General features: G+C 47.7%; 8 protein-coding genes, 2 long non-coding RNA genes and 1 other non-coding gene across 26 annotated transcripts in view; 7 read left to right on the forward strand and 4 right to left on the reverse strand.

Annotated features, from left to right (window-relative positions):
* The first annotated feature begins 13,732 nt into the window (after positions 1-13,732).
* THEM5 (thioesterase superfamily member 5) lies at positions 13,733-20,091 on the forward strand. Its single transcript, XM_054485220.2, has 6 exons — positions 13,733-13,855; positions 14,836-15,037; positions 16,123-16,261; positions 19,025-19,135; positions 19,455-19,579; positions 19,903-20,091. The coding sequence occupies exons 1-6, from the start codon at positions 13,733-13,735 to the stop codon at positions 19,944-19,946; spliced, it is 744 nt and encodes a 247-aa protein (XP_054341195.1). The 3' UTR covers positions 19,947-20,091.
* Positions 20,092-27,004: 6,913 nt separating this feature from the next.
* Positions 27,005-29,369, forward strand: C2CD4D (C2 calcium dependent domain containing 4D). Of its 8 annotated transcripts, none has more exons than XM_063650864.1 (2): positions 27,005-27,122; positions 27,967-29,369. In XM_063650864.1, the coding sequence occupies exon 2, from the start codon at positions 28,198-28,200 to the stop codon at positions 29,257-29,259; it is 1,062 nt and encodes a 353-aa protein (XP_063506934.1). In that variant the 5' UTR covers positions 27,005-27,122; positions 27,967-28,197; the 3' UTR covers positions 29,260-29,369. The 8 variants fall into 8 exon arrangements, with proteins under 8 accessions (XP_063506934.1, XP_063506932.1, XP_063506931.1 ...); XM_063650862.1 differs by lacking the exon at positions 27,005-27,122 and adding an exon at positions 27,402-27,483; XM_063650861.1 differs by lacking the exon at positions 27,005-27,122 and adding an exon at positions 27,404-27,495.
* A 5,947-nt stretch (positions 29,370-35,316) lies between these two features.
* On the forward strand, positions 35,317-61,800 carry RORC (RAR related orphan receptor C). Of its 2 annotated transcripts, XM_063650883.1 has the most exons (12): positions 35,342-35,407; positions 36,403-36,607; positions 38,099-38,128; positions 50,292-50,377; positions 50,759-50,900; positions 52,139-52,651; positions 52,869-52,990; positions 53,946-54,078; positions 54,237-54,344; positions 54,517-54,627; positions 56,134-56,243; positions 60,056-61,800. In XM_063650883.1, exons 2-12 carry the CDS (start codon positions 36,406-36,408, stop codon positions 60,215-60,217), a joined length of 1,719 nt encoding a protein of 572 aa, XP_063506953.1. In that variant the 5' UTR covers positions 35,342-35,407; positions 36,403-36,405; the 3' UTR covers positions 60,218-61,800. The 2 variants fall into 2 exon arrangements, with proteins under 2 accessions (XP_054331235.1, XP_063506953.1); XM_054475260.2 differs by lacking the exon at positions 36,403-36,607 and having other exon boundaries at positions 35,317-35,407; positions 60,056-61,798.
* Positions 61,801-62,232: 432 nt separating this feature from the next.
* On the forward strand, positions 62,233-67,474 carry LINGO4 (leucine rich repeat and Ig domain containing 4). The gene is made up of 2 exons (XM_054475274.1): positions 62,233-62,457; positions 64,972-67,474. The coding sequence occupies exon 2, from the start codon at positions 64,985-64,987 to the stop codon at positions 66,764-66,766; it is 1,782 nt and encodes a 593-aa protein (XP_054331249.1). The 5' UTR covers positions 62,233-62,457; positions 64,972-64,984; the 3' UTR covers positions 66,767-67,474.
* Positions 67,475-73,262: 5,788 nt separating this feature from the next.
* LOC129030235 (uncharacterized) lies at positions 73,263-76,921 on the reverse strand. Of its 2 annotated transcripts, none has more exons than XR_010123588.1 (2): positions 76,428-76,921; positions 73,263-73,845 (listed from the first exon to the last, which is right to left on the reverse strand). It is a non-coding gene; the product is annotated as an uncharacterized LOC129030235 (long non-coding RNA). The 2 variants fall into 2 exon arrangements; XR_008500594.1 differs by lacking the exon at positions 73,263-73,845 and adding an exon at positions 76,003-76,238.
* TDRKH (tudor and KH domain containing) lies at positions 76,178-95,992 on the forward strand. Of its 5 annotated transcripts, none has more exons than XM_054475305.2 (14): positions 76,178-76,928; positions 84,653-84,801; positions 86,115-86,221; positions 87,603-87,792; positions 88,500-88,639; positions 88,736-89,057; positions 91,124-91,284; positions 91,457-91,629; positions 91,838-91,902; positions 92,180-92,331; positions 92,557-92,658; positions 92,917-93,013; positions 93,191-93,282; positions 93,468-94,219. In XM_054475305.2, the coding sequence occupies exons 2-13, from the start codon at positions 84,678-84,680 to the stop codon at positions 93,241-93,243; spliced, it is 1,686 nt and encodes a 561-aa protein (XP_054331280.1). In that variant the 5' UTR covers positions 76,178-76,928; positions 84,653-84,677; the 3' UTR covers positions 93,244-93,282; positions 93,468-94,219. The 5 variants fall into 5 exon arrangements, with proteins under 5 accessions (XP_054331280.1, XP_054331260.1, XP_054331308.1 ...); XM_054475333.1 differs by lacking the exon at positions 93,468-94,219 and adding an exon at positions 95,575-95,992 and having other exon boundaries at positions 76,236-77,265; XM_054475295.1 differs by having other exon boundaries at positions 76,236-77,265.
* Positions 95,993-96,210: 218 nt separating this feature from the next.
* OAZ3 (ornithine decarboxylase antizyme 3) lies at positions 96,211-102,897 on the reverse strand. Its single transcript, XM_054475381.1, is given in 6 exon segments — positions 96,211-96,464; positions 97,289-97,374; positions 97,838-98,013; positions 98,742-98,816; positions 98,818-98,878; positions 102,866-102,897. Coding segments are annotated over 6 exon segments (573 nt in total). The 3' UTR covers positions 96,211-96,321.
* Positions 99,274-106,393, forward strand: MRPL9 (mitochondrial ribosomal protein L9). Of its 3 annotated transcripts, none has more exons than XM_054475359.1 (8): positions 99,486-99,724; positions 102,175-102,706; positions 102,887-103,043; positions 103,534-103,658; positions 103,874-103,924; positions 104,481-104,582; positions 105,136-105,219; positions 105,853-106,393. In XM_054475359.1, exons 2-8 carry the CDS (start codon positions 102,554-102,556, stop codon positions 105,982-105,984), a joined length of 804 nt encoding a protein of 267 aa, XP_054331334.1. In that variant the 5' UTR covers positions 99,486-99,724; positions 102,175-102,553; the 3' UTR covers positions 105,985-106,393. The 3 variants fall into 3 exon arrangements, with proteins under 3 accessions (XP_063506977.1, XP_054331334.1, XP_054331342.1); XM_054475367.1 differs by lacking the exon at positions 99,486-99,724 and adding an exon at positions 101,723-101,906; XM_063650907.1 differs by having other exon boundaries at positions 99,274-102,706.
* On the reverse strand, positions 106,392-110,474 carry LOC129027792 (uncharacterized). The gene is made up of 3 exons (XR_008498704.1): positions 110,190-110,474; positions 108,742-108,828; positions 106,392-106,467 (listed from the first exon to the last, which is right to left on the reverse strand). It is a non-coding gene; the product is annotated as an uncharacterized LOC129027792 (long non-coding RNA).
* Positions 110,475-118,340: 7,866 nt separating this feature from the next.
* Positions 118,341-118,444, forward strand: LOC129023245 (U6 spliceosomal RNA). The gene has a single exon (XR_008496732.2). It is a non-coding gene; the product is annotated as a U6 spliceosomal RNA (small nuclear RNA).
* Positions 118,445-137,926: 19,482 nt separating this feature from the next.
* Positions 137,927-139,705, reverse strand: part of RIIAD1 (regulatory subunit of type II PKA R-subunit domain containing 1) — an 8,086-nt gene continuing 6,307 nt past the window's right edge. The window contains exons 4-5 of the mRNA XM_054474054.2: positions 138,639-138,766; positions 137,927-138,042 (exon numbers count right to left, since the gene is read on the reverse strand). Of these exons, the coding sequence (XP_054330029.1) occupies positions 138,696-138,766 (71 nt within the window). The 3' untranslated portion in view covers positions 137,927-138,042; positions 138,639-138,695. The remainder of the gene's footprint in view (positions 138,043-138,638; positions 138,767-139,705) is intronic.

Genomic DNA, 139,705 nt, shown 5'->3' on the forward strand with positions numbered 1-139,705 from the left:
CATACAATAGAATATGATTCAGCCATAAAGAGGAATGAAGTTCTGATACATGCTACAACATGGATTAACCTTGAACACATTATGCTAAGTGAAATAAGATTTTAAAAGGACAAATATTATATGATTCAATTTATATGAAATATTTAGAATAAGCAAAATTGTAGACAGAAAATATATTAGAGGTTACCAGGGGCAAGGGAGAGGCAGGAATGGGGAGTTATTTTTTAATAGGTACAAAGTTGGGATGATTACGTTTTGGAAATAGATAGTGGTGATGGTTGTACAATATTGTGAATGCAATTCCTGCCACTGAATTGTACACTTAAAAGTGGTTAAAATGGCAAATTTTATGTTACATATATTTTACCACAACTTCAGAAGGCTATTGTAATATACTAAAAACCATTGAACTGTACATTTTAAATGCGTGAATTGTGTATTATATGAATTTTATCTAAACAAAGCTGTTTAAAGAAACAAAAAAGATAATACTGAAACTGCAAGTACAGGCCAGGCACAGTGGCTCACACCTGTAATCCTAGCACTCTGGGAGGCCGAGGCAGGTGGATCATTTGAGGCCAGGAGTTTGAGACCAGCCTGGCCAACATGGTGAAACCCTGTCTTTACTAAAACTACAAAAATTAGCTGGGCATGGTGACGGGCGCCTGTTGTCTCAGCTACTCGGGAGGCTGAGGCAGGAGAATCACTTGAACCCAGGAGATGGAGGTTACGGTGATCCGAGATCGCGCCACTGTACCCCAGCCTGGGTGACAGAGTGAGACCTGTCTCAAAAAAAAAAAAAATGCAAGTACAAGCAAACAATAAGAAGATGGCAGAGCTGACACTTGTACTACCAGGAGCCCTTTGCCAGCCACGTTACAAAGATAAAACAGAGACTGATATGCTCAGTTTCACTGATCTCACTTTAAATACTACTGTAAGATTTTTCTATTGAAAGCAAAAATAAGCTGGGCACAGTGGCTCACGCCTGTAATCCCAGCACTTTGGGAGGCTGAGGCAGGCAGATCACAAGGTCAGGAGATCAAGACCATCCTGGCTAACACGGTGAAACCCCATCTCTACTAAAAATACAAAAAATTAGCCGGGCGTGGTGGCGGGCGCCTGTAGTCCCAGCTACTCAGGAGGCTGAGGCAGGAGAATGGATAGAACCCAGGAGGCGGAGCTTGCAGTGAGCTGAGATCGCGCCACTGCGCTCCAGCCTGTGCGACAGAGCAAGAGACTCCTTCTCAAAAAAAAAAAAAAAAAAAAGCAAAAATATTGTTTGTATTGATACTAAATACAACTTTTAATTGTTAAAATTAAGTGGTCCGTGGTCCGGAAACTATCAATCTCGTGTGTGTGATATTTTGTTTTAAAGTGTTTTGTAGATCTTGTTTATTGCTTAGGAGAAATTAAGATTGCCCAGCCAAGGGATCCTGAAAAGATTTCATTTTTTTTTTTCCATTTCTGCCTTCTCAGGTCCTTCCTAAACATTCCCTTCACCAGCAGAACTTTTTCAAATTCATCCCACTTATCTTTAACTCTCTTAAATCTTACAGTACTATGACCTGAATCTTACTTAATTCTCTAATATTTTAACAAGCTAATAAACCAAAAAGCTCTTCTGTATGTATGTATGTACGTATGTATGTATGTATTTGAGACAGGGTCACACTGTGTTGCCCAGGCTGAAGTGCCGTGGCACAATCACAGCTCACTGCAGCCTCAACCTCTCGGGCACAAGTGATCCTCCTGCCTCAGCCTCCTGAGTAGGTGGAACTATAGGCAGATAGCTTGAGCTCAGGGTTTCGAGACTAGCCTGGGCAACATAGTGGCAGCTCCACAGGAGGAGAAAAGATGGCGAAGAGAAGCGATTCAAAGTTTTTGGAACGTGTCTAGAAGCACCTAGGTGGCGTAGGGAGTTGCAGCAGGAGGAAGGAGGGCAGAAAGAGGCAGGAGCAGGGGACAAGAATTGGAAGGGGAAGGGGTTTGTAGAGTCAGGGCCATGAAGTGGCTCACCTCCAACATGGGCCCCATTCAGCCCCTTTGGGTGGTGGAATCTGAACTGGAAGAAGCGGCCGTGTGTGACCACAACTGAAGAACTGTGTCTGTATGTTAAGCATCATAGCAATGGGAACCCAGGCCCACCTGGTGGGAGCACCCAGAGGTGAGCCTCACTCTTGGGAGAGGAACTTCTTCTTCACCCCATCCTGAGAAAGCAGTGGTGGCTGTCATCATGGAAGCAAGGGTGTGCTTGGGTGGCCATCACCGTGGAAGAAAGACAGGCTCACTGGAGGACGTGCCTCAGTCACCACAGGGAACTGTTGAAGACATGTTAGAGGTGACAGCAGCACCAGCATCCACAATTGGCCCCTCAGCAGCCTCCCACCCCGTTTTCCATGTGAGGAGCTGGGGCTGCCCCCTTGGCCCTAGTGGCTCCTGGCTTCTTGGGCTGCCTACAGGAGGCCAGGAGGAGCAACCCTGAAGCAGGGTAAGAAATGACACATTGCCTGCCTGCACAGGTTGGAGGTGGCTTTGCAGCTCATGCACTAAACTTGGGGCACCTTCTGTTAGACCAGTATTCACACCCCAAATAGTGTATGCACAATTATGAATGACTTTAATGAAAATGAAGGTCCCTGCTGGCTGCCCTGGGAACATGTGCCCAACCTTGAACTGTGGCAGTTCACTTGCCGCCTGCCAACCCTCCCCAGTCCTCACACTTGTGCTTCCAGAGCACAGCATTCTGGCCAAGTGCAGACAGGGAGGGACAAAAACTGAGGAATGTCAACTTCCAGGGGCAGCTGACCTTAAAGAACCTTTTCATGAGCATATGTGCAATAGATTTAATGCAAGGCTTTTACCCTGCTTGAGAGAAGCAGTGTTAAAGAAGACATACAGAGGCTGTTTATGAAGAGGCAGTATCCATCTGCAAGTGAAAAAAAAAAGATGAATTGGCCCATAACGCTTCTCTTGAGTTGTTCAAACCTACTGCAATACAAGTAATTAATTGTGAAAAAAAAGTGACAGCTATTACTCAGTTAACAGTTTGCTAGGCATTGTGTAAGCACATTATTTGTGTCATTCTCTTTACTCCTTAGATACTATTGATAGCCTCAATTTACATGTGAGCAAACTTTGTGAGGCTTAAGTAAATTCCCAAAATCACACAGCTACTCCATTAAGTAGGTACTCTTATTATTCCCATTTTACAGATGCAGAAGTTGAAGCAAACCTGGGATTTGTATCTGGGTCCTCCTGCTTCAGATCCCAAACTTCCAGCATCAGGATTCACTACCTCTCTGTGATGACCAACACAGAAGTGCATAAAGGTGTGACAGTGTAAGTGGAGACAGATCCTGGAGAAGGCAGAGGTGGAAGGGACACTTCCCTTATCACTGCACTTAAGGCCAGAGTTTCCAATTTGCAATTTTGAAAACGTTATATTTTATAAAGAATAATACCCGATCAAGAAATTGATAAAGTTTTAGGCCAGAAGGCCAAGGGGGAAGGACCGCTTGAGCCCAGGAGTTCAAGACCAGCCTGGGCAACACAGCAAGATCTCATCTCTACAAATAATTTTTAAAATTAGCTGAGCACAGTGGCATGCACCTGTGGTCCCAGCTACTCAGGAGGCTGAGGTGGGAGAATCAATTAAGTCCAGGAGGTCAAGGCTGCAGTGAGCCGTGATCACACCATTGCACTCTAGCCTTGGTGACAGAGTGAGACCCTGTTTCTAGGAGAAAAAAAAAAGAAATTGATAAAGTTTTAATAATAAGGAAAATTTTGATAGTGGTATATCATTAGTGTCAATTTTAGGATCAGAATAAAACTCCTCTAGAATAATAAGGTAATGAGTAAATACAAGTGTAAAGGACTGGGGTGGATGTTACAGAGTGGCCGCTAATTATACATTAGCCTAATGTACATTAGCAGAGTCAGGAATAGAAATGAAATAAGTGTTCTAATTTAGGAGACAACACTTGGGCTGTTGATTGCCTCTGAAAAACCTTATTGGTCTTCAGAAAACAAAAAAACTCATCACAGCAGGTGTAGATAAAGGTGACAAAAGGAAAACATACTAGAAACAAGATTCAGGAATAATATTACCTCACCCAAATCTAAAATATAGGAAAAGTGTTTTCATAAAGTCACCCAAGTCCTCAGTTCATTTATAAAACACCCTCCCTGCAAACTTTAGCAATTTTCTAAAGAACTCTAGGATTGAAACACTGAACTGTAGCACTTGGAAATGAGCCTCAGCCAGAAACACCACCTTCACCCCTCCTCTCTCTTATTTTGTCTCTGTTTCATCCCTTCTCTCCCAAAACACAATCTTCACAATGGGGACATGCCTCCTCCATCACCCCCTCCCTATCCATCTCTGGGTCAGAAATGTCTAGGCTATTGCTAAGATACAATCATGGACACCAGTTGTTTTCTTGTCTGTCATCTTCTATCCCTTCCTCCCAGTCTTCTGAAAACAGAACCATGCTGACTTGGCAGAAAGCCCTTCAAGTCAAGCCGGGTGAGAGGACTGCCAGTCAAACCTGGCCACTTGACAAGCTTTGATCATCATAGCTCCCCACCCCCTTGACCACAGACATTAGTCCAAGGAGGAGGCACATAACCTAACATTAGAGTCTTCCCTGGGATTTCATATGTGGATGATAGGTGAAGGAGAAAACAGATTGAGATGAATTTTGGAAATGCCATCCATGAGGCTTGATGTGTGGATGGACAAGTCATGTAACCTCAATGAACTTGAGTTTTCTTCTCTTTACAACAAGAGACTCGACCCAAAGGCTCTTGGAGGCACCTCCAGATTCAGTCTGAGGGTTCTGTGGGGCTTCACCTATGATGAGGTCAGTCTGTCTGGTCCAGCCACGCCCTTTCAGGGCCGAGATGCCTGGCAAAATTATGCATCGAGGGAAAATCTCTCTTTCATAAGCTCAGATACAGGGTTGTCCCCTTTGCCATCATTTCGCCCTTCTACTTATCAAAATCTACTTGTAGGTTCCCATTTAAACTAAGAAGTAAAATATAATAACTAATTTTATTATGTAATATAATAAAATAATGTAATATACTCTTACACTATGATCCTTCACAAGAATATTTATATTTTATTTTATTTATTTATTGTAACAGAGATGGGGGTCTCACTATGTTGCCCAGGCTGATCCTTGAACTCCTGGGCTCAAGCAATTCTCCTGCCTCAGCCTCCCAAAGTGCTGGGATTACAGGCATGAGCCACCCAACCCAGCTAGAATATCTACATTTTAAAAGAGAAGCAAAACTTTATAATGAACAATGCATGATGCAATAACTATCAACATCACAATTTATTAAACTCACTCCAAAGTTCCCCCACATAGAAACATACACACAGTCTTCCTTCCCTTCACAGCCTTTGGAAGGTCTGTGTGCGCTTGTGTGTGGTATTATGGAGTCAACGTGTGAGTAAGCATATATATATGTGAATGTGTGTATGTGCATGTATGTGCATTTGTGTTTATGTGTGTGTAAGTTTATGTATGTGTGTGAGTGTGCATGTATTTGTGTGTATGTGAGTGTGTGCACGCACCTGTGTGTATATTGTATAGACGTGTGTGAGTATGCATGCCTGTATGTGTGTGAGCATGTATATCCACATCTGTGGATGTGTGAGTGTATCTATGTGAGTGTAGGTGACTGCATGTGCCTGTGCATGTACTAAAAGAGCCAGTTAACTCTGGAGCTGCAGTTGCTGAAGGTGGGGGCAGAGAGGAAAGCCCACAGTGCCAAGGAGTCAGGCCAGCTCAGGCTAACAGAGGTGCTGGGGAGAGCGCAAGGCTTTCTTTCTCACCCTGGCACCAATAAACTCTACACTGGAGCGGCTATAGCTGATGGAGTCACCAAGGCACAGTGGCCATGCCATGTGCCCAGTGCCCAGCTGTGGAAGTGCCCCTCCAAGGAGGCCACACCTCCAGAATTTCCCTGCACTGCTGAAGGCCAGGAGCCACAGCCATAGGAAGGAAAGGACTTCCCGGTGAATTCTTCGTATGTCTTCACAGACAGAACCGAAGACAGCCTCAGAGCCAGACACTTGCAGACAGCCCAGTTTCCATGAGGGAAAGCCATGGTCAGGTTGGTTTAGTATGACCCAATCTTTTCAGGGCACTCAAAGAATGGAGTGTCATTGTTTTCCCTCATCCTCCAGAAGCCCAAAGATAGCGCCCTACCAGCCCCCAGGGGAAAAAGAACCTGTTTTTCCGTTGCTAATTATTCCTGCCTGGGCTCAAATGGGAAGAATTCTGAGAAGAAAGGGAGTCTCCCCAACGCTGACTGAACAGAGGCCTGAGGACTGACTGGGGAGCGGGGAGGTAGAGAACCGTGGCTATGGGGGATCTGGCAGGGAAAGGTGCCCAAAGAGGGAAAGGGCTCCTTGTCTGGGGAGCACAGAGGTAGGGGTGGCTGGGGGAGAACTGTGGGAGGCTCCCCTGCAGGGACAGTGCTCAAGAGCCCCTCAGGAGCCTCCTGGGGCCTGAGGAGGACTTGCCTGCACCCCACCCTCGTCCCGGCCGCTGCTGTGACTATCAGCAAGGACAATGCCCTATTGGGGCCACGAGACTTGCTCCATAGCCATCTGTTATCCTTTGTGGAACACACTCCACCCCTGGGATGTCCCTAACCTTGAGGGAGGGGGCTGGTTCCTGGGCATCCTCAGCGGCTGGTGAAGTCCACATCACCTGTACTTGGAAGCCTCAGGAGCTTGGCCATTGAGCTGACTCAAGCACCTAAACACCCCTGCTTCAGAGTTCTCAGAGGAGAAAGGGACTCAGGATGTCAGGGGAGTCCGTCATTTAATACGCTTCTTAACAGGAAAGTGGCCTTACTTTGTACCCCAAGCTGGTAAAGCAGATATGCCAGTGGCACTGTGTGGCTGTCCCACTGGTTTGAAAGTATCCCCTCTCAAGCTGTGATCTGGATTTGAGGTGGAGGGGATTGCAGTACAGGGCTGGCCAGGGCCTCTGAGCCCCACCTCAGCATGTGCGTGTGCGCGCACACACACACCCCTTCAGGATGTCACCACAGCTTTCTGAGCTTGGAGGTCCTGCCTCGCTGCCCCTTAGCATTTCACAAATAGGAACTCAGTTCTAGTTGAGCAGTGGTCAGGGCTCCGACATTCATGGAATGGCCTCGGGTTTCCCCTCAGTCCCAACACAGTTCCTGTTTCTGTTCCCTGCTGAGACCCCCTCATCAACCCTGTGATCACACCGGCAGCTGCCCACACAGCCAACACCTGCCTACCAGCTGTGTGGCTCCCCTAGGCAAAAGGTCCCTGTGCCATGGCCCAGGGGGCCCTTCAAGCCCAGCCTCCCAGGGTTTCTCTGGGCAGAGCGCTCAGCAACCATTTATTTTAGCTCCCATCCTGTGCCCCATGTTTTGTCAAGACAGCCTTTTCCCCAGTCGTGGTGGGCCCTCACCAGCCCTGGACTGTCTGAAGGTGGGTTTGTGCCTTTCCCAAAGCTGCCCATTGGCACCTTTCTCCTGTAGCAAAGACCAAAAACCTTAGAAACCAGATGAAGCACAAACCCTGAGGCCCCATAGAGCCAGCTGATTCATTCATTTCAACATGTAACAGTTACTTTCCTTTTCAAAGAGTCCCCTGTGGGTGTCCAGGTGTAAAACAAATCTCGAGGGTCCCTCCCAGAGGGAGCCAGGAAAAAAATGGCTAATCTGGGAAAAGTCAGAGACTAGATCTGGGGCAGACAGGCAGCAGATTCCTGGAGGGCCTGGGAATGAGCTGAGAACCAGGGGCCAGGACCGGCAGCCCACAGGACAGGATCCAGTCAGAAGCATTTGGTTTGGCTCAGGCAGTATTTTTATAAATTACTATTGCAGCATCTAAAATTTAGAAGTTTTCACATAAAAGTCTAGATTTGTGCCAGCTTTTCTTGAAAAAGCAGAGGTGCCAGCAGCTGGGCCTGTATCATGGTAACTCCCACATGGAGGGAGGCCAGGTTTGCCCCCAAGTCCCCTTGGGTCTGCCCACCACCCCTATTATGCACAGCTGCTCCTGCCCAGCTTGCCTCTGACCCTTAGCTCCGCAGGTCAAGGAACCCGCCCAGCTTGCCTCTGACCCTTAGCTCTGCAGATCAAGGAACCCAGCTTTCCTGAGGGCAGGGCAGCCTTGGTGGGAGTTTGACAGGGAGACCTCCAGAAGTTGCCCGTGGTAAGCCTGCGGGGCTGAATCTTCAGGTGGGATCTGACGTCTACCTTCCTCATCCAGAATGGCCAGATGAGAATCAGCCTGGACAGCACCACTCCAACGTGCTGGGAGTCCCACGATCCCATGGGGAGCCAGCCAGTCCACATCAGGGGAGCTCAGCACATGTCCAAGGTGATCTGAGAAGGGCTCCCAGGGCCACCCAAGACAGGGAGGGATTTGGGAGATTTCTGGGAATGTTAATCATCTTCCTGTTTCCTCTTAGTGGTTAACAGTAAATGTCTTTGAACAAAACATGTCCTGTGAATTTGTTTGTGGGGCAACAAAGAGGACAAGGTGGGGAGACTGAGTACTCAGTAGTCAGCCTTACAAGGGAAGGAAACTCCAACTCCAAAAGATAGAGAAGTGCGAGTGAGTTTAGATCTGGAAACGAGCTGATCTGCTAAACCTACCAAGGCCTTGGTCACTCCCGCTCTTTCACTGTGAGCCAGAGTTTGCTCATGCAGTGGTATGCTGGAGCCGGGTCCTACTAGTTTGCAAAAGCTGAATGGGCTCACCTCCTCCCAACTGCACAGTGACTTCATATGGATAGCTAGAAGTCAGCCACCATGGGAATATTTACAATGCAAAAATGGGCAAATGCTACAAATCAGAGCTCCCACCACCTTACCCCCAGCCCCAGGGCAGACTGTTACGTGTTTGCCTGCACACCACTGCTGGCTCTGCTGTGGACCACAAGCAGATCAGGCCCAAAACGTGCTTCTGGGCACAGGTCATAATACCCCAGGAAGAGAAGCTTTCAAACTCAACATGCACCCACATGTCCCAAACTGGAAATGAACCAGGCCGGCAGTAAGCTAAACCAAAACTCGGCAGGAGTTCTCAGTTGTGTTTAACTGGCACTGGCTTCCTCTTTTTTCTGATTGTTTCTCCAGAGACTCCAGGCCTGAGGAGGGCTTTCTTGTCTCTGAGGTGAATTTTCTTTTTTTTCTCTGAGCTAAATTCATACAGAAGGAGAAGGGTTGGGGCTAAAGTTCATGTTGTCACAAAACCCATTCAAAGTATTAGCTGAGCACCTTTCCACCTCCCTGGAGAGTGGACCACTTGACCCACATCCAGGAAGGGCTCTGCATTGCAGAAAGCATCCACAAGATGTGTGGAATGGTGGGAGGAGGAGTTGGAAAGGGAGAAAGGAGCACTTTCTCAATAATCCTAATCTTTCTCTTCCTAGATGGCCTTGGAAACCTCCTTCACTCTCCTCCAGCCAGCCTAATTCGGGGCCACATCCATGGTTGTACCATCAGTTATGGATGTTCTTCTCAGATATCCTAATTCTTTCCATCTCTCATGCCCTTGATCCAACTAGAGCTGCTCTGCAGTATCACAGACAGCGCCAGAGCCTCGTCTCTTTTATTTTCTCCCTCCTGGATGCTCCTCCCTCCTAGCAGAGAAGTGAAAGTTGACCTCGACCAGTTGTCAGCTCCTTCCCTTCCCCTGTTTTCCTCTGGACCACATCATCCAGCTGAACCTTGGTAATTATCCACTCAAGAAAATAAAGTGATACAGGAAACAAATGTAACTGTAGTATGTGGCAAGGCTGAGAGCAAAAGTTAGATAATCATAATTATGTAAATATTTGAAAGTTGATTTAACCAAAAATCATCAAACAACCAACATAGGAGGCAACAAGAGATTCAGACCCCACTGGGATCACCATGGGAAAATCGCTGGGTGACAACCCAGCTCCCAAGTGGCACTCAGCCAATGAAACAGCAATTTCCTTCCCAGGTGCACCTACCAACTTTTTTTTTTTCTTTTAATTGAGACAGGGTCTCACTCTGTCACCTAGGCTACAGTGCAGTGGCACAATCTGGGCTCACTATAGCCTCAAACTCCTGGGCTAAAGTGATCCTCCTGCCTCAGCCTCCTGAGTAGCTGGGACCACAGGCACACACCACCACACCTAGCTAATTTTTTTTCTTTTTTGTAGAGTCGGGGTCTCACTATGTTGTCCAGGCTGGTCTCGAACTCCTGGGCTCAAGCGATCCTCCCATCTCAGCCTCCTAAAGTGCTGGACTTACAGGCATGAGCCACTGCACCCAACCACCTACTGACTCTTTATATTTTTTCAGACAGAGTTTCACTCTTGCTGCCCAGGCTGGAGTGCAATGGTGCAATCTCAGCTCACCACAATATCCGCCTCCTGGCTTCAAACGATTCTCCTGCCTCAGCCTCCCAAGTAGCTAGGATTACAGGCATGTGCCACCATCCCCGGCTAATTCTGTATTTGTAGTAGAGATGAGGTTTCTCCATGTTGGTCAGGCTAGTCTCGATCTCCCAACCTCAGGTGATCCACCCGCCTTGGCCTCCCAAAGTGCTGGGATTATAGGCGTGAGCCACCGCACCTGGCCCTACTGACTCTTCTTAGGAGAACAACTCTTTCCTCTTGGGGCCACCTTGCTGGAACCAGCTTCCAGCTGTCAGGGCCGCCTGAGGATCCCCTCTTGCTCCCCACTCGCCTTTCCTCTGACTTCTCTCCAGTTCACCTACCCTTCCTAGGATTTTTCTTTTCTATCCTGTCTTCTCAAGTCCATCCTTCCAGATCAAGGATGGACCCAGGGAATGAAGGGACACCAAGTGCCAGGGGAGGCCTGGGCAAGCCACAGGCACAGGGTACCAGCTACAGCTAATGCGGTAAACCGAGGACCAGAGAGACAGATATGGAAAAACAGGACGATGTTTATTTTAAGGTAGGCACTGGCTCAGTGGATTCACATCCAAAAAGCTGAGCATTGAACGAAGACTGAGCAGGATTTTTATAAGCGGGCTTACAGAAGCAAAACAGGCAGTTAATCATGTAATGACAGGTCACATAATCTATAGCATAACTGATGACTTGGCATAACTTGTGGCTTTGCATAGCTGGTGGCCTTGTAGCTGCGTGGAAAGAAAAAACAAGAACTGGCTAAATATAGACAGACATTTGTCCTTTTTTTTTTTTTCCTTCACCCTTGCTCCAAACGGGGGATGTCTGGAGCCTATTCCTTTGGTTTCAACTTCTCAAAGAGTGTTATCTTATAATTGTCTTTGAAGTGAGCTTGCTAGGCAGAGAAAAACTTGTTCTTCCTTTCTTTTTAACCTTTGCCTTGCCACATTCTGGGGCTTGGCTTTTACTTCTCAGACTAGGTCACTATGACCTTCTTATAGCCTTGTCTGTTACTTTTCTTGGAGTGAATGAGTGTAGTACTTATTTTTTTTTAATTTCTGCCTCACAGCAACGGCTGCGGCCCAGGGCTGAAAATGAGTGCTGCCAGATAGTCTCACTTATCTGGGGATGGCAACCAACTCAAATATCTTTGCTTAGACCCAGAGCCTGAATCAACCAAAAAAACTGGTTCCAGCTGGGCGTGGTGCCTCATGCCTGTAATCCCAGCACTTTGGGAGGCTGAGGCAGGCAGATCGGCCAAGGCCAGGAGTTTGAGACCAGCCTGGCCAACATGATGAAACCCCATCTCTACTAAAAATATAAAAAGTAGCTGGGCGTAGTAGCAACCGCCTGTAATCCCAGCTACTTGGGAGGCTGAGGCAGGAGAATTGCTTGAACCTGGGAGGCAGAGGTTGCAGTGAGCCAAGATGGTGCCACTGCACTCCTGGGCAACAAGAGTGAGACTCTGACAAAAACAAAAACAAAACAAAACGAAAAACTGGTTCCCCCAGTCCTTGAGGAAGTTTAATTCAAACCTTTGCAGGAGGTGAGGGGAAATATTTATATCCTACTCTTCTTCTAGGGCAACCAAATACAGAGGGTGAACCAAATCTTTTAAATTTCCGCATTAAATCAGTTTCATCTTTTGGAACCTGCCAAAATGTCATAATCATCACAACTATTATTATCATCATCATCACTGTTATGATTCCACCTTTGTACAGTTCTGATTTTTTTTTTTTTTTTGAGACAAGGTCTCACTCGGCCTCCCAAAATGCTGAGATTACAGCCATGAGCCACTGCGCGAGGACTGATCTTTAGAACATGCTTTTATTTTAGTCAATTTAAAACTGAGACTTTTAATTGAAAATTGGCAGTTTAAATTCAATAGAAGACACAACGCCACCAAATCCCACTGCCTTGCGGATGTTGGCTGAGTGTCCCTTCCCACTCACAAAGCCTCACTGCCGCGCCCACCTCACTCCCAGCACTGCCTGCTGACATCAGCCACTCCCTGGGTACGGGGTTCCCAAAACATGAGAGTATCCCTGCCAAGCTGTTTCCTCCCAAATTATTTTCTGCCCTCCCTATCAAGCCCTCCCCCACCTGCAACTCCTATCCCCAGCCGGAGACCAGCAGGTGAAACTCTCCTGTGCTAACCCTTGTCTGGGATATAAGAAGAGGTGTTGGCCGGGTGCGGTGGCTCACGCCTGTAATCCCAGCACTTTGGGAGGTCACCTGAGGTCAGGAGTTCAAGACCAGCCTGGCTAACATGGCAAAACCTCATCTCTACTAAAAAAAAAAAATACAAAAATTAGCTGGGTATGGTGGCGGGTGCCTGTAATCCCAGCTACTCAGGAGGCTGAGGCAGGAGAATCACTTGAACCCAGGAGGCAGAGGTTGCAGTGAGCCAAGATCACGCCATTGCACACCAGCCTGGGTGAAAGATCGAAACTCCGTCTCATCAAAAAAAAAAAAAAAAAAAAGAGGTGTCTAAGGCTGTGAGTTGGTTTTCTTTTTTTTTTATTTTTTATTTTTTTTATTTTTTGAGACGGAGTCTCGCTCAGTCGCCCAGGCTGGAGTGCGGTGGCTAGATCTCAGCTCACTGCAAGCTCCGCCTCCCAGGTTCACGCCATTCTCCTGCCTCAGCCCCCTGCGTAGCTGGGACTACAGGCACCCGCCACCACGCCTGGCTAATTTTTTGTATTTTTTTTTAGTAGAGACAGGGTTTCACCGTGTTAGCCAGGATGGTCTCGATTTCCTAACCTCGTAATCCGCCACCTTGGCCTCCCAAAGTGCTGGGATTACAGGCGTGAGCCACCGCGCCCGGCCTGTGAGTTGGTTTTCTGAGTCACAAAATCATACCAGAGTTTTCAGAGTCTGGTATACACTGCAGAGCACATACCAAGAACACTCCACCAGCACCCTCCAATCAAGGGACAGGCTTCCCTTATCCTTCTGGAAATATTCTTGGATTCTCCCTCAGAACCCCCAGGCAGCTCTCCAAGGCTCTATATAGTCCATACTATTTGTTTATGTACTTGTTTACTCCTTTTGCAACTCAAGCCAGTCCTGCTGCCTTTTCATGCCCAAGCAGCATCTGTTCCTCCCCAAGCACTGGGTGGGGCTCTTAGACCAGCTAAAGGCACCGAGCATCTGTGGGTGTTGCAGCACACCAGCCCAACCTTGCCTAGCTCTCTGAAAGAAAGCCTGCAACAGAAGGGAGGGAAGCGGCCCCAAGTGCAGCTGCAAGCACTCCTTGGGAGTCAGCCAAGACCCTCCATCCAAGCAGGGCCGGATCCTTGCACTTGGCCATGATAAGGAGAGGCTTCCAGGTGGCAGCAAGACTTGGCCACCACAGAGGCCTTCTTGAGGCCCCCCGTATCCTGCCCAGACTCAACCCTGCCTCAGCATTTGGATCCTCCACAGACTCCATGGTGAGTTCCCAGCTCAGCCAGATGGGCAGTGTTTTCCCAGGAGCCTAGGGCTTAAGGAGCACCCCAAATCTCCTCTTCCCAGCTCATGGCCAGGGTAGGTGGGCAGTGTTCGGAGGAGCTATTTGATTTGGCAAAGAGAAGGTGCTCTGGGATACCAAGTCGCCCCCATTCAAAACTAAAACCACCAGGAGACCTGCATCTGGCTCTGAATCTTGTGTGGCCACCAACAAATGACTTTCCTCCTGTGGGACTCAGACTACTGCAGCAAAGCTGGGGTATCCCCAGACAAAGGACCCCATCTGTGGCATTGGCAAGCAGCTCACATGCTGTCTACAGTTGTGACTGGTGTATGAGCAGGTGACGCTACAGAGGACTTCCTTACGTCACACAGATGGGCACGTAGTCTGTGCCCCAGCCGTGGCACCACACCTCTGTGGGGGCCCAAATGTGTTTCAAAGGAGCCCTGCCCAGGCAGGCCCACAGCAGTGGGCAGAGCTGGAGTAGCCCCTGAGGTGGGGGTTGCTAGAATGGTCCTCAACAACTGTGACCCTGCCCTGCAGAAGAGACAGTGTCTAGTGCGACCACCAGCTCTCACAGTCACATGCTTGGCAACCTTGGCCGTATTCCCTCAGTTTCCCCATCTGTACAGTGAGGCTAATATGAGCAGTTGTCAACTTTAAAGAACTGCTCACATGTTTTAAGCAGAACAAGGGTAAGGCACCACATCAAGCAGCATGCCCATCATCTCTGGCCCCACTCCCTGCCCGCCCTTCCCTTGCTCTTTAGCATCCCTATGCCCCATCACCCATAGGGGTCCGCAGCCCCCCTGCAAGGAATATGGGCCCTTTCCCTTGGATCGATACTCTGGCAGAAGGGATTGAGAAGCCCCAGCACCCAGGAACAGCTGTTTAGAGGTCCCGAGCCCAGGCAGCAGCCCCCCTCCAGGATGCTGTCTAGTCATTCTGATTTTTCCTGCCCAGTTCTCAAGATTCTTGCCAGAGAAGACAGACTTGAAGGAGTTTGCTCTTCCCAATGCCAGCTGGTGTTCGGACATGCTGAGCCTGCACCAAGAATTTCTGGAGAAGACCAAGTCTAGCGGCTGGATCAAGCTGCCCTCCTTCAAGTCCAACAGAGACCACATCCAGCGACTCAAGCTCCCATCTGGACTGGCAGTTTCCTCAAGTAAGGACAGGACCATGAGTACACACACCCCAGCCGCCCTTCCCTGTGTTCTAAGACTGAAAAGCAACTTCACAGACCGCCTTCCAGTTCTCAGCCGAGTTCTTCCTGCTGTCCAACTCCACTCCTGATGCTGCAGCCCCAGGCATTAGGCGGCGGGTGTCCTCTCAGGTCTCCAGCTCCCCTCCTCCCATCTGAAGCAGCACACTCTGGTGGGCCCACCTTTGCTCCCAGCCAAGCATGTCCCCACTGGAGGACAGCCAGCCCAGCTCCTGCCCTGACTTCTCACTGACTGCCCCTCCCTAACTATCAAGCCTCATCCCAAGCCTTCCGCCCCAACCCCATGAAAGCCCCTGGACCCCACACCCCTTCCACTGGAGGCCCTGCACATCATCCCTGCTGTGCAGGGTCTGGAGCAGCACTCCTGAAATACCTAATGATCCTAATGGATCCTAATGATAGAGCTTCCACCTTCGTGTGTGTGTGTGTGTGTGTGTGTGTGTGCGCGCGCTCACGTGTGCACGCATGTGTATCTCCCTGTCTCTCTCACTCATATATGTTGTCTTCCTGCCTAGTGATGAAGGAGTGGTACAGGGGACAGACTACCCTTGGGTTTATGGCACAAACAAAGCAGGAATACCAACATGATTTTTTTTCAAAGAATTTGGTACTTCCAGAAAAGGATGTAGTAGTGGTAGCTGTCTTGGAAAAAAAAATCAGAACTTTGATGGACTTTTCTGCTCTTATTTTACTGTTTAGTATTATTCTTTTGACTTATATGTGAGCTACATGAGTAATTAAATTTTCAATTTTCAATGCTTATGGTCTCTTAAAATCTTGCCCTGGCCCTGATCCTATCTCCATTCTCAGCCAGGGCACTTCCTGCATGTTTCTCCCCTAGACAGAAAGGCTCTGTGAGGACAGCAACTGTGCCTCTGCTCCCAGAGGGAAGGCTCCCTGGGGGTGGACCTGGTGTCCTCTGGTTTTCTCTCCTTAATCTTGTACCAGAGGCAAGACTCAACCAAATGGTGCTGCATCCTGACCATACCCTCCTTTCTCCGGCTGCAACACTGCCTATCTCTCCCCAGACAAAGGTGACTGTCGCATCTTCACCAGGTGCATCCAAGTGGAAGGACAAGGCTTTGAGTATGTCATCTTTTTCCAGCCATCCCAGAAGAAGTCAGTCTGTCTTTTCCAACCAGGCCCCTACCTGGAGGGGCCCCCAGGGTAAGGTCACTGGTAGGACCTTGGCTGCCTCCTGGGCTTGGCTCAGCAGGGCAGGGTCAGCACCCACCAGGCTGGCCCGGGAGTCTCTATCTTTCTCTAAGGGGTGAGGATGCGAGTGTGGGGAACTGGTCTTCAGCCTCACAATACCAGGCCTGGAAGGACACACAGGGTTATCTGGCCTAATCCCCAATGTGCAGATATGGGCTTCTCATCAAAGTCTCAAAATTTTCTAGACAAAAGACCTGAGAGGCCACTTTGAGAAGAATGTGGTACCCTTGGAAGAGGGCAAGATCCGGAATCTAGACTCTGACTTGGTGTCCTGCCTGGCTGCTGCTGGCTGTGGGACTCTGAGCAAGCAATTTGACCCCTGGTCTTTAGTCTTCTTACCTGAAAACTGGGGCAATAATATCTACCTGCCAGGGTGACCAGAGATATGATATTATGGGCCTATGTGTGCGTGCTCATGAACCGTAAAGCACAGTACAGCTATCAGACACTTCTACCCAAAACCTGTGTTCTATCCATGGGGAAATGGAGGTGCACACAGCTAAAGTAACTTGCCCGAGGCAGCACCAGCAATCAAAGTCAGATCCAGGACTCTAATCTGGGAGGTGAGATTCCAAGTCCACTGTTCTCTCCACTCTACTCTGCTGCCTCCAGACTTGGAACAGACCTCAGGAGGAATGCACACTGGGCATAAATGTGTCCACAAGGGAAATCAGGCTGACCGTGGGTCACCAAGTTCATGGCTGTCCCCCTTCTCCTCCATCCCGATGCCTGCTTCAGACGGTCACTGAAGGCTGGAGGTGGTGCTGGAGCTCCTGCAAGGGAGAGACAAGAGAGGGCAGGAGTGGCTTTAGGGTCCTGAAGCCTGAGAGGGGCTTAACTGGGGTTAAATAGAATCCAGAGTGCTAAACAGATGTCAGGGCCTCCAGAGGCTGTGGATGCCAACTGCAGCCCTCAGTCACCTTGGCCATCCCAAAGGGTCCTCCACAGGGACACTGCTCCACACACTAGGATGTGCAGATACTAGTGAATTGCTCAGAGCCCTGCCCAGGCCATGGACTCCCTCCCTTCTGAAGCATGGCTGACTTTTATTTAGGGGCTGATGGAGGTGAGGCCAAAGAGGCAGAGGAGGACCATCCAACACTAAGGCCAGTCAGTGGATTGAGGGGTTGGGCGTCTAAAGAAGAGATTAGTATCCACCAGGCCCCTAGACCATGGGGAGTGGGAAGGAGGAGTTACTTGTTGGCCAAGAGCTACTCTGTAGATCCACATACTGGCCAATGGGTCCCCAGGCTGGCCAGTGAGGACAAGGAGGAGAGAGTTGGTCTCGAGTTCTTTGACACCAACTCTTTTCACTCTCTTTCAAGCAATTTGGGAGGCAGAGAGGGAAGTGCCTAAGAAGTGTGTAAATTATGTTTGCAAACATTTGTTTATTTAATCTGCTGAGATCAGAATTGTGAAATTCATGGTGGAAAAACTAAGGCTCAGAAAGGTTTAGCAATTTGCTCAAGATCAAGCAGGTAGTGAGCTGTGGGACAAGGAGTCCAACTGGGTGGATAGAGACTAAAGAAGCAGGGAGGGAAGGGTCTGGAAAAGCCACTGGTCACAGGAGCAGGAGGGTAATGCATGGCAGTACAGTGTGGACAGCTGATCTGGCTCCGTGGAGAATGGGCTGTGCTTTTGAAAATCAGGAACTCAAATCTGTTTCGTGTTATTTGAATTCTAAAATGGGTGCCTATTTTCCCCAAATTAGCCAACCATGAAGTAGCTGACATAAAGCTTGCATAAGCAAGAATGAACATTTTATGCTTTTTTTTTTTTTTTTAATTTTGAGACAGGCTTGATCTGTTGCCCAGGCTGGAATGCAGTGGCACAATCTCGGCTCACTGCAACCTCCACCCACGGGGTTCAAGTGATTCTCATGTCTCAGCCTCTCAAGTAGCTGAGTTACAGGCGCTTGCCACCACACCCGTCTAATTTTTATATTCTTTAGTAGAGACAGAGTTTCACCATATTGGCCAAGCTGGTCTCGAACTCCTGACATCAAGTGATCTACCCACCTCAGCCTCCCAAAGTGCTGGGATTACAGGCATGAGCCACTGTGACTGGCCATTCTATGCATTCTAAATAAAGCAAATGTCTGCAGCATTTGAGCATTTCAGCTCAATTTCAGCATTGAGCCTGCTGAAGCAGGCGCTCTGCTTTCTGTGGCAACGCTGCTCAGAAGTGTGTCATGCCAGCCCTTGATAGGTCATAAGTTATGTTTCACATTTACTTATCTTGAGATGTGGGCCCCGCACTGGCTGTAGTGACTGGTAAGGTGAGAAACAGCCCAGGGTTGTGCCTCAAAGACTGAGTCAAAAAGTTCAGGGACTTTTTCATTTCCTGTATATGCCCATCCTTCCAAATTTTGGCAATTATTGCCAGCAATTAGGTAATGAACCAGAAAAATGTTTTCTATTAACTTTATCAGAAAAAAACAATTTTCCCTGATGAAATAAAATGTCATATCAGTGGCTGCAAACGCATGCTGAAGCAAAACAGAAAAGCTCAGTTGATTTTGACGGGTTTGATCAGATGGGATGCAGCTGTTTCCTTCTTTCCTATTTGGCTGCCCTGAGGCTGAACGTCTGTGTTTGGAAGGGTCTAGGGAAAGGGAGAGGTAGGATCACCACAGGAGGGAGGGAAGGCCCATTGAGGGGGTCTGCCCAGCAGCCCCAGCCCAGGCCTTGCTCCTCACCTTACCCCCACCCCCAGGTTTGCTCACGGCGGGTCCCTGGCAGCCATGATGGATGAGACCTTTTCTAAAACTGCCTTCCTGGCTGGAGAGGGGCTGTTCACACTAAGCCTCAACATCAGGTTCAAAAAGTAAGTATGGGCCCTTGGGGCACTGGCCAAAGTCACAGACCTTTTCATCCCTGGAAGTGGCCATCCTCAGCAGCTGGGGTGTAGGAGCCCTGCCTGCCACTCTCCTTCCCCAGCCCACTCCCAAGCAATTCCTCTAGTCCCTGGCCAGGACACAGCCTCTGCTGTCCAACTTTGGGAGCTGACAAAAAGGCCCTGAGCCCAGGGCCACTTATGAGTCCTCGAGGCAGGGAGGGATGAAGAAAGGGAAGAGGACACAGAGAGTGAAGGGATGGGGAACCGGGTTCACATGAGAGATGGGCTAAGCTGCCTCCTCTCCCAGCTTGATCCCCGTGGGCTCTCTGGTTGTAATGGACGTAGAAGTGGACAAGATTGAGGACCAGAAGCTTTACATGTCCTGCATCGCCCACAGCAGAGACCAGCAGACAGTTTATGCCAAGTCCTCAGGTAAAGGAGCCCCCAGCCCAGCCCCAGGCCCCGTCCTGCCACCACCCACCCCCAGAACAAACAGGAGGAAGAAAAGATGCCAAGGATTCATCCCAAGCTGTGGTCCCGCTTCTTTAGGGGTGGGATAGGGCACCTACTGGGGACACAGATGAAGTGAGGGAGAGCAGAACTAGAATTTTTTTTTCTATGTATGAGTTATCCAACCTGTAACGAAAGGACAGGACCCAGGTAATGGGTAATTTGCAGCCAAATGCTCAGAGTGTCCATCAAGCTCCTGCCATCTCAGTGCAGCTCTTGCAGCTCAGCTCACCCTTCTCTTGCAGGTGTTTTCCTTCAGCTGCAGTTGGAAGAAGAGTCGCCCCAGTAACAGTCACTGTGCCTGCAGGAGAGCCTCCCACTACCTCCCTTGCCTGCCTGGGACCCACCAAAGAGCAGGGAGGGGTCCTCAAGCAGCGATTGGTGAGGCGAGGGAAATGACCCTTTTCTCTGAGTAAATAAAGTCTCACAGTCCCATTCTCGGCCCAGGGCCTTTCTGTGGTTGGAAATCAAAATCCTTCCAGGGCATCTCACATACCCACCTTCCCATTCAGCACTGACTGAAAAGATTTACTGAGTACCCGCCAGGTGTCAGGCACTGTGTGAGGCACCAGGCACCCAGAAGTGAAAGACAGGGCCCCGGTCTCAAGATGCACAATGCGGGAGCCAGGTGCCAAGTGAGAGTGCCCTGTCACGCTCCTCCCACACCCACCCTGGCTTCTATCACGACTGCAGTGTCATCGCAGCGGGAGGAAGGGCTCATTTTACTCTACAAAAGCAATCAGAAAACATCTTCTAGAAGAAGCTCTTCCTGAACTGTCTCAAAAGTTAAGTGGTGTTCATTAGGCAGGCAGGGGAGAGGAGGATATCCCAGGCAGAGGGGAAGTAAGACAAAGGTGCACAGGTGTGAAAGTGTACAGGAACTTTGGAGAAGAGCAAGGTGTTGAGGAGGGCAGGCGTTTAGGGAAAGAGAAGGTGGGCAGGAGCAAACCACAGGAAGGCTTCATAATCCCTGCTGGAGAGCTGGAACTTTGTCTTGCAGGCAACAGGGAGCCTCTAAAGGGCTTGGGCTTGGGAGTGACAGAGCTTTGTTATTTAGAAAGATGACTCAGTGGCAGTAAGGCATCAGCAAGACTGAAGGCAGGAGTACTAGTTAGGAGATCCCTGCAGGCTTTACACTAGAGACGGTAAGGGCCTGCAGGGGTCAGAGCTGCGAAGCTGAGAGATATGAGAAAATGTTACAAATACAGGAAGTGCAGGACTTTGCCACTAGTTATACAATGTGGATCTGTGAAGACAAGCTGTCTAGGATGACTCCAAGTTTCTGGCTTATGAGTTTCCAGGTGGTTATCACTGGAAATACAGAAAGAGGTGGGGGTAAACAATGAGCTCAGTTTTACATGCATCGAGCTTGAAGTGCCCATGGAACTTGTACCATGTGGCAAGTGCCAGCAGGAACGTGGATATTGTGATACGGAGCTTGGAGAGATAAGCTACTAACTCAAATTGTGAGCCAATATAAAATGTGACATGAGGCCGGACGCAGTGGTTCATGCCTGTAATCCCAGCACTTTGGGAGGCCGATGTGGGCAGGTCACCTGAGTGATTCCAGAGTCGAGAGGCTGGTCGGGAGTTCGAGACCAGCCTGACCAACATGGAGAAACCCTATCTCTACTAAAAGCACAAAAAATTAGCCGGGTGTGGTGGCACATGCCTGTAATCCCAGCTACTCAGGAGGCTGAGGCAGGAGAATCACTTGAACCCGGGAGGCGGAGGTTGCGGTGAGCCGAGATCACACCATTGTACTCCAGCCTGGGCAACAAGAGCAAAACTCCGTCCCAAAAGAAAAAAAAAAGTGGCATGAAACCCCTGGGAATGCCTTATGCAGAGTGGAAGTGAGGAGGAGGCAAGATGAAAGACAGAGGTGAGGAGGGAGAGGGAAAGGGGAGGGAGGGAAGGAGAAGGAAAGAGGTCAAAAATAGAACCAGAACCTTATGTCACACTAAGGCTTAAAGTTGGGATAGAAAACCAAGGATCCACTAAAGAGGCTGAGAACAAGACAGGAGTGACCATCCTTAAGAGGAAGAGGTCGGCAGCATCAAATGCCGAAGAGAAGGCAAGGAAGGTGAGAATTAAAAAGAAGCTTTTGAGCCAGGAGTGGTGGCTCATGCCTGTAATCCCAACACTTTGGGAGACCGAGGTGGGAGGATTGCTTGAGGCCAGGAGTTTGAGACCAGCCTGGGCAACAAAGTGAGACACTCATCTCTACAAAAACAAAAAAGGTAAGAAACTAAAATAAATAAGTGCATAATAAAATTAAAAAGAGACCTTTGGATTTGGTCATGAAGAAAATGTGGTTTCCTTTGCCAGAACAATCTTAGGAGGTAGGAGAAAAATCCAGATTACAGTGGATGAAAATATGAACAGGGAATGAGGAAATGAATGTAGATGCTTCTTTCTAGGAATGTTGTTATTCAAGGAAAGATATTTGACTGTATTTTAATTGCTAGTGGAAAGAGGCTGAAACTTTTAGGAGAAAGAGGGACAGAGGTGTCATCCAACAGAACAGCCCTCTTAGAGCTGTCTTGGGAGCCATGGGAGAGCGTCAGCATGACTCTGAGACCGAAAGGAAGGAGGTAGAGTGCAGAGCAGGACAGGAAGTTGAGGGGATTCAACCCAGAGTGCTTCAACTTTCTTAATGAAATGGAAGGCAAGGCCATCAGTGGGGAAAGAGGTCTGGAGGAAGGGGGATGGTTTGGAAAAGCCGCTGTAGGGATCAGGAAAACAGGTACCAGGTACATGTGTGACCAAGACATCCTGAGCGCCCAGCTGCTGGTAGAAAACAGGTATCTGAAGTGGCACCAACCTTAGAAGAAAGGAAGGTGGGAACCAGCTGGCAAAACCCGGGGGCAATGGTGGATGAGTCAGGTGAGAACAGTGGAAGGGGAGGAAAGACAGCAACATGGCTGGTACACATTTCTAAGGAGAAAAGATTTGCTGTGAGGGAGAAGAACAATGGAGGAGGCAATAACTATCCAGAAGTCTGTAGCTCCTCTGAGCCTGGGGAGGAGAAGGGTGGCACCAGCTTCCACAGGGACGGCTGTAAGAAGTGTCCTGTCTTGAGACAGCCAGAATTCCACTGAGGCTAGTAGGTGGAGGGGATGTTCAGGAAGAGGTCAAGATTAGGGAAGGTTTACCAAAGAATTAGAGCTTCCCAGGCCATATCATGAAGGACTTTGTTATTAGGTATGGTAAAACCAAATGTTGAAACAGATAAGCCTTTAAATCTCTGTAGCTTAACCCATATCTTCAAATAGAATGTATTTCTCACTCACATAAAGTTCAGCCCGTGGTGTCTAGCAGTCATTCAGGAACCTGGCTGACAAAGCTTTGTGATCTCCAACACATGACTCCAAAATCACCCTTGGTGTAGGCATCCAGTTGCCAGATGAGAGAATCCACAGGGAGATGTTCTGGGCCAGGCCTCCAAGTGGTTCTATTGGCCAGAATTCAGTCACAAAGCCCCACCAAACTGCAAAGAAAGCTGGTTAGAAAATATGGTCTAACCCCAGCCTGGCCAATATGGTGAAACCCCATCTCTACTAAAAATTTTTAAAAATACAAAAATTAACAGGGCATGGTGGTGCTCGCCTGTAGTCCCAGCTACTTGTGAGGCTGAGGCAGGAGAATCACTTGAACCCAGGAAGCAGAGGTTGCAGTGAGCCGAGATGGCGCCACTGCACTCCACCCTGGGTGACAGAGCGAGACTCCGTCTGAAAAAAAAAAAAAAAAAAGAAAATATGGTCTAACTACATGTTTTTTTTCTGTTGTTTTTTTATAATCTACAAACTTTATTCAGATTTTGCCAGTTGCCCACTAATATCCTTTCTGTGTTTCAGGATCCAATTCAGAATCATATGTCACATTTAGTTGTCATGTTTCTTTAATCCCCTTTAATTTGAAACAGTTCCTCTTTCTTTGTCTTTCATGACCTTGACATTTTTTTTTTTTTAATTTCCTTTTTTAGAGACAGGGTCTTGCTCTGTTGCCCAGGGTGGAGTGCAATCACGTGATCATAGATCACTGCAGCCTCAAACTTCTGGGCTCAAGGGAGCCTCCTGCTTCAGCCTCCCAAGTAAATGGGACTACAGGCGCATGCCACCAAGCTCAGGTAAATTTTATTTAATTTTTTGTATAGATGGGGTCTCCCTATGTTGCCCAGACTGGCCTCAAACTGCTGGCCTTAAGTGATTTGCCTACCTTGGCCTCCCAAAGTGTTAAAATTACAGGCATGAGCCACTGTTTGGAATCCAGTCCACTGATATGTTTCTCAGAGTACGAGTTAGTTGTTTTGTAGCGTGTTCCAAGGTTTGGATTTCTCCAATGTTTCCTCATCATTAGATTCAAGTTATGCATTTTTGTCAGCAATATTTCAGAAGCAATGTTGTGGCCTTCTCAGTGCTTGATGACAAGAGAAACGTGATGCTGATTTGTCCCATTAATGCCAATGTTCCCTTTGATCAGTTGGTTACTATGGTGTCTGCCATATTTCTCCACGGAAAATTACCATTTTTACCTTTTTAATAAGTATTTTATTGGGAGGCACTTTGAGATTGTATAAATATCCTGTTTCTCATCATACTTTTGCCCATTAATTTTAGCTTTTATTGATTATTCTTGCCTAAAGCAATTATTACTGTGATAGTGGCCAGTGGTAATTTTCTAATGCCATCATTCCTTCAACATGTTTTCATTCTAACTATATGTTAAAGAAGAAAGTAAAATGAGGGGCCAGGCATGGTGGCCTATGCCTGTAATCCCAGCACTTTGGGAGGCTGAGGTGGGTGGATCACTTGAGGTCAGGAGTTCGAGACTAGCCTGGCCAACATAGTGAAACCTCCATCTCTACCAAAAAATACAAAAATTAGCTGGGTGCGGTGGCACACACCTGTAATCCCAGCGACTCAGGAGGCTACAGTGGGAGAATCGCTTGAACCTGAGAGGCGGAGGCTGCAGTGAGCCGAGATCATACCACTACCCTCCAGTCTGGGCGACAGAGCAAGACTCTGTCTCAAAAAAAAAAAAAAAGAAAGAAAAAGAAAAAGAAAGTAAAATGGGTTTGGTGAGTAGCTAGCAGCCGCTGCCTCAGTTTAAGAGGAGGGCCAGTAGAAGATGACAGAGTCTGTGTAAAAACTCTTACTCTGGCAAGTAAAATATTCAGCTTCAGGCATATGCTAGGGTTCCAGGATCTGGGGCTGGAGCTGGGGATTCAGGGAATCAGAGAGAATGAAACCCTTTGTGACATGGAACCAGGTCAGAGAGTTGTGCACAAATTCAGCAGCAGCGGTGAGGTAGGTGGGTCAGGCTCCCTCTCTAGTACCTAGACCACATGCTTCCTAAGCCATCAATCTCACGATGGGCCAAGGATAGGTGGACATGGATTTGAACAGCCTCAATTTAGTGCCTTCCAAAAGCTAGAGATGTAACGGAGGCCATAGCCAAAAAGCTATGACAATCAACTATTTCCTCTCCCATATACTCACATAAAAACCTTTTCTCCTTCTGTGCTTTCACATGCCCATGATATCTACACTCTAGACCCAGAGTCTAAATCACTGTATACTAAAAAACTGGTTGCTCTTCATTCAAGGAGAGTCTAATCTTCATTCAAACACTCCCAGAAGGAAGGAAATACATTCCATCCTTCCTAAGCAGTCAGGAAAAGGAAGAGGTTGCTCCAAGTGCAGTAGTGTTTACAACTAATTGATCACAACCAATTGCAGATTTCTTTGTTCCATCTCCACTCCCACTGTTTCACTTGACTAGCCTAAAGAGAAAAAAGAAAAGGAAGAAAAATAAAACAGTTGTGTTCCCTGGGTCCTACCTACTTCTGGACTTCTTATTATGGAAGTCAAATGTCCATATTGTTAAGTCAGACTGAGTTGGGTTTCCTGTTTTCTCACACTTTTAGTGGATGTCAGCCTAAATGATGCCCACGTGTTATCTTGTTTAATCCTCATACCAACTCTGAGAGTTTTATTCTTTCTGTTTTCCAGATGGAAAAGGTAAGCCCCAAAGAGATTAAGTTACATGCTAGAGATCACACAGCTAGTCAGTCGCAGAATCCAGATTCCCAGCCCATCTGACTGATGACAAAGCCATGAACACTGCAGCACTCCAAGAAGATGGACCCTCCCCAGAAACAACACCAGGGCTGAGCTGAGTCAGAAGCCACAGGAATGGAAGGTCTGGAGGCCACCAGGGATCATCACAAAAGAAACACTTGCTTTGTTAAAATCTTCAAGTATCAGATGACACAATAATCATTGCATTCACTGGTTTGTTTCATCTTGTTTCCTGAATTTCAGGATTTGTCTTATTGTTGTTTGCATGTTTATTGTCTGTCTCTCCCCTTAGACAGCTCTCTATTCTATGTATCCCCCTAGCACAGTGCCTGGCACCTTTTAGGCACTTCAATGAATGGATGAACAAATTGATTCAAGTATAATTCTGCTTACTACTTCACTCATCAAATACATCCTGATTGAGTACCTGCTTTGCACCAAGCACTGTTTTTAAGATTCTTAGTCTAGTAAGAGAGGCAGACATTAAACAAATAACCACATAAATAGAGGGGGAAAAACTGTAATCAATGCCACAAAGGAAAAGTATGAGGTACTATGAAAGTGTACAGCAGGTGCCCCTAATTTATATGGGAGGGTGTCAATGAGGGCCTCCAGAGCTGAAGCATGAAGGGCAAGAGTGGTCCTAGGCGAGGAACTAGCCTTGCTTCCTTTCAGAGACTGAAGGATGGTAGGTGTGTCTAGAGTGCAACTGATGGTCTCATCTTGTCTGTGGTGGCCTGTGCTTCCTAAGGTCTGTCAGGGATGGAGGGCATAGGCCAGCTTGATCCTGACTGTTGGATCCAGCTTTATCTTCAGTGTTTCCAAGTCCAGAAATCCTGAGTCTGGCCACTTTTCCTTTAGCCACAACAATTTAGGAAACTATTAGCCAGAATAATGCAGAGAACTGATCACTGCAAGTCACTCTGCCTTGGAGCTACTGGAATGGCTCCAGAACAGGGCACTGGGGGCCAAGGCAGGATTTCAACCAGGAGGGTTTTACAGAAGACGGACTTCACCTGTGAGGGCTTGGGGTTGGAACCGAGCACCAAAGAAGTGGCCACTGTCCACTGATGGCCGTCTCCCTCTTCTCTGTAGCCCTCCCCCACCCCTAAGCAGCCCAGCTTCAGCAGAGGAGGCCTGGGCACAGGAATGGATTGTTGCTAGAAACCTGGCTTCAGCTGGAGGAAGTCAGAAGACCGGGCTGATGGCCGCGCAGACAGAGCTGTGTTTATCCAGGAAAAGAGGTAGGACGTAGGCAGCGGAGGCCCCTGCCAGCTCCTCCCATAAGGACTGCGCTGGGGGAGCAAGCTGCAGAGAAAGCTGCTCCCCTCTGGCTCTGAAAGTGTCAGGGCCTAAGGCCAGAACCCAGAGGCGACCCACAGGTGAGGCCAGCACTCCGGGCGCGTGACGGAGAGGGTCGCTAGCTCGGATTCCAGGGCAGAGGGTCGAAACACGGTGCTCTTGGTGGCTCCGCGCAGGGGTGAGGCGAGCCCGTGGTGGCGGAGCCTTCCGGAGACCACTCTGAGGGTGGCGGAGAATCAATGCTGCCTTTGTGCTCGGTGGTTTCCGAGGGAGAAAAGGAGTGGAGAGTGGGAGGGGCGACCCAACGGCCCGGCCCCGCCCTGCAGACGCGGGATGCGGTAGGGCTGGGAGGCGCGGGAGCCGGACGGTCAGGGCTACCGGGGGTGGGATTCTGTGCCCCCGGGAGGTGCGTCTCCTTGGACCAGCCCAGGGTGTCCTGAGGTCAGCAGCCAGGTGTGTCCCCTGGCTGCCAGGGGCAGAAGTGAGTCCTCTTCTGGCTTGGAGCGACTCGATGAGGGGAGGGAGGAGCCAGAGGAGGCAGGTGGGGCTAGGACTGAGGGATGGCTCAGGCCAGAGAAGCTTGCGCCGGGGCAGCCTGGCAAAGGGAGGAAGTCCCGAGGGGCGCCAGACTGGATCCCAGAGGAAAACCCAAGTCTTCGAAATGGGCGGGGGAGAAGAGCGTGAGCCCCCCTAGGGCGCGGTGTCCCAGGGGGTTTGGGATCTGGGTCCTTTTGGTATAATGCAGTTATTATCCTATTTGTCCTAATAGTACCCTAGGGTTCTAGTGGATACTATATGGGCCCTCTAACTCTAAGGTGAATGGGGCATCTTTAGTACCAGTGGGAGAATCTGCGTACTTGGTGACGGAGGCCCGTATCTGAAAATGTGACTGACTGGCCCTTCGCTCCCTCCATTTCTCCCCAGCCCCCCAGACTTCGCCGCCCTTTCTTTTTCTGCTCAAATAGGCGTCCGCGCTCCCAGTGGGTCCGGAGACCGGGGCGCAGTGGCTGACCGCCCGGTGTACGCCAGCATCACTCACCTCTGACTCCTCTTCGCTCCTCGCCCAGCCCCGCTCCGCCAAGCACTCCCATCTGAGACGGGATTTGGACCCTCTCGGCCCTGCGGAATTCGGAATTCCATTACCCCACCCACCGCATGTGGCTCTTGGAAAAAGCTGGCTATAAGGTGGGGGCCGCGGAGCCCGCGGCCCGTTGGGCGCCTTCCGGCCTGTTCTCCAAGCGTCGCGCCCCAGGCCCGCCCAGGAGCGCCTGCCCTAACGTCCTCACCCCGGATCGCATCCCGCAGTTCTTCATCCCGCCCCGGCTCCCGGACCCGGGCGGCACAGAGCCCGCGGCCCGGCGGGACGTGGCGGGGCGCGGCCTCCCCGCGACCTGCTCGCTGCCTCACCTGGCGGGCCGCGAAGGCTGGGCCTTCCTGCCCGAGAGCCCGCACACGCGCCGGCGGGAATCCCTATTCCACGGGCCGCCACCCGCCCCGGCCGGGGGACTCCCCGCGGCGCAGTCCCGGCTGCACGTCTCCGCCCCGGACCTGCGCCTCTGCCGGGCCCCCGACAGCGACACGGCCTCGTCGCCGGACTCGTCGCCCTTCGGCTCCCCGCGGCCGGGCCTGGGCCGGCGCCGGGTGTCCAGGCCGCACTCTCTGTCCCCAGAAAAGGCGAGCTCGGCCGATACCAGCCCGCATCCGCCGCGCCGCGCCGGGCCGCCCACGCCGCCGCTCTTCCACCTGGACTTCCTGTGCTGCCAGCTGCGGCCCACGCGCGAGAGCGTGCTGCGCCTGGGGCCCCGCGGCGGGCAGCTGCGGCTCTCCACCGAATATCAGGCCGGGCCCGGGCGGCTGCGGCTGCGCCTAGTGAGCGCCGAGGGCCTGCCCCGGCCGCGGTCCCGCCCCGGGAGCGGCGGCGGCGGCTGCTGTGTGGTGCTGAGGCTGCGGCCCCGCGTCCGGCCGCGGGAGCAGCAGAGCCGCGTGGTCAAGTGCAGCGCCAACCCCATCTTCAACGAGGATTTCTTTTTCGACGGGCTCGGCCCGCCGGACCTGGCCGCCCGCAGCCTGAGGGCCAAGGTGCTAGACAGGGGCGCGGGACTTCGCAGAGATGTGCTGCTGGGGGAGTGCGAGACGCCCCTCATTGCGCTGCTGCCCCCGCTGGGTGGGGGACTAGGTCCCGGGTCATCCCTGGCGCCCACCCATCTCAGCCTGTAAACTGAGCCCCTGGCTTCCTCAGGACGTCTCCACTGTGTCTGCAGTCCACATTCTTTCCACCCTGCCCGGCTTGTATTTATTTTTGCTAATAAAATATCCGCTTGTCCTTAGCCATGTTTTTCCCCTTACTGGCACCTTACACGCTCGGGCGTAGAGCCTACCCATCTTCCCTCTATCCCGGCCATACGCGGGGGGAAGATGCTCATTCAGACGGTCTGAGTAGAGCAGACCTTAAGCAGTGGTTCTCAAGCTTGAAGGAGCATCAGAATAACCAGACATCAGAAATCCTGGAAGAGCTTGTTAAATATGCAGGGTCCTGGGCTCCATCCCCATGAGATGCTCCTTCAGTAGATCTGGGCCAAGTAGGTCCTAAGGTCCCCGTCCAACAAGGCCCCCGAACAATCAGGGAGCCCTGCAATCACTGAGTCACTCTGACAGAAACCAATACAAGCCACCTTCCACTTGAGGCTGCACAGAGGAAATCAACACTCCCTTCCTGTGCCCCTCTAAAACCCACATCTGTCCTGAAGACAGATGAAATTTCTGGGTCTTGGGAGTGAGTCAGGGGATGTCAGATGAACACACAGTGCCCTTTAGTCTTCCTTCTTCCCTCTTGCCTCTTCCACACCTGTGCCTCCATTGAGGGGTGGGGCAAGTCTGGAGCCAAGAACCAGAGAGGTGCTTGGGTACCAAATGAATGAGATATAATGTCCCAGGGATTGAAACGGGGGAGGTGGGGTACTACCAAATTGTGAGAACTGTTCTCAGGCATGCCAGAAGAGGCTCCTCCAGCCAGAAGGAGGTGGGGGTGGGGGGAGGTGGATAATTGTAGGTCACATTGTGTTTACCTCTACCTGAATGTCCCTGACGTCAGTAGTGACCTTCTTCTCTCTGCCTCCACCTTCCCAGGAGCCGGTTCCCCTGGACTCAGGCCAGGCTTGGAGGAGGGAGGGAGGAAGTGAGGTAGGCACTAGGCTAACCCAACTTCTTTCTCCCTCTCCCTTGGGCCCTTTCTCATTTTTCATGGTGCCAGCTGTGGCCTGCACCAGGGCTAAGCTTGCTGGATCTGACAAAACCTCAGCACCTGGACACATTAAATTCCAGCACACACACACACACACATTAAATTCCAGCACACACACACACACACACACACTCACACACACTCACACACACACGGCTTCATTCAGACAGCTCTCCAGTTCCTTCTCCCTTCCCTGATTGGGTCCCCACCACCCAGCCCTAGGCCAGAGAACTCTTGCTCCAGGTGTCCACCAGGTGGTGGCATTGACCAAACAATCCTAAGTGCTAACTACTACACGTGGATCATAACCACATGAGGAACTGTTCCAACAATTAGTCAAGCCATTTATTCCTCCCAGCACCTTCTATAAGGGTGTAAATACTATTGTTATCCAATGGGACCTTGGGCCTCACATAGCTAGTAAAGGGAAGAACTAGGACTAACATAGCTAGTAAAGGGAAGAATTCAGGGAGTCTGGCTCCAGAGTCTGGACTCTTAATCACTTCAAGATGATACCCCCCACTGCCAGCTGCTGCCTCCCAATCAAGTCACTCTGAAAGGGGCCTCCTTCCCTAAGATGGTAGCTCTGCAAAGGTTTCATACCCTGCCAGTTTAAAATCCCACGTTTGAATTCTGGGAAGTCTACCTATAGATTTAGGTCTACCCCTAGTACTGGATTTCTATTTCAGCCCCCAAATTCTCCCATAACAACCCTTGGTGAGAAACTGGATTTGATGCCCATTTGAAAGTATTTGGAAAGAAAGTTAGAGGCCGTAGAACCTTCATTCATGCATTCCTTCAACAAATACTTCGGGAAGGTCCATCAGGTGGCAGGCATTGGATACAGCAGTGATTAAACAGACATGGGGATCAGAAAAGTGATAAAATAAGCCATTAAAATGTGAAGAATGCTACTCGGTGATATGTTACAGAGAAAAATAAAGCAAGAAAGGGAATAGAAAAGAGGGGTCAGATAAAGAGAAGGGAAGATTATAGGGACAGAAAGAGGGAGGCAGGAGAGGAAACTTTTTTTTTAACCATAGTACTTTGGACCAGGTCCTGAACTTTATCTGTGTTATCTCAGTTAATCATCACAACCACTCAGTAGAGTAGGTATTATTATTCCTCTTTTTTGGGGTGGGGGGACGGAGTCTCACTCTGTTGCCCAGGCTGGAGTGAGGTGGTGCGATCTTGTCTCACTGCAATCTCCACCTCCCAGGTTCAAGTGGTTCTCCTGCCTCAGCCTCCCGAGTAGCTGCCACTACAGGCGCGTGCCACCACACCCGCTGGTTTTTTGTATTTTTAGTAGAGACGGGGTTTCACCGTGTTAGCCAGGATGGTCTCGATCTCCTGATCCGGTCTCGTGATCTCAGTCTCGGTCTCGTGATCTGCCCGCCTCAGCCTTCCAAAGTGCTGGGATTACAGGTGTAAGCCACCACGTCACAACCACTCAGGAAAGTAGGTATTATTATTCCCACTTTACAAAGAAAGAAATGGATCAGACAGGTTAAGTAAGTTTGCCTGGGGATCAGCCCTGGCTGGAGGGAAAGGTTCTGACCTGACTCCACCCAGACACCCCCACTGCCACCCCAACTGCTTATGAGGAAATCCAAGGCCACTCCTCCCAGGAGCAGTTCACTCAGCATTCACAGCCCTGAGGCTCTGTGATGGGGGCCCTAGCATTGCTGGAGGAACATCCTGGGTAGCTAAAGTACAGAAACATGGGAGTGAGGAGGTCCTAAGAACCCCTCCAGTGTGCAGATTGCTCTGGCCCCAAAGCACTTCTATAAACACTAGTCAGAGGCCAGGTGTGGTGGCTCACGACTGTAATCCTAACACTTTGATAAGTGGATAAATGTGGGAGGCTGAGGCAGGCAGATTACATGAGCTCAGGAGTTTGAGACCAGCCTGGGCAACATGATGAAACCTCATCTCTACAAAAAATGCAAAAATTAGCTGCATGTGGTGCCATGCACCTGTAGTCCCAACTACTTGGGGGGCTGAGGCAGGAGGACCTCTTGAACCCAGGAGGTCAAGCCTGCAGTAAGCTGAGATCACGCCACTGCACTCCAGCCTGGGTAACAAAGTGAGACCTTGTCTCAAAAACAAAACAAAACAAAAAAATCCACTAGTTACGACAGGTATTATTACCCGATTTTTACTGATGTGGTAGCTGAGGGCTGAGATTTCCCTCAGGGCCTACAGCTAGTAAATGGCAGACCACATTCTTATAAGTGATTCTGCTCCAGCATTTAAACCCTTCTTGCCGCCTCCAAGCCTGTGTGACTATAAATGTTAATTGGTAGAGGAGAGGTACAAGCAGGGTCACTGTGGAAAGTTCAAGGCCAGGAGCTAGGGTCAAACTCCCACTGTTCCTCCACCCACAGTGGCCTTTGTGACAAGAAGGGGGAGGGGTGGGGACTGTGAGATCTGGAGGCTACCGAAGGTTACAGAGCCTGGGCTGTCCTTTTTCAACGGTTGAGGCACAACCCATCCCTGAGTCACTCCAGTGGGTTGAGGCATCCCCAGGCAGGGAACCCCCTAGAACCCAAAGAAAGGTGGTCCCTAATCACTGGATCAGGCATCCCAAGGAGAGGGCCCTCCAAGGATGGGGCTGGGGAAGTGTGTGCCACTGCAGACTACCCAGGCTCCACATATTTTCCACCTTGACCCCCAGGCCCTCCCTGAAAGGGCAGACTTGTGCTGAGCTTTAAGTGGTTTCTGTGGTTTAGGGTTGGGGAGGGAGGGAAAGAGATGTTGGGGACTGCTCCCCAGTTCCAAGCCACCACCACCACCTCCCATCCCTTCCAGAGTGTTTGCCCCCAGCATGGAGATTTCCCCGATAAGGGGACTGGGCACGTGGGGATGAAATGATTCTCTGATCCCTATCAGCCCCTTCCTTACATAAGATTGTATTTGAAGAGGAAATAACCACCGCCCTGCTTTGAAAGGATAAGGGGCTGTGATTGCAGCAAGAGGGAGAAAGTTTAGACAAGAGGGGGAACTTCCCAAAAGGATAACCAAGGGATCTTCTTGCCCTGGGGAGAAAAAAAAAACTCAAACTATCCATGCTTAGGGCAGGGGAGAGGTAGAGAATGCCTAGGAAGCATGTGACACTCGTAGGCCTAGAGGCCAGGATACTGTCTTCTAAATCTCCAGTCACTTCCTCCCCACCCTACACAGTAGCACAAAGTGACACAACTGGGGAGTCAGCTGTGCCTGCAATGTCTGGGGATGCTCTGTGTCCATCCACAAGCATTCTACGTGACCGCCGCTCTGTGCCTGCAATTGGTGGGTTGTAGGAGAGGTAGTCATGAAGGGCCCCTGGGAGACCCAGAGTCAAGAGGAAGAGAGGCCTAAAAAGGAGAAAAGATAGAGAGGGGACAGCTGGAGAGGAGCCACAGACAGGCAAGAGCCAGCAAAGAGAGACAGAGAGATGGGGGATAACTGAAGAGTTCTGGGGAGGAGGGGAGCAGAACCGCATCTCCCCTGCACTCCCACCCCTGGCATGTTGCTGGCTCCTCCTGTCAGCTGGAGGGTGCTGGGTGGGGGGGGGGGGGCGGGGTGCTGCAAAGACCTTTACCTCTCACTCCAAACCTGCCCAAGGGGCAGAGCCCCCAAACAGACCAATATCCTGTTCTGTGCAGAGACGCATACATGGATGCGTGGGCCCACATTTACCAAAAGAACACAGGGATAATCAGAGCCTCAGAGGCATAGACACATACCATCAGACTCTCAGTGCAGGAGGTCCCCAAAACTTCCCCTCTTTCTCACTACTCATCCACTGTCAATGACCCTAGGAGTTGAAAAGTCCTTCTCCACTTCTACCTTTATCTCTCAGTCTGCAGCCATGGGGAGACCCTGGGAGCTACCTAAGAACAGAGGTGCTGATGGTAGCAGAGTGTGAAGCTCCAGGGTTGGGCAGGAGTGGAGGATGGCGAGACGAGACGGCAGAAGAGGGAAGGGACAGCTGCTTGCCCTCTCCATGCCAGGTGCCACGTGCACCAGGTGGGGGGGAGTGGGCGAGTCACGAGGCTGTGGCATGGCTGACTCCTGCTCTGCTGTTTACCAGCTGGGAACGAGAGCAGGAGGAGGTGCCAGGGAGCCTCTTGCTGCAGCCTGGCCCCTGGCCAGTTGCCTGTTGGGTAACCAGGAGAGCCAGGCCCAGCTAATCAAACTCTGGGCCCAGGCCATGCAGGAGAAAAGCAGCACCAGGATCCCCAGAAGCCTCGTCCTCTTGGCCCCCCTCAGAGCCTTCATTGCAGGCCTCAGTGTGGGCCACTAGGTCTGGGAGCCTCTCCTTCTCCCAACGAGTCCAGTGCAGCATCTCTCCTCTCCTCTTCCCCACCATGGCTTCTCTGCCTCCAGGCACTCCTCCAGGCCTGCCCCTTGCCCCAACAGATGAGGAGCACATGGAAGCATCAGGGGCTCAGGGAGTCCTGGCAAGAGCAGCAAGGGTTAGGGGCAGGCGCCAAGCAGGCAGAGGCCACAGGGAACTGAACAGTCACTGGGAGGAGTCTCACTGCATCCTAGAGAAGAGACACGGTCCCCCAAACCTGCCCTCTCCATCTCCCCTATGCCTGTCGCCTGTCGTAGGTAGAAATCACAGGATTCTGAAGTCACAAAGACTTGGGTCCAAATCATAGCTCAACCATTTATTGTTCTTGTGTGAGTCCTTGGGCAAAATCAGTAATATCTCTGAGAATCCCTCCACTCACTGATCAATCTGGAATAATAATGTTTCCCTGTGGTGGGTATTGTGAATATTTACACAAAGTAAAAGCATGGATTTACATAAAGTGTCCTGCAAAGGGCTCAGCACACAGTAAGTGATTAATAAATGCTAGTTCCCTTCCTTTCTCCTGTCTTGTTTCTCCTCAAGACTCCATGCGCTGGTTCACTGGTCTCTCCTCATGTCCCCTCCTGGTGCCAGGACACTCTGCCAGCCACTCCTTTTCCCTGCCTGCTGGAGGGCCAGGTGCTCCCGCCTTCCACCCTCCGCCCTCCTCCCTCCCCTGGGCCCTGCTCCCTGCCCTCCTGGGCAGCCAGGGCAGCCAGGACGGCACCAGGGGAGCTGCCCCATGGACAGGGCCCCACAGAGACAGCACCAAGCCTCACGGGGTAAGAGGCCCATGGCCCTGCCTGCAGGTGGAAGAGACTGCCGGAGGTTCAGAGGGCAGAAGTGGCAAAAGACTGGGCAAGAAGTGAGGAGGGGAGGGAGGGACAAGAGTGCAGAGGAGAAAGCCCTGGGTTGGCAGGGAGTGAGGCACCAGGGGAGCTGCCCCATGGACAGGGCCCCACAGAGACAGCACCAAGCCTCACGGGGTAAGAGGCCCATGGCCCTGCCTGCAGGTGGAAGAGACTGCCGGAGGTTCAGAGGGCAGAAGTGGCAAAAGACTGGGCAAGAAGTGAGGAGGGGAGGGAGGGACAAGAGTGCAGAGGAGAAAGCCCTGGGTTGGCAGGGAGTGAGGCACCAGGGGAGCTGCCCCATGGACAGGGCCCCACAGAGACAGCACCAAGCCTCATGGGGTAAGAGGCCCATGGCCCTGCCTGCAGGTGGAAGAGACTGCCGGAGGTTCAGAGGGCAGAAGTGGCAAAAGACTGGGCAAGAAGTGAGGAGGGGAGGGAGGGACAAGAGTGCAGAGGAGAAAGCCCTGGGTTGGCAGGGAGTGAAACTAGAGGAGAAACGGGAGGAGAGGCTGGGGAGATGACAGAGGAGAAGAAATCGCAAAAGGAGAGAAACAGGAAAGAAAGGGAGAAGCGGGAGAAGGAAGGAACAGGTTGGAGGGTAGATGGGGAGGGAAGAGCCAAGTCAGGGGAGCCAGATCTACACCCAGCAAGGGATCAGAATGTGGACAGGCCCTCCCAGGTGTGGGCCTGCCCCAGGAGGCACAGGGACACTGCTTCCTTGATCTGGCCAGGACCCCAGACAGCAGTGGCCGGGAGGCTGGCTGCTCCACCTTCTGTTCATTCACCAGTGGAGAAACCTGTCCTTTAAGGAGTGACGGACTTGGGGAGTGTGGCAGGGGGAACCACACCCTGTCAGCTGCCCGTGACCATGTAGCCTGGTCCTTTCCTCGCCACTCACCCAGGGGTGTGGGATTTCATCTCTGCAGAGAATGTGGGGCACTGGGCCGTCAGCAGGGAAGGACAGAATGTCAGGCCGTCCTTGGCCCCACCCATGGTCCAAGTCAGGAACCCCCTCAGAGCAGGATCGCAGGGCTACAGGCTTGGTCAGCTGTGAGCACGGAGGAGGAAAGTTTGAGGGCCACAGCCACCAAGCTCCAGGGCCAACTGGTGGAGGAAGAATTGGCTGCCTGGGTGAGCAAGGGGAGCACCCCCACCACAGGACTGCTCTGAGGTGCAAGGCTAGAGGCCAGGAGCCGGTGCCACGTCAGGGAGGAAGCTGGGTGGGGCCAGGCAGGAGCAAGGGGAGATGGGCGGGGCTGGGTGGGGCCTTGCCACCTCGGGGCAGTCTTTTCTCCTCCCTCACCCCAGCAGGAACCAGGCCATCAGGCCACTCGCCTTCACACAGCCCAGTGACCACGGCCTGCCAGTGGGGAGCATCTCCCGGGCAGAAGGGCATTGTGTGTGTGTGTGTGTGTGTGTGTGTGTGTCGGGTGTCAAGACTGAACAGCAGAAGGAAAAAAAATAACAGAACAGTGTCAGAGGTTAGGGAAGCTATAGGGGGTGTAGGGCATGGTTGAAGGGCTTTCTGAGACAAAAGGCTGGCCCTGTGCTCTGTGATGAGCTGCCATGTGGATGTAGGAAATGGGCCAAGGTCTGGCAAGGGAATCTTCTTTCCCGGGGCTCCCTGGCTAGGTGTTTCATAGATGCTAACTGCATGAATGGGTGACACCCACTCCCCCCCACCAACCATGCTCCAGCTGAGGCCCTCCCCTCAACGGCTGCTTCTCCTGGAGGTCCGCGTATCCGTGTGACCCCCATCAACCCACTCAGGCTCCCTACTGCCCAGTCTCCACCCAGACCCGGCCATGCAGCAGCAGCAGAGAAGGGATGCCTTCCTCTTCAGGCTGGTAGGCCAGGGAAGCCTGGCCCATGGAAGCCAGAGAGGGGTCTGTGTTTGCAGCTCTCCTCTCTTCTTCCTCCAAACATCCTCTCCCCCTACTCCCAACCCCCACATCTCTGAAGCCCTGGTGTTTTCAGGCATAGATAAGCAACCAAGAGATTTCAGTCCCACAGAGATTTAACTCTGGCTGTAGGATATTTCTTGTGCACCTCCAATGAAATTACAAGGTGAATAAGACCGACACCTCTGGAAATTACAAGGTGAATAAGACCGACACAGTCCCTGCCTTCACAGGGCTTTACGATTTGGCAGGGAAGACCCATTTCATAGACAATGACACAATTACAGCAGTTAGGTGACAGTTGGTGACATGGTGAGTGCCAGGAAATAAAATGCAAGGAGCTAAATGTGTCAGCACAAGGGTAGGGGAAGGGGGTATGTGTGGCTTCTCCAAGGAAGAGACACAATCAGAGACGTGAGGGAGAAAGAGAAGTTGGCTAGATTAAGGGGTACAGGAGGGACAGGCATTCTAGGCAAAGGAGCAGCTTGGGGGAGTCCCAGAGGCAGTGAGGAGCCTGACACTTCTGGGTACCTGGAAGAGGGCCAGTGTGGCCCAAGGGCAGAGGAGGAGAGAGGGGCACTGCAGGGGGTGGCCTGCCTGCCCTTCAGATGCCAGGCTCTGAGGGAAGGAGTGCGGCAGTGGGATCCTAGGAGTGAGGGAAGTGTCTCAGCCCATCATGGTCTTCAACCTTTGACGTCAACCCCCTCTCTTGTCTTTACAGAGCTGCTGGCTGCAAAGAAGACCCACACCTGTGAGTAAGGGGTCCGGGGCAAGAAAATGGCGGGGGCATAATGAGATGGAGAATAATTCAGCAAGTGATCTGTGAGGGGACTGAGGTTGGACAGAGGTGGAGGAGTCAGGAAGAGATGGCAAGCGACAGGAAAGCAAGGGGAGGTGCGAGGAAACCACAGATCAGGGCAATGGGAGGAGATGAGGAAGAAGCCTGAAGCATGAAAGGAAACGCTATAAAGAAACCAGGAAAGAACAAAGGAAAAGGGAATCGCCTTATGAAAAAAGGCGAGGAGAGATGCTGGACAGAGGCAGGGAGATGGGAGGGGGTGGGGGCTGACTGCCAGGCCGGGGAAGGAAGGAGATAGAGGTAGGGGGGGCGTGCGGAGGCAGGGTGGACTCAGGAACTCAGGAACTCAGCATTGCTGCCAAGGGAGACGGGGAACCTGCACCAGGCTTTTTGTTTTTCTTTTTTTTTTTTTTTTGAGACGGAGTCTCGCACTGTCGCCGGGGCTGGAGTACAATGGCACAATCTCGGCTCACTGCAACCTCCACCTCCCAGGTTCAAGGGATTCTCCTGCCTCAGCCTCTCGAGTAGCTGGGACTACAGGCACCCACCACCACGCCTGGCTAATTTTTGTATTTTTAGTAGAGACGGGGTTTCACCATGTTGGTCAGGCTGGTCTCAAACTCTTGACCTTGTGATCCACCCCCCTCAGCCTCCCAAAGTGCTGAGATTACAGGCATGGGCCACCGTGCCCAGCCTGCACCAAGCTTTGTGGTGCTGAGCCAGGTTTGGTGTTCATCTCTGTGGTTAACACATCCTGAGGTGTGAACAAGCCTGGAGCCAGCCTGTGCAGGACTAGAGAGCAGGAGAGCTTTATCTCTGTAGGAAACAGAATGGACAGGGGCACTCTGTGTCCTGGGGCCCTGAAAGCCAGACTACAGCAGGTAAGAAGGGCACTAGAACTCAGAGAGGACTTCCCAGTGGACGCTAGTGAATAAGAATCCTCTCTAGGCACCACTCAGCACATCAGCTCTCCTCTCCTAGGTTGTGGCAAAGGCTAGTCCCCCAGAGAATGCACACAGTCCCAAAGCTATGTCCATCAGGGCCATGCGTGCCCTTCTGTGAGCATGGGTCCCTGAATCGACAGGATCCCTCCAGGGTAGGAGTGGCCACACCATTTCTCCATAGCCATCCCTTGACTGCCTTGCCATTTCCTCCTGAGAGCTCACTGCCATCTCGCCCACTGCCAAAATTGTCTAGAGCCTCCCTGTTCCAAGTAGAGACATCTCGGAGAGCAAAGCATTGCCCTTCTCCCTGAGCTGGGCAGCCCAAGGCTGAGGGCCATCCAGGATGCTACCTCCTCCTGAGTGGGGGTTGCTTTGCTCAGCATAATCCTGATCAGTGTCTCGCCTGCCCCTAGCCACAGGGCCCCACGGAAATGCTGAGCAGGGCCCTGGGAGGAAAGCGGGTCAGGGAGTGACGCGGGTGAGCTGGGGGAGGGGGTCACGGACCTCATGTGGGTGGGGGGAGTAGGGGGACTTTCGGAGCAGCAGAAACTGGGAGAGGTCAAACCCTATCCCTACCCTTAAGCCCTGACCTCAGAAACCTCAGCCAGGACTATACCTCCTTATCCCTTTCCCATCCCACCGGTCCTCGTGTCCCCACCCCAAGAGTGTCGTCCTGAGGATCCAGGCTGACAGCCTCTCCCTGACTCCACGGGCCAGCTCCTGAAGCCCCAGGAAAGCCCAGGAAGGCAAGGAAAGGCCTGTGCCTGGATGAGAGGGTCTAGAGTCCTAGCAAGATCAGATACCTCTCAGGAGTTTGCCCCACAGAATCCAGGAGACATTAAGGCCTCCCCCAGGCCTAGAGACTCTGAAAATTGGCTCCTGAATTGAACCCCAAGATGGGGGTCCAAGATGGGGAACCCGGGGGAACTCCCCAGACCAACAGGGAGCCTGAATACTGAGGGGCCCTGAAGAGGGACTCTCAAAGCCAACGTACCCCACAGAGCACCTAAGAGGCTGAGAAGGTCTCTGGAATTGTTTGGCCCCTGAGAACGACCCCCCTCCCCCAGGCCAAAAAACACTCCAGGGAGACTCACACACCGAGGGACCTCCCAGGCTGAGACATCCTCAAAAGCAGACTTGAACCAGAAAAACCCTCCCATCCTTCAAGTGGGATCCGAAGCCAATCTGCCTGGGCTTGAATCCTGACTCTGCCACTTACTAGCTGTGTAACTTTGGGCAAGTTACTTAACCTCTCTGTGTCTCACTTTCCTCCTCGAAATGAGGATAATGGTAGCTACTTCATAAAGTTTTTTTATTTTTTCTTTTTGAGACAGAGTCTTACTCAGTTGCCCAGGCTGTAGTGCAGTGGCATTATCTCAGCTCACTGCAAACTCCACCTCCCGGGTTCAAGAGATTTTCCTGCCTCAGCCTCCCGAGTAGCTGGCACTACAGGCGCTCGCCACCATGCCTGGCTAATTTTTGTATTTTTAGTAGAGATGGGGTTTCACCATGTTGGCCAGGCTGGTCTCAAACTCCTAACCTCAGGTGATCCACCTGCCTCGGCCTCCCAAAGTGCTGGGATTACAGGCGTGAGCCACCGCCTCCGGCCCACATATTTTGTGAGGATTAGATAATCCACATAAAACATCGAGAACCATTTCTGACACATAATAGTAAGCACTATTATTATGATTATGAGTATGATGATGGTGATGATGATCATTATCTACACTCCAATTTCAGCAGTTTGGCTCCTAAGGAAATTTCTGATTTCCTTCTGCGGATTGTGGGTATTTGCCTGGTGATTATTACTGCTTCTATCATTTCTATGTATTCCCTACCGCAAGTTATATGTGGTGTCTGCAGGGAGGAGCGTGGGCATGGGGGTGGTGGGACAGCCCCCCAGGCTGCACCCCACTGGGTATGGCTGTTGGCAGTCCACAGGGTGTCAGGCGGCACATGCCACCACCCCAGGCAGACATCCTGTGACTTACCTTTGAAAACATCCCTGTCCCTGAAGTCACCTGGCAAAGAGGGTCAGGCTTGGAAGGTCCTCAGGGGAAGGAGGAGTAGAAACTTGGCCTCAGGCTCATGTGAGCTCCATTCCGGCTCCCCAGCCAGAACTACCCTGGCGGGTGGAAACAGCTTTTACCGCGTGTGGCTGTCGCATGTGGTTTTGGAATTTTCCAACGCCCCCTACGATTGGCTGCCCCTCCCCTCACACCCTGCCCCAGGCCCAGATTGGCCACGTGGGGCGCCTGTCATCCTACTCACTGCACCCCTTGGGGGTGGGGTGGGGGGTTGTCACTTGGCCACCTGTGTGGTGCAGAGCTTAAACCCCCCAGCCCAGAAGCACTGGGGGAGAGAGCTAGGTGCAGAGCTTCAGGCGGAGGTGCTGCTGAGAGGGCCTCGCCCCGCCTCTGCCACCAGCTGCACCCCACTCCTGGACCACCCCCTGCTGAGAAGGACAGGGAGCCAAGGCCGGCAGAGCTAAGGCTCAGTCATGAGAAGTAAGTGAATGGGGCCACCTGGGGGCGGGGGAGCCTGGACCCTGTCGTCACCCCTCTGGAAAGGAGGATGTCTTGGGAACAGTGTGAGCAAAGCTGAGTGCTCCTCCCTGGCAGGGTGCGTACTGGTCAAGGTCAAGATCTGTTGGGAGATGGGTGGAGCAGCTGGGGAGTCCTGCTGGCCAGGCGGCTCCCTGACAGCAGCAATGGTAAGAGGACTGTTGAGGAATTCCTGAGTTCCAAAAAGAACCTCCAAGAGTATCTGAGGTATCCAGGCCCCTCATTTTACAAAAAGACTGAGAGCCAAGGAGGCTGCGTACTTCACCCAACGTTACACAGCTGGTATCTGATGGGGGCTGGTAATTACTAGGGGCCCTGAACGCACTCTCCTGTTACAGTGTTACAGTGTTTCCCTTGTTACAGTGTTTCTCTCTGTGCCTCCAGCCTGCTTGTGAGTAAAAGGAGGCCAGAGCAGTTGCTGTGCTCTGAAGCAACAGGACGGCGAGAGTCAACTGAGGTTGGCAGGCAGCAGGGCACAGAATCCCCGCGTCCAGGCCTCAAAGCCACCAGGCTTTCTGCCCAACCCAGGGACATGAGGGCTATGTGGAATCCAGTCAGCGTGCACCCGGGCACATGCCTGCGCGTGTGTGTGTGTGTGTGTGTGCATGTGTGCGGGGTGTGTGTGTGGGGGGCGGGTGTGTGTGTGTGTGTGGTTCTCCAGGGTCAGTTACCCATTTGACGGGGGAAGCAAGGCAATGGAGATGGGATTGGAAAGACCTCGGCCTCACCCTTTTCCTGGCTTGGAGCCCTGGGCCAACAGTTGGTGGGCAGATGTCTGGGGTTCCTGTGCCTTCCAGCAGAGCAAGGGTGGGCAACCTCAGGAAGTCCCCTGTACTTGTTGTAAAGGGAAGCCAGGGAAGCCAGAGAAGCTCTCAGAGCACAAGGTGAAGGAGGAAAAGGGAAGCCCCGTGCCCCTATGGCTGAGGCCTGAGGCAGCCGCAGCTTCAACCTGGGGTCTTCCCACAAGCCACAGAAGGGAGGCCGTATTGAGTCCTGGAAAGACCCCTGGACTGACAGTGTAAGACCAGGCTCTTGTGCCGCCTGTCACTGGCTAGCCATATAGACTTAGACAAGCCAAGTCACTGGGCCCTGGTCTACCATCTGCAAAACAAGGGAGGTGAATTTTAAGATAGAACAACAAAACCAACTATGGAGAGTCTCCCAGTTCCAAAGGCCCAGGGCCAAGAGAGAGCACAGTGCCCTGAGGCGGGCATCCCCAATGGTGGTGAAGGAGACTCAGCTCTCCCAGAGGTTAGAAGGAAGGGAAACCAAGGAAAGAAAAGAATTCCACTTCTGTGATGGGGACTGAGGCCACAGTGCAGGCATATGAGCTGGGGTGGATAAGGAGGGCTGGAGAGAAGAGCCAACAGCTTCTACACAGAGGAAAGGGCCCCCTGGAGCTTCAGTTTCCCTTCTAGCTTCTCTCTATTAGCAGCAAATGCTGGCAGACTGGTCTTCCCAGAGATGGCCCCTAATGAGCAAATCAACCCTGGGATGAAATGACTAGGTGTGCTTCTAGCCCAGCAGCGGGGCGGGAGTCCCCAGCAGGGGCCGAGGGAGACACTTGGCCAGCTCTCCATTATTCCCACCCCCACCACACACACAGCCCCACCCAGGCTGGGAAGTAGGAGAGAGGGCCTCCTCCAATGAGGCGGTCAGTGCCACTGGTCCTTCTCACTTGGACATTTACAGGTATCTCATAGCCCCAAGTTATCTGACCCCAATGAGTGCCAACCACCACCAGCCCCTCCAACCGCCGATGGTGAGAGTCAAAGCACATGGGGCTTGGGACTGTGACACACCCAGAGACCAAGGGCCCGACAAAAGGAGCAGAAACAGATCAAGAAATAAGGAGAGATGCAGAGGCCTAACTCAAAGGGCAGGTTTCTGGAACACCTGGGGAGAAAGTAATGTCCAGCTGGAGGTGTGGATGGAGAAACACCAATAGAGCCAAACGCATGGAGGTGTGGCCGGGCACGGTGGCTCATGCCTATAATCCCACTTCGGGAGGCTGAGGCTTGAGGCCAGGAGTTTGAGACCAGCCTGGGCAACAAAGTGAGCCGCCGTCCCTACAAAAAAAATTTTTTTAATTAGCTAGGCATGGTGGCATGTACCTGTAGTCCCAGCTACTCAGGAGACTGAGGCAGGAGGATCGTTTGAGCCCAGGAGTTCAAGGCTGCAGTGAGCTATGATCAATGTCACGGCACCCTAGCTTAGGTGACAGAGCGAGACTCTGTCTCTTAAACAAACAAACATGAAGGTGTGAAGCCCAGAAACAGAGCTGGAGTGCAGAAGATCACAAGGCACATAGACACAGGGAGAGGCGGAGAGAAAAGATAACTGGCGGTAAAGGGAAGACAGGGAGACACAGGGTCTAGGCAAGCGGTAAGGGGGAAGTAGGGCGGCTCTGACAAGGATGGCACCAGCACCCTGCCATCCGACCTGCTGCTGTCAAGTGGAGATAATGTGTCTGTACTCCAAAGAGACTCACAGCCAGCCAGACTGAGGGTAGCCCAGACATCTTCCCCTAAGGGCATGGCCAGCATGGCGCCAATAGGCACTCAGGCCCTGTCATTTGGCCTGGATGGGGAGGTGGGAGGCCGAGGGGTGCGAGGTCACTGTCTATGAGCTGATCTTTCTTAGGTTTGGTCATGATCATGAGGAACAGTGGGCCAGAAAGGACTCCAAGTCCCCAGGGTACACAGATATCACCCTGAGAGCCCAGGGCCGTCTTAGGACTCCGTGAAGGGCTTCTTCCTTCCTTGCATCACTCCAGCACCCTTCTCTTTCCCCGTCTTCCCATTCCTAACAGAAATACCAAACCACCGAGCCCAAGGTGCTAGACTCTGAAAAGACTCAGCTTGTCCCAGCACGATAAAAATATTCGGTCCCTACCAAGGGCTCCTCCCCGTCCCCTGCCTCTGTGCTGCTGACAAACAGGGAACAGGACTTTCTAAGGGCTAAGGTCTCTCCCAGGCAGGCAGCCCAAGGCCCGTGCTCCCGTTCCCATATAGCTAGTCCTTTCTGAGGTCTCACCTCCACGCCTGGTGCTGCAGTGCAGCCCCTTGCCTGGGGCTCTGAGGCTCAGAAAGGATGGAGATATCTATTTTGCGAGAGGGACAGTAACAAGGCAGGGCCTCAGGGCCAGAGCCAAGGTCTTTCTGGGTCCACTACCCTCCTGGAGCAGCAAAGGTACTCTGGGATGGGGGACAGATGGCCCTGAAGGCAGGGAAGGTGCTGATGGTGACGTCTGGGCTCCCACTCGCCAGAGCTTCCTCCTAGTGATTCATCCCCTCCCCCATTCACTGGTTGTTTTCACTCGCCTTTCTCCAGTCCCAGACTGCGGGGGTGGCGGAGGCACCAGGAGGGGGTTTCGGGTGGCTGGTTGGCTGTCATTCATGGCTTTTCAAAACCCCAGACTCTCCCTCGCCCACCTGAGTTTTAGCTTCACTATTTTCTCAGCCCCAGGATCTGGGTGTTTCAGCAGAAAATTCTCACCAGGAGCTGTGGTGAGGGCCCTGGCCTGGGCCGGGGGGAGTGTTCACCAGGTAGAACCGCTTCTCCCCCAGCCCCCACCCAGCCCTCCCGCTCCCGCTCCCCTGTGGTGCCACCACCTTGGTTTCCAGCTTTGCAGAAGCTGGGGGAACTGAGAGCTGAGAAAGGAGGGAGGCTGGTGACAGGTTGGGGTGTTCAAGTGACCCCTGACCGGAGCTGTGGTCTCGGTGGGGATCGAGACAGAGAGTTCTGGCTGTGGGGAGAGGAGAAGCTCAAGCTAAGGAAAGAGATGCATTCCTCTTTCTCACTCATTCACTCATTCTGCAAAGAGAGGCATACCAAGATGTATGGAAACCTAGTCTATACCCTAAAGGGGCTGTGGTGTTCCCGAGGAGTCCCCGGGAACCCTGTTGGGATATATAAGTCGTCCCACTTGGCCTTAGAGAAAGGGGTAAGGGCAGGAGGAGGCTGGGACCTCAGAGGAAGAGTTGGGACAGAGGGAATAATATCTCTTGGGATCTTTATACACACAGGAGTCCTGGCTTTAGTTCTGTGGGGTTCCTCTGTGAATTCTGCTCCTAGACCACCACACTCACCTCACACTTTTTCCCCTACAGCCAAATAACCATGTCCTCTACCCAGGTCTCCAGTGTGCATTTGGGCGTCTTATCCTCATAAAGTATATAGCTTAAGGCTTGAGGGCACTGGCTGCAGAATTACAGAGATCTAGGTTCAAATGCCAGATCTGCCACTTCTGGCTGTGTGACCTTAGTCAAGCTGCTTATTCTCTCTAGGCCTCAGTTTTCTCATCTGTAAGATGAGGATGATACTAGCAGGGCCTACTTCACAGGGTTGTTGTGATCATTAAATGAAAATGCATGTAAAGCCTGGCACAGAGTAAGAATTCAGCCAATGCTTATGTCTATCATTATCCTTTCTCCCTAACCAGTATCCACTGGAGAAAAGGGAGAGAGAAAGAGGAGAGGAAAAGGCCCAGCTCTAGATTGACGAGGCACCAGGAGGAGATGAGGACCCCGGGGTTTCTCTGTGTGAACCCATTCTCTACCATGACGGTGGCGGGGTGGTGATTCTGGGGTTTGAGGGGAGAGATCCCCCTGGGTTGCAGCCCCTCCCCTGCTCCTACCACTTCCTCTCTGTGGCATAGGGCACCTGGACAGGGCCCAGGGTTGGCTTCCTAAGCTGGCACAGGGCCAGGCTCTGGAAGTACTCAAAGCACTATCACTGAATCTCACAGCTGTGAGAGGCTCGATTAGAGGAGGATGGAGGACTTTGCCTCTACCGTATTTCCCCTCATAGGAGGAGCTACTACGATGCTCCTGGGGGTACTTCAGTCTCTAAAGCAATCCAGAGGAGATTCAGTTTCTTTTTCTAGTATTGTCTCAGAATGAAGTTTTAGAGATCACACTGGATGGCAGAAAATATACAAGAATGAGCTCAGGAAAAGATCGCCAACCCCAGCCCCACTCCCTGGAAGGAGCAGCCTGGCAAAAAGGCAGGAATAGGGACTAAGTTCTTGCTATCAAAGTATAGGCTGAAGACCAGTAAGCTTAGGCACCAACTAAGAGCTGACCAAAGTGCAGAATCTTGAGTCCCACCTCAAATCCCCAGGTAATCTTGTTTGAGATGCAAAAAGCCATAGTCATTCAGTCATTAGATGACTTAAGGAGCTGGCGGGTGCATTTGGGCATTTGTCTCTCCTTTTGGAAGCATGTGGAATTGGAGTTTTCTTTTGGAGAAAGCTCTCTCTCAGGAGAGAGCTACAGTGAGAGAGCTGCAGGTGAGATGCAAAGATCTTTCCAAGACAGCAGGCAAGGGTAGAGTTAGGGCTGCCATGGGAGCAGTGGTGCAGGGGCTGGTTCGAGGTTCCTGACCTTTGCTTGGCTCTAGTTCCTGGCACTGGCAGGCCCTTAGATGGTAAGTTCCTGGCAGGCCTGGCTCCTGGGCAACAGTTTGAGTAATCCTGTGATTACTCAGCTCTTTCTCCCCAATCTGAGTTCCCACCACCTGCTGCTTCAGGGACGTGTCTCCCAGGGGTAGCTTTTGAAGGTGAGTTATCATCAGAGGTGTTTTCAGCTCCTCTCACCAACCCCCAAGTCTACCAGCCCCCTTCCCGTTCTCCCCCACCCCTTCTCTACAAGTAACACACACCCTCATGTACACAGCACTGGTACTTTCTTTCTGAGGTTTGGGTGGATGGCATTGAAGGGAGTGCAGGTGGCAGGGGAAGGAGAGGGGAGCAGGACTAGAGGGCCTGAAGTGCTGAGGGGGCCATGGGTTGGGCAAAGGCCAGGATACAAGCGTGGATTTTCTGTGTTTCAGTGTTTCCGCAGCCGTCTCTCCATCCCTAGATCTATGTCTCTGTTTTTCCTGGACCCAAACCTCTTGGTTTCTCCAGCTCAGTGAGGCTAGGGGGTCTGACATTCTAGCTCAGAGTCTTTGGCCTTGTGTGCCTGTCTCACTGGGTAATTCTGTCTTGGACTGGGAGGATGGAGGATGGGCTGACCAGGTGGCTGGAGTCCAAGGCTTTGGTGTCCCCCAAACATGGGTATTTGCGAAGGGGGTCCTTGACTGGCCGCATCTTCCTATGAGAAGGTCAAGGTCTTGGTGACACTGTTGTGAGGTTCCTAGGGCCAGGAGCAGCAGTGGGTCAAGCATGGGGCAGGGAGATGTGTCTGGGGTCACCCATGTGGTCAGCACACACACGCACGCGGATGTGGCTCTTGGAGAAGGGAAGAGGCAGGGAGGCCTGTGGTTGACTGCTGGGCCAGAGCCCGAGTTCCCACTGTGGCTTGGCCTAATCTCCCTCCTGCTTACTGTTTTGGGTGGCCCACGTTGGTTTCTCCCATCTCTGGTCTTAGGCCACTGAAAAGAGAGATGCCGCAGTGTTGGAGGGGGAGGTATTGGGCAAGAACAGAGTCCACAGGGCCTGAGTGCTCCTCTCAGCCTTGCCAGGCCCACTGGGCTTCTCAGCCTGACCTCTGCTCAGGAGTAACTTGAATACACAGTGCTTTCCATGGGTGATATCATTTCATTACTCTCTGTTACCTACAATCGCCCCATGGACAGGCAATAATACTTTTAGCCTGATCTTGCAGACAAGAAAACGCAGGTCTAGAGGGAGAATCTAAGTGACTAGAAGTATGGGGGCCCCCATATTTTCTGCCCCTGTTCCAGACACCCAGTGCCCTCTTATTCTCTCTTCCCCTCCGTGCATTAAAATCTGCTCTTAATTTACGGGAAAGAACCTGGAAAACTCACTTACCGCCTGGTCCTGGGGGGACCACAGCTTACAGTGTGAGCACTGGAAGCTTGCTGCTGGGCAGGCACATGTGGCTGGGGGTTGGGTGAGGAACTGAGTGCTAACGAACGGATTTCAGACACCCATGTGCCCTGTCCCCGTCGGGGGCAGCTACTGCCTCTGACTCACCTCAAGTCTGGCCTGAGGGATGATGGTTTAAGAATGATGGAAATAATATTTTTGGGAATGGCGGGCAAGCCCTGGTCTCCCTGCCTACTTCACATCAACAGGCCCTACATGTGACCAGTGTCCAGGCCAGGGACTGGAGGTGAGCTCACAGCAATGTACATTCGCCCTCCAGAGAGGCTGCCACTTCTTTTGCCCCTTTGGTGGGAGACATGTAATAGATTAAAAGGGGCTTTGGCCCTTCTCTTCACTTTTCTGGCCTGTCCTGCCCCAAGGCTCCCCACTCAGAGGGGAGGCAGCAGGTCAGTGATGGTGGAAAAGAGACCCATGTGCTCTGGGAAATGCTAAAAACACCTACAGTAACCAGGGATCCCAAGCTTTGCCCAGCTACCTTTCAAGGAAGAGCTGGGAGAAGGCCTCCTGTGGTCCCATGAAGCTCAGCAGAGAGTCGTGGGCATTGACAGGAACAGGGCAAAGCAGAGCTGAGCCTAGGGCCAGCAGCAAACCACAGGGGTGGGGAAGCAGGTACAGGTTACAGTGAGTTCAGTGGGAGAGAGAACCTGGGGTCCTAGTGCCCCATGAGCAGACGCTAATATACAAATATGCACGTGTGGACGCAGGAGCAACCAGATATGTCGTAGGCTCACAAATGACACGTACTTTTCTTGCATATGCACACGCACAAGCACACCTTCAAACATGCCCACTGAAATGTGTACCCCAAAAGACAGGTACACAGGAACAGAATAATGGAAAGCTCAGGGGAACTGGGGTGTAGACCCAGCTCTCAGGCAAACTAGCCTATGACCCTGGCCCAACCGCTTTGCCTTATCTGGCTTCGTTCTTCATCAGTAAATGAAGAGGTTGAATGAGATGGTCTCTAGTCTCAGCCATTTTTAACATTGATGATTCATGTTCACACAAGTGGATACAGATACCTTTGTACAAACATAAGTGTTCACACTCAGACACACGGATGTACACAAAGCCACCCTCTCTCTGCTCTGGGGCCAAGAGCCTAAGAGCCCTGGCTAATTCTTTCCCTGGGCTCTCAGGCATCCAGCAGAGCTGGGGTGTTGAGCCCCAGTTTCCTGGGCTCCTCCCTGCCACCCCTTCACCCTGTCTCTGTATAGCACCTCCCTGAGCCTTCACTGTCTGGCTGGGAAGGACTGGCATCTCTGCCTATCCTCCACCCCTTGTGTACCACATCTTCCTGTTATACCCTACACTCTGCCCATGGGAGCTGAGCCCCAGTGGGGGAGGGAGGCACAGAGGAAGCCCCTTGGGCGGGAAGCAGGTGTTGTGAGGCAGTGAGGAGTCCTATGTCCCAAGGCGGGAGGGAGGCAACTGGAGCTTTTCAACTCGAAGGGCTGAGCAGGTGGCCCCTCTGCAGCTGCTTTCTCTGCCTCCATAGCACTGATACAACTCCCGGCTACCCCTCAACACTCCCCTCCTCTGTGAAACAAACCCAGCTTCCTCACACCCTGTGCTGAGAAGCATTTGGCATTTCACTTCCCCTTCCATTTTGCAAGCGGGAAACAGCAAGCTGGAGCTGGTTGGAGAAGTAGGGGAAGCACCAGGTACCTGTATCTGCAGCCCAGGTACATGGTGGTTGAATGCAGAAAAGGCTCCTGGGCTGACCTACTTCTCTTTCTCTCTTCCAGCACAAATTGAAGTGATCCCTTGCAAAATCTGTGGGGACAAGTCGTCTGGGATCCACTACGGGGTTATCACCTGTGAGGGGTGCAAGGTGAGTCGTAGGCATGTGTATGCATGCATGTGTGCGTGTGCATACACAAGCGCACACACACACACACACGCACAGCGTCTCCTTAGAGATAAACAAGGGGCTTAATGGCCTTTGTTCTGACTCCAGGGATGATCTCCTGGGCAGCCAGGAAAATGCTTGAGTAGCGCCTCCCTGCAGGGCCCTCAACACTGGCAGGGCCCTGTCTTAAGCTGGGGAAACGACTACAGGATAAATTGCAATTACACAAATAGATGGAGGAGAGAGAAAACTGACAGGTCGTGGGATGTAGAAAAGCTGCCAGAGCTTGTGGGCTGGAGGCCTTTGTGAGTGAGCTGGGCCTGACCAGGATAAGCAGTCTTGCCCTCCACCTGCTTTCCCCAGGGCTTCTTCCGCCGGAGCCAGCGCTGTAACGCGGCCTACTCCTGCACCCGTCAGCAGAACTGCCCCATCGACCGCACCAGCCGAAACCGATGCCAGCACTGCCGTCTGCAGAAATGCCTGGCGCTGGGCATGTCCCGAGATGGTGAGGCCAAGTCGACAGCCCCCTGGGGTTTTCCTGGTGTCTCCAGAGGGGCAGCCTGACCTGCTGAGCTAGACAAGGCTTAACCTGCAAGACTGCCTGTCCTCTGGTCTCCTCTCCATTCCTCCCCCTTACAACCCTTCGTCTCCTCCCCTGCAGGGATGGATGGGTCACCCCCATCAAAGTTCTTTGGAGTCCCCAGCTTTAGACTTTGCTAGAACAAACCTCCTCTTTCCACGGTCCCATACCTCTTCACCTCTTCTTACTTGGAATGAATTCTCCTCACTCTGCTTCCCTCTGGCCCGGCTCCCATGCAGCTCTGGCACCTTCCCCTGCTACCCCGTTGTTGTAGTTCTAGCTCTATCTCCTTTCCTAGTCCCCCATTCCCATACTTGGACACAGGACTATAGCCACGAATGGAAACAGAATTGGCCTGAGAACAACCAGAGGGTGGTCGTGGGGGAGGGCTGGTGTTCCTGGTGCCTTATCCACCCTCCTCACCCACCACCTCCTCACCGGTCCCCCTGCACACCTCCACCACCACAGAAGGAGCCTAGGGTGGAGCTGGGGGGGCATGAGGTGATGAGGAGCCAGAAGGAGCCCGTCAGCACTTTTCAGTGCCCAAAATAACAAAGCAAAAGGAAGCACGCAGGGGTGCAAAGGGGCAGGCGGGGCGAGGGGCTGTGCCCCCACACCTGGGAGGGGTGGCGGGGGGAGTAAAAAGGCAGGAAAGAGAGAGCAGAAGAGGATGTTCAGAAACAAGCCGCGGAGCCCGGGTTGGGCTGTGGTGAGTATCTAGGTCACCAGGGAGCCTGCAGGCCTGACCACAGGGAGACCTGTGTTCTCAGCTCTCTTCTTCCTCCGACCCTCCCAAAAAGGCGAGGTGACCCCAATACAGCTGGAGGCCCTCTGCTCGACCACCCCCAGCCCCAATATCTGGAGGCCAGAATCCCCAGCCTAGACTCATTGCTTGAATTCTGCCATGATTCAAATCTGATTTAGAACTTAGAAGATTTTGCTTAGCAGATTGAAATGGCAGGCTGGACAGACCCCAGAAGCAAACAAGAGTGAGAGGTGGACGGGGTCTTGAGCATAAGTTCCCTAAAGGCTAGAGAAGCTGTGCTTGGAGTCAGCCATTCAGAGAGCAGCAAGTTAATCCTTTAATGACCAAATGCCTGCTGACCCTGCCCTGTGCCATGTTCTCCTGCCTCATAAACCCCTGGTCCCTGGACCTCTTTCAGCTGTCAAGTTCGGCCGCATGTCCAAGAAGCAGAGGGACAGCCTGCATGCAGAAGTGCAGAAACAGCTGCAGCAGCGGCAACAGCAGCAACAGGAACCAGTGGTCAAGACCCCTCCAGCAGGGGCCCAAGGAGCAGATACCCTCACCTACACCTTGGGGCTCCCAGACGGGCAGCTGCCCCTGGGCTCCTCGCCTGACCTGCCTGAGGCTTCTGCCTGTCCCCCTGGCCTCCTGAAAGCCTCAGGCTCTGGGCCCTCATATTCCAACAACTTGGCCAAGGCAGGGCTCAATGGGGCCTCATGCCACCTTGAATACAGCCCTGAGCGGGGCAAGGCTGAGGGCAGAGAGAGCTTCTATAGCACAGGCAGCCAGCTGACCCCTGACCGATGTGGACTTCGTTTTGAGGAACACAGGCATCCTGGGCTTGGGGAACTGGGACAGGGCCCAGACAGCTACGGCAGCCCCAGTTTCCGCAGCACACCGGAGGCACCCTATGCCTCCCTGACAGAGATAGGTGAGCAGCTGGGGAGGTGGAGAGTGTGGTAGAGATGAGGGAGGGGTTTCCACCAGCACCCCATATCAATCAAACATGCGCCTGAGGGAATTGAGGGGTCCAGACGAGGGGCGGAGGGAGGAGGCGGAGCAGGCCAGGCCAGGCTGAGAAGTGCCCTTGCGTGGGTAGGCATAGGAGCTGGCTGAGATCAAGCCATGCCTTCCTTCTCCGGCCCCAGAGCACCTGGTGCAGAGTGTCTGCAAGTCCTACAGGGAGACATGCCAGCTGCGGCTGGAGGACCTGCTGCGGCAGCGCTCCAACATCTTCTCCCGGGAGGAAGTGACTGGCTACCAGAGGAAGGTGAGGCCAGGAGACCTGCAGGAAGGCAACTTATCCCACCCCCACGGGGAGAGTTCAGAGATGGCTACCTGCACACGCCTGGGTCCTGGGGCAGGGTGGGACATCACAGACACAGGCTGGCCAACAAACATGTGCACACCTTCTATGTACAGTCGTGAATGTGTGTATCTGTCTACACCCCAGCAGATGGATGAGCGCTTTTCCTTAGTTCTTGCCTATTAAAATTGTACCTGGCCTTCATCCTACCTCCTCTACCATGCAGACCTTGGTGCACCCTCCTTCCTCCTCTTCCATCAACAATAACAATAATCAGAACCCTGATTACCATTTGTTAACACCCCTTCTCTGCCAGGCATTGTGCTAAATGCTTTATGTAAATTATCCTCAGCCCCTACCACAACCAACCTATGAGGGTGACATTTATTCCTACTTTTAACAGACAGAAACTGAGCCTAGAGGGATTAATAGATTTCCTCAAAGTCACAAAGTGGTGGAACCAAAGTCAAATTCAGATTCATCAGGCTCCAAAACTTATGCTGCCTTTTCGATCACACTCTCATGATACCACCTGCTCTAAACACACTCGTTTGGCACTTCACATTTGCTTCTCTAGGTTATTGAGACCTTGGGCATAACCTTTGTGGGGGAAGGGGCAGCAGTATGTCCTGTTCACCTCAGCAAGATGTACCTTGTTGGAGGGCAAAGCTGTATCTCATAGTTTTTTGATTCCCTCACAACAGCTAACTCGGTGTCAGCAGCCGGTGGGTGCTCAGTGTGTGGGACTCACTGGCAGGAATCTGTGCATTTGTGCTAAGACCAGGCTTTTGAAAATGCTAGTTGAGAACATAGGCGTTCAGAGCCTACCCCTTGCAGTTTATTAGGTGGGGCTCCAGGGCTCAGGAGGATCACAGGGCCACACAGAGCGCTACAGCGGGACCCTCCTCCTTCCCTGCAGTCCATGTGGGAGATGTGGGAACGCTGTGCCCACCACCTCACCGAGGCCATTCAGTACGTGGTGGAGTTCGCCAAGAGGCTCTCAGGCTTTATGGAGCTCTGCCAGAATGACCAGATTGTGCTTCTCAAAGCAGGTGCCCAGGGATGGGTGGGCAGGCCCGGGGGCAAGGGGACAGAGCACGGCAGGGGGCAGAGCCAAGTGGAGGGAGGTGGCTTAAGGAAATCAGGGGGACAGAGTCAGACTCTGGCTTTGCTTGACACTGTCCCTGCATCTTCTCTCCCCACTGCCCAGGAGCAATGGAAGTGGTGCTGGTTAGGATGTGCCGGGCCTACAATGCTGACAACCGCACGGTCTTTTTTGAAGGCAAATACGGTGGCATGGAGCTGTTCCGAGCCTTGGGTGAGGGGCAGGGAGAAATGAGAGAGAAGATTCTGATGCCAACCCCAGGCAAAGCTTTGTGACCCTCTTTTCAGGGCGAATTGCCCCCTCTGCTCTAAACATCATAAGGGCGGTGTCCTCGGGCACCATCGCTCCAGCCACTCTCTCACTTTTCTCATTTCCACTCCATCAGGCTGCAGCGAGCTCATCAGCTCCATCTTTGACTTCTCCCACTCCCTAAGTGCCTTGCACTTTTCCGAGGACGAGATTGCCCTCTACACAGCCCTTGTTCTCATCAATGCCTGTGAGTGTCGCTGGGCTTGGGTGAAGGACATTCAGGTGGCAGGGGCATGGCAGATATCGAAGAAGAGTCTAGACCTTCAGATGTGGTTAAATCTGGGAAATTGCTTTAAACAGCAGAATGAGCCCTACTCAGTATTGCTATAAAATAGAATGAGTTAAAATAAAGATTCAGAGGACTCTCAGAGAGGGACAAGAGCAGCATAAGGTGGGGTTGTGGGAAGTGAGGAGAAATGAGGTTGAGAGGAAATGAGCCACTTTCCTGACAAAAATGTATCTGATTGTTAGTCTATGGCAGTGATTTCATTATAGCACACATCAGAATCACCTGGGGAGCTTTAAAAACTATTGCTGCCTGGGTCCCACTTCCAGAGATTCCAGTGTACATGTGCTCCGTGACTTATGATGGGGTTATGTCCCAATAAACCTATCATAAGTTGAAAATATGGTAAGTTGAAATTGCACGCCTAACCCACTGAATGTCATAGCTTAGCCTAGCCTATCTTAAACATGCTCAGAATGCTTACATTAGCCTACAGTCTGGCAAAAGCATATAGCACAAAGCCTATTTTATAATAAGGTGTTGAATAGCTCATGTAATTTATTGAATATGGTTCTAAAAGTGAACAGCAGAATGGTTGCATGGGTATTAAAAGTATGGTTTCTACTGAATGCAAGTGGCTTTCTCACCAACATAAAATCAAAAAATAGTATGTCAAATCATCATAAGACTGGGATCATATGTAATTGATCAGGGGTGCACTGAATTTTAACAGCCACCCCCAGGCCACCAAGATTAAGAATCACTGCTCTCTGTGAACTAATTTTAAGGCTGTATGCCTATAATAGGAAGACTCTGGATATCCTATCCACTCCCCTGGCATGGAGTAGCTTGGCTGAGCCAGCTGAATGCTAAATATTCAGAGAACCTAGGGAAGTGGGTCAAGCTGCTAACCTGGGTTTGCAGATCGAGACTATCAGTCTTCTGGCTCTGCCAGTGAGTGGACACCTAAATATGCCCCTAAAACTAGAAGATAAAAACTTTAAAGATGACTTCTGGGTATTTTATAGAATCAGGGCAAAAGTTAGTCACAGATTGCTGCAAGCCCCCTGGTGCAGGCCTAGGCACCTTCAGGAAGGCCACCTCCTACCAGGAGCATTTTTCGTACATGGGGGAGCTCTTTTCCAACTCTTGTTCCCCCTATGACAGAATCCTAGTGCCTAGCATTGAATGAGCTATGTGGAATATCAGGTTACCAGGGAAAAGGTAGCTTGGAGTCAGGAGATCAGAAATTCTCATACTTTTCATCTCTTCCCAGTTTTCCTTGTAGACAGCTAGCCAAGCCCAGCGTCCCAGAGCTTACCATTATCAAACCAAGGCACACACATGTACGCGCTCAGCTTAGAAGACCTCTATCCAGCACAGATGTCCAAAAAGATACACCCTTTTGTTGGGAGTTAATGTCCATATTCTTTCTTGTTCTCATTACGGTCCCACCCCCTCCTCCAGACCGGCCAGGGCTCCAAGAGAAAAGGAAAGTAGAACAGCTGCAGTACAATCTGGAGCTGGCCTTTCATCATCATCTCTGCAAGACTCATCGCCAAAGCATCCTGGCAAAGGTAGGAGCAGTCCCTGGGGTAGAAGAGGCCAGGCCCATCGCCAGCTCTGTGACATCAGAGTTTGTGAGGGCCGGGGTCTGTGGGTACAGAGGAGGGAGTGCGGGAGTACCACGCTCTGTTACAGAGCTTGCATCAGCAGTGGAAACTAAGGGAATGAACAGCTACTTCCATGTGCATAAAGACTGGAAAGTTAGAGGGCCTGGAATTGGGAGGGACCTCCAGGGAACAATTCAGTTTAATATAGCCAGCACTTACCCAGCACCTGCTTGTACAAGGCATTGTGGAAAGATACAGAGATTTGGTTGCTGCCCCCACCAAGAGATTTTAATCTGGTATGAAGAAGAGATCTGTGTATCACTAACTCTAACATAGAGTAGAATGTGGTATGTGATATAATAATAATGCAATTAACAGAGTGCTTTTGCTGACATGCTTTCTCATCCTCATGGCAACCCAGTCAATAGGACGGGTGTTCAAATCTCCCTGTGTAGCAGCCAGGCGCAGTGGCTCACACCTGTAATCCCAACACTTTGGGAGGCCAAGGCGGGCGGATCACCTGAGGTCAGGAGTTCAAGACCAGCTGACTAACATGGTGAAACCCCATCTCTACTAAAACTAAAAAAAATTAGCCAGGCATGGTGGCAGGCGCCTGTAGACCCAGCTACTTGGGAGGCTGAGGCAGGATAATCGCTTGAAACCAGGAGGCAGATGTTGCAGTGAGCCAAGATTGTGCCATTGCACTCCAGCCTGGGCAACAAGAGCAAACTCTGTCTCAAAAAAAAAAAAAAAAAAATCTCCTTGTAGCTTATCAGGGGACTTCAGTGACTTAAATGCAAGATTGAATCCCAGTGCTCTAAAAAAAACAAAAAAATCTCCTTGTAGCTTATCAGGGGACTTCATTGACTTAAATGCAAGATTGAATCCCAGTGCTCTTTGTGCTCTTTCTATCTGTGTGTCCTTTATGTATAACTGTAATAAGAGACACCAGGAAAATGTTATGAGAGTATAAAACAGGGATTAAAAATAATTTGGGGGTAAAAGGAGTGGGTCATAAATACTTCCCAGGGAAGATGACATTTATACTAGGCCATGAATGATTTAAGATTTTAACAGGCATTCATGGGGGTGGGGCAGGCATTCCAGGCTTAGGGAACAATAGGAGCAAAAAAAAAAAAGAAAAAAAAAAAGAAAAAAAATCCTTTTCCTGGGGTTTAACCAAAAAAATGGATGAGACAAGTATGAGAGGCTGGGGATAATTGTTTTATGAGATTTGAGTGTGGGACTAGGGTACAATGAAGACCAAGAACAGCAGGAGCAAAAATAAGGAGGTAAAATAGTGTGTATGTGGAGAATCGCTCATGGTACATCCTCACTAAAGTGTAAAATCAGGAGCTGGGATAGACTGATGGGGCAGAAGAGCACCAGATGATCAGCTTGAAAATTAGGTCAGGGGCAAATCAGAGAGGACTTTCAATGCCATATAAGAGTTAAAGCTTTATTTCTAGGCCACAGGGAGCTCCAAAGGCTAGAAAAATGACACAATCAGAGCTGTCATTTAGGCAATTTACTTTGGAACCAGTATAAAGGAACCATTTATGTAATTATTCAAGCAGGCCTTTGCTATGTGCCAGGCACAGGGCTGGGTGTTAAGGATACAGCAATGACTTACACAGTCTGTGCTCTGAAGAACTTGAACTTTAATCTGCTACAGGATGGATTTGAAGGAGGAGAGACAGGAATCTGGGAGAGCAATTGGAAAGCAAATCTGGTTGGATCTGCTTTCAAAATACATCACCTTCCCTACTGTTACCACCACCCCGGCCCCTGCCAGCTCTCAGCTCTCACTTGGACTTTAAGAGAGGCCTCCTAACTGAGACCCTGTTCCACCCTCATCTGCCCTGTAGCAACCACACCATACCTACTCAGCACCCACGGTAGCCCTTTTAAAAATGCAATCTCATCATGCCCCACTCCTGTGGTTTTTTTCTTGTTTTTGTTGTTGTTGTTTGTTTGTTTTGTTTGTTTGTTTGTTTTGAGGCAGTCTTGCTCTGTCGCCCAGGCTGGAGTGCAGTGGTGTGATCTCGGCTCACTGCAACCTCCACCTCCCAGGTTCAAGCGATTCTCCTGCCTCAGCCTCCTGAGTAGCTGGGATTACAGGGGTGTGCCACCATGCCCGGCTAATTTTTGTATTTTTAGTAGAGACGGGGTTTCATCATGTTGGCCAGGGGTTTCATCATGTTGGTCAGGAGATCACTCCTGACCTCAGGTGATCCGCCCACCTTGGCTTCCCAAAGTGTTGGGATTACAGGTGTGAACCACCACACCCGGCCTTGACTCCTGTTCTCAGCCCTCCTGTAGCTGCCTGTGATGCCGAGAATCAAATCTAGAGTCTGTGTCATGGTCAACTGGCTCATAACATGATCCCTGCCTTCTTTTCTCACCTGATCTTCCACTGCCCCTTCAAACACCCATTGCAGCCACACTTGCTTCCTTGCTATTCCTTGAACACATCAAACCCAGTCGCAGGGCTTTTGTACCTGCTATTGTAGTCCCTGGAGGGTTCTTCCCCCAGTTTTCCAAATGGCTTACTCCATCTCTTCATTCGGGAGAGGTTTTTCCTAACCAGTAACCCCATACAAAAATCTTTAGTTTTCTTTGAAGAACTTATTATCTGACACATTACATATTTATTTTCTGGGCCCCTCACCAGAATGTAAATTTAATCAAGGTACAGATTATATTTTATTGACTGATATATCTGATATATCACTAGAGGCCATCACAGTGCCTAGCTCAGATTCAGATGGGTTCTCAACAAATATTTGTTGAATGAATGAAGGAAGCTATTGCCATAGCCCAAAAAAGCTCAGAATAAAGCAGTGGCGAGGAAGAGAAAGAATCCAGGAGATATGAAGGGATCACACCCTGCTGCCTGCTTTTCCCTGACTGCCTCTTTCCAAGGAAACTAAGCTGGGGGAGGGAGGCAATGGCAGGCAAGAGACATTTTTAAGCCCCTTGGTTATAGAGGAGACTGCAAGAGATGAACTGTTCTTTCAGCCTTGCTCCAGTGAGGTCTCCCTGTCTCCGTCTGCTCACTGATTTCTGTGCCTTTTTCATCTCCCCTTTGGCTGAGTGCTGGCAGCATTGGTTTGCTACTTGCTGTGTTAGGTGCCTGCTTAGAAAGTCTGTTTAGTTCAAAGAGTTATTAAGCATATGCCATGTTCTAAGCATTATGATAGGTACAAAGGAGACAGGGAAAGAGAGACCTCAGCCAAGGAGCTGAAATCTAGGGTGGGAAGGCAGACAAATTGGACCATTTTCCTGCACTGTAGTAAGTGCTACACAGAGGAAAGCCCAAACGAAGGGCCATTAATCCAGATGGGGGGCAGTTAGGGAAATAGTCTTAGGAGAGGTGACACTAGAGGGTAAGGATTAGTCATGGGAAGAGGGGAGCAACATGCACAAAGGCAGAGGCATGTGACAGCATGCAATAAGAGTCACAGACAGTCACTCTTATAAAAGCACGAAGTGCACATTAGAGTCTTTGACAAGGTTCATTCTAGAAGTATTGGGAACATAAATTGAGGGCTTCACCCAGAAAACATTCACCTGTCCCCTACCCACTCTTGCTTCCCTCCAGTGTCCTGAACACACACATACTTCTACCAGTGGGATTTGGCTGGTGCCAAAGTGCCAAGTACATAAGGGGAAGTTAAGGAGGGTTGGTCCTAGCCCAGGAAGAACGAGCGGACTTCTTTGCTCTGAGGAGAGCTGAAGTATTGACCCTCCCTTCCCCATTAACCCATATCCAGCTGCCACCCAAGGGGAAGCTTCGGAGCCTGTGTAGCCAGCATGTGGAAAGGCTGCAGATCTTCCAGCACCTCCACCCCATCGTGGTCCAAGCCACTTTCCCTCCACTCTACAAGGAGCTCTTCAGCACTGAAACCGAGTCACCTGTGGGGCTGTCCAAGTGACCTGGAAGAGGGACTCCTTGCCTCTCCCTATGGCCTGCTGGCCCACCTCCCTGGACCCCATTCCACCCTCTGCCTTTTCCTTTCCCATGAACCCTGGAGGGTGGTCCCCACCAGCTCTTTGGAAGTGAGCAGATGCTGCGGCTGGCTTTCTGTCAGCAGGCTGGCCTGGCAGTGGGACAATCGCCAGAGGGTGGGGCTGGCAGAATACCATCTCCAGCCTCAGCTTTGACCTGTCTCATTTCCCATATTCCTTCACACCCAGCTTCTGGAAGGTGTGGGGTGGCTGGGATATAAGGACTTCTGGGAGACCAAGACATCCTCAAGAAAACAGGGGCATCCAGGGCTCCCTGGATGAATAGAACACAATTCATTCAGAAGCTCAGAAGCTAAGAATAAGCCTTTGAAATACCTCATTGCATTTCCCTTTGGGCTTCGGCTTGGGGAGATGGATCAAGCTCAGAGACTGGCAGTGAGAGCCCAGAAGGACCTGTATAAAATGAATCTGGAGCTTTACATTTTCTGCCTCTGCCTTCCTCCCAGCTCAGCAAGGAAGTATTTGGGCACTCTACCCTTTACCTGGGGTCTAACCAAAAATGGATGGGATGAGGATGAGAGGCTGGAGATAATTGTTTTATGGGATTTGGGTGTGGGACTAGGGTACAATGAAGGCCAACAGCATCTCAGACATAGAGTTAAAACTCAAACTTCTTATGTGCACTTTAAAAATAGACTTTAGGAGCTGGCACAAATCTGATCAGAGACACATATCCATACACAGGTGAAACACATACAGACTCAACAGCAATCATGCAGTTCCAGAGACACATGAACCTGACACAATCTCTCTTATCCTTGAGGCCACAGCTTGGAGGAGCCTAGAGGCCTCAGGGGAAAGTCCCAATCCTGAGGGACCCTCCCAAACATTTCATGGTGCTCCGGTCCACTGATCTTGGGCCTGGGGTGATCCAAACACCACCGCAGCTCCAGCTGTCTTCTACCACTAGAAGCCCCAAGAGAAGCAGAGGTCGCTGGCACTGGTCAGTCAGAAGGCAAGATCAGACCCTGGAGGACTTTCCTGGCCTGCCTGCCAGCCCTGCTCTTATTGTGGAGAAGGAAGCAGATGTGATCACATCACCCCGTCATTGGGCACCGCTGACTCCAGCGTGGAGGACACCAGGGAGCAGGGCCTGGGCCTGTTTCCCCAGCTGTGATCTTGCCCAGAACCTCTCTTGGCTTCATAAACAGCTGTGAACCCTCCCCTGAGGGATTAACAGCAATGATGGGCAGTCGTGGGGTTGGGGGGTTGGGGGTGGGATTGTGTCCTCTAAGGGGACGGGTTCATCTGAGTAAACATAAACCCCAACTTGTGCCATTCTTTATAAAATGATTTTAAAGGCAAGAGGTGTGTGTGTCAGAGGGTAGGGGAGATCCTTAAATTAGATTACCTGCATGCCTGCTCTCCAGTCTCATTCCTGGGTCAAGACTCAGGTTTCCAGCTCAGCAATCCATCAGCATTATACAGATCTAACCCACCCTCACCCTGCCCCTGCAGTTTCTCCCCAGGTGGAGCAGTCCCTCAGTGAGGACTGTGAACGAATCCTCAGGAACCCCCACTGTAGGAGCCTCAAACTGAGCCCCACGGGAGATGCTCTAGACTGAGAACATCCCATAAATGATACCCATGGGGAACGTTTAGATTTAGAGGTTGCACAGAACTGCTCGACATCTGGGAGACCAAAAGACAATCCTCTGGAAGGTGGCTGGCCCGAGCTTCCCAGTGGGGGAATCAGGATGTCAGAGAGATCCTCTAGAACCTGCTGTTCTTGCTATTGCATGACCCCTCCCTGGCACTAGAGCCTCCCTCCTGGCTCCCTCCCCTGTCACTTGCCAGCCTGTAGTGGTGCTTGCTGCAGCCCTCCCTGGTTGCTTTATTTATTTATTTTGCACCAACAGGGTTGCTGCAGACTCATTCTTGCCTGGTTTAAAAAGAGAGAGAGAGAGAGAAAAAAAAAAAAAAGGAGAAATGCTTTCTGGCTCTTTTCTCCACCTCAGTCTTGGCAGCAGCGGCCGCAGCAGCAACAGCAGCAGCAGCAGTGGCAGGCGGCAGCTGGGCAGCTAGGCAGCGGGGGTTGAGGCACACTGGGAAGGTGCAGGGGCCTGAGGTGCAGCTCGAATGGGACAGGGCCCCCAGCGCTGGACAGATGCAGTGCCAATCTTGATGCCACCTTCCAGCTTCTCCGGTAAGTGCCCCCACTCTCTGTCCCAAAGATGCAGCTGCCCTTTTCCATAACATTCTCAGAGACAGGCCAGACTAGTGTGCCCCTCAAGGCAAGAGGGGTTGGGCCCCCACACTGCTAACAATTAATCCTGGCCCCATGGGACTTTGAGGGGGAAACTCAAATATCCCAAGTACCCCTGGGTGGAAGGGCTCCAAGGAGACCTCTCTTCCATCTCCCCAGTGCTCGCCCTTCCTCTGGAAGGGTTTTTCTCCACAACCAGTGTGGATCTTCCAGAAATCTTTCCCCCAGGAACCCTCTCCCCACACAGTTCCCATTTGTCAGTCAGGTGTGCTTTAAAGAGGATACAGGATACCCAGCTTCAAAAGTGTCTCTGGACTGCCACATAAAGACAAGAAAAAGGCTCCTTACCCATGAGGGGTGATGCCTTCAAGGATCATGTCTTGGTGATGTCCCCACCCCACTGAAGGGACAAAAAAGTGCTTCTGACATCTCTCTTCCTGCAAAGTGGCCGGAAGCCGGTCCTGCAGCCATGGAGGTTGGCAAGGGAAGTTTGTGATTAAATTAGCCACCTTAGAAATAAAATAGGTTGCTCCAGCTCCCTCAGCCCCTGGCCCAGCAGGCTTTGGGACTCAGGGGAAACTCACCGGAGCAGGAAGGAAGAAAGCTGGGTTACATGCTTCACTGCACTTTTGCTGAATGCAGAGCAGAGGGTGGGCAGGAACTGCAGCAGTAGTGATGAAGAGCTAGCTGTCAGGTGGACTTCCCAGAACAAGCCTAGGGAGAACAAGGGAGGCTGGGCCATCTTTCCCGGGAGAGCTCCGGGCATGCCACAGAGACCTGTTAGGTCAGGATGGGGCGAGAGGAGTCTGCTCTGCAGTCTTTGCCCCACATTATTCTTTCTCATCCCCAAGCCTCACACCAGTTTTCTGCATCCCTCTGCTCTTTTGGCCTCTTTCTTTAGTTTCCCAACTAGGACAATCCTCTCAAGTGGCTGTAGGATAGCCACTAGAATGATCCTTCTAGGAGGTGGAGAGTGGGAAGGAAAGGGGAAGAAATGACTGTCTCTTAAACTGCCTCTCCTAAGTTCCACATGAGAAAAAATAGGGCATGTAGTAGAAAGCTGACCCTGTAGAGCCCAGAGAGCCTGAAGCCCACAAGCCCAAAGGTGATCAGGATTACCACTCAGGAGAGACTCAGACGCGCTGTATCCCAGAGAGCATCCATGGGCTTTTGCTCCTATCTCTGTAGCCATCCCTTGCCAATTCCAGTACTTCCTCTGCCTTGGGGTCCCTGTTGACATCGAACAGGATGAGTCAGGGGCCCTCATCACCTAGAGGGCCCCTTCTCCTCTGTCACCTCAGCCATTGTAGTCACCATCTTCCTGAGGGTTCCTGGACCCTGGTACCCAGAAACTGACTATAAGTCTACAGGCTCTGCACACTGTCTGTGCCCAGATACCTGCTGTGCCAGCCAACGGCTCCCTTCCTCCCCACCCTACAGCACTCGGTCAGATGCTGTCTCTCCTCACTTATCTATGCTCCCTGGTCCACAATCTGTCTCTTGGGAATTTCTCAGATAGCTCAGGCCAAAAGGGACAAGAGCTCTCCCTCAGATCCACACACTGGACCAGAATCCAAACACCGTTAAGGAGGGATATGAGGGAATCCCAAGACTGAAGACCAAGCAACAGAACTCAAAACCTGGGCATCCTTTGGGTCCCTCACACACCCCAACTTCAACTGTAGTAGATAAGCAGTTGCCCTTGGGTTCTTGCAGGGGATTCCCAGCTTCCCAGTCAAGTGCCCCCTGCATCCTATGCCACAGCTAATGTACAGCTTGGCAGTTGTCCACACAGGCGTTTTGGGGAGATTGGATCTTGTTAGTCCAGGGCTCAGGCCCTGGGCCAGGCTGGAAGAGGGCTCAGCATGGGGGTGGAGCTGAGGCCTGCATGTTTCCAAGCCTTGGGTGAGCTAGTCAAGGTGAGGACCTCTCCAGTCAGGACAGGGAACTCTGGGCCAAGGACATGATCTCCCTGAGCCTTAGGCAAAACTACGGGTATATAATGTGAAAGAAGAAGCGTGAGCAGAGAGGGACAGAGCAGAGCTTGGGAAGAGCAGATATCAGGGAGAAGGGACCTGAGATACTCCTGGATCTCACAGACATCAGGAAACCCCATTACAGAAGGACTCAGTACCTCCCTGCTGTTCCCTGCCCCATTCCCATAAGTCTTTTCCCCACAGAAATCAGGCTTGGCTAGGGTTCCATGAGACAGTAATCACTTGGCTGGTTATCCAGGGCTGGAAGAGGGAGGAAAGCAGAGATTCCCCAAAGAGAAGCTCCAGGAAGCCCCAGGGAGGTGGCACACAAGAATTCTTCCTGGTTCTGTGCCCTACTTGTTGGCAATGCTGAGACAGATAGACCAATTTCTCTCCTCTCTAAGAAAGGCCAGGAAGTCCAGGGTCACCATCATCTGAAGCCACTTTCCAAAAAGGGCCATGTCATCATCTATTTCAGGACTGAAGAGGGAATGGATGCAGCCACAGCTCCAAAGCAAGCCTGGCCCCCATGGCCCCCACTCCTTTTCCTCCTCCTCCTACCTGGAGGGAGCGGTGGCAGCTGCCCTGCTGTGTGTGACTGCACCTCCCAGCCCCAGGCTGTGCTCTGTGGCCACAGGCAACTGGAGGCTGTACCTGGAGGACTCCCACTGGACACTGAGCTCCTGGACCTGAGTGGAAACCGCCTGTGGGGGCTCCAGCAGGGAATGCTCTCCCGCCTGAGCCTGCTCCAGGAATTGGACCTCAGCTACAACCAGCTCTCAAGCCTTGAGCCCGGGGCCTTCCATGGCCTACAAAGCCTACTCACCCTGAGGCTGCAGGGCAATCGGCTCAGAATCATGGGGCCCGGGGTCTTCTCAGGCCTCTCTGCTCTGACCCTGCTGGACCTCCGCCTCAACCAGATTGTCCTCTTCCTAGATGGAGCTTTTGGGGAGCTAGGCAGCCTCCAGAAGCTGGAGATTGGGGACAACCACCTGGTATTTGTGGCTCCAGGGGCCTTTGTAGGGCTGACCAAGTTGAGCACCCTCACCCTGGAGCGCTGCAACCTCACAACAGTGCCTGGCCTAGCCCTCGCCCGTCTCCCGGCACTAGTGACCCTAAGGCTTCGAGAACTGGATATTGGGAGGCTGCCAGCTGGGGCCCTGCGGGGGCTGGGGCAGCTCAAGGAGCTGGAGATCCACCTCTGGCCATCTCTGGAGGCTCTGGACCCTGGGAGCCTGGTTGGGCTCAATCTCAGCAGCCTGGCCATCACCCGCTGCAATCTGAGCTCGGTGCCCTTCCAAGCATTGTACCACCTCAGCTTCCTCAGGGTCCTGGATCTGTCTCAGAATCCCATCTCAGCCATCCCAGCCCGAAGGCTCAGCCCCCTGGTGCGGCTCCAGGAGCTACGCCTGTCAGGGGCATGCCTCACCTCCATTGCTGCCCATGCCTTCCATGGCTTGACTGCCTTCCACCTCCTGGATGTGGCAGATAATGCCCTTCAGACACTAGAGGAAACAGCCTTCCCTTCTCCAGACAAACTGGTCACCCTGAGGCTGTCTGGCAACCCTCTAACCTGTGACTGCCGCCTCCTCTGGCTGCTCCGGCTCCGCCGCCGCCTGGACTTTGGCACGTCCCCCCCTGCCTGTGCTGGCCCCCAGCATGTCCAGGGGAAGAGCCTGAAGGAGTTTTCAGACATCCTGCCTCCGGGGCACTTCACCTGCAAACCAGCCCTGATCCGAAAGTCGGGGCCTCGATGGGTCATTGCAGAGGAGGGCGGGCATGCGGTTTTCTTCTGCTCTGGAGACGGAGACCCAGCCCCCACTGTCTCCTGGATGAGGCCGCACGGGGCTTGGCTGGGCAGGGCTGGGAGAGTAAGGGTCCTAGAGGATGGGACACTGGAGATCCGCTCAGTGCAGCTACGGGACAGAGGGGCCTATGTCTGTGTGGTCAGCAATGTCGCTGGGAATGACTCCCTGAGGACCTGGCTGGAAGTCATCCAGGTGGAACCACCGAACGGCACACTTTCTGACCCCAACATCACCGTGCCAGGGATCCCAGGGCCTTTTTTTCTGGATAGCAGAGGTGTGGCCATGGTGCTGGCAGTCGGCTTCCTCCCCTTCCTCACCTCAGTGACCCTCTGCTTTGGCCTGATTGCCCTTTGGAGCAAGGGCAAAGGTCGGGTCAAACATCACATGACCTTTGACTTTGTGGCACCTCGGCCCTCTGGGGATAAAAACTCTGCGGGTAACCGGGTCACTGCCAAGCTCTTCTGACCTTTCCTTCCCCAGTGGGGAACCCACCAAGTCCGCTTCAGACACCAAAGGGGAAGACAGAACCAAGGCTGCTTGAACCAGAACCTAGTCCCTAGCAGCACTGCTCTCTTGCACCTCCCGCCTGCGTTGTGCCTCCTGCCAGAGAGTCTGCTTCCTGAGCTTTTCCGGTCTGAGGATAGCATTGTCATTTCTTCTCTGAGGGTCCCAGGGAGCTGCAGATGCAGACCCTGTCATTAGTCCAGCCCCCTCTTCGCCCCCTCCACACACAAAACAGGAAACATAATCAAAGCGCTAGCCAGCTAGTCTAACCACTAGGCTTTCTTCACACACACTTATATCCCTTAATAAGCAATTGCCAACCACGGCTATAAGATTATTTCAGAGGTGGGGCTGGGAAGCGCCACTTGCTCCTTGGAGTCTCTGTTTGTCAACCAGGCAGAATCCCTTTCTTTTCTGCTCCCCACCCCAACCCTGCCCCTAGGTACAGGAATAAGAGCAAAGGACCCTCAGGCTACAGAGAAGAGGATGGGGACAGAGTGTGGGATGGGGAGGACAGACCATACACTGCACTGTGTTTGTATGAGCCTCTACCACCTTCCTCTATCTACCAGATCATTAAACCTGCTGTCAAAGGGCCACAACAGTAGCAGCCAAAACTAAATGTCATCTCTGGAGTTTTCTTTACTTCAGTCTATTTCCTACCCTCATTTCTGTTATATTTCCCCGGCTCCTTCTCTTTCTGCTTGCCCATTGATTATGTGTCCCAATGGCCTTGCCTCCATCTAACCTGCCTGACAAACAGGGTAAGGAGTGCCCCTCCCACCTTCACTTTCCTCACCCCCCTGCACCCTCACCCCCATACCTGGAGGGATCAGCACTCCTAGCCCCGGTTTCAGCCTCAATCCTTTCCCTTTCACTCCCCATCTCTGGAACTGGAGAAGGAGCGATCCTCTACCTTCCAGGGGACCCCTACATAGAAATTCCACCTGAGACACCCAGCTGCTGCCTCTCTTTCCCATTTCTCCATGGGAGCTCCCCATCATTTTTGTGTCACAGATCTCTAGTGCCCTTGAGGAAAAGTCAGAACTCCAAGATAATGACTAACAAACGCAAGAATCCGCAGTTGTCAAAGGAGAGAGACCCAGGACACTGCAGAGACTAGGCTTGGAGGAACAGGGAGGAGGGCACAGCAGGCCGTAGTGAGAAGTGGAGGGAAGGGAGAGCAGCAGTAACTGCCTGCCTAGTTAATTTCCACCATCCTTCTGCAGCTTCCTCTGGTTCTGTGCTTAGCGCAGCCCCAATGGGAAGCTGTCTCCGAGTAGAGGTCACTGATTTACAGAGACCCCCAGATGGGGAGGTGGAGTAGGAGGTGAAACTGCTGAGTACCACTGACTGTGCTTCAAATGGAGGGCAAAGCAGAGCCCAAAAAGAAGTAGAGATGCTGGAAGCTCAAGGAACAGAGCAACAGCCTCAGCATCACTGGAAGGGAGGAGTGACAGGGAGAGAAGAAGAGTGGGAGGAGGGACTGAGAAGGGAAGAATCACGTGGCCCTAGGGACCCTTTCTGTGCAGCAGCATCTACCCAGCATCCTTAGTTTCCTCCCACCCACCCCTACACCAAACCAGATGCAAGCATTGTGAGCTTTCTAGTTGATTCCTGCTGCTGTTGTCCTTGCTCTGAGGAGACTCCACTCATTAGAAGATTCCCAGCTCAAACTGCCCGACAGATGAGACGCTCAGAGCCACTGAGGAGGTGAAGCTGGACTTCACAGGCAGGCCGCTCTTTAGTGGGGCAGAGATAGGAATATGGGGGTAGTACCAGAGGTGAATGTGAGAACCAGGCAGACAGGAGAGTGAAGCTGGAGAAACTGACCTGCTTGAGAAACGAGTTTCCCTGAGCCTGCAACCTCCCCACCCACCATGCACACACAACTCAATCAGCATCCCAGCAACTTCCCCTTCTTTAGTGTATAATGTACCAGACAGATTTCCTGGGGCACAGCCCTCCCGCTCCTTTCCATAACCTTCCACCAGCAGCTTATTAGGTTGGGACTTGGGAGTCAGACGCTGAAGGTTCTCACTCTAGTTGTCCTCTCTGCAATGCGGAAGCAGCAATGCTGTTCAGAGAAATCTTCTCTGGGAAGCCCCTGACGCAGTGGGGAACAGATGACTGTCTGGCGCTGGGACATGCTGCTGCCCAAGGTGTCTGAAGTCTCAAAGTCTCCAGAGCAGAACTACCCAACAGACACAGAATCTAAGTCACATATGTAATTTCAAATTTTCTAGTAGCTAACTACATTAAAAAATCAAAATGAAACGGATACGTTTAAATACTTATTTTATTTAACCCAATATACCCAAACTATTATCATTTCAATATATTATTATCATAAAATATTTAACATTTTTTCATATTAGGTCTTTAAAATCCAGTGTATATTTTACACATACAGTACATCTCAACATCACAATTCAGTTACTAAATTTTCACCAGAAAAATCTATATTTCATACAGGTCACTGTTGAGAAAGTGGGTTCACACATCTAAGTTTTTTCAAACATAAAACATTTTCCAATAACTGAATTGAATATCTGTCTTAAATTTTAAATTAAATAAATTTAAAATTCCATTCCTCAGCTGTGCCACCTACCTTTACAAGCATTCAATAACCACATGTGGCCAATGGCTACCATATTGGACAGCAAAGCTTCAGACATTGCAACCCGGGGCATAGACTAAGGTCTCCTTGGCAGTGGTGGGTGGACAAAGTATCCCTCAAGAAACACATTTAATCTCAATGAAATGCCTATGGAGTTAGTCCCACCAGAGACCCTCTGTCTCCTTTCACAGCTTTACCAGAACACTTTTGAGGGGTGAAGCCGATTCAGGTAACAAGCTTACTATGATGAGCACTTCCACAGCTTGTCCAAGCGTTAGCCTGCCAGTCCCTCATCTTACCTGTCGGGAAGACTGCCCTCAGCTCAGTTGTGATGGCACAGGCTGCTGTGTGTGTGCTGATGAGTGTGCAGATGCAGCCAAGGACATGACTGGGTGTTATGTGTGCAGAAGTTTTGTGGACCATGTGCAGGGAGGTATGGTACCACATCATGGGGACAATCTAATGAAGGCTCTGCCCAGGGTGGGACAGCAGTTCAAAGAGAAGAAAATAACATTTATTGAGGGCCTATTCTATGTCAGTGGCTTTATATAAATTTTCTTATTTAATCCTTACATCAACCCTATAAAGTAGGGAGGCATCTTAGCTGATGAAACTAAAGGTCAAATAGAGTAAGTGCTCAAGTGCACAGAGCTAGTTAGTAAATAGTAACTAGCTATTTGAGCTCATGGCTGTCTGATTGAAAACTCCCCCTTTCCACCACACTGCCATCCTCACTGCCACGCCCTCACGGCTCTCTCTCCCAGGGCCTTTCAGTTGCAGGACATGACCTGTAAGAAAGGGGAAATCTTCCAACCCATCCACTCGGAACTTGCAGGGGGGACTGGGCTAAGTTATTGGTTCTTACATTCTTCATTAACTCTAATGCACCTGATTCAGGAGGTTGGGGTTTTTCTTTGTTTTTACTCTTTCTTCTCAGTCCCCTCTCCCAATGTCCTTACAGCCTCTGCCTCAGGGACTGGTAGAAAGGAGCAGAAATTCCAGGGAGTAAATGGACTGCAGTGAAATGCCTGGCTTCCAGCAAAGGATTCTCTGAAATAGAGTCTTCAGATTTCCTAGTTCTTTTCCGGGTTCTAACCTCAACAACCTCCTAGGTTAGAGAGAGGTTGCACAGATTGGCGGAACAATCTGTGAGCTATTTCAGATTGGAGAAGAATTTGACTCTGCCTACCTTCTGCCCCCGCCTGCTTGACAGAACCTTTCTGAGGACATTCCATCCTGCTCTCCTTCTACCCCTCTCTCTTCCATCTCAGACGTGGTCTTACCTAAGCTGAGAGAGAACTCTGGACCCAAAGATACTGTGGCACCGTCTCAGCACTTCATATTTCTGTCCCCGATACAATTTTTCTCTATTTCTGACTTCTATTTCCTGTGCTGTGCTGGATCCCTGATTCAGGAGATGAGAGCCCGGCTAAGCAATGATCCTCAACTTTTTTGAGTCACAGACCCCTCTGAGAATTCCTGATGCAAGCTATGAACAAAAATGTTTGTAAATTATCCAGTTATTCTGAAGCCATCACAGACTCCATAGAATATAGGTTAAAAATTCTGCTATAAGAAGCCACAGGTTGCGGTGGAAACTGAGGCTTCAGGCCACCTTTGCTCCCCAGGGTCCATTAGAGGCAAAGAGAAAAGGCTGAGAAGGACTACCATTCAAAGTGGATGTTAGCACAGGTAAGAGTAGGTATTACAATGGGCCCAGCAAGAAAACACACAAAAATGCTCCATAATTCTCTCCTCCCCTGTCCCCTTCTCCCACCAGCACCCATCTGAGGGAGAGGCAAGAGACTTTGGGTGGAACTCTTGCTGTAAGAAGTCAGTACGGTGGTGACTCAGGCTAGAGAGTATCTGAAAACAGGGACTCCTGGGTCCTGTTCCTCCAAATTGCTTCATAAGGGGAATTAAGTAGGAAGATAGAGCTGGGTGGTGGTGGTCAGAGAGGCTGAGGAGAATTCTTTCCTAGGAGATCTGCCACAATTCAATCTGGTCTAAAGATTGAATAGTAGCTCCAGCATAAGTGAGGACACTAAGGCTCATGCTCCTAGTCGCTGATTTCTGGTGAAGAGGCTTAAGTGGGGAGGAGGGGATGACTCCTACGATGGGCAACAGGAGAGATGAGTGCTGTTTTTCAGACTCAGACAGCTGAACAGCACTTGAATGAATCATTCGTATGTTGTACAGCGAGGGAACTCTGTGGGCAGCCAAGGCTCTGGAGCCAGGCTCCTTGTATTTGAGGGCCCAGACCCCTAGCTAAGATCTACTTTCCTGCTTCAGTTTACTAAAGGAAACACCTGCTCACTGAACCCTCTGGGCAACCCAGACCTTATCTTAACTCACTCCACCTAACGCCTCTCACAGCCTGTTCAGAACACCCTTCAGGGAAAGAGAATAGACTCTTAGGACTGGAGATGAGAATAAAGAAATTACAATTCACTCAATCCCAGCATCTCACAATTCAATCTTTCAGTCCTTATTTGGGATCTGAGAGGAGAAATGAGATGACAAATCCCAAATGTACAGTGACTTGAGGCTGAGTGTGGCATCAGCTCACTCAAAGTTATTTCTTCTACTCCCCAACCTCCTTACCCAGCAAGTTAGAATTCAATCTGATTTTAAAATAAGATCAAATAAATCTTATTTTAAAGTAAGATCACGGTGGCTCACACCTGTAATCCCAGCACTTTGGGATGCTGAGGCAGGTGGATCACCTGAGATCAGGAGTTCAAGATCAGCCTGGGCAACATGGTGAGACCCCATCTCTACTAAAAATATAAAAATTAGCCAGGTGTGGTGGTGTGCACCTATAATCCCAGCTACTCGGGAGGCTGAGGCAAGAAGATCACTTGAACCCGGGAGGCAGAGGTTGCAGTGAGCCAAGATCATGCCACTGCACTCTAGCCTGGATGATAGAGTGAGACTCCATCTCAAAAAAAAAAAAAAAAAAAAAAATTCCAGGAAAAGTGATGCCACCCGGCTTTTCACTGCTCTGATTAAGAAATTCCTCCTGTGAGGCTGAGCACACTGACTCACTCCTGTAATCCCAGCACTTTGGGAGGCTAAGGCAGGCGGATACCTTGAGCCCAGGAGCTGGAGACCAGTCTGGGCAACATGGTGAAACCCCATCTCTGCTGAAAAGACAAAAATTAGCTGGGTGTGGTGGTGCATGTCTGTAGTCTCAGCTACTTGGGAGGCTGAGGCAGGAGGATCGCTTGAGCCTGGGAGGTGGAGGTTGCAGTGAGTAGAGATCATGCCATTGCCTCAAGCCTGGGCAACAGAGCAAGACTGTCTTTAAAAAGAAATAAATTCCTCTTGTGGTTTAACTATAAAGTGTAACCCTCTTTTTGGACTTCATTTCCTCTTTTTTGCCCATGCCACCTTCACTGGCGCTAGAAGAAGATGGACCCATAAAGTAGGTCTGTATTTTTATAGCAACAGTGGACACATTCTTCCTTGGATTTGAACTACCATTTTACCTTTTTTAAAGTAAAAATAGCTATAGCAATCAAGGCACTCAATACCTAGGAATAATTTTAATAAGAAGTATGTAAATTCTACACAATGAAAACTAAAATTCTACGGATGGGGCACCAGTGACTTGAATGTATAGGAAGATTCTTATCATACATTCTCCTTTAGATAATCTAAAAATATGTGATTCCAGTCAAAATAACAGTAACAGAATAGAAAAGTAAATTATGGTTCAATATAGCCTCACAATATTATACTACACAGTAGTCAGAATGAAGGGACTAAAACTATACGCAATATGGCTGAATCTCACAGAAATAATTTGAACAAAGGAAGCCAGACACAAAAGAGTACATACTCTGTGATTCTCTTTATATAAAAAGCAAGAACAGGCAAAATTAGTTTATGGTATCAGGAGTCAGAAGAGTGGTTGTCCTTGAGAAGAGCAGCGACTGAGAGGGAACACACAAGTGGCTTCTGGGGCACTAGCAATGTTCTGTTTCTTGATCTGCTGCTGGTTACACAAATGTATTCCATTTGTGAAAATTCATCAAGATATATACTTGTCATTTGTGCATTTTTCTGCATGTATATTATAAATTAATTTTTTAAATTGTGGTAAAAAAACATAATGTACACAATTTTAAAAATTTTTAGGCCGGGCACAGTGGCTCACACCTGTAATCCCAGCACTTTGGGAGGCCAAGGCGGGCGGATCACCAGGTCAGGAGATGGAGACCACCCTGGCTAACACGGTGAAACCCCGTCTCTACTAAAAATACAAAAAATTAGCCAGGTGTGGTGGCAGGCACCTGTAGTCCCACCTACTCGGGAGGCTGAGGCAGGAGAATCACTTGAACCGGGGAGTTGGAGGTTGCAGTGAGCCAAGATCGCGCCACTGCACTCCAGCCTGGGTGACAGAGTGAGACTCCGTCTAAAAAAAAAAAAAAAAAAAAAAAAAAAAAATTTAATGATCAATGGAACAAAATGAAAAAAATCCAGAAATAGACCCAAATACATATGGCAATGTGGTATTATAAAGGTAGCATTCAAAAACAATGGAGAAAACATGGGTTATTCAATAAGAAGGATTTGAATAAAACAAAACAAAGTTGGATCTCTATCTCACACCTTTACACCAAAATAAATTCCAGGTGAATCAAATATTTACATGTACAAAGACACTATCAAAGTACTTTTAAAAAAACATAGGAGCTTTAAGAATAATCTTAAGTAGTGGGAGACTTTACTAAAAATTATATGAAACACAGAAGTCGGCCAGGTGCAGTGGCTCACGCCTGTAATCCCAATACTTTGGGAGGCTAAGGCGGGTGGAACACTTGAGGCCAGGAGTTTGAGACCAGTCTGGCCAACATGGCAAAACTCCTAGTCTACTAAAAATACAAAAATTACCCAGGTGTGGTGGTACATGCCTGTAATCTCAACTACTCAGGAGGCTGAGGCACGAGAATCTCTTGAACCTGGGAAGCAGAGGTTACAGTGGGCCAAGATCATGCCACTGCACTCCAGCCTGGGTGACAGAATGAGACTCTGTCTCAAAAAAAGAAAGAAACCCAGAAATTATCAAAGAAAATATTGATAAATTCAATTACATAAAAATTTTTAAAATTTGCAAAGAAAAACCATAAACAGGCTGAGGGCAATGGCTCAGGCCTGTAATCCTAGCACTTTGGGAGGCTGAGGCAGGCTGATCACCTGAGGTCAGGAGTTGGAGACCAGCCTCAAAATATACAATATACATAGAACAAACTTGGAAAAGGGAAAATACTTGTTATATGTATAAACAATATACATAGAACAAAGTGGGAAAAGGGACATACTTTTTTTTTTTTTTTTTGGAGACGGGGTCTCGTTCTGTTGCCCAGGCTGGAGTGCAGTGGCAATCTCGGCTCACTGCAACCACCGCTTCCCCAGTTCAAGCAATTCTCCTGCCTCAGTCTCCCAAGTAGCTGGGATTATAGGCGCTTGCCACCACGACCGGCTAATTTTTGTATTTTTAGTAAAGACGGGGTTTCAGCATGTTGGACAGGCTGGTCTCGAACTCCTGACCTCAGGTGATCAGCCCGCCTCAGCCTCCCAAAGTGCTGGGATTACAGGCGTGAGCCCCGCACCTGGCCGGGAAAATACTTTTAACTTATATACAAACAGCAAGTATTAAGAAATGACCCTATAACCAATAAAAATATGAACAGAATATAAAAACAGAGAATTTACCAAAAAATTGCCATTTAAATATATTAAAAGATGCTCAACTTTACTTATAAGAGCAATGAAATTTTATCTTGCAATGAGATAGCATTTACACTATCAGATTGTCAAAAATCAGGAAGTTTAACAGCACCAGTGTGCTATCAAACAGGTTCTTTTCATACATTGCTGATGGGAGACAAAATTGGTAAAATTTCCAAGGAAGGCAATTTGGTAATACTAACTAAAATCATTTTCAAAAATTGCTGGTGGGATGAAAATTATAAAAATCTTTGTGGGAGGAAGGGAATTTACAAAATTTATCTATCCAAATGAAAAAACAATGCACACATTTCTTTAACTTGGCACTTGCATTTCTAAGTATTTATCATACAGATACGCAAGAGGGAAATGAAGTATCCTTGCATATCAATAAACTGTTAAAGGTCTGGTTAAATATATCTTCATATATCCCTCAGGCATACTATGAAACTATCACTATGAGGCAGATACGTATATGTTGCTATGGAAACATTTCCAGACTGTATCAAAGAAAGTTGCAAAATAGTATCTATGTTATCAACTGGGTTAAAAAAAATGTGTGTGTGTATATATGTGTGTGTGTGTGTGTATATATATATACACTTTATATATTACACATATACACACGTTAACTATAGAATATCTTGTGAAATTTTTCACAAGAAACTGGTAACCCTAGTTGCCTTGAAGATTTATTCACTATAATAACCTTGTTTCTTCTGAATTTTGTAGAATGTAAATGTATTACTTATTTAAAACGCATATACATTTTTATATTAATAGAAAGCAAAACCTGAGGCCCAAAGGCATCTCCCTAATTGACAAAAGATACAACCTTGCGTTCTTTCAGCAAACATTTATTGCTCATCACCTGCCAGGTATTGTGATGGAAGCTAGTGCGGAAGATCCCCCAATGACCAGGATCGCTCGACCCCTGTCCCCAGGGTGAGCCCCTAGCGCGGGGCGGGGACAGGGTGGACCGAGTAGGGCGCAGCTCTGGGCTCGCGAGGCTCCCCGCTGCACGGAGGCGGTAGCAGGACCCAACCGTTCCTAACGGTCCAGGGACCAGGACAGCGTCTGGAATAAAATCTTCCAAAGCGAACTTCCGCCTGCGGAGACCCGCTCCCTTCCTCGCCCTCACAGAAACGCCCCCCGCCATCCCCCCCTCCCCCGGCGTAGGCCTTCACGCTGTCGCGTCGACCCGTTTCCTCGAATCCCCAGGGAAGGGTGGGCCCCTGGCGCCCCTACGGCCCGCCGTCCCCTTACCACCGCGGTCGGAGCCCGGGTCTCACTCTCCTGCCGCTGTTTCGGGCCACACCGTGTGTCCGTGCCTCTGCAAAGGAATAGAAGAGTGGGTCCTCGCTCTCTGCAGCGCACCGCTTGTCACTTGACCTCCTGTCCATCTACAAAGCCTATTTCATGTTTTCCAGAAAGAAAACGTTTTCCGTGTCTCTTGAGTCCTCATCGCCATATGCGGGGCCGGACCGATCTATGCAAAAGATTGCAAGAGAAACAACTGATGGAGCATCGCCCATCATGAGGCTGCTCTCCCGATGGTCACTGAGTTGTGGCACTGTCTTTGTACAAAGATACCAATTTTTGCGAACGGTGCCACTCATGATTCAACGCTCTCACGCCTAGGTCCCAGCTGCTGGAGCGCCGATTTTCCCCCAAGGGTTAGAAGATAGAAAACTCCTCGGTAATTGGCCTAGAGGTGGTCTGCGAGGACGCCGGGAAGCTTGTAATTGGCTGTTTAATTCTCAGCAGGTGCGGTCTCAATTAACAACATCTGCTTTTCCTGGATCTTATTGGCTGACAGGGTGGGCCTGCTTTGGATTCCATCCGGGTAATTGGGCAGTGGCTAGCAGCAGCCACGTCGCTCAGGGGCAACCCGCGGAAGGATTGGTTGTGACGGGAGAAGGCGACTGGTCGGACTGCGAGCAGGGTGCTGATTGGTGCTGTCGGGCTGCGGGGGCGGGGAAGTGGCTGCTGAAGCGCTGCCGGCGGGGCTCTCTGTCGGCGTGTGAGTGGGAGGCGGCGGCGCCGGTGGTTGCAGCTGGGCTGAGGCGCAAGGCGGCGCACTCGACGACTGACTGGAGCAGCGGTAAAGGCGGGGATGGAGAGCGAAGGTTTGGGGAGTGGGAAAGACAGGGTCATGGGCAGCCCTGGCCACTAGGAGACGGAAATGCGGGATGGAGGGAAGGGAGGGGTCTGGCGTGCCCGGGGCGAGGGAAGGATGTGGGGCGCAGCGGGGGAGTCAGAGCCCTGGGCTGTGAGACGCCGCTCGGGGGCAACTTGACCCACTGGGAACTCGTAACTGTATCTGAGGAAAATGCTCTGGTCACCCGCTTACGCCACAACGGACCCGGTGCGGGAGCGTTTGTGTTTGCCCTGAGTCAGTTCAGACTCTTCCACTGGGCCTTTTTGAGACTGAGAGCTGCCATCCATATATCACTTTGCCTTTAACTTTCCCCAGCTTTTTCTTTAGTTATCGCTAATAGGATGGCTGTTGACAGTCGTCAGAATAATACATTGGGGTTTTTGTTTTTCCAGTATCCCTCATTCCTTAATGCAGGTATCATCGTGGGGGTTGGCTGGAGACCTCTATTTCAAAGACACTTTTAGACCCTTTCCTTGTTTTGAGAGAAAGGGGTCGACACTTTTTTTTTTCTCCTGAATTTAAAATAAACGTACCAAGGATGAGAACATTGAGCTGCTTCGATTCAAGCATGTCACCATGTTGTAGGTTCTTTGTAGATTCTGGTTATTAGGAGATACTGGAATGAGTTATCTATGCTTTCATGGAGCTAACAATGTGATTTGACTGCTGATCACATCCTATTTGACTCCTGTCATTTTAAATGATAAGTAAGCCTTAGCGATGCATATCAGATAGTTTTTGGCAATTGTTCAATACAAATGTCAGGAAATTTCAAAGTTAGCTTTTACTGAAAACCATTATCTAACCACATTCCTCACTGAGCAATGATCCTCATCTTCTCTTCTTAGCTTCCCCTACAAACTGTGGTCTTAAGTTCTAGTATCTTCCTCCTTCCCATTCAATTTTTAAGTAATAAAATCAAACACAAGCTAGCAGTCAGTACTATGCAGTTATCCCCGTTTACATTATATTATTTTCCATTTCTCTTTAAGAGAAACTTATAACTGAAAGGATATGAAAATTGTGAACTAAACCATAGTGACAGATCAAGTAGAGTCTCATTTTTTGAGACATCAGCTGATAACTCAATTAGCACAAACTGATTTGTAATGTTTGAAGAGGAGTTAGTGAAATTTACCTTTTGCTTCAAATAGAAGTAGGCCAAAACCGCGCCTATAATCTCAGCTACGCCGGACGACTGCAGGAGTTCAAGGCTGCAGTGAGCTATGATCATTCACTGCATTCCATCCTGGGTGACAGACCAAGGCTTTGTCTCTAAATAAACAACAACAAACTCTCCAATTCATCTACTGTCCATCTCCATGACTGACACCTGGACTAGTCCCTGATTGGTCTCCTGCAGCCATGGTTGCTGCCTTCTATTCATTCTCCTCACCACGGACACAGATGTTAATCAAGAATGACAAGCATGGCATGTGTTATCAAGGGATATTGGGGATTCTGTGGAAGCCCATAGCAATGTAATTCAACCCAGTGTAGGGGGTCGAGATTGAGGGGCCTTGGCTGCAGAGGCCCCTCTGCACTTGATCTTGATAGTGTCAGAACTGGAAAACAAAAGTGCTGCTAGTCCTTTGGGCCTCTGTAAAGAAGTGTGATTATGACTGGCCATCAAAACAGATTTATTTCCCTTGCACACTGTATTGTGTAGAAATGACTAATGAGCTGTGTGACCTTAGATCAGTCCTTTTCTATCCCTTAGCCGCAGTTTCCCAAATTGCAACGTTATTAATGGAATCAAATAAGTTCTGTAGTCCCTTCTAGTTATAAAATCTTGTGATTTCTATGCCCCATAAGCATCAATTATTGCCAGTTTTTAAAAGCAGACAGCATGAAAATACAGATCCAGTTTATTCTTGTTCACAGGGCTAGATTTCAGTTTCCCAAAGCCTTTAAGACCTAAAGACTCCTTTCTGTCAAGATCTTCCTTGCCAGACAGGAAACTCCATGAAGGCAGCTGCCAAGTCTGTCTTGACTGTTGTGTCCTCAGGGTCAAGCACACATCAGAACTCGATATTTATTGGCTTGAATAAATGTCCATTTACTGCAGTTCGTTCATGTAGTATAGGTTTGCAGAAGAAAAGTGAGTTGTATTTTAATGAGATGATTTTCAACTATACACCATCTAAGAAATAAACCTTAAGGTTCTAGCTCCTTTCAACTGTCACATTGACCAAGAATTTATACAGTCGTCCCTCCCTTCGTTATCTGCAGGGGATTGGTTCCAGGAACCCCGCAGAACCCAAATCCATAGATGCTCATGTCCCTTGTATAAGATGCATATTATTTGTATATAACCTACAAATAACCTACACATCTTGCCCTATACTTTTTTTTTTTTTTTAAAACCCCTTGAGACAAATTCTTGCTCTGTTGCCCAGGGTGGAGTGCAGTGGTGTCATCAGTTTACTGCAGCGTCCACCTCCTGGGCTCAAGCCATCCTCCCACCTCGGCCTCCTGAGTAGCTGGAACTACAGGTGTGCAACACCATGCCCAGCAAATTTTTTTTTTTTTTTTTTTTTTTTTGGTAGAAACAGAGTCTCACTATGTTGCCCAGGCTAGTCTTGAATACTTGGTCTCAAGCAGTCCTCCTACCTCAGCCTCTCAAAGTGCTGGGATTAACAGGCATGAGCCACTGTGCCCAGCCTGTTTTGGTGTTTATGTTTCCTAGACTATGAATGTTTCCAAGTAGAAATTATTCTTCCTCCTTCTGTCCCCAACATGCTCAGCACACAAGAAAGAGCTAGCACTATTTAACCAAGACGCATTAATAATGGAAACAAGCTTTGCACTTTAGTGGTCATATAAGAAAATACCTAAGCCAGGCGCAGTGGCTCACGCCTATAATCCCAGCACTTTGGGAGGCCGAGGTGGGCAGATCACGAGGTCAGCAGTTCGAGACCATCCTGCCCAATATGGTGAAACCCTGTCTCTACTAAAAATACATAAATTAGCCGGGCGTGGTGGCGGGTGCCTGTAGTCCCAGCTACTCGTTAGGCTGAGGCAGAAGAATCACTTGAACCCAGGAGGCAGAGGTTGCAGTGAGCTGAGATCACGCCACTGCACTCCAGCCTGGGCAACAGAGTGAGACTCTGTCTCAAAAAATACATATATCTAAAGTAATCAGGGGACAAAAGAAGTCAGATCCTTTCTAGACACCAAGAATAAACCATCTCAATGTAGGAAAGTAGCAGTTTGGGAAGTGTGTATTCAAGAATTATTTAAGTCAAAAATCTCCTTTATGAGACAACTTGTTTCCTTTGCTTTGGTATATACAAAGATGCTTATATAATACCATCCAAACTTTCAGGATGGTGAAAGCTTTTATTTGCAGCCTATTTAAAAAAAGAGAAGCTAATGCTTATCCAATGAGTTGGGGAAAGAACCTCATAAATGAAAACAGTCTACATTAAACTCAACCCTTTCTGTCCTACATTCTAAAAAGGTCGGGAGAGAACAGTATTCCCTCAGATTGATAGTCTCTAAAAATGATATACTGAATTTACTGAGTAACTAATGACCCAAAGTAGACAACACACTTGAAAAGAGGTGCCCATCCCCCACCCCGGGTAGTAAAAGGCGGTTTTATTTTTTGCTCAGGCTGTTGAGTCTGGGCAAGAAGGTGGATTAAATTTGTTTAAAACCAGGATATAGAAAAAATAGATTTGGCAAACTTCTGGTAGTTCTCTGAAGAGCTTTATTCAGTTCTATTGATCAGTAAAACTGTGAGGCCAGATGCAAATTCTGGTCATCTGTATGACAGTGTAGTAGTCTCCCCTTCGTGGTTTTGCTTTCACTTACCCATAGTCAATCCTGGTCCAAAAAGATTAAATGGGAAGTTCCATAGGTAAACAATTCTTAAGTTTTAAATTGTGCACCATTCTGACTAGCATGGTGAAATCTCCATCCTGGCCCAGACGAGAATCCTGCCTTTGTCCAGCATTATCCGTGCTGTATATGCTACCCACCCCTTAGTCACTTAGTAGCCATCTTGGTTATCAGATTGAAAAAACCTATAGTTTTCAGTACTCCAAGGCATCCACTGGGGTTCTTGGAACATATTCCTCGAGGATAAGAGAGGATGACTGTTGTAAGAAATTTACCTCCAGCCTCCCTTACCTGACTATATCTGCTGCTCAGTGAGATTTCAGTGCTAGGTGTTCTCCTTTCTCTCTTTACTCTTCCAGATTGACTGCGCTTTCCCTGAAAGCCTAAGTTTTATTCCAGAGTAGGTTTTGTATTAGTGAGTATGTTTTTAGCCTTACCAGGATATAGCCAGTTTTTCCCCCCAGGGTGAAATACACTTTTGTTTATTATAATTAATAATATAATAATAATAATAATGATAATGATTGAATTTTTGTACCTGGAGGTAAATTATGGCATAAGTTACATTTACGCATTTTTAAGCAAATCTCATTTAAAGCCAGCTTGCTTTGTTCTACTAGATTGTAATATCTGGAAATACAGATATTTAGTTTTCAGTTTTTTATCACCTATCTTTAGTTTTTTAGTCTTCAGTGTTTTTTTAACCACCTACAGTACTTTCTACCAGTATTAATTTTGAATTGAATATGTTGATCAAAATAAAGAATAAAAATACAGGTGCTGTTACCCTGAGAGTTTAGGTAAAAGGAAGAGTGGGAAAGGATTTCTAAAATCACTTTACAAGGTTTTTTACAAGCAAATAATAAACCAGACTCAGGGTTAGAGATTAGATAACCTCTTCAAGCATGGGTACTCTTCTATGGGATTAATATTTCCTGCCTTACAGGGTTATATGACTATAAAATAAAATTATGTAATTTGCCTGGCATAGTAGCTACTCAACACATTTATCTTTTCATTTTTGTGTCTTTAGTGCCACAATAGCATCTAGCACATCATACTTACTCCAGCTCTTGTGTTGAGAATAAACTGAATGGACAGTGGCAAAGGCAGGAACGTAATTAAGCAATGCAGTAATCTAGGGAAAAGATAATGGTGTTTTAGAGCAGGGTCATAGAACTGCAAAGAGAAAAAGTGGTCAGATTCTGGATAATTTGAAAGTAGAGGAAATAAGATTTGTTGACAGGCTAGGTGTGCAGTGTGAGAGAGAGGATGACTAAGGGAGTAAGAGAATGCAGTCGAGGCAGAGCACAGTGGCTCACACCTGTAATCTCAGCACTTTGGAAGGCTGAGGTTGGTGGATCACTTGAGCCCAGGAGTTCGAGACCAACCTGGGCAACATGGTGAAACCCTATCTCTACAAAAAATACAAAAATTAGCCAGGCATGGTGGCATGCACCTGTAGTCTCAGCTACTGGGAGGCTGAGAGATGGGAGGATTGCTTGAGCCCAGAGGTTGTGGCTGCAGTGAGCCATGGTTGCGCCACTGCACTCCAGCCTGGCAACAGAGAAAGACCTTGTCTCAAAAAAAAAAAAAAAAAAAGGGAATTGCCATTTGCTGAGATGGCAAAGATTATGGGAAGGGGGTGAATCAGGAGCTCAGTGTTAAGGTTGAGATGTCTATTAGACATCAAATGGAGATCCATGTGGGCAGTTGAGAAAGGTCCTACAATGGATCTATTAATTTGGAAGTTATCAGCATATAGATAGGAGTTAAAGCCAGTCTGTGAATGAGACTTGAGATCACCAAGAAAGTGAGGTAGAACAGAGAAGAGGGCGAAGGACAGATCCCTGAGGCACTCCAGTGTTTAGAGGTTAGAAAAATGTGAAGAAACCAGCAACCGGGAGACTGATGGAATAGCCAGAAAGGAAAGAGGAAAACCAGGAGGGTATGCTATGGAGAAAGTGTTTCAGAGAAGAGGGATTCACCAGCTGTGCCAAATACTGTGGGGACATCTGGTAAGATGAAAACTGAGAATCAATCTTTGGATTGAGCTGTATGAAATCATTGATGACCCTGATGTGAGCAGTTAGAGTGGATTTAAGAAGAGAACTTGAGGACAGATATATTGACACTCGAGTTTTCTTTAAAAGGAAGAAAAGAAATGGGAAGTAGTTGAAGTGAAATCCAGGAAGAGTTTTCTTTAAGAACGGAGAATGTTTGTCTGCTGATGGGACTATCCAGTAGAGGGGAAAGAAAACGTTAATCATGCAGGAGAAGCAAGGAGAACTTGTGGAGCAGTGCTTTTATGAAAGACTTCAGTGCTAGGAGCAGAGACAGTTCATCTGTGGTCACAGGAGAGAACAGCAAGCATTTAGGCACAGGTGGAGGAAGGTGGGCAAATGTGTAGAAGCTTGTGGATATTTTCTCTGAATGCTCTCCTTTTTTAGTGAAATAGAAACCAAGGACCTCAGTTGAGAGAGGTTGGAGGAGGCAGCACGAGAGGTTTGAGTGGAGAGGGAGGCTGAGAAACTATGTGGAATAAGGAAATATAATGAGGAACATGTTAAAATTTGCTTGGCAGCAAAATGAAGATACAGTGTCAGAGAGAAACTCAGCACAAAAGCCTGTAAGAAGGCCACTGCAGTGGTCTAAATAAGATTTGAGCTTCTGAATCAGGCCAGATGCAGCATTGTTGATGTCATTAACATATAGGTAGTAATTGAACCCACATATGTGGATGAAATGGTCTGAAGAGAGCAGAGTGACATTAACAATTGATGGCACAGGATGAGAAGCCCAAACTTAGAAGGACCCTCCAGGGAAATAAGAGGAAACCAAGAGAAAGAGGGCACAGAAACAAAGGAAAGTTTTGTGGAGGGAGTGGCCACCTTCCTGCTACCACAGAGAGATGGGTGAGATAAGGCTCCATGCATGCCCTCTAGGTTGATTATCTTGGAAGTTACAGTTTTGGTGATGGAGCAGGGAAGAACCCCATTTCACTGTTCATTAAGGAGTAAATAGAAACCAAAAGTAGAGACAGTAAATGAAGACTGTACTTCCAACACAGATAATAGTAAGGCCTTTACTAAGCCTGGAATGGCATTTCTTGCAGAGGTAGCAGCTTCTGGAAAGCCCTGGAGGCATAAAAGGACTTAGATAAATAATTTTAAATAATTTATTATGAAATCTAAGTATATATATTTTAAATATTTGATTCATTTAGTTCTTTTTGTCTTTTAAAACTGACTTGGGTGGGGAAAGTGAAGTATGCTTCTATTTAATTCTATGTGTACCTTAGCTAACTTTTAAAAAATACCCTGTATCCTTTTTATATGAAATAAATTTTGAAATTGCTGAAGCTCTTGAAATTGGAAGGTAGGCAGTAGTAGTCTTTTCAGTAATAATGTGCTCCCATGCCTCTCTGCTATTCATACAAGGATTGGATGAAACCTCTCTCTTTTCCCTGCTTTGCTTGTTTCAGGATATAAGTCAGAGTACAGCTGAAAATGTCTACTGAACGGACTTCTTGGACAAGCCTGTCCACCATTCAGAAAATAGCCTTGGGCCTTGGGATCCCAGCCAGTGCAACAATTGCCTATATCCTATACCGCAGGTATAGGGAAAGCAGAGGTACGTGAACCCTATGACTGTGCATGTGAAAATGTTCAGATATACTCCTGCCTTGTTAAATTGAAAAAAAACTCTTTCCTTGCCAGGTATGTGTGTGTTTTGTTTTGGGGTTTTTTTGTGGGGTTTTTTTGAGACGGGGTCTCACTCTGTCACCTAGCCTGGCGTACAATGGCACAATCTTGGCTCACTGTAGTGTCGACCTCCTGGGCTCAAGCAGTCCTCCCACCTCAGCCTCCAAGTAGCTGGGACCACAGGCCTGTATTTTTTGGAGAGATGGGGTTTTGCCTGTTGTCCAGGCTGGTCTTGAAGTCCTGAGCTCAAGCAACCCACCTGCCTCGGCCTCCCAAAGTGCTAGGATTACAGGCATGTGCCTCCATGCCTGACCCAGGTATTGTAATTGACTCTCTGTGAGGAATCTTTGACTAAAATTATTTAGTCTTTTTTTTTTTTCTTTGAGACAGAGTCTCACTCTGTCGCCCACACTGGAGTACAGTGGAGCGATCTTGGCTCACTGCAACCTCTGCCTCCCGAGTTCAAGCAATTCTCCTGCCTCAGCCACCCTAGTAGCTGGGATTACAGGCATGCGCCACCACTCCTGGCTAATGTTTGTATTTTTAGTAGAGACGGGGTTTCACCACCAGCGTGGCTGACCTCAAGTGATCCACCTGCCTCGGCCTCCCAAAGTGCTGAGATTACAGGCGTGAGCCACTGCACCTGGCCTAGTCTTTGCTATGTTCTTACATAGCAAAGTAAGCTAGTCTATGAAATGAACTCATTTTATAACTCCATTGATGTGTTTTCTTCAGCAACATCAACACAGCAAAGAGTTCTTTTTTAATTTCTATACTCATCTTTTTTATATATTCCTTTTCGCTAATTAGTTGTTAGTAGAAGGCACTTACCTCAAAGGCTGGATCTAGAGAATAGGACCTAGAGAAATGACTTATGTACATATCAGTCTGGAGAAGTTCTGAGCCTAATGGACCCCTCATGTAACTTTTGGCCTTCATTCTTCTCCAATAGTCATGTCTTTGGAGAAGTAGTTTGCCCAAACCCCAGCACCTCTTTATTGCAGAGTCTGCTTTTCCCATTTTAGCATCTGAAACAGTGTCCCAGAGAAAATGCCCATCTCTGATCCTTTGGGACCTTCTAATTCCCATTCAGATGCCACTTTTCGTTGTTGTTATGGTTGAGATCCTCACTTTATCTCTTGGATCGGTGTCTCTTTGACAGCCAGATTCTGGGGAGGACTGGTAGTTATAATAGCTTTGGGTGTTATCTAAGTCTGATCTGATGAACAATGATCTGTGCAGAAGAGCGGCTGACATTTGTTGGGGAAGATGACATTGAGATAGAGATGCGGGTTCCCCAGGAGGCTGTGAAACTCATCATTGGCCGGCAAGGAGCCAATATTAAACAGGTAAGTGTGTGAGTAGGCAGTCTGCTTTCCCAAGGATTGATTCTGTTTATTGATTTCTTGTTTCCTTCCACTGACCCCATATCACAAAACATTCACATGCTGTGTGTGTGTGTGTGTGTATGTATGTGTGTGTGTATATATATACACATATATATATATATTTTTTTTTTTGAGATGGAGTTTCGCTCTTGTTGTCCAGGCTGGAGTGCAATGGCATGATCTCGGCTCACTGCAACATCCGCCTCCTGGGTTCAAGTGATTCTCCTGCCTCAGCCTCCCGAGTAGCTGGGATTACAGGCACTTACCACCACTCCCAGCGAATTTTTGGTATTTTTAGTAGAGACGAGGTTTCGTCATGTTGGCCAGGCTGATCTCGAACTCCTGACCTCAGGTGATCCGCCTGCCTCGGCCTCCCAGAGTGCTGGGATTACAGGCGTGAGCCACTGGGCCCAGCCAGTATGTATATTTTTAAAAGAACAAATAGAGGAACTTTTTAGCTAACTAAACTTTTTAGCTACTTCCCTTCTAGAGAAGAGTACTTCTCCCTAGAGAAAGGATGGCTTAGCTTGAAAGATGGGTTTTTGACTGGGTGATTGATTGTCAGCATGGTATAGCTTGAATTATCCTTTTTTTTTTTTTTTTTTTTGAGACAGAGTCTGGCTCTGTCACCCAGGCTGGAGTGCAGTGGCGTGATCTTGGCTCACTGCAAGCTCCGCCTCCCAGGTTCACGCCATTCTCCTGCCTCAGCCTCCCAAGTAGCTGGGACTACAGGTGCCTGCCACCACTCCCGGCTAATTTTTTGTATTTTTTGTAGAGACACAGTTTCACCATGATAGCCAGGATGGTCTCGATCTCCTGACCTCGTGATCCGCCCACCTCGGCTTCTCAAAGTGCTGGGATTAGAGGCGTGAGCCACCGCGCCTGGTCAAATTATCCTTTTCTACTATGGAATTAATGAACTCTCATTAATTGACAGTAAATATTGAATGGCTACCTAGTTCTTACCATCTTCCATTGTTCAGCTGAAATGTCAAGAAAACAAAATATTTGATTCTCTAATCCAAATAAAATTAGTAAGGGGAAAGGATTCTAAACACAAAGATAAATGGGTTTGAATTCACTGCTATTTGGGGTTATATTTGTTACTAATCTCCTTCCATAAAGTGAGGACTGGTTGTATAGATAGTAACTGAGGTTGTATGTAAAGTAAGATAGTAACTGAGGTTGTATATAAAGTAACTGAGGACTGGTTGTATAGATAGTATTAGCTGATGCCTTTGGCTAATTCTGTCTACCTCCAGGGTTTGTTTTAGAGTGTCTGTAGCTGGGCTCAAATGGGAGCTCTTCCAGAATGTACTGCCAGATGTCCTTTTCTTTGCAGCTGCGGAAACAGACAGGTGCTCGGATTGATGTGGACACAGAGGATGTAGGTGATGAGCGAGTGCTGCTTATCAGTGGTTTTCCTGTTCAGGTGTGCAAGGCCAAAGCGGCAATCCATCAGATCCTGACAGAGAATACCCCAGTGTCTGAGCAGCTTTCAGTTCCCCAGAGATCTGTGGGCAGAATCATAGGTACCACTGGATGGCTTCCTCTACTGCTTCCTTTATTCTTTACCTTTGCCCCTCTTTCACACCTTCCCAGGGTTTTTTCTGACCTAGTTCCCCTTCACCATGTGAAGGGAAAAAAGGGACATTGAGACCAGAGGTTTACTGTTTGTAGAACTGGTGGTAAAACTAAACCTGTTTCCTCAAGAAGTTGTATGATCTGAACCTTACAAATTTATTCTTTAAGGGTTCTAGTAGATGTATTATATTTACCTTATAATTGATTTTTAAAGGGAAGCTTGGGATGCTCATGTTATCTCAAGTCTTTCAAGACAGTGCTCTAGAGGGTACCTTTTATGCTTTCCCCTAGAGCATCACTTAGTGCTGCTGTTAGAGGCAGAGAAATGTCCTGTCCTTGATCCAGTGTTCTGACACACTGTGTAGCATATCTTCTTGTGACCTGATATGGCCATGCTGAGTGGTCAAAATGAAAATGACATGAAGTTAGCCAAAGTGTAGAGTTTAAATAAAATGGAAAAAGGAAAGAATATGGTATTCTTCTTTTCACAGTAATGATTTCAGTAGCTCCTGCTTTCCATTCAACATCTTGTATTTTGTTCACTTTAGAAATGAGAACTGATTCTCTTCTCCTAGTATATACAAAACAGTGATTTCTCCAGTAGCTAAGGTTGGCCAGGAGGGAAGGGCAGGTTTTTATGTATTGTTTAATGTAGGGAGAGGCGGCGAGACAATTCGTTCTATCTGTAAGGCCTCTGGAGCCAAAATTACCTGTGACAAAGAATCAGAAGGGACATTGCTACTATCAAGACTTATAAAAATCTCAGGAACACAGAAGGAGGTGGCAGCAGCCAAGGCAAGTAGCTAATAGACTTGAATTATACCTGAGCATGAGAAGATCCTTTTACTCTATCCCAGGTCAGAATATCATCCTTTCTCTTGTTTTCCACAGCATTTGATACTGGAGAAAGTTTCAGAAGATGAAGAACTTCGGAAGAGAATTGCTCATTCTGCAGAAACCAGAGTCCCACGCAAACAGCCAATCAGTGTGAGAAGAGAAGACGTGACAGAGCCAGGTGGAGCTGGAGAGCCAGCTTTATGGAAAAACACCAGTTCTAGCATGGAGCCAACTGCACCCCTGGTGACTCCTCCACCCAAAGGAGGAGGCGACATGGCTGTGGTAGTGTCAAAGGAAGGTTCCTGGGAGAAACCTAGTGATGACAGCTTTCAGAAGTCTGGAGCCCAGGCCATCCCAGAGATGTCCATGTTTGAAAGTATGTAACAAAGAGGGAGCCCATTAATCATAGAAGATAGAAATACTGGCTTAGATATTGGAGAGATTAGAAGGAATGCTTTCTCTGTCTGAGCAGCCAGTATAATATGGCTGGGGTCAGGAAAGAAGATTCAGTAAGATATTTTGAAGATGGGATGGAGGCAGAGTCCACACCAACAGTTGCTGGACAGTTTGAGGATGCAGATGTTGATCACTGAAAATGATTTATGCAGGTTTAAGATTCTGCTCCTAATTATGGGAGAGAACTTGGTGCCTCTTCCGCTCTGAAGCAAAGTTGATGAAAGTCTTCTTCCTTTTCCAAAACCTAACCTGAACTACTTTCTTGAGACAGACTATATTAAGACAAGTTGTCACCAGCAAAAGATAGATACATGACCTTTATTAACAAAAATGAATTAACCAAGAGGATATTTGTAGTTTATTATTTACCCCAAAACTTTCTGTGTCTGGGTACCCTCTGAGTAGGCCTATAATTCCTGCCTTCACTGTTTGCATTTTCTGTAAGATAGCAGACCTATGTGGTGAGAATGCACAGGAGCTTGAAGGTATAAGTAGACAGGATGAGAAGGAGAGAACTCGTTTCCGCTCTGTTATAACCTCTTAGGTTATATCCTTTAATTTCCAACCTTTTAGGTTAGTTTCTGTAACAGAACAAATGAGTCTGGGATAAAGTCCTCAAAGTACTTCAAATGGTAATTGTTTTGTTTTTGTAACAGCTTAACAAATAACCTAGGTTCTCTGTTTAAAAAAAAAAGAAATACTGGCTTAGGGTGTGGTGGCGCAACCTGTGGTCCAACTACTTGGGAGGCTGAAACGGGAGAATCACATGAGCCCAGGAAGTCGAGGCTACAGTGAGCTGGGATTGCACCATTGCACTTCAGCCTGAGTGACAGTGAGATCCTGTCTCAAAAAAAAATAAATAATAAATATTTTTTTAAAAAGAAATGCTGGCTTAGAGTACCCAAAATAGGAAGCAATAAAAAGTCTTTTTTCATGAATACACTTATGTCTATCATCACAGATATTCCTTACTGGTAATATTTTACTTGAATTAATACTAAACATAAATATTTTTCTAAATATAAAACAGCTGATGAAAATGGCAAAATAATGCTGACACAGGAAACAAATGAGTAATACATCAAATAATTGGATTTACATGATATTGTTTCTCTAGACATACTTTTTTTTTTTGAGACAGAGTCTTCCTCTGTCTCCCAGGCTGGAGTGCAATGGTGCATTCTTGGCTCACTGCAACCTCCGCCTCCCAGGTTCAAGTGATTCTCATGCCTCAGCCTCCCGAGTAGATGAGACCACAGGTGCACACCACCACGCCCGACTGATTTTTGTATTTTTTAGTAGAGATGGGGTTTCACCATGTTGGACAGGCTGGTCTCGAACTCCTGGCCTCAAATGATCCACCCACCTTGGCCTCCCAAAGTGCTGGGATTATAGGCATGCACCACCACGCCCGGCCTAGACATACTTTATCAACAAGTAAAATTCTCAGCCAGATTTTATATTGCCTTTTTCATTACTGTTTTTAAAAATCATCACTATTGAAAAAGAAAAGGCTGTGAGCTTTCTCTTCTGTACATAGGTGTTGGTGTGGGCAAAGAGGACCTGGGTCCCCAAGAAGCTCACAGACTTGTCCAGGGTCATGTAAGGAGTCAGTGGTAGAATGGGATCTGGAACAGGCCCATGTCCGTCACTGTCCATGTAAAGATTGCTGTCCATGTACCTTTTTACTGATCCATGCTGCAGCTAGCATATGGAGGTTTACCTTCTGTATAATTGGTGACTGATTTGAATATGTAGCACATGACAAAGAATGTAAGTTGTTATTACTCAGTTACATGGAAAGGTACAAAGGATAGCTTAGTATCTTTCTTTAGGATATTCTTGTTTGATTCATCCAGTTGCCTCTCCTGCCATTTTAAAATGGTAACAGCCATTGGTATTTGTACCTCTCACTACCCTGGTTAGTCTCTTCATTCCAACCAGAGATGGGTCTGATGTGGCCACCATCCTTATCTCTGTGTCCAGTCCCCAGTCCTGACTTCAGTTTTCATGCTGATGAGTACCTAGAAGTCTACGTTTCTGCTTCTGAGCACCCTAACCACTTCTGGATCCAGATCGTTGGCTCCCGCAGCCTGCAATTGGATAAGCTTGTCAATGAGATGACCCAGCACTATGAGAATAGTGTGGTGAGTTGCCATAGGGACAGGGCTGGGGTTTAATGAAAAGAAGGCATATGTTTTTCATTGTACTCTCTTCCTTTCCCTGTGGAGCAACTACTTTTCTTTCTTCCTCCTGCGATTCTGTTTGTGAGCCTACCGCTTTGTAACTCTCTGCCTTTCTCCTCCTCCCCACATACAGCCTGAAGACTTGACTGTGCATGTAGGAGACATTGTAGCAGCACCTTTACCTACAAATGGTTCCTGGTATCGAGCCCGGGTCCTCGGCACCTTGGAGAATGGGAACTTGGACCTCTATTTTGTTGACTTTGGAGATAATGGAGATTGCCCACTGAAGGACCTCAGGGCTCTCAGGTCAGTGCTGAGGTCAGCTCAATCCCAACTACTGACTCAGTTCTGGCCATAGGGTGGTGAGCTGTTGGCAATTGTCAGGGGGATTTGGAAGGGAACCTGTTTACAGAGAGCAGATGGTTGTCATCTCATGTTAGTTGGTTCTTTCTGAAAGCAGCAATATAAGATGTTTTTGGCCCCAGGATTCTAATTTTAGTTTCTTTTACTTCAGGAGTGACTTCCTAAGCCTTCCATTTCAAGCAATAGAGTGTAGTCTGGCACGGATCGCTCCCTCAGGTAAATTGGTCATGCCACCTATTGAGCTTACCTCCAAATAGAATAACTTTCATACAGTTCATTGGAAGGAATTCTCACATTCCCAGGCTTTTTGAATTCTGGGGACTCAGGTGCCTTTTCCTCACCAGCACTAGCAGCAGCCAGAAACTTGCCTGGCAGACCCAACCCAACCAGAGAAGACACAGGTGCCTTCCTGAGTAGAAAAGGGTAGTTCCAACTTCCCTCCAGGGTATAATCCCCACCCCTATCAGCAGTAACCCCTACAATCTTTTGCCAGGTGACCAGTGGGAAGAGGAAGCTTTGGATGAGTTTGATAGACTCACTCATTGTGCTGACTGGAAGCCTCTGGTAGCCAAGATCTCTAGCTATGTCCAGACTGGGATCTCAACTTGGCCAAAGATCTACTTATATGATACTAGCAATGGGAAGGTAAGACTGGCATTCACTCACTGCTTGCCATATCTTCAGTATATTTATAGCCTAATTTACTTTTTCTTTCTCAGAAACCCTTATCAGATATTACTCTTACTGTAAGATCCTTCTCACCATCTCACCAAAGGAATGTCTTTAAAGTGTCAGTCCTTCTGGCTTGTTTCCTCAAATTTGCCCTTGCTTACTGAGAGAACATCATTCCCTTTTCATTTTTCTTCTCAGAAACTTGATATTGGGCTAGAATTAGTACACAAAGGATACGCAATTGAGCTTCCTGAAGACATAGAAGAAAACAGAGCTGTCCCAGACATGTTGAAGGACATGGTGAGCCATTGTAGTTATATAGGGTGCTGCTTCCAGGCAAATCTAGCACATAGACACTAAGGGCTTCTAGTCCTGATACTGTGTTAGCTTTCCTAAGGACTTTGAGCTCCTCCAGTAGTTGACCAAAGGAGCATTTTGTCCCTCTTGGTGGCCAAATGCAACTGCCTTAACCAGGTCCTATGAGAAGAATGAAAGGGTGGCCTCTTTTTTCCTAAAAGCCAACATGTTCCTCCTTTTTTCCTGTTTTCATCCCCTCAGGCCACAGAAACAGATGCCTCTCTCAGCACGTTGCTCACTGAGACCAAAAAGAGCTCTGGAGAGATAACACATACCCTGTCCTGCCTCAGCTTATCAGGTACAAGCAGTATTTCCTCCCTAGAGCATCTTTGGAGATTAACTTTTCTCATTCAGTCTTTCCAAACTAGGGAGGTTAATTGAAGGCTTGGTTCCTAGTCAGGTCATTGAGCACCAAGAGGTCCATTTTTCTTTTGGGGCAGTGTCTAACTTTCTCCTTCTTATTTATCTTCAATAGAAGCTGCTTCTATGTCTGGTGATGATAACCTTGAAGATGACTACTTACTCTGAAGTCTGGGCTTCAGCTTGCTCAGCCATCTGCTTTGCTGTGTGAGTGCAGCTATCATCTATCTGTAGCAACAGGAAAGTAATGAGGGTGACAGTGGGGCACTTGCTTTGATTCCCTCTTTTCCATGCCCTGTCTTAATATACTTCTTTGCAGCTGCTTTCCTGCAGCTTAACTTGCTCTCAGATTGAGCACTTTCAAGCTTTTTGCGTATTTCTGTCTTTGGCAGGATTTGGCTTAGGAATTGGTGCCTGGAGGAGAGGAGTGTATGATAAAGGATCAATGCAGTCCTTCCTTTATTACACATACAGTCTGACTTGCTGTGGACCAAATTCATATTTTCCTCCCATCAGACTACAAAAAAATTGGACTACCATACTACAAGTGTGTCTCCCCCATTCCACCTCCTGATCCCTCCCCAACCCTCCAGTGTTTGAATACTGCTGTGTTACTTCCAGGCCATTCAACATCAGGCTCAGTCCCCTCTACCAGTCATGATGCACATTACTGCTAGGCTGTATCCTTTTCGAGGCTGGGAAACAGTCAGGCTTTCGTCATTGGAAGTGATGATTCTGCAGACTTCTGACTCACCTTATCAGGTGACTCCGGTTAAGGAAAGCTTTTGAGTGGTGAACTCAAAGACTCCAGTTGAATCAGGAGGCAAAGGCAAAAATTAGCATAATTATATTTAAAAGCCTCAGGAAGTGGGAAGAGAATACTGCCTCCCAGCCTCAATTGCTGATATGTTATTGGAGACAGGCTTTTGAAACTGCTCCAGCTATTTCTCTGTAACCTTTAGTTAAAATATAAGTAGAAAGGAGACAGGAGGCTCAGGAAATTTTCTAAATTGCTAGTATAATATCTATATGTATACACACATATACACCCGTGGAGAGAGAGGAAGAATATAGAGTCCTGTTTAAATCATTTAGAGGATTTTTTTGCTGAATAAAGTTCTCAAGAAAATTTTCTAAAACCAAATTCTGATTGAATCACAAGGTGGAAGCAGGCTGTGAGCCTAAATCTGGTGAAAACTGCCAACTGCCTCACAGAAAGGAGCACATCTATGAAACAAGTGTCCCTCCCATATACATATTCATATTCTTTCTCTAAAGTCACTTCAGAAATAACCATTCACTGGCTGGGCACGGTAGCTCATACCTGTAATCCCAGCACTTTGGGAGGCTGAGGCAGGCAGATTACTTGAGGCCAACATGGTGAAACCCCGTCTCTATTAAAAATACAAAAAACTAGCTAGGCATGGTGGCATGCACCTGTTGTCCCAGCTGCATGGGAGGCTGAGGCAGGAGAATCACTTGAACCTGGGAAGCGGAGGTTGCAGTGAACCCAGATCGCACCACCACACCGCCAGCCTGGGCAACAGAGCAAGACCTTGTCTCAAAAAAAAAAAATTCACTAGGAACCAGAACCAATTTAGGTTTAGGCTGTGTGAGTAAGACCCCACCTATACTATTCAAAAGAAAAGGCCCAGATTAAGATTCTAGAAACCTGGATTCTAGGAGCAGCTCTGGTAAGTAGCTCATGTAGTCTTAGAGGAATCTTTAAGGAGTAGATCTCCACTGTAAACTTTTTGCAAAATTTTAACGTGTTTCCTTATAGCATCTTTCCATTTCTGACAGTACTGTGAGGCTCAAATGAGAGGCTTGAAGTACTTGAGGTGCTTGAAAGTAAATATAAATGTATAGTAATGTGGATGGTAGAAAAATGGCAAATGAACTTTTTTTAAGGATAAAGCAAGATAAACTAGAAAATTTAAAACTAGCACATAAGGATGCCTTACACAGGTCTTTTTTTAAAATTTAGGGATTAATAACATCTACCTCTATACTACATGGCAACTATATTTTCTCACAACCACAACTCTCAAAATTTATTTTCTCAGAAAAATCTCAGTATTAGCCAGGCACCGGTGGCTCACACCTGTAATCCCAACACTTTGGGAGGCCGAGGCGGGCAGATTGCTTGAGCTCAGGAGTTCGAGAACCAGCCTGGCACCATGCTGAAACCTCATCTCTACCAAAAATACAAAAAAATTAGCCAGGCGTGGTGGTGTGTGCCTGTAGTCCTAGCTACTTGAGAGGACTGAGGTGGGAGGATCGCTTGAGCCCAGGGGAGCAGAGGTTGCAGTGAGTGAGCCAAGATTGCACCACTCCACTCCAGCCTGTGTGACACAGCAAGATGCTGTCTCCAAAAAAAGAAAAGAAAAATCTCAGTCCCAATTAGCAGAAAGGCTCTAGTGAAGGAACGGCTCTGGTGAGTAGTTCAGGTACTCTTGGAGGAATCTTTAAGGAGCTTCCATTTATTTGATGTTTCAGATGTTGGCTGCAATGAACTCGCTGAGGCATGCTCAGCACTGGAACTGGTGCTACCAGAGTTCCTTAGGGAACCTTTACTCTTTAGAGGTCCCTGATATAAATCATTCATAAGACTTCCTACACTGGAAAATGAGTATTGTCTCATTCTTACCTGCAATTTGTTACTATGTATAAAAGTCTTTTTCTTTAATATGCCTTTAAGTCTTACCTGTTTACAGCCCATTCTGATGGGTTCTTTGTCATTCTGTTAGTATAACCCAGTACTTTTCCTGCTGCCTGGAATGCCCTCTTCTATGTTACCTATTCTGTCCGTTGAGATCCCCCAACTTGGGCCAAAGCCAAGGGATCTATGTGCCTTCTCTGGTTTTCTCCACATCTGTAGCACCTCAACTGAAATATATGGATAAAAACAGCCCAACAAAGCTCAGTCTTTCTGAACTAGGGAGTTCACTGATTAGTGCTCAGCAAATGGTTAGAATAAATGGGGAAATAGTTTAGGGCATGGAGGAAGGCAAAGGGAACCAAAATCCTTAGGTGCTTTCCCTCCATAGTTCAGGCCCCTGTGATCTTTTCAGTGAATTTAGCACTCCAGCCAACCCTATTACCCACCCCCCGCAAGAAACAGCGAACACTTGATGATTGCACTACCCTTTATTCCTAGGATGGAAAGTGTCCTGAATCACATCCCGGGCCCCTGATTGCACGTGTCACGGCTTCCAGCCCCTCAAAGCGTTGGAATAAGCATGTTCAAGGAGGCTCACTGGGCAGGTGGCCAACATCCCTTTCAAGGGGATACACCATAAAGATGACGTTGTCCAAGGGAGGGAGGGCAGGGTGACCTGGTCTGACCACCTCAAAGCCCATGTAGCTGAAGGCCCGCAGCAGGGCACCTGTGAAAGGATACAACAAATGATTAGAACATGCTTTAAAACTCAATACATGTATGCCCCCAGATTTGATTTCTTCTACTAGGGAGTGGCCCTGGGAAGCAGTGTAGTGTGGGCATATAGGATGTGCTTTAGTCAGACAGACCTAGGCTCTAACTCTGGTTTTAACACTTGTTCTGTGAGTTAGTCCTGCAGAACTTCAGTTTCCATCTATAGAATTTTCCATTTATAAATCATAGAACCTTCCTTCTCACAGAATTTAAGATTAAATGAGATGTTCATGAAGTGCTTAACACTAGAGATTAGTGAGGTCTACCTATATACTAATACAATGATGGCATAATAAGCTCTGAAATAGTATCTATCACTTACGAATGGTTATTCACCATCCCTTGTCTTATATCCAACAGAGTTTGAACTCCTTGAGGCAAGAGGCTATAGTTTCTGTAACATATGCTCCAGGCATCTGGTTAAATATGTCCCCGTTCCCTTGGCCTTATGTCTGACCCTTTCACGTTGTAGGTGCTCCATATGTTTGAGATCCATTTTGTCCTGCTGGCCACATCCCTTGAATGGATTCTGTGTAATTTCACCAGTGCTCCTTCAGTCTAGCCCCTAACACCTCCTGCAGGGGCTTCCTCAGAGTCCAGTTGTAACTTGATGGAACAAGTTACAACTTCCCACCTTCGTGGTGGGTGGGAAGAAAAGAATCCCTGAAATGCCTGAGGGTGCATTTTTAAAGATGGGGGAAGAGGGTCTCCTATAAAAGAAAAGGAGTTATCCAGCTGCCTTAGCGCGAAGAGCAAGGAAGAACAGTAGATCCTCACCTCTGTCGTTCCGATCATTCTGGAAGTTCACAAACACAGAGTCCACATTTGTCTTCTCTTCCACGTACTCCAGGGTTGCGGTCAAACTAGGAGCCACAGAAAAACAGTTAAAATGTTTGGCCAACTCAGAATCCAGAAAGACACCTACTTGGAGCAGAAAAAAATCTTATCGGTCGTTTTCTGCCCTCCACCCACCCAAGCCAGGAAATGAAAGTTGCTAAACTAGTTTTGGTAGATTTTTCTTGGAAGCCAAGAGATTGCACACCACTGGATGTAAGCCACAGAAGGGGTCTGGGGAGAAAGGACTACTGAGATGAACAGCTAGAAAGTACTTCCCGTTATTCAACTATTTCTGGATCTGAGTCCAACTTCCCATGGACTCTTATCCCTTGAACGCCAGATCCTGGCTCAGCTCACAGGCTTGTCTGCATGCCAGGTGAACAGATTGCTTATATCTAGCTCCAGAATTAGCCCTATGTACTATGACATGATAGAAGCGTGAAATCCCCTACCTATTCCCTCCCCATTCTCCCATCCAGGCTCAGTCACCTTTCCCGGTTGCCTTGATCCAAGGCCCGATACGGGATATCCAGGAAGAGTCGACGGTCACAGAGAAGGCCGTGCCAATGGGCAGAGGTCTGGGAGGTGAGGCGGAAGTGAAAGTCTAACTGTACTGGGTCCTGGTGGAGCAGGGGGTCAGTAGCCAGCACCGTCAAGTTCCCAGCCTGGAAAAGGAGTAAAAATGCTCCTCTAGTATTCAAATCAGACCTCAGGCAGATTGGGGTGTGTCCGTTGAAGCAAGGAGAGCGTTGATGGGGAGAGCCTGGGAGAATCGGAGCCAAGATCTTAAAGATGCAATAATATCCCTTAGTCCCAGGAACTAATAGCCTATGCCTATTACGGAGTTCTTTATATCAAACAATCCAGCTGAGGCAGTATTACTGCCTGCTGACTTCAACCCAGGAGTACAATAACCATTTAGGAACTTAAAAATGTTTACATCAGACAGCTTAGGATTTAAACAAAGCTTTATAATGTGCTTCCTTTCTCACTAATAATTTCCACTTTTTTCATTATATGGGTTTTCTCTAAATTATTCTATTTAAAATGCCATGGTTACAACCAGGCTTGTTATTGCAATATGATATGTGGGCAAGTTCTGGATTCCAGATCCTGCTTAGCATCTAAACAGCTTTATGTCCCAGAAGTCCTATAGAGTTTGTTCTACCTTTGTCCTCACTCCCTCTTTTCCCATCCTGATTTTCACTACCATCTGTATGACCTTGATTTTACAGTCGGCCAGAATCCTTGTCTATATAACAAGTAGCTTTTACACGTGTTCCAAGATTCCATCTACCTCTATAATTCATCTTCCAACTTGCTAATGTCCCTCCTCTGCAAGGTATGCAAGAAAAGGTTGCCCTGTCACAGCACCAGCTCACAGTCCACTTACCGAATACAGTTCTTTAAGCTGGTCGTGGTTACCCTGCTCGGTGCTTTTGCCCTCCTGGAGGCCTACTAGGGACTCAGGAGCACTGGAGGCAGGAACGGGGCTGGAGTGTCAAGTCCTCCTTTTCCTTATAAGTGATGCTGTTGGGAAAGAGACCCAAATTAGTTTATCTTGGAATCTGAGGTGGGAAGATACACAGTACCAGGCTCTGGCATGATCTTCTGTATTTTCTGTTGTCCAGCCTGTTTCTATGTTCCTGGGCCAACCAGATGGAAAAACTCTAAAGTTCCATGCCAGCTTTCCACCCCCATTCTGTTGTTATTTCTTGCCATTTGGGAAATTCTTTCAAATTCTTTTACCTTTTCCTTACATTTTATATAAACAACTACAAATAGAGATGAAAACAAGTACCTTTTATAACAACGAGGCAGCATCTTCTCCCGGAGGGTGATCCGGTACTTGTAACAGTAAAGGTAATAGGCGTATGGTGACCAGATCGGGTAGAGGTAGTTACGTGTTTTTCCCCTCTTGATATAAGAAAGGGAGTAGACAGAGGGGCGACACCTGTTACAAGGCAGTTTTTCAGTTCAGTGCCTCCCTGTGGCAAAGTGAAGTTCACAGGTGGGTGGTAGAGCTTTAGGCAACCTGGTGGCATTGTGACCCGGTGGGCACTATGACATGGATAAGGGGTCAGCCCTTATGTCACCTCAGGACTCCACTCTGCTGCTCATCTACCCTAATCCCTTATCCAAGGCTCATATTCAACTAGTATGCATGTTATGGCTGTATGAATGATTAAAAAATAGAACTTGAAGACTTCTGTACTGGTTGGCCAAAAGCCCTGCCTGAGCACTTGTGCCCACCCACCCTGCTCCTCTGTGGACACTCCCCTTCCCCTAAAATCCAGCAAGTAAAGAGTTGGTATCTGACTCTTCCAAGGCTCTGATCCAGTGGTGACCTGATTAGTTGGTTCCCAGTTCATACCAGTTGAGTATTTTTATTATCATCCCTACCCTTAATAACCCAGGATCCTTGTAGGGTAGGAATTGCAAACTAAATGCCTTCAGGGGCCTAGACAGCTTGTGGAAATTAGTGGAGTGGCAAGGTAGGGCTGTAGCAAAATAGGAAAGCTCACACCTTATCTAAAGGAAGTCCACACAACTCAATTCCATCCAGTTCCATGCAAGAATGCAGACTTGATGGTGCTGTATCGTATGATTTTTGAACAGAAACTGGAAAGACAGTCTTGTAGTAAATCTCACCAATTTTAAAAAATATCGACTACTGGGCCAGGCGCGGTGGCTCACGTCTGTAATCCCAGCACTTTGGGAGGCTGAGGCGGGCGTATCACAAGGTCAGGAGATCGAGACCATCCTGGCTAACACGATGAAACTCTGTCTGTACTAAAAATACAAAAAATCAGCCAGGCGTGGTGGCGGGCACCTGTATTTCCAGCTACACCGGAGGCTGGGGCAGGAGAATGGCCTGAACCCAGGAGGCGGAGCTTGCAATGAGCTGAGATCGTGCCACTGCACTCCAGCCTGGGCGACACAGCGAGACTCCGACTCAAAAATAAAAAAAATTAAAAATCGACTACTAAAAAAATTGTTGATAAACAACATTGTAAGCAAAATTTGATTCTGGGACTGCCAATTTGAGACCTCTGCATATTTATCCATTCAACAAATATTTATTGAGGGTCTACTATGAGCCAGGCACTATTCTAGGTGCTTGAGATACATCAGTGAACAAAACAAATCCCTACCCTATGGAACATATCTTCTAAAAGTGAGAGGACAAACCTAGAAAATAAACATAGTAAATTATTTAGTATGTTAGAAGGTAACTGCTATGGGGTGGGGGGAATAGAGCAAGATAAAGGAAGATAAGGAATGTGAAGGGGATGGGTCAGGGTTACAGTAAGAAATAGGGTGATCTCTCACTGAAAAAACTGACATTTAATTAAACACTTGGACGATGTGAGGTTGTTAACCAAGCCAGCATCTGAGGATAAGAGCATCCAACGCAAAAGCAGCCAGTGCAAAACCCCTGAGCAGGAAACTTGCCTGGTGTTTTCAAGAAACAAGGAGGCCACTGTGGGTGGAGCAGTGTAAATTATAGAGTAGCTAATGGGGTCAGCGTATGTATGGCCTTGTAGACCATCCGATGGCCTTTTTCTTTTACCTTGAGTAAAGGAGGAAGTCATTACAAATTTTTGGGTGGAAGAACGACATGATCTGACTTATGCTTTAAAAAGATCATTCTGGCTGCTATAAATAAGCTACAGAGAATTATAAACTGTAGAGAATTAAGGGAGATCTTTTAGGGGACTATTGCAGTAATCCAGAAGAAAGTAGTGTCTTATTCCAAGGTAGAGCATTGGAGGTGGTGACAAGTGGTTGGATTCTGGAAATACAAGTGCTCCTTGACTTAAAATAGGGTTATGTTCTGATAAACCCATCGTATGTTGAAACTATCATAAGTTGAAAATGCATATAATACACCTACCAAACACCATAGCTTAGCCTAGTCTATCTTAAACATGCTCAGACAACTTAGCCGACAGTTGGGTAAAATCATCTAACACAAAGCCTATTTTACAATAAAGTGTTGCATATTTCATGTAATTTATTGATGTCCTACTGAGTGCACATCACTTTCACACCATCACAAACTCAAAAATTGTAAATCCAAGTCAGGGACTATGTGTAATTTAAAGGTCGAACCCACAGGATTTCCTGATGGAGTATGAGAGAAAAGAGTTAGAATGGAAAGAATGGAGTTTCTGTCAACTGAGAGGAAAAAGGCTGCAGATGGGGCAGTTTTGGGGGTGAGGGGGGAATAAATTAGTTTGGGACAGTTAACTTTGAGGTGTCCTTTGGATACATAAGCGGAAAATGACGAATAAACAGTTGAATATTTGAGACGAGTTTGGGAGATGTCTAGGATGGAACTAGAAATTTGGGAGTCATTGGCATATAAATGGTATTGTAAGCCACGAGACTGGATGAGATCAACAGTCAGTGTATACTGAGAAGAGTAAAGATTTAAAAACAGAGTCCCGGGGGCATTCTAAGAAGCGGGGAGAAAAGGAGAAATCAGCAAACTAGACTGAAGAAGACCGGTGTCCAGGAGGCCAAGTAGTGTATTTACGAGGAAGGAGGACTGGTCAGTATGTTTAAAGGCCAGTCTTTCCATAATCTCTGCCAAACGGACCTTCTTTCATCCAGTTTTTATGGTCTTCTGTCCAGTACTGAGACCCTCCCCAGAGGGAACTGTCGCGGCCCTGCCATAGTTGCTTTTTTTCTATGGTTTACATAGCTTGTGATTTAGAATTCTCCTTTATTAACTTAAATACTGCAGTATAATGATTAAGGGTTAGGCTCCTCCTGGAGCTGGCAGTTTTCCAAGGGATCCCATCCTTTACCACTTTTAGGTAGATCTGAAGTAAGGAAAAGTGAGAGCATCATTCATTCTCCCGTCAGTATCCGGTCATCACAGAACGTCAGAATTAAAAGTTACCCCAGCAACTAGAGCTAAAGCAAAGCCCACACTTTCAAGAGGAAGAGCGTCTTTTCCGGCGTCAGTCCACCTAACACTCATTCCATTATCACAGTAATTCTAGGCGTCCGTCCCCTCTGCCAAAAAGTAAAAATAGGCAAGCCGCAGTGCCATCTGTCCCCCGGCCCGCTCCCTATCCCCTCCCTCAGCCCAGACCAAAGCCGCGCCGGCGCGCCGCAGGCAGCCCTGACGGGGGCCTTTCCTGCCGCCCGACGCCGGGGTCCTCCCTCAGGTCTCATTCTGTGCCTGCGAACATGGCGGCGCCCGTTGTCACGGCCCCAGGCAGAGCTCTGCTGCGGGCGGGCGCTGGGCGGCTGCTGCGGGGAGGCGTCCAGGAGCTACTGCGGCCGCGACATGAAGGGAACTCCCCTGACCTGGCCTGTAACTTCAGCCTCTCTCAAAATCGGGTGAGGGCTGAGTCTGGGGTAGGGGGTACATACGCTCGAGTATTGTTTCTGGAGGCGCACTGGGACCTGGAGAGGGCCGATGTGGGGGTGGCGGGCTTTCCTTGAGGGGCTGGCGGCCGTGGTGGAGGGAGAGGGTGTTCCTTGTGGAGACTAGCTCACCGTCGCTTTCCTGGCCGCCAGGGCACGGTCATCGTGGAGCGCTGGTGGAAGGTACCGCTGGCCGGGGAGGGCCGGAAGCCGCGCCTGCACCGGCGACATCGCGTCTATAAGCTGGTGGAGGACACGAAGCATCGGCCCAAAGAAAACCTGGAGCTCATCCTGACGCAGTCGGTGGAGAGTAAGGCCCGGGCCGAGGCGCTTCCTCTCAGGCTGGTCCGGTTTGGCATCAGCTTTTTCTAGCCCGTCCCCCTCAACTATTTGCGTTGCTTTTTCTTTGTGGAAATAATCCAACTCAATATGTGAGAAGAGGAAGCCATAAAAACTATTGTGATTGTGACATTGGCCTCCAGCATTGAAAATTAAAACATAAAGGCAGCAACATCATTAACATTGTGTGGGGAGAGGAGCCTGACAATTTGTGCCACAGATGCTGAAATCCTCCATGGGACAACTCCTCCCTCTATACAGAGGATATTAAATTTATACATCAAGTTCTAAAGAAACTAATTAGCAGTCTCTTAAATCTTGTTCCTAGTGAATATGAATTAGCATTTCTTTTAGGAAAAATAAGCACTGTGAGAAAGTAAGAGGTGCTTCTCTCTTTGATCATCTTTTCTTTAGGGACTCCTAGATGGTTTTAATTCACCTGCCTCTGTTCTCATTGACAGATGTTGGAGTCCGGGGTGACCTGGTCTCAGTGAAGAAATCTTTGGGCCGGAATCGACTCCTTCCTCAGGGACTGGCTGTATATGCATCCCCTGAAAACAGGAAGCTGTTTGAAGAGGAGAAATTGGTGAGCTCAAAGGAAGGACAGAGAGACTTGGAGAGATAAAACTTCTTTTATCTCGCAGCTTCCTTCCCTTTGACATTTAACTTGAAAATGAAATAGGAACTAGAAGAACAGGAATGCAGAAGCCCAGCCAATGCCCAACATAGGAATAGTTTGATGCTATTTAACATGGGCTCATTTTTCTTTTACTGCTTTTCATCTTTAACTTTCTTTTCTAGCTGAGACAAGAAGGAAAATTAGAGAAGATCCAGACCAAGGCAGGTGAGGCGGTGAGTAGAAACGAAAAAAGTATTTATTTGTCACTTACAAGACTTACCAACCTCGCCCTGAGAGTCTCCCTGATTCCCTTGAGGTCTCCTGATTGCAGACCCAAGAGTGGGAGAAAGGGGAAGTGTTGTGGCTGCCCCACAAAACCGGTATGGAGACCTCTTGGGAGATCCCTGATGTGTTGGGTGAAGTGCCTTAAAGTACCAAGGGAGGTCCCAATCTGGGAATCAGGGAACCCATGGAATAGTCTGAGATGAGGGCTCTGCCTTCAAGGATATTTACATACAAGTTGGAGAGAACATGGACACATGAGAAGATAATCAGTACAGGCGCCCGCCACCATGCCCGGCTAACTTTCGTATTTTTGGTAGAGACAGGGTTTTGCCATGTTGGCCGGGCTGGTTTCAAAGTCCTGGGCTGAAGTGATCCACTTTGGGAGACCCATCTTGGCCTCCCAAAGTGCTGGGATTACAGGCATGAGCCATCATGCTTGGCTTGCATACCTTGTGACCCTGACATGTTTCCTCTCCTTTGACTCCAACTCATAATTCCTTTCAGACAGTGAAATTTCTAAAAAGCTGTCGCCTGGAGGTAGGGATGAAGAACAATGTCAAATGGGAGCTGAACCCTGAAATAGTTGCCCGCCACTTCTTCAAGAATGTGAGTGTTCCCAAAAACCACTCTACCCCTGAGGTGGAAGCTGCCTCTGGGAAGGAGGCCTGGGATTGATCCCTTTGTTAGGAAGGGGTGTGATCATCCAGTTGTAGTTAAGGAAAGTATTCTTGGTTAGTTTGCAGGAGTATGGGAAGGACATGGCTAAGGACTAAGGATGGTCACATAGAATTTGAAGATTGATAGGAAAAGGTGGTTTCCATTTATTTCCTGTCTACTGAGGGAAATGCTGGGGATTTGTGACTTACTGGAGAACTGTTACTTTTGTGGATGAAGTGGTTTTGGCCTCAAGCCCTGTTTCTCTTTGTGAATCTACCTCCCTTTCTGAAAAATCAGAATTGAATTTCTCTACTACTGTCTATGAAGGTGTATGCCCTTCTCTCCCATGGAATCAGCCAGAGTAGACACCCCAGTTTTATTCATCCCTGTGCAGGAAATCCTGTAACCCTCTTTATGAGGTTCCCTAGAGTGGCAGTCATGAAAACAGAGGTCATTTGAGCGGAGATTTTTTTTTCTTTTTTTTTTTTTTTTTTTTTTGCAGCTTGGTGTTGTGGTTGCCCCACATACATTAAAGTTACCAGAAGAGCCTATCACACGGTGGGGCGAGTATTGGTGTGAGGTGACGGTGAGTGTTTTGCATACTTTCTTTTTCCTTTTCTTTCTCCTTTTCCCCCACTTTTTCCTTTTTTTCCTTTCTCTTAAAGACAGGGTTTTGTTTCATTGCCCAGGCTGGATTCAAACTCCTGGGTTCAAGCGATCCTCCCACCTCAGCCTCCCAAGTAGCTAGGACTACAGGCGTTAGCCACCGCACCTAGCACCTACCTTTCCCTTTTTTCTAATTTTTTTTTTTTTTTTTTTTTTTTGAGATGGAGTCTCACTCTGTTGCCCAGGCTAGAGTGCAGTGGCACGATCTCAGCTCACTGCAACCTCCACCTCCCAGGTTCAAGCGATCCTTCTGCCTCAGCCCCCCTAGTAGCTGGGATTACAGGCACACGCCACCATGCCTGGCTAATGTTTGTATTTTAGTAGAGGCAAGGTTTCCCCATGTTGGCCAGGCTGGTCTCAAACTCCTGACCTCAGGTGATCCACCTGCCTCAGCCTCCCAAAGTGCTGGGATTACAGGCATTAGCCACTGTGCCCAGCCCTAGCTCTCCTTTTTCTGACTGGGAGAAAAGTCAGGGTGAAAAGCTGGGATTAGGTGGTGCTAAATCTTACCTACCTGACTGATCTCTGAGAATTCCCATTGTTTTGTGTGCAGGTAAATGGGCTTGATACTGTGAGAGTGCCTATGTCTGTCGTGAACTTTGAGAAGCCCAAGACCAAAAGATATAAATACTGGTTAGCCCAGCAAGCTGCCAAGGCTATGGCCCCCACCAGCCCCCAGATCTAAATCTACTCTCCCTCCAAGGCAGCAAAGCAGAATCAGGAGCAGTGGAGCAGAAATGAGCAAGCACACTGATCTCACTCCCAGCTCTGACCAAATACAAAATTTTAGAGAACATCTGAAGACATCAGACTGCACTGCATATACATGTTGAATTCTTCATTTTTGCCATCTTTATCTTTAACTGTCATCAGTGGGGCAGGGCAGTCTTGTTCCAGAAGTACCAGGCCGTAGATTTGATAAGCTAGATGCAATAGACCGAAACCATCCAAAACCTGTTTAGCTTCTTCCTCCATTGGAGTTTATTGGGACAAACAGAAGAGCCAGCCATTGTCTCCAGTACTTGCCTCATTCTCATCATCCAAACTGAACATTTGTATCCCAAGCAGAAATAAAGAGATTATGTTCTTTTTAAGTGTTGTTTATTGGTCTTGAGTAGATGAGACAGGACATCCAACTGAGATTTCCTTGAGCCACAGAGGTTTGCTGCTAAAAAGGAAAGAAGAGAATATCTTAGACTGCATCCCACAGTTACTGTGGTATGAACAAATTGTGCTGAACAAGTTGATGATGTGTTTGGTCTTAACACTTACTCTTCTTAGATACATTGATGTAGTCATCAATGTGAATAAGCACAATGGATTCTACTTCTCTAAGGCCTGAGTAAGGCCTAAGGGTAATTGTTGGAAAGCTGGGATGAAAGAAGCTTAAAAAGGGAACTTTGTTCCTTGAACCAGCTCCTGAAATTCTGAAAAAGAAGTTACCTTAATTTTCTAGACCAAGATTAAGATAGGGAGCTAGTCATAAGATAACAACTCTGGAATGGATGAATGGATGTCTTGATGGGAGATAAGGAAAGTAGATGATAGTTTTCTTTTCTTTTCTTTTCTTTTTTTTTGAGACAGAGTCTTGCTCTGTCACCCAGGCTGGAGCGCAGTGGCGTAATCTCAGCTCACTGCACCTCCGCCTCCCTGGTTCAAGTGGTTCTCCTGCCTCAGCCTCCCGAGTAGCTGGGACTACAGGCATGTGCCACAGCACCCGGCTAATTTTTTATATTTTTAGTAGAGACGGGGTTTCACCATATTGACCAGGATGGTCTCAAACTCCTGACCTCATGATCCACCCTCCTTGGCCTCCCAAAGTGCTGGGATTACAGGCAGGCATGAGCCACCATGCCTGGCCTGAAAGTAGATAGTTTTCTATAAGTTCAGAGTTTCATTAGTAGAAAAACGAACATTCATTTTCAGGTGGATTGTGCCAAGGTCACTCAAATACAATGTGAGGTCATGCAGTTTAGGGTAGTAAAGATGGGATCATTGACTCCTTTGCTATCCATACCAGACATTGGTTTCGTTCCTATTTGAGCTCACCTACCACTCTTGCGTCAGTTAAACACTTTCATCCCATCTCAGCTAATGAGAAAGTCTGTCATCAGTAGTTGCACTGATAACTATAGCCAACTTCATACTTGACAGAGTTCTGTAACTCAAGTCTGGCACTGGCACTATCTGAAATTTAGCATTTCTCCCCTCCCCACCCTTTTCTTTTCTTTTTTTTTTTTTTTGAATGGGAAAATAACATTATTTCATGTTAGGGAGTAGGCAGGCATCCAGACTCAGAACTGGAATTGCTTCTTGGTGGCACTGGGGACCATGAGCATGTTGAAGTGTACCATCTTTCTCATGCTGGTGCTTACCCAACCATGATGATGTTGCTGATCTGGACATCCCTGATGCAAGGGGATGGGTGCATGAACATGTTCTTGTGCTTCTTGAAGCAACTGTACTTACACATGTAGTGGAAATAGTCTTGGTGGATGATGTTGATGTTTTGCATCTTTTATCTTGGTCACCATGCCAGACAGGATCCACCCTCAGATGGAGACGTTACCAATGAAGGGCAATCAGTGTAAATATAGGTGCCCTCGTAGCCTATTTGGGCATATTGAAGCCCAAACTGATTTTTTTTTTTTTTGAGATGGAGTTTCGCTCTTGTTGCCCAGGCTGGAGTGCAATGGCACGATCTCGGCTCACTGTAATCTCCATCTCCCGGGTTCAAGTGATTCTCCTGCCTCAGCCTCCCAAATAGCTGGGATTTCAGGAGCCTGCCACCACACACAGCTATTTTTTTGTGTATTTTTAGTAGAGACGGGGTCTCACCATGTTGGCCAGGCTGGTGTTGAACTCCTGACCTCAGGTGATCCACCCGCCTCGGCCTTCCAAAATGCTAGGATTACAGGCATGAGCCACCGCACCCAGCCCCAGACTGATCTTATGGTCCTATAGGAACTTATTGCCAGTATCTCCCAGCAGGACCCTCTTGTTTTGAAAGATGGTTGACTGCTTTTGGTAGGTACACTCAGTCTTGGATTTAACAGAACTTCCTGAAAGGTTTGAGCCTCCATTAACTTGCAGAGACCCCAGCATTTAGGAAGTGCTAATCTAGATTGAAGCAGATGCATACACTTCTGTACCCCAGTTAATCCCTAGTGAGTTGGGGACATCCAGAATTAACCTCCAAACTGAAGCACAGAGTTCTGCCATCCTGGACACGCTCCTGAGGTTTGGGGAGGACCTGCAGCCTCGGCATGAGCCCCAAGCCCACTGAAATTTGCCATTTCAATGATCCCCATTCCTGTTGTCCTTGAAATGGTAGGCTAATTAAACACATACAGCATCTCTCAACATGATCATCACGAAACTCTCTGAAATTGAGCAACAAGCACACATTTCACACAGCTAACCTTAAAAAGCATTTAAATACCTGCCATAGGTTGAGTTCTTGGTAAAAACACTCTGTTGGAGACTCACATGCAGGAAGTTTATTGGGAGGAGTTATCTGCATCAACACCTATTGGGGAGTAAAGGCAGTAGAATTGGATAGAGGGAGAAATTGAGCTGATGCAGTCTTAACAAACCCCTCAGTCAATCAGGAGCTCAAACTAGGATGGCTCTGCAGGATGCCCCAATAGGGTAAGTGGGCTGGACCTCATCTCCCCACTTGACCAGGAAAGGGGTATGATCTTGAGTGAGGTGGCTAACTTCAGCCAAAGGCGGTCCCTGGATGGGGCACAGGTGACAGCTGTCAGCATTCTTAGCAGCTTCAGTCCTCAAGGGGAAAATATGGGCAACACACCACAGTCAACACTACAGTCCACCCTTTGCACTGCTCAGACTAATTTGTTTCATTAGTTCTGGAATGGTTTCTTCAGGATTCTGATGGATCTCTTTCTGGGGAAACTTAAAAGAGGAAGGTCTGGAACAGGCCACAGCCTCTGCTGCTGTAGCTTGAGTTTGCAACTGGCATTCACCTCCCTTCTCTACTACCTATTGTTGATCTTTCCCCAACCCCCTCAGACTTGTACCTCTGGTTCATGTGGGTTACCAGATGAGGTACCTGGCCATCATGCCCTTCTCAGGCTATGACTGCACTTGTTAATTTATCATCAAAATTGGGCAAGGAGAAACATACTCAAGTGGATGATCTGGGTGCCAAATATATTCTTCCCTGTCCCCACTGTGTAATAGCAGCCCCACCTCCTGATAATGACTCCTTTCCTTGCCTTCTTGTCTCTTGGTAGTGATTTGGAGTAATCTAGTGCCTGCCATAGCTTAAAGTTTAGTGAGATTCAGTGTGTTCACTGGTGCAAATATTCCCCTTCTGGGAACCAGGACTTCTAAACCCTTAGAGACCAGAGTTGGGATAGAAGGCACAGTTTCTTCAATTGGGTCACTGGGAGTGATGATAATGGCGGGCTGCTCCTACACCCACCCTTTGTTCCCCAGAGCCATATATTTTCCTTAAGGATACACTATTCAATGGCTATTGGTCTCAGGTATGTACTGCATCATGAAGGATGATGCCTTCTCCTTACAGGTTGTCATCTCCAATCTGGTGCCTTAGCTGTGCTTTTAACAAGCACTCTGTCAGGGAGCAGCTTCTGCATAGTATGGTATGTGATTAAAGCCGATCCCACCATCATGTACCCAGCATTGTACCTCGTTGCTATCAAGTGGGTCTCTTGGTTTGATGCAATGTTACACAAGATTTCAGGCCAATGGATCAAAATTTTGTAAACCTTTGGTTGGTGTTGCTGACCGAGGCTGTGCAGGCAGGAAAGGCAAACCAGTACCCATAATATACATCAATGCCCCTTCAAGATAGAACACTTCCCCTTCCAAGGTAGCAAGGATACAGTGTAATCAACTTACCACCAAGTGGCAAGATGGTTTCCTTGAGGAATGGTGACATCAGGCTAAGTGTTGGTCTGTGTTGCTGGCAAGCTGGACATTCACTGATGCAGTAGTTAGATCAGACTTGATGAGTCCATGACGTTGAACCCTTGCATTTGTTCCACCATGGCTCCTCCGTTCATATGATCACTTTGCCAGCTTTGGGGTGCCAGCAACAAAGCCTGGTTAACATTATTTGGCTAAGTCATTCATCTGCTTGGTTGGTGCCTTTTCTGTGGTGGATGTTATCTGATGGGAATTAACCTGCAATACAAAAATCATCACACTGTATACCCATTCTCGGGTATGTTATGTGCCTTTTCCCCACACTTCCTTGTTTTTAATCTTCCAGTTTGCTTTCCAGGCCCATGAGTCTATATATATTCTTACTTCTGGCAGGTACACAGGCCATCTCTAAGTGGGGCCATAGTGCAGCCACAGTGTATTTCCAGCTTACTTTCACCTAATGAGACAACCTGTACATTAACCAAGCTCAGCCTTTTTCCTCTTCTGTCATCAGGTCATGAGGGATCTCCGATCCATGTGGCTACAGATGTAAACTGAGAAAGCACCACCAGTGCATCAACAGTGGGTGACAGGGGATCTGGGCACCTGCTTATGTAGCTCACTTTTGCCTTCCAGCCCTGCTTGTTCCCAATTCTACATATGCACTTTCATTTTATGAAGGATGACTGGTCGACCCACCCTGCCTTATGACTTGTGGTTTTGACAGAACCCAGGTTATAATACATCATCACTTAACGTCCCATAGGTAAGCACGTTGTCTCAACTAGGACTCAGTAGCATTCCAGGAGCTATCTTTTGAAAGGTGTATAATGCTCTGTTTCAGACGGCATGGCATTGCTCCAGCACTATAGGGGGCTGTGTGTGACTTACTATTGGGATTTATCACGAACAGTATATGATCTTTTCTCACCACTGACACCTCTAATATAACATGGTGTCTTGTGATCCAAGCCGCAGAGCCATTTGTACCACAGTCTTGACCTGCTACAGAGCTTTTACCTGCTCTGGGACCCACTCAAATTTGGCAGCCTTTTGTGTCACCTATGATATTTGTGTCAGAGCAACATTTCCAAGTATGGAATATGCTAGCAGTAGACCCCAAGACATTTGCAAGGCATTGTGCTTTTTAGTGGTAAGAAATATGAGATGTAAAATTTCTCCTTATCATCTTTGGAAGGAATGTCCTGGTATGCTTCAGACCACTGGACTTTTAAAAACTTCACTGATCTGGAAATATCCTGAATATTTGTAGGATTCTTGCACTACTATTTGAAGAAGATTTATCCTACCAAGGCCTCTGATACAGGTATCATTTCAGGTTCATCCTGTACAATTACCATGATGTCATCAGTGCAGTAATGGAATGTCCTATGGAATGTCCTAATGGTCCAGGTCCCTTCAGACTATATTATGACAGAGGCAGGAGAGTTTACATGGTCCGGAGGCAAAACTGTAAATGTATATTATTGCTCATCTCAGTGAAAGCAAGCTTTTATGATCTTCCTTTCTACAAGGATGAAAAAGGGTGCATTGTCCAGATCAATACATACCATGTAGGCTGCGTTAATCTTTTCCAGCAAAGATACCACATTTGGAACAGCAGATAGAATTAGCATTATTTGTTGATTGAGATTGCAGTAATCCATACTCATTCTCCAAGATCTGTCTGGTTTTAGCAGTTGCCAGACTAGTGAATTAAATGGCAATATGATGGGCACCACCACCTCTGCATTCTTGAGGTCTTCAAGCGGGGCACTAATGGAGTAACTTTTATGTATTATATTGGTCTGGAATGGTGGAGGCGGTTCCAGACACTTCATGTTGGCCTTCCTCACTATGATATTTCCTACCTCACAAACCAAAAAACCAACCTGGTGGTTCTGCCAACTGTCAAATATGCCTATTCCAACTGTCCATTAAGGACTCATGAAATAACCACTAGGTGAGTCTGTAAACCTGGTAGACCTACTGAGAGTCAGACCTGGAGCTGGAATACAATTATTACCTACCCTCCACACCCTGCAACTCTAACAGAGGTCCATAATGGAGCTTCCGATTCTAGGGTGTCTATGTCAATGGACTCTATCCAACAGTGCTTTAAATGTTTGCATAGTCCTCCTTCTCTCCTGTGTGTTATGAAAATAAAAGGTCATAAGTCCCTGTGGGTTAGGATTGGGAAAATTAATACCTTATATACTTGTCATGGTGTCTCAGGGTCCTTTCTGCTAGAGACGTAGCCTGTTTAATAAGTTGTTTCCAGCTGAAAAATTGGCCCAAGAAGACTTCCACTTCTCCCAAGAAGGAAGTACAGCTACAGAAATTGCCTTCCCACTATACAACTATGAAACCAGATAAAATTATGAAAGAAATATTTATAGACAATGGAAAGCCAGTAGTGCAGAATTGTAACTGAGAAAAGGGAAACAAGGTGAGCCACATCATTGCCTCAGCTTACTGCCTAGAGGCAGTTTCCTGCACTGCAGAGAGGGGAGCCCCAATAGAGCCAGCCGTCTCATTGAGTGGAGAAAACAGAGATTAGAGGTGGTGGAGAATGCGTTGGCTAGAAATCAAGAGGAAAGGCTGGGCATTGTGGCTCACGTCTGTAATCCCAGCACTTTGGGAGGCCGAGGCAGGCAGATCACCTGAGGTCGAGAGTTCGAGACTGGCCTGACCAACATGGAGAAACCCTGTCTCTACTAAAAATACAAAATTAGCTGGGTATGGTGGCGCATGCCTGTAATCCCAGCTACTTGGGAGGTGGAGGCAGGAGAATTGCTTGAACCCGGGAGGCAGAGGTTGCGGTCACCCGAGATTGAGCCATTGCACTCCAGCCTGGGCAACAAGAGCGAAACTCCATCTCAAAAAAAAAAAAAGAAAAGAAAAAGAAAAAGGAAAGGAAAGGAAAAAAGGGAAAACACTGGAGACAAAGGAATGACACAGAGCACTTTGGAGATCTGCCAAGAGGTCCCAGACCTCAAAACTTTGGCTGAATACTGATATGTACATTAATGAGGCAAAATTCCACAAGGCAGGGGGTTAAAAACAACAACAACAACAACAACAGAAAATGAAAGGCCAAACAATTCTCAGAACTTACACAGGATTGGGAATATTTTGTTTGTGTTCCTGACAGCCCAGATGAATAGATCCTATAATACATGGGGCATCATATAGAGACTTTAAAAGGACTCAGTAGTGGACACTAGAATAAAGGCTACTCTGGAGCCACCATGCAAAGCTTGAAAACAAGCACTGATGATCGAACTGATACCAAGCATGCCAGAACCAAGTCCAACACTCATTAGAGAAATGCAACAAAACTTATCACTGAACAAAATACAATTCCCAAGGTTTGACATTCAATTTAATATTATTGTACTGGATGTGGTGGTATGTACCTGTAGTCCCAGCTACTCAGGAGGCTGAGGCAGGAGGATCACTTGAGGCCAGGAGTTTGAGGCTGTAATACACTATGATCACACCCAAGAAGAGCCACTGCACTTTAGCCTGGGCAACACAGTAAGACCCCGTCTCTTAAAAAAATGATTATAAAAAGAGATAGGAAAACATCACCCAGAACCAAAAGAAACAGTCCCAGAAATGTCAGAATTGGTGGAATTAGTAGACAGGACATTAAAAGAGATATAAATATGCGTTTTTTGTTTTTTTTTTGAGATGGAGTTTCGCTCTTGTTGCCCAGGGTGGAGTGCAATGGCATGATCTCAGCTCACTGCAACCTCCACCTCCCTGGTTCAAGTGATTCTCCTGCCTTAGTCTCCCCAGTGGCTGGGATTACAGGCACCCACCACCATGACCGGCTAATTTTTTTTAGTAGAGATGGGGTTTCACCATATTGTCCAGGCTGGTCTCAAACTCCTGACATCAGTTGATCCTCCCACCTCGGCCTCCCAAAGTGCTGGGATTACAGGTGTGAGCTACCACACCTGGCCTGCATGTTCTTAAGAATGAAATAAAGGAAATGAAAGTGGACCCTTATTTCATACCATATATAAATATCAACTCAAAATGGGGAAAAGACTTATATGTAAGACCGGAAACAGTAAAACTACCAGAAGAAAACAAAGGGGGAAGCTCCATGACATTGGTCTGAAAAATGATTTTTTAGATATGAGCCCAAAAGCACAGGCAACAAAATCAAAAGTAGACAAACAGAATTGCATCAAAATAAAAAGCCTCTGCACAGCAAAGCAAAAAATCAACAGAGTAAAGAGACAACCTACCCAGTGGGAGAAAATATCTATAAACCGTAATCTGACAAGGGGTTAATATCCAAAATATATAAGGAACTCTAACAACTCAACATCAAGAAAGCAAACGACCTGATTTTAAAAATGGGCAAAGGGCCAGGTGCAGTGGCTCATGCCAGTAATCCCAGCACTTTGGGAGGCCGAGGCAGGCGGATCACTTGAAGTCAGCAGTTTGAGACCAGCCTGGCCAACATGGTGAAACCCCGTCTCTACTAAAAATACAAAAATTAGCCAGGCGTGGTGGTGTGTGCCTGTAATCCCAGCTACTGGGGAGGCTGAGGCAGGAGAATCGCTTGAAACCGGGAGGCAGAGGTTGCAGTGAGCTGAGATCGTGCCATTGCACTCCAGCCTGGGCAACAAGAGCAAAACTCCATCTCTAAAAAAAAAAAGAGAGAAAATAGATTTTATGTGCTCTTACCACACACAAAAAATGATAAGTACATGAGGTAATACATGTGTTAATTAGCTAGGTTTAGCCATTCCACAATGTATACATATATCAAAACATCCTGTTGTATCCTATAAATATATGCAAGTTATTTGTCAATTAAAAAAAATAAAAACAGACCAAGTCAGGAGAAAAAGTTCAAAAAAGGAGTTTGTACTATTAACTTCACCAAGGCGTCAGAGGAGACATAGTATTTTAGTTCTGAACTTAAAAATATGTGAAACTAGGGGTTATAGAAATAAATATTTAGCCATTTTCCTAGTTGTCTTTTTGTAAAGGTTAACAGTTTCATACTGAATTAAATTTAAAATGAACATATTTAATCTGTTTGTTAAATAATGTAAAGAAAAACCAAAATATAATGAGGAGAGAAATGGAAGGTATTTTTAAAAGACCAAAATGGAACTTCTTGAGACAAAAAATATAATATCTGAAATGGAAAATACACTGGATGGAACTTCTGCCTCTGGGAGGATGGGGTAATGTACTTTGAACACTCCTAGAACAACCATAAACCCTGGAAATTATTTATTAAACGTAAGAAGACTTTGAAAGGTGGAGAAAAGAAAGCAGACTGGATAGAAACCTCAAGACCCAAGAAACACCACAGTGGTGAGTTCTCCAAGTTTTCTTTTTGCTTCATTTATTCCACACTTGGAGCTGAAGAAACCAGCAACCAGGAAATGTCAATGGGCACAGACCAAAAAGAAAAAGAAAAGCTCCAACAAAAGCCTGTTTCTGCTAGCCAAAGGCAAGGGGCAGTCTGCAAGACAGGAACTTTTAGCCATGCTACAGGGTGCCTAGATTAAACTTTATTCTGGGTGGTCTGTGAGGTGTTTCTGGATGAGATTAGCTTTTGAATCCATGGACTCAGTAAAGCAGATCACTCTCCCCAGTGTTGAGTGGACATCATCCAATCTGTTGAGGGCCTGAATAGAACAGAAAGGCAAAGGGAGGACAAATGTCCCTGTTTTGCTTCCTACCTGCCTACTTGAGCTGGGATATCAATCTTCTCTTGCTCTTGGACTGGAATTTACACCACTGGCTCCCTTGGTTCTCAGGCTTTCAGACTCAGACTGGCATTACAGCATGGACTTTCCTGGGGCTCCAGTTTGCAGATGGCAGATCATGGGGTTTCTCAGTCTCCATAATCACATGAGCCAATTTATACATATATTCCATTGGTTCTATTTCTCTGGAGAACTCTATTACTGTGGCCCTACCCCAACCCATGCCAAAACTAAGTGGGAAACCTAGACTTCCACTCTCTCAAGGTTGTAACAGGCCACCCCAATACCCTTACTAGAGTGGTGTCACACAAGGCCAAGTAGGGAACTGGGACTTTTGTCCCAGCCAGCCAGTAATGAGCCCTCCTCTCTGTGTGCATGGTAGCAATAAAGACCGTGGTGTCAGTGGGGAACCTGGACATCCATCTGGCAGAAATGGGGTACCCCTCTGCTTTCCTGCTCGGTTGGTATCAGAGGAGGCCTAGTAGAGAGTCAGGACTTTAACCATCACCCAGAGGTAATGAGGCCACCTCTACCACAGTATCAGTAGACACCATGTGGGGCTGGAACAAGCAGCCCTATCCAGCAGTAAGGAGGAGAACTGTCCTGCTTGAGTGTCAACAGAGGTACAGTGGGAAGTCTGAACTTCTACCTTCACCTGGCAGCAATGAAATGACACCCCCTCTCATGCCAAAGCAGTGACAGACAAAGTTAGTTAAAATAAAAGTTTTAAATTAAGATCCAAAGTCTTATAACATAATACAAAAATGTCCAGATCTCAAACTGAATGAAAAAAGACAATAGAGGTCAACACTGAGATGGCAGCTATATTAGAATATCTGACAAAGATTTTAAAGCAGCTATGATAGAAATGCTTCAATAAGCAGTTATGAACACACTTGAAAAAAGTGAAAAAATATACAACTTCAGCAAAGAAATAGAAGGTATAAAGAAGAACCAAATAGAAATTTTAAAACTAGAAAATGCTATAACCGAATAGAAAAGCTCAGTGGATAGGCTCAATGGCAGAATAAAGAGAACAAAGGGAAGAATCAGCATATCATAAGGTAGAACAATAGAAACTACTCAATCTGAACAACAGAGAAAATAGAGTGAGAAAATGAATAGAGCCCCAGGGACCTGAGAGAGGGTAACAAGAGATCTAACATTCCTGTCACTGGAGTCCCAGAAGAAGAAACAAAAGAAGGCAGGGCTGAAAAAGCACACCAAGAAATAATGACTGAGAACTTCCCAAGTTTGTCAAGAGACATAAACACAGTGATTCATAAACATAGTGATTCAAAAAGATGAGAAAGGCCGGATACAGTGGTTCACGCCTGTAATCTCAGCTCTTTGGGAGACAGAGGAAGGCAGACTGCTGGAGGCCAGGAGTTCAAGACCAGACCGGGAAATATGGTAAAACCCCAACTCTAAAAAAAACCAAACCAAAAAAAAAAAAAACAAAAAAACACACACACAAAATATTAGCCAGGTATGGTGGCATGCACCTGTAGTCCCAGCTGTGAGAGGATCACTCAAGCCCAGGAGGTCAAGGCTGCAGTGAGCTGTAATCACACCACTGCACTCCAGCCTGGGCAACAGAGTGAGTCTCTGTCTCAAAAAAGAAAAAAAAGAAAAAAAAAGAAAAAATGCTGAGAAAACCTCAACCAAGATAAACTCAAATAATCTGTGCCAAGACACATTGAAATTAAACTTCTGAAATCAGACAAAGAAAAAAAACTCTTGAAAATGTCACTATAAGGAAACAAACAATTCAGTGACAATGGATTTCTCATCAGAAATCATGGAGGCCAGAAGGAATTGGTACAATATTTTTCAAGGGCTGAAGGAAAATAGCAGTCAACTCAGAATTCTATACCCAGAAAGAAATAGAATTCTATACACAGAAAGAAAAATCCTCTAGGAAGGAAGAGGAAACTAAGACATTATCAGAAGTTTTCTTAGGAAAGCGAAAAGAGTTTGTCACCAGTAGACCTACTCTAAAAGTGGCTAAAGGAGATTCTCTAAATGGAAAGGAAACAATGAAAAAAGAAATCTTGGAACATTAGGAAGAAAAGACACAGTTAGCAAAAAATATCGGAAAATCAATAGACGTTTCTTCTATTGAATTTTCTAAACTATGTTTGACAGTTGAAGCAAAAATAACAACACTTTCTGATTTTATTCTAAAGGTATGTAGAGGGAATGTTTTTAGAAATTATAAATTAGAGAGGGAAAAGGGACAAAGAGAGGGTTTCCATACTTCACTCATACTGGTAAAATAATGACAACAGTAGGCTATAATAAGTTATGTATATATATAATACCTGGAACAACCAATAAGAAAGCTATACAAATATACTCAAAAACACTGTAGAAAGTGCTCACTTCAGCAGTACCTATATTAAAATTGGAATGATACAGAGATTAGCATGGCCTTTGTGTAAGGATAACATGCAAATTTGTGAAGCACTCCATATATTTTTTAAATGCCATAGATAAATCAAAATATAATTCTAAAAAATGTTCAAGTAATCTTTAGGAGGTAGGGAAAAGAAAACAAAGAAACAAAAATCAGAAAAAAACAAACCAAAACAAAAAATGGCAGACTTAAGCCCTAACATACCAATAACTATATAAAGATTAGTAGAATGAATTAAAAAGCATGACCCAAACTATGTACTCTCTACAGGAAACTTACTTTAAATATAATGATATGGGCAGGCTGAAAGTAAAAGGATGGGGAAAGTTATATCACGCAGACATTAACCAAATTAGCTGGGCTTGGTGGCAGGCACCTGTAGCCCAAGCTACTCAGGAGGCTGAGGCAGGAGAATCACTTAAACCTTAGAGGCGGAGATTGCAGTGACCAGAGATTGTGCCACTGGACTCCACTCTGGGTGACAGAGCGAGACCCTGTCAAAAAAAAAAAAAAAAAAAAGCCACAAGTGGTGGCTCACACCTGTAATCCCAGCACTTTGGGAGGCCAATGCGGGCAGATCACTTGAGGTTAGGAGTTCAAGACCAGCCTGGCCAACATGGTGAAACCTCATCTCCACTAAAAAATACAAAAATTAGCCAGACATGGTGGTGGGCGCCTGTAATCCCAGCTACTCAGGAGATCGAAGCACAAGAATCGCTTGAACCCGGGAGGTGGAGGTTGCAGTGAGCCGAGATGGTACCACTGCACTCCAGCCTGGGTGATGGAGTGAGACTCTGTCTCAAAAAAAGACAAACATTAACCAAAGGAAAGCAAAAGTGGCTATACTAATAACAGGTAAAGTAAACTTCAAAGCAAAGAAAATTGTCAGAGACAAAAAGGAGCATAATATAATGATAAAGAGGGTCAATCCATCAATAAGACATAACGATCCTGAATGCATATGCACCAAACAAAGGAGCTGAAAAATGTGTGAGGCAAAAACTAATGGAACTCAAAACAGACATAGACAAATCCACAATTATATTTGGAGACATCAACACCCCTCTATCAACAATGGATAGAACAACTAGACAGAAAATCAGCAGGTATACGGAAGAACTCAACAATATCATTAAACCAACAAGACCTAATTGACATTATATAGAACACTACACCCAGCAGAGTACACATTATTTAATGCTCTCACAGATCATATACCAAGGTGGACCATATCCTAGACCATGTAACAAATCTCAACAAATTAAAAAGGATTACACTATACAATATGTTCCCTGACAACTATGGAATCAAATTAATAATAGAAAGATAGGAGGGGCTGGGAGCAGTGGCTCACGCCTGTAATCCCAGGACTTCAGGAGGCCAAGGTGGGCAAATCACCTGAGGCCAGGAGTTCAAGACCAGCCTGGCCAACATGGTGAAACCCCATCTCTAATAAAATACAAAAATTAGCCAGGTGTGGTGGTGGCCACCTGTAATCCCAGCTACTCAGGAGGCTGAGGCAGGAATTGCTTGAACCCGGGAGGCGGAGGTTGCAGTGAGCCAAGATCACGCCATTGCACTCCAGCCTAGGTGACAAGAGTGAGTAAAACTCCGTCTCAAAAATAAAGAAGATAGGAGGAAAATTTTCAAATACTTCTAAGTCAAACAACACACTTTGTAAAAACCCATAGGTCAAAGAGGGAGTTTCAAGGACATTTTTTAAAAATACCTTGAATGCCCTGAGTGCAAAGGCACAAGCCTGAAGTCTCAGCTTCTCAGGTGGCTGAGGCAAGAGGATTGCATAAACCCAGGAATTCTACTGGATGATTTAAGAAAAAAAAAAGAGTTTTGAAATACATTGAACTGAATAAAAATGAAAACACAACATATCAAAATTTCTGTCACACAGCTAAAGCAGTGCTGAGGGAAAAACATGGCATTAAATGTATACATTAGGAAAATTGAAAAGTCCAACATCAATAATCTAAATTCTCACCTCAAGAACTTAGAAAAAGAAGAGCAAACTAAACCCAAAGCAAGCATGAGCAAGGAATGATGAAGATACCAAAAAGAACAGGAAATCAATGAGATTTATTTTTTTTTTAATCAATGAACAAAATCAATAAAACAAATAACTGTTTCTTTGGAAAAAAATTATTAAAATTTGCAGGCCACTAGCAAAACTGATGAAAAACAAAAAGATACAAATTACCAATATCAGGAATGAAACAACGTATCACTATAAACATCAAAAGGATAAAGGAACACCGTGGATCTATACAAGTAAATTGACAACTTAGACAAAATGGACCAAATCAAAAAACACAAATACCACAATGAACACAATATAAAATATATAATTTAAATAGCTCTGTAACTATTAAGGAAATTAAATTCATAATTTAAAACTTCTCCCACTCCCTAGGAAAGGAAATCTCCAGGCCCAGATAGTTTCACTAGAGAATTCTACCAAATGTCTAAAGAAGAATTAACACCAATTCTACATAATAGAAATAGAAGAGGAAAGAACACTTCTCACTTCATTTTATGAAGCCAGTATTACCCTGAGGGGGAAAAAGACAAAACAGTATAAAATAAGTACAAACCAACATCTCTCATGAGTATAGATGCAAAAAGCATTAACAAAGTATCAGTAAATAGATCTCAGTAATGTATAAAAAGCATTACACACCGTACCCATCTCATTCCAAAGATGCAAGGCTGGTTCAATACTCAAAAATCAATCAATGTAATCCATCCTATTAAAACTCTAAGGAAGAAAATCACAAGATAAAATCAAGTAATGCAGAAGACTCATTTGACAAAATAACACTCATTTGTGATTTAAAGAAAAAAACAACTCTCAGAAAAATAAGAATACAGAGAAACTTCCTTAACTTGACAAAGAGTACCTGTAAAAAGCTTACAGTTAACATTACACTTAATGGTGAAAGTCTGAATGTTTTTATATTCAACATAGCGCTGAGGTAGTACAAAGGTACTACCTCAATTCAATGAAAAGGTACTACCTCAATTCAATTTAAAAAAATCAATTCACTGGAGGAAAGCTAGCCTTTTCAACAAATGATGTTGGAGCAACTGGACAGCCATAGGCAAAAAATGACACTCAGTCTAATACCTTCTACAAAAATTAGCTCAAAATGGCAAAAGACTTAAATGTAACATGTAAAACTATAAAACTTATTTTTAAAACAGAAGAACACTTTCAAATTCTAGGATTAGACAAAGAGTTCTTAGACATGATACCAAAAGCACAATCCATGAAAAAAAAATTGAGATTTTGGACCTCTCAAAATTAAAAACTTTTGCCCTTGGAAAGCCCATGTGAAGAGGGTGAAAAGACAAGGTACTGGGAGAAAATATTTGCAAATTACATATCTAACAAACGACCAGTATCTTCAGTATATTTAAAAAAAAAAAAAAAACCCTCAAACTCAACAGTAAAAACAAAGCAAACAAACAAAAAACTGCCTGTAATTCCAGCACTTTGGGAGGCCAAGGTAGGAGGATCACTTGAAGCCAGGAGTTGGAGAACAGCCTGGATAACATAAGGAGACCCCATCTCTACCAAACATTTAAAAATTAGCCAGGTGTGGCAGTGCACACCTGTAGACCCAGCTATATAGGAGACTGAGACAAAAGGATCACTTGAGCCCAGGAGTTCCAGGTTATAGTGAGCTATGATCGTGCCACTGCACTCCAGCCTGTGCAACAGAGTGAACCCCTATCAAAAAAACAAAACAAACAAACAAACAATAAAAAACCCCACAAACAATCCACTTAGAAAATGGGCAAAAAACATGAATATACATTTCACCCAAAAGAATATTCAAGCATATGAAAAGATGTTCAACATGATTAGCTATCAGAGAAATGTAAATTAAAACTACAATGCGTTACTACACACGTATCAGAATGGCTGAAATAAAAAATAGCACCAAATCCTGCTAAAAATGCAGATAAACTGGTCATACATTGCTGGTAGGAATGCAGAATGGGGTAGGAACTTTGAAAAAGAGTTTGGCAGTTCCTTACAAAGTTAAAACATGTACTTACCATTTAACACAGCAATCCTATTCCCAGATATTTACCAAAGAGAAATGAAAAGTTACTAATGATATGTGAAAGTTCATTGGAGTTTTATTCATAATAGTCCCCAAATGAAAACAATCCAAACATCCATCAACTGCTGCAAAAACAATGGAATACTACCCAACAAGAGAAAGGAACAAATACGTACAACAGTGATAAACCTAAAAGTATAATGAAAGAAGTTGAACACAAAAGACTACATGCTATATGATTCCATTTATGTGAAATTCTTTAAAAAGCAAGACTATAGTGGCAACTTATCAGTGGTTGCTAGGGGCCAGAGCTGTGGATGGGAATTGACTGCCGAGGGGAATGAGCAGTGGTGTCCTGGGAAATGTTTAACAACTGGCTCTTGGTGGAGAGGGAGCCCTGGTTTGTAGCATTTGCTGATTTCCATGGTGTAAATACCCCTCCATTGCCAATTTCAAATTACCGATGTGACATGACTGAACATTTAGTAGAGAAGAAAGGCTAGTTAACAGCTGGATCTCACAAGGTGGCATAAGTGGGATCCAGCACACCACTGCCCACAAGGAAATTTGGGGGCATGATGGAAATGTTGCATATCTTGTGTTAGTGGCTGAACAACTGTACATATCTGTAAAACTCATTAAAGTATATATTTAAAATGGGTGAATTTTAATGTAGGTAAATTGTACCTCAATAAAGATGAATTTTTTTTTAAGCTGGGCGGGTGCAGAAACAGTAAGGAATTGTAATTTTTTATCAGGGTGGCTGCCCTCCACCTCCTAATCATCCATCCTTAATTTCTTTTTGCTGTTGTTGTTGTTTTTTAATGCATTGAACAATGTATTTGTTGAGTGCCATCTATCTTGTCCCCAGGAAGCCATGCTCTATTAATGATCGCCAAATTTCTCTGTTGGTCAGACCCTGGCCACCTCTCCAACCTTTCTGCTCAGCACAATAATTCTGCTACTTTGACTCTGGCATCCTATTGTCCCTCTGCTACTAGTAAGCCCAGCTCTGTGACCATATACCCTATGTCAGCCCCGGCCTACAGAGAACAGCCGTCCCTGAGCTTCTCTTACCAGCACATTCTTCATCACTTCAAGAAATTGAGTATTCTTTCCACACCCAGCCTTGCATGCCCACTCTTTTGAGCCTTTTAAAGAAAGTGAATATTCTTTGGGACGTCTGATGAAACATAAGCATTTGGTGAGTTTTCTGACTTTACATATTAATTCTAGCATACCCACTCTTTTTTTTTTTTTTAAATAGAGATGGGGTCTTATTATGTTGCCCAGGCTGTGCTTGAACTCCTGGGCTCAAGCAGTCCTCCGACCTCAGCCTCCCAAAGTGCTGGGATTACAGGTATGAGCCACCACGCCTGGCCTAGCAGGCCCACTCTTTTGAGCCATTTAATACCTCTTCCACTATATGCCACAGCACTCCTCACATGCCTACTTCACTTAATGTGGGCCATGACTTTCTCCAAGCTTCCCAGAGTCATCCCACTGTAACCAAAACAGGTTCAATTGCTTGCTGCTTACAGAGTCCAGTTAACAAAAGCAAGGTCTGGTATAAAGAAAGCGACTTTTTATTCCAAAGCTAGCTTAGGGAAAGAAGGTATATCCTCCGGCTTTTAGGGTACCACTTCGCTTTTGGAGCAGAAAGCAGGTGCTTTTAAAAGGGGACCTGGCATGCTGACATGAATGGAATGCAGGGGAAGAAGCAGGCAGGTGGGGTGCCTGCATACTCGCTTTGGTGCCTTGTCTACTGGGTGGCCGAGCTGGTGACTACTGGCGCCTTCATGGGCAGGACTAGGTTGCCAAAGCAGCCAAAAACTCTCCAGGTAAGAGAGTCTCATAGCAGGCATACATTGGCTTGTAGATGGACTTGTAGGTTGTCTCTTCAGGTAACCTCCTGCTTGGGTGAGAGTTCTGCTCTGGGACTTCTAAACACACAGTTAGATGAACTTGCCCTGTAGGGAGTGTCTGGTGAAGAGGAGGTAAAAGGCTATAACTGCATTTCTAAATGTAGTTATAGGGGAAAAGCAGAAAAGAGAAAAGGAAAGAAAAAAATAAACTATCTCTTGGAAAATGGGGTACTCAGTTACACTATCAGAATGTTAGCAACATCTCTTAGGGTCATTGCCAGAGTACTAAATCCCATATCCTAAGAATGGGCTCCCATAGGCCAGGCACAGTGGCTCATGCCTGTAATCCCAGCACTTTGGGAGGCTGAGGTGGGGCGGATCGTGAGGTCAGGAGTTTGAGACCAGCCTGGCCAACACGGTGAAACCCCGTCTTTACTAAAAATACAAAAATTAGCCGGGCATGATGGCAGGCATGTGCCTGTAATCCCAGCTACTCAGGAGGTTGAAGCAGGAGAATCGCTTGAAACCGGAAGGTGGAGGTTGCAGTGAGCTGAGATCACACCACTGCACTCCAGCCTGGGCAACAAGAGAGACACTCTGTCTTAAAAAAAAAAAAAAGAATGGGCTCCCATATCCATACACTCTCCCTTATCAAACTTTATGTCCCACCCTCCTTGATCCAACACCCTCAGAATCCAGTCCCATACATCTCCAACCTGTATTTGCTAGTTAGGTCCTCTTGAACCTCCAGGGCATGGTGCATTTTTTTTCTTAGGGGAATCTTAGCTGAGTTCTAAAAGTACTTAATCCTAGTTATTGGTTTGCAGATCAGGAGAGGAGGTGGGGTAGGTTTTGAAGGGAACCTGTGTGGTCTTGCAAGCCAGAGGCTTCTCTATCATCCTTAAGCAAGGAAGTAGTGATAGCCTTTACCAGGAACAAGTGGGCACTTTTGCAGGCCCAAAAGATGGAGAAGTTAAAAATTCAAGATTTTTTAAAGCATTAACCCAGCTGCCCCCACTCCTGTGTCTCAGGGTCTCACTCCTTCTTGCCAGTGTTAAGAATTCAACCTTCTTTGGAGCCCTGCTACTCTTACAATTAAATATTGGACCTTATTCTCAATTTTGGGGGGCCTCTAGATACAAAAGATAAAAAATGTCTTTTAAGTTGCTAAGGAGGGCCTTGGGCTTTCACTCTTAGCCTTTATTTGGTGATCAATCACCCTCAACCTTTCATTGCCTTTGTCCAATGCATTGATTGCCTCCAGCTAGCCATCCAATTCCATTCTCTTTATAAAACCTGATATATTTATCAGACCTGATATATTTCCCCCACTAAGCATTGCCTTCCCCCAGGATCCCATCCCAGTTCAGCACTAGTGAAAGCTTTGACAGTTGCACTGATACCTTGCTGGAGAATCTCCATGCTCCACCTACAGCCAGTGGCCCTCCCTGCCAGCGGCCAACAGGTATTTCCAGTTTAGAATATCATTTTAGAATCTGTTTCCTCAGCACTCTTGACACTGACTGTCAGGCTGGGTTCCTCGGGAAACATACTCTCAGATGGAGATTTGAGTAAAAGAAGTTCATTGAGTCATGCTCTCAGGGTCAACAACACTGGGAGAAAGGGAAGGCCTTAGAACTGGACAGCAGGAACTGAGGAACTGTTGTGGCCCTGCAGAGTTGTCCCCCACCGAGACAAGGAAATCAGAATCATGCAGGGGAATATACTTCCACATTGACCAGTAGATGCAGGCTGTCTTAGGAGGGGGCATAATCTTGAATGAATTTTCACTTGAGGGCAACTCCTGGAGGAAGTCCATCTGGGAACTGTCAGTCACCGAAATTCCTGGAAATGCTGGTGCAACTGGGAACTGTCAGTCACCCAAAATTCCCAGAAGTGCCGTGGGGAGGACAAGGATGAGTGCTTCAGTCCTGATGGGGGTGCGTATCTGGGTGGCACAACAATATCCACTATAGTACCTTTTTTTCTTTTCTTTTTCGTTTTTTTTTTTTTTTTTATTGAGACAGAGTTTCACTCTTGTTGCCCAGGCTGGGCTGCTATGGTGCAATCTTGGCTCACTGCAACCTCCACCTCCTGGGTTCAAGCAATTCTCCTGCCTCAGCCTCCTGAGTAGCTGGGATTACAGGCACGCACCACCACAGCCGGCTAATTTTTTGTATTTTTAATAGAGATGGGGTTTCACCATGTTGGTCAGGCTGGTCTCGAACTCCCAACCTCAGGTGATCCACCCGTCTTGGCCTCCCAAAGTGCTGGGGTTATAGGCGTGAGCTACCGTGCCTGGCCTATATAGTACCTTTAAATATGAGAATTGAGATATATTTTTTGATACTTCTCACCTAGATAAGTATTTTTTAGATATTTCTTACAGCTCTAAACAGCTACTCTTTCTTCCTAGTTGGTTTGGTTGTGGAATTTCACAAGGTTACTTTACCATGTTACTTTGCCATTGAAGGGGCATCGCAGAAGAAAAGAAACCATACAGTGTTGTTTTTCAAAGCCAAACAGACATCATGTTTGGATTTTATTCAAGATTAGTCCTGGCTTGGTGCGGTGGCTCACGCCTGTAATCTCAGCACTTTGGGAGGCTGAGGCAGGTAGATCACGAGGTCGGGAGATCGAGACCATCTTGGCCAACATGGTTAAACCCCGTCTCTACTACAAATACAAAAATCAGCTGGGCATGGTGGTGTGTGCCTGTAATCCCAGCTACTCAGGAGGCTGAGGCAGTAGAATTGCTTGAAACAGGGAGTCGGAGGTTGCAGTGAGCTGAGATCACACCACTGCACTCCAGCCTGGCAACAGAGCGAGATTCCATCTCAAAAAAAAAAAAAAAAAAAATTAGGCCTAACACAGCTATAGCTATTGTATTAGTCTGTTCTCACATTGCTATAAAGAAATACCTGAGACTGGGCAATTTATAAAGAAAAGAGATTTAATTGGCTCACAGTTCCACAGGCTGTACAGGAAGCATGGCAGTATGTGCTTCCAGGGGGGCCTCAGGAAGCTTCTAATCATGGCAGAAGGCAAAGTTGGGGAGAGCATCTTACATGGCAGAAACAGGATCAAGGGTGGGGGGAGGTGCTACACACTTTTAAACAACCAGATCTCACAAGAACTCACTATCACAAGAAAGGCACCAAGGGGATGGTGCTAAACCATTCATGAGAAACCCTCCCCTGTGATCCAATTACCTCCCACCCAGCCCACCTCCAACACTGGGGATTACAATTTAACATGATATTTGAGTGGGGACACAGATCCAAAAATATCATTCCACCCCTGGACCCTTCCCAATTTCATGTCCTTCTCATGTTGCAAAATACAATCATGCCTTCCCAACAGTCCCTGAAAATCTTAACTCCTTCCAGCATTAGTCAAAAGTCTAAAGTCTTATCTGAGACAAGTCTAGTCCCTTCGACCTATAAGCCTGTAAAATAAAAAACAGATTGGTTACTTCCAAGATACAATGAAAGTGTAGGCATTTGGTAAATATTCCTGTTTGAAAAGGGAGAAATCGGTCAAAAGAAAGGGACTGCAGGCCCCACACAAGTCTGAAACCAGGCAGGGCAGTTATTAAATCTTAAAACTCCAAAATCATCTCCTTTGACTCCATGTCTCACATTCAGGGCACACTGATGAAAGAAGTGGGCTCCCAAAGCCTTGAGCAACTCTGCCCTAAGGCTTTGTAGGGTTCAGCCCCTATAGTTGCTCTCATGGGCTGGCATTGAGTGACTGGAACTTTTTGAGGTTGAGGGTGCAAGCTGTCAGTGGCTCAAACATTTCAGGGTCTGGAAGGTGGTGGCTTTCTTCTCATAGCTCCACTAGGCAGTGCCCCAGTGGGGACTGTGTCAGGGAGCTCCAACCCCACATTTCCTCTCTGCACTGCCCTACTAGAGGTTCTCTGTGAGGGCTCCACCCTTACCAGCAGGGCTCTGCCTGGACATCCAGACTTTTCCATACATCTTCTGAAATCTAGGCAGAGGTTCTCAAGTCTCAGCTCTTGCACTCTGTGCACCCACAGGCTTAACACTACATGAAAGCCACCAAGGCCTAGGGTTTGCATCCTCTGAAGCAGTGGCCCAAGCAGTACCTTGGCCCCTTTGAGCCATGGCTGAAACTGGAGTAGCCAGGATATGAGGAGTAGTGTCCCAAGGCTACACAGGGCAGCAGGACCCTGGGCCTGGCCCCCGAAACCATTCTTCTCTCCTAGGGCTCTGGGTGTATGATGGGAGGGACTGCATGTGGAGGTCTCTGAAATGCCTTCAAGGCATTTTGCCGATTGTCTTGGATATTAGCACTTGGTTCCTTTTTACTTATGCAAATTTCTGTAGCCTGCTTGGAATTTCTCCCCTGAAAATGGGCTTTTCTATTCTACCACATGGCTGGGCTGCAAATTTTTCAAAAACTTTTATGCTCTACTTCCCCTTTAAATGTAAGTTCCAGTTTTACATCATTTCTTTGCTCATGCATATGAGATAGGTTGTTAGAAACAGCCAGTCCATATCTTGAATGCTTTGCGGCTTAGAAATTTCTTCCACCAGATACCCTAAATCATCACTCTCAAGTTCAAAGTTCCACAGATCCCTTAGGGCAGGGGCACAATGCCACCAGGTTGTTTGCTAACATATAACAAAGGTGACTTTTGCTCTAGTTCCCAGTCAGTTCCTCATCTCCTTCTGAGACTTCATCAGCCTAGACTTTTTGTCCATATCACTATCAGCATTTTTGTCACAACAATTTAACAAGTCTCTAGGAAGTTCCAAACTTTTCTTCATCTTCCTATCTTCTTCTGAGTCCTCCACACCACACTCTTCCAACCTCTGCCGGTTACCCAGTTCCAAAGCTGCTTCCACATCTTCAGGTATCTTTATAGCAATGCCCTACTCCTCAGAACTAATTTTATGTATTAGTCTGTTCTCACATTGCTATAAAGAAATACCTGAAGGCCAGGTGTGGTGGCTTATGCCTGCAATCCCAGCACTTTGGAAGGCCAAGGTGGGTGGATCACAAGGTCAGGTGTTTGAGACCAGCCTGACCAACACAGTGAAACCCTGTCTCTACTAAAAATACAAAAAATTAGCCAGGTTTAGTGGCATACACCTGTAATCCCAGCTACTCAGGAGGCTGAGGCAAGAGAATCACTTGAACCCGGGAGGCAGAGGTTGCAGTGAGCCAAGATTGCGCCACTGCACTCCAGCCTGGGCAACACAGCAAGACTCCAACTCAAAAAAAAAAAAAAAAAAAAAACCTACCTGTAAGCAGGTAATTTATAAAGAAAAATTGGCTCATGGTTCCATAGGCTGTACAGGAAACATGGCAGCATCTGCTTCTGGGGAGGCCTCAGGAAGCTTCTAATCGTGGCAGAAGGCAAAGATGAAATGAGTATCTACATGGCACGACCAGGACCAATAGAGAGTGGGAAGGTGCTACACACTTTTAAACAACGAGATCTCATGAGAACTCACTATCATGAGAACAGCACCAAGGGGATGGTGTTAAACCATTCATGAGAAACCACTCCCTGATCCAATCACCTCCCACCAGGCCCCACCTCCAACATTGGGAATTACAATTTGACCTGAGATTTGGGTGGGGACACAGATCCAAAACATATTAACTATTGAATACATGTAATAAAGAATACACTGTACATCTTACATTTTACTTTTGAAACTGTACTGTAATTATCTATGTATCTATGTATCTGTCTTCACTCACTAGACCATGAGTTCCTTGAGGAGTGTGCCTTATTCCCAAAACTTTGCATCTTGAGTACAAAATACGCCCTAATATTTGTTGAATGAGTGAATAAGTGAATGAATAAATGAATGAATAATCAATTTGCAAGGTTTCTCTTCAGATACTTTAAAGAAGTAAACATTGAATGGGTATGGTGGCTCATGCCTGTAATCCAAGTACTTTGGGAGGCCAAGGCGAGCAGATCACTTGAGATCACAAGTCTGAGAGAAGCCTGGCCAACATGGTGAAACCCCATCTCTACTAAAAATACAAAAATTAGCTGGGCATGGTGGCACATGCCTGTAATCCTACCTGCTCGGGAGGCTGAGGCATGAGAATCACTTGAACGCAGGAGGCAGAGGTTGCAGTGGGCTGAGATATCACCACTGTACTCCAGCCTACGGACTCCATCTCAAAAAAAAAAAAAAAAACATTGAAGCAGCACTGCCCAGGGCTAAGGCCCTGGTCTTTGTAACATCTAAATAACTTTCTATTACAGGAATCTGTGTGTTTGTTACTATTTTCCCACTCCCAGCCCAGCCTTGTTTCCTCTTCTCTCCCTCCTGCTGACATTCCACTCAGGCCTTGAGCAGGCATTCTCCAAATAGCATGTCAACTCTGCAGACATGCCCAGGAGAGGGCAGCAGAGGCCAGTCCAGCTAGACTGAGAGTGGCCTGCTTTCCAGACATTGCCCTTCCTTCCCACCCCGTGGACACAGCAAGGCAACCACACACTGAGGCAATCCTTACTGCAAGCCTAGGGAGAGCTACTGCTCCAATTTTGAAGACGAGGAACCTGACACAGAGGGGTTGCTGAAGGTCACTAGGTGGCAAAGCATGCCTGCCTGTAGCCAGTTTATTAGCTCGTGTATTTGCTCTCTGGATATCAGATCCAATCTGAGCAGCAGTTCCAAGACACTCCTAACTTTAGCTTAAAAGTAAAATATATCAGAAGAGATGAAAGCGTCCAGTTACTGGATGCTCAAGCATCTCCCATTACAAGAAACCACCCTTGACCCTGCTTCCCCGTCCAACGACTGCCCTTTCTCCATTTCTTCTCCCAGCCATGCTCCTAGAAAGCCGTCTTCAAGGGCAGTGTGTATCTACTTCCATGTCTTCATCTCACAGTTGCCACCCAGTTGACCGCAATCTGACTTCTGCCTACCCCACTGAAGCTATTCATGTTCACATCACCATGACCCAACTGCAAACTCAGTGGAAAACTTTTGGCCAAAATTCATCTCCCCATTTCCCCTGCCCCTACCTGCTTCCCCTCTGTATTAGTGAATGATTCCAGCATTCCTCTTCTTTCCCATGCAAGAAACCTGGAAGTCATTCTAGAATCTACAACTTCTGTAATAACTCCACCCCATTCAAATTACAGGTCCTGCCAATTCCCCTTCCCAAATATGTCTAGAATTCACCTCCTGTTTTCATGCCACTGCATATACCAAGGCCTCATCCTGCAGTTCAGTCTTCCAACACCCCATCGATTTATCATTCAGCAAATGCGTATTGAGCAGCTGCACAAGGTCAGGAGATCAAGACCAGCCTGACCAACTTGGTAAAAATACAAAAATTAGCTGGGTGTGGTGGCACACACCTGTAATCTCAGCTACTCAGGAGGCTGAGGCAGGAGAATTGCTTGAATCCGGGAGGCAGAGGTTACACTGAGAGTGCAGGAGAGTGCATACCCTGATTTCAGTTTCTTAAAAGATCATTCTAGGCCAGGCGTGGAGGCTCAGGCCTGTAATCTCAACACTTTGAGAGACTGAGGCAAGAGGATCATTTGAGTCCAGGAGTTTGAGACCAGCCCGGGCAACAAGGCAACCTGGGCAACCCATCTCTACAAAAAGACACTACTGTGGGTGCTGGCCACAGAGTGATGAACAGGGCTGACAAGGCCTCACTGGAGCACACATTCTTGGGGCCACAGACAGTAACAACAAAATAACCAAGACAGTATCAGACAGTGATAGGGGATATGAAGAAAACAAAACAAAGTGATGTGAGAAGAATGACTAGGGGAATATATATATATATATATATATATATATAATATATATATATATATATATATATATATATATATATAATATATATATTTGAGATAGAGTCTTGCTCTGTCTCCAGGCTGGAGTGCAGTAGTACAATCTTGGCTCACTGCAACCTCTGCCTCCCAGGTTCAAGCAACTCTCCTGCCTCAGCCTCCCGAGTACCTGGGATTACAGGCATGTGCCATCACACCCAGCTAATTTTTGTATTTTTAGTAGAGATGGGGTTTCACCATGTTGGCCAGGATGGTCTCAATCTCCTGAACTCGTGATCCGCTTGCCTTGGCCTCCCAAAGTACTGGGATTACAGGCATGAGCCACTGTGCCCCGCCAAGGGGGAGGTATTTTTTAGTTAAATATTGAAAAATATCTTGGGGAGGCTACTTTAGTTGGCTCACTAGGAAAGGACTCTCTGTGGCAGTGACAAGAAGTTGTCTAGGGCACTGTTAGCTGCCGAAATACTCCATTTCCCAACCTCCCTTCATTACCACGTCCACAGTTCTGGCCAATGAAAGTCAGCTGCGGTGGAGGGAAAGCTCTCACTTTCCTGAAAAGAAAGACAAGTGTACTGGCACAGTCCCTTCCTGGTCCTCCTGTTCCTCCTCTGATCATGAGAGAAAGAAAGGAAACTCTAGAGAGATGCAGGCCCTGAACCAAGGCCAGCAGCCACCACCCCCAGACTTGCTATGGGAGAAAAGTAAGCCCTGTTTAAGCCCCTCAGGGTGGAGTTTTCTCTTCCTTTCAGCACAGGGCATTCCAACTTCGATCACGAGCCATGTGAACATCTGGAGCAGAGAAATGAGGGAGAGTTCAAAGGCCCTAAAATGGGAACTACCTTGGCATGTTTGAGGAACAGAAAAAAGATCAGTGTGGCTGGAACACAGTGAAGTGAGGGGGAAAGAGTAGGTAAGTCTGAGAGGTGGACGGGGTCTTGCAAAGCTTTGTAGCCCCTGGAGTGCCATCTGGATTTTAAGCTCATGGGAAACCACTAATGGGTTTTAGGCAGGAGAGGGCATACTCTGATTTCAGTTTCTTAAAAGATCATTCTAGGCCAGGCGTGGAGGCTCACACCTGTAATCCCAACATTTTGAGAGACTGAGGCAAGAGGATCACTTGAGTCCAGGAGTTTGAGACCAGTCCGGGCAACATGGCAACCTAGGCAACTCATCTCTACAAAAAAAAATAAATAAAATATTTTTTTTTTTTTTGAGATGGAGTCTCACTCTGTCACCCAGGCTGGAGTGCAGTGGCTCAATCTCAGCTCACTGCAACCTCTCCCTTCTGAGTTCAAGCGATTCTCCTGCCTCAGCATCCCAAGTAGCTGGGATTACAAGTGTGTGCCACCATGCCCAGCTAATTTTTTTTTGTATTTTTAGTAGAGATGAGGTTTCACCATGTTGGCCAGGCTGGTCTCAAACTCCTGACCTCAAGTAGTCCACTGCCTTGGCTTCCCAAAGTGTTGGGATTACAGGTGTGAGCCACTGCACCCAGCCTACAAATTTTTTTTTTTTAATCAGTGGTTGCATATACCTATAGTCCTAGTAGTAGGGAGGCTGAGGTAAGAGGACTATTTGAGCCCAAAAGTTTGAAGTTACAGTGAGGTACACTGTACTCCAACCTGAGTGACAGAACAAGACTGTCTCAAAAATAAATAAATAAAATTAAACTTTAAAAAAAGAATTATCCTAGCTGTTACATGGAAGATGGATCAGAAAGTGCAGGTGGGGCAGATGCTGATTTGGGGCTGATCCAGCAGTTTCTCTCCCATTCCTGGTCTCTGTTGAGCTTAGGATGGGCCGCATGACCCTGGTCTGACCAGTGAGGGAGAGGTAGGAGACCTTTGGAGAAAGCTTGTCTTTGCTGATAAAAAGGGACACAGAAGCTCTCTGCCCTTCTCCCTGCCTGAAATGTAAAGAGGACACCTGAGAGCGCAGAAGGCTTCACAACCATGACGGGACAGGCTAAGGCTGGCAGAGTGAGGACAGAAAAAAACCTGGTCTGGGCACTTGTCAACATCATTGACCCTTTGACTCTTGCCTACTGCTGAATTTGTTAGGTGAGAAAAATGACCCCGTATTTGTTTAAGTCACTATAAATTTGGTTTTCTGTTGCCTACGGCTAAATACATTCTCAACTGAAATAGTGGACAGAGAGTCAGCAAAGAGACCGGGGTAAGAAGCAACTGAAGTGGTGCAGGTGAGAGACAATGACAGCTTGCACAATTATAAACAAACAAACAAACAAAAACACAGAGTCCAACTGTTGCCCAGGCTGGAGTACAGTGGCACGATCTTGGCTCACTGCAGCCTTGACCTCCCAGGCTCAAGCGATCTTCCCATCTCAGCTTCCTGAGTAGCTGAGAACACAGGTGTGCGTCACCACACCCAGCTAATTTTAGTGGGTTTTTTTGTTAGAGACAGGGTTTCGCCACGTTGGCCAGGCTGGTCTCGAACTCCTGACCTCAAGTCTGCCTCAGCCTCCCAAAGTGCTAGGATTACAGGCATGAGCCACCATGCCTGACCAACTTGGACAATTATGATCGTCTCCCTACAGGTCTTCCCATTTCTAGACTTAGTTTCCCCTAATTTGTCTTCCACACTATTATACTTTCTCAATGCAAATCTCTTTATAAATTCCCCTCGGCTTATAATTCTTTGCTGGCTCTCCATTGCCTACATGATAAAAACCTAACCTCCTTTGCCTAGTACACAGCACCCTTTGGTTTGTCCTACCTTCTCATCTGACTTTTCTCTCACCACCCCTACCCTTGTACTTCATACATCACCAGGGGGCACGCCACTAGCAAACACCTCCCATGCACCAGGTACTGTCCATTCTTTATCTCTAATCCGAACGACCCAGAAAGGTGGGTATTGTAGGTCTTATAGATGAGAAACCCAGTGCTCAAGGAAGTGAAGTGATTTGGACAAGGCCAGACATCTAGTAAGTGGTGGATTAGGATGTAAACTCTGGTTTGATTTTGAAACAAAAGAGATTCACTATTCTCATTTGCCAAGAAGTCTGAAGGTTGGTGGGTAATTTCCGGGCTGTTTAAGTGCTCAAAGATGCCATCAGGACCCCAGGGTCTCCCCATCTTCCCTTTCTGCTGTTTTAGAGGTCTGGCTTTTACCCTCACACTGATTACCTCATGGTCTTAAGATTGCTGCTCAGGCTGAGTATGGTGGCTCACGCCTGTAATCTCAGCATTTTGGGAGGCCAAGGTGGGCGGATCACATGAGGCCAAGAGTTTGAGACCAGCCTGACCAACATGATGAAACCCCGTCTCTACTAAAAACACAAAAATTAGCTGGGCATGGTGGCACATGCCGGTAATCCTACCTGCTCAGGAGGCTGAGGCAGGAGAATCGCTTGAACCTGGGAGGCGGAGGTTGCACTGAGCCAAGATCACACCCCTGCACTCTAGCCTGGGCGACAGAGTGACACTCTGTCTCACCAAAAAAAAAAAAAAAAAAAAAAAAAAAAAAAGCTGTACAGCTCGAGACATCACATTCAGGTCCAAATCAGAAAGGGAAGGGCTATTCCAAACTAATCTGTTGTCCCCCAACTCTGGTTTTTCGTTAAGAAAAGCAAAGGTTTTTGTAGAACCCCCAGCACACTTTTACCTCTAGCTCATGAACAAATGGCTGCCCCAAGCTGCAAGGAAGCCTGGGAAGTTAGGGAATGCCATTGTTATGGTTGGCCTAGGTCAAATCCCATCCACTACCTGGGGCTGAACCCACTGCTGCCCTCAACAAACCTGGAGTTCCGTTAGCAAGGAAGAAAAGGATAAGGGCGAGCAGGTGACAAACAGGACCTGCCACCACCATCCTGCTCAGCAGAGTGGAAGCACCAAGGTGTTCTTGACTACCCTCTTCCCAGGTCTGCCTGGCAAACCCTTTTTTTTTTTTTTTTTTGACACGGAGTCTCGCTCTGTCGCCCAGGCTGGAGTGAAGTGGCACGATCTCGGCTCACTGCAACTGCCACCTCCCGGGTTCAAGTGATTCTTCTGCCTCAGCCTCTTGAGTAGCTGGGACTACAGGCACGCGCTACCTCGCCTGGCTAATTTTTGTATTTTTAGTAGAGATGGGGTGTCACCATATTGGCCAGGCTGGTCTCAAATTCCTGACCGCTTCGGCCTCCCAAAGTGCTGGATTACAGGTGTGAGCCACCGGGCCCGGCCAGCAAACCCTTTCTAATCCATCACATGCCAGTTCTCATGGGATTGACCTCACTCTCCCAGGCAAACCTGGTGCTTTTTCTTCTACCTCCCCTTATATTATGTACCTACTTCTATCAGAGGTATGTAATTGCCAATATAGCAATTGATGTAATGTGACTGCTCATTCAATTATGCAGACATCATTTTCTCTGCAAATGCTTGTTGAGTTCCTGCTATTTGCCAAAGACTGCTAGGAGTCAGGAATTCAGCAGTGAACCAGTTAGATTTTTAGGTTTGCTCCCTGCCCTCATGGAGCTTTCAGTCTAATAGGTGAGATATTCAGACAGAAAAGAAGCCCATCTCCTCAGACTATAAACAACTCTATGGCAGGACTGTCTTTATGTCTTGCCCCCAGGACATAGCACAGCATCTCACACAAAGCAGATGCCCTATGAACATGTGCTAAATTCATTCTTTACTCAGGAAGGTATTGAAATGTACCTTAAGTGTAAATATTTTAAAAGAAATGCATTTCTTATTTCTGCCAGGAAACCACCCCCCAAGAATGAACCACTATACTCTCCCAGTATTAAATCATGTGCTATAGCATCTTGGAAAACGCTTTGCTCTCTCCCCACATTGTTCCAGGTCTCTTTCCCCAGGAAAGGCTCTCGCATTGTCTAATCTAACACTCCACATCAGAGATCCTTAGTAGATGTGTGTTTTTTGCTGTAGGGTTCGTCTGGATTTTCTAAAGAAGGGTATCTTATTGTCAGTGCCACAGCTCCCGAAGTGTGACTCTGAAGGCACTAAAAATAACTCCTCAGGTTCCTATTCCATAGCTTATTATGTGTAGTTTTAATAGTTCTTTAAACACCCTGTTTTGTTGCCCTTTCTACTACCGCAGGTGATGGCAGCTAGGAACAAGGCCGACAGAGACAAGGGAAATAAAAATAATACAACCCCTGTTTTGGTCTGGGCTTCTGTTGCTATGGTGATGTTGACAAGTAACGCACAGGTGAGAGGTTCTTTCTACAGTGGAGCCAGTGCATCATGCAGGCCAGAGGGGTAGGACATAACCACGAAAGACCCCCAAGCTCCTAGGCCTGAAAAGGACTTACCGAGGCCATCTGGTCCACTCCCATACCTCTTACCTGAAATCAAGTGGATGGGGAGCAAGTTCCCAAAAATCCTCAAGAACAAAGCCCACAACTCCCAAATCCCTTGTTGGGCACATATTTCACAATATCCATGACCCTGAATGGGTTTTCTGTGGCTAATCTCACATTCTCTTGATGTCCTTCCAGCCCCAATTCCTCTTACAATTGCTTCTATGGAAATCAAAGTTAATCGTCACCTTACACTCTGTACAGTAACCCAGGAAGTAAGATAAACAAGAAAACAAAACCACAGCTGAAGCACGGACTCGCTTGTTTCTGTGCCCCCGTGATCAGCTGTGTTCTTCTCAGGGGGTGGGCACGACAGCCCACTGACCCAGCAAGAGGCCCCTGGCCGCCCTGAAAGCAGAAACAGGCCGGCTGCCTCACACGTCAAAGTGGGGCACAGCAGCCCTCTCCTGAATGATGGCTTCCTCCTCTTGAGTGAAATAAAGCAGAGAGAGCAGGAAGGTCCATGTTTAATGAATATCTTTAAAAGCTTTTGCGACAGTAGACAGAGCCCAAGGCAGCTTGGAAACCCACACTGATGGCAATAGGGCTCTCATGCCTCCAGACGACCCTGCAAAACAGAAATGGTTCCACCAAATTAGGAGTGTGACCTTTTCCCACCTCACATTTTTTAAAATTTAAATCCCAGCTTTCAATATCATTTCAGGAATCATTCTGCCTGAAAAACGTGTGGTGGCCTTAATGGCACAGCCTGGCTTGAAGATGAGGCAGGAATGGGAAAGTGCCCAATCCAAGAAGCAAGGAGGGAAACTGCTCACACCCCTTCCAGAAGCAATGGAACCGTCTCCCCTCTCACCACCAAGGTCACACGGGAAAGGCCACCAGCAGGAACATCATCTTGATGCTAATGGTCCCCTCCCCATTTCCCTGTTGCCATCTTTACCCCTGAACTACGGTACTCCCACTTCCATTCCTTAATCCATTCCACTACATTAAGAAGCTTCCTGCTACTGACATGACAGATCAACGCTGGGCCTCTCTTCACAGTCCCTAATTCCCAAGAACAGTAGAGGAAAAACTAAACATTTACATTAAACTTCTCTTTAAATTCTCCACTTGATTTCTTTCACACCCTGGACCAATAAACCAGAGCTTATTTTCACAAGAGTAAAGAAGCCTCTGTCTGTAAGTGAGGTTAACACCCACCCTGAGGCTGGATTCTGTCTGGTCTCTCCCAACAGCTGAGCATCATGATTTTGCTAATTAAGCCGCTTTCTTGTCTTTAATTAGCTGCATGTGAATCTTGTTGGGAAGTCTTGGATCCGTGAAGTAGTCTGGGATAAAAATCAAAAAGAAGACATCATCTATACCCAAAGGGAAAAGATTCACCCATGGAAGGAGACAGCTTACTCCACCAAAAAGTTAGGATGGCTTGGTACTAGCAGGACTGCTACTACTGGTGGCCCTGCTTTACAATGTAATATGGTAAAATGAGCGGTCACTGCCCCCACCCGAGCAGTTCTGATTCTGCCAGCTCCAACATTCCCAGGAAGGGCTCCCAGAGGCTGGCTGCCGCCCCTCCACGCTGTGCCCGAGTCGCACCGTTTGCTCCTCCGCCTGCTGACGCACAGAGAGCCATCAGAGGGTTCAGGGATTCTCTGGGTTTTCTGCTCCAGGGCCATCTTGGGGCCCAAATAAATGCCAAGTATTATTCTTGCCTCAGCTCCGCTTGCCAGCTCCTGTCTCTGAGCTATCACGCCTTCTCTGAGAATACCCTCTCAGAGGAGAGCCAGGCTCTCACAGGATGACGCCAGATGAGGGTTTTTATACACCCAGCATACTGTGAATCAGAGGCAGCATCTGCTGCGCTAGCAAAGGCGTATTGAGATTCCGTTAGCAATGGTTTGAGGTCTGGGATGTAACCAATTCTCAGCACTAACGGGAACCAAGAAATTGTCCAATCCATCCCTTTCCCTCTAAATACCATTGACCTTAAGGCATCTAGGACAGCCAATCCATTAGAATCACCTGGGGAGTCTTTAAAGCTATGTATGCTGGGTCCCACCCCAGACTAATTAAATAAAACTCTCTGGGGTGGGGACTGAGCATCAGCAGTTCTAAAAGCTCCCCAGGTGATTCTGATGCACAGCTAGGGTTGAGAACCCTGCTTTAAGATTCCCAAGGGAAAAACTGTGGCTGTGTTCCTTTGGGAATCTCAAAATTCTTAACAATCCTCACCATGAGGAAGTTCTGCCTCATTTCTTGTCTGTCCT

Source organism: Pongo pygmaeus, chromosome 1 (assembly GCF_028885625.2).
Source record: "Pongo pygmaeus isolate AG05252 chromosome 1, NHGRI_mPonPyg2-v2.0_pri, whole genome shotgun sequence".
Lineage (NCBI taxonomy): Eukaryota > Metazoa > Chordata > Mammalia > Primates > Hominidae > Pongo > Pongo pygmaeus.

Coding starts and splice junctions, on each gene's coding strand:
- RORC (XM_063650883.1), top strand. CDS start 36,406: ATGTGGGGCACTGGGCCGTCAGCAGGGAAGGACAGAATGTCAGGCCGT. Junction 36,608..38,098: donor AGGAAGAATTGGCTGCCTGG/GTGAGCAAGGGG, acceptor TTGTCTTTACAG/AGCTGCTGGCTGCAAAGAAG. Junction 38,129..50,291: donor TGCAAAGAAGACCCACACCT/GTGAGTAAGGGG, acceptor TCTCTCTTCCAG/CACAAATTGAAGTGATCCCT.
- TDRKH (XM_054475285.2), top strand. CDS start 84,678: ATGTCTACTGAACGGACTTCTTGGACAAGCCTGTCCACCATTCAGAAA. Junction 91,285..91,456: donor AGCACTATGAGAATAGTGTG/GTGAGTTGCCAT, acceptor CCCCACATACAG/CCTGAAGACTTGACTGTGCA. Junction 91,630..91,837: donor AAGGACCTCAGGGCTCTCAG/GTCAGTGCTGAG, acceptor CTTTTACTTCAG/GAGTGACTTCCTAAGCCTTC.
- THEM5 (XM_054485220.2), top strand. CDS start 13,733: ATGATAAGGAGAGGCTTCCAGGTGGCAGCAAGACTTGGCCACCACAGA. Junction 13,856..14,835: donor GATCCTCCACAGACTCCATG/GTGAGTTCCCAG, acceptor TTTCCTGCCCAG/TTCTCAAGATTCTTGCCAGA. Junction 19,580..19,902: donor AGTTTATGCCAAGTCCTCAG/GTAAAGGAGCCC, acceptor CTTCTCTTGCAG/GTGTTTTCCTTCAGCTGCAG.
- MRPL9 (XM_063650907.1), top strand. CDS start 102,554: ATGGCGGCGCCCGTTGTCACGGCCCCAGGCAGAGCTCTGCTGCGGGCG. Junction 102,707..102,886: donor TCAGCCTCTCTCAAAATCGG/GTGAGGGCTGAG, acceptor CCTGGCCGCCAG/GGCACGGTCATCGTGGAGCG. Junction 103,659..103,873: donor TGTTTGAAGAGGAGAAATTG/GTGAGCTCAAAG, acceptor TTTCTTTTCTAG/CTGAGACAAGAAGGAAAATT.
- C2CD4D (XM_063650864.1), top strand. CDS start 28,198: ATGTGGCTCTTGGAAAAAGCTGGCTATAAGGTGGGGGCCGCGGAGCCC.
- LINGO4 (XM_054475274.1), top strand. CDS start 64,985: ATGGATGCAGCCACAGCTCCAAAGCAAGCCTGGCCCCCATGGCCCCCA.